The sequence below is a fragment of the Passer domesticus genome, chromosome 19 (assembly GCF_036417665.1).
Source record: "Passer domesticus isolate bPasDom1 chromosome 19, bPasDom1.hap1, whole genome shotgun sequence".
Taxonomy (NCBI): Eukaryota; Metazoa; Chordata; class Aves; order Passeriformes; family Passeridae; genus Passer; species Passer domesticus.
The window spans coordinates 8598760-8734464 of record NC_087492.1 but is presented as its reverse complement, the minus strand read 5'-3'; the positions used below and the strand labels follow the sequence as shown (position 1 = coordinate 8734464).

The 135705-nt window shown below is 54.2% G+C and overlaps 8 protein-coding genes and 1 long non-coding RNA gene across 14 annotated transcripts in view; 2 read left to right on the top strand and 7 right to left on the bottom strand.

Annotated features, from left to right (window-relative positions):
* The window catches only part of LOC135283884 (glutamine-rich protein 2-like), a 5065-nt gene extending 234 nt beyond the window's left edge, over positions 1 to 4831 (bottom strand). The window contains exons 1-12 of the mRNA XM_064395026.1: positions 4469 to 4831; positions 4092 to 4172; positions 3906 to 4007; positions 3553 to 3657; positions 3273 to 3364; positions 3017 to 3131; positions 2609 to 2731; positions 2319 to 2393; positions 1845 to 2009; positions 1576 to 1688; positions 884 to 949; positions 535 to 600 (exon numbers count right to left, since the gene is read on the bottom strand). Of these exons, the coding sequence (XP_064251096.1) occupies positions 535 to 600; positions 884 to 949; positions 1576 to 1688; positions 1845 to 2009; positions 2319 to 2393; positions 2609 to 2731; positions 3017 to 3131; positions 3273 to 3364; positions 3553 to 3657; positions 3906 to 4007; positions 4092 to 4172; positions 4469 to 4723 (1358 nt within the window). The 5' untranslated portion in view covers positions 4724 to 4831. The remainder of the gene's footprint in view (positions 1 to 534; positions 601 to 883; positions 950 to 1575; positions 1689 to 1844; positions 2010 to 2318; positions 2394 to 2608; positions 2732 to 3016; positions 3132 to 3272; positions 3365 to 3552; positions 3658 to 3905; positions 4008 to 4091; positions 4173 to 4468) is intronic.
* Positions 4832 to 18836: 14005 nt separating this feature from the next.
* On the bottom strand, positions 18837 to 24627 carry LOC135283883 (glutamine-rich protein 2-like). Its single transcript, XM_064395024.1, has 15 exons — positions 24235 to 24627; positions 23858 to 23938; positions 23672 to 23773; positions 23319 to 23423; positions 23039 to 23130; positions 22783 to 22897; positions 22375 to 22497; positions 22085 to 22159; positions 21611 to 21775; positions 21342 to 21454; positions 20650 to 20715; positions 20301 to 20366; positions 19572 to 19713; positions 19308 to 19401; positions 18837 to 19015 (listed from the first exon to the last, which is right to left on the bottom strand). The coding sequence occupies exons 1-15, from the start codon at positions 24487 to 24489 to the stop codon at positions 18837 to 18839; spliced, it is 1773 nt and encodes a 590-aa protein (XP_064251094.1). The 5' UTR covers positions 24490 to 24627.
* Positions 24628 to 39285: 14658 nt separating this feature from the next.
* Positions 39286 to 41774, bottom strand: LOC135283849 (glutamine-rich protein 2-like). The gene is made up of 5 exons (XM_064394973.1): positions 41379 to 41774; positions 41110 to 41222; positions 40418 to 40483; positions 40069 to 40134; positions 39286 to 39481 (listed from the first exon to the last, which is right to left on the bottom strand). Exons 1-5 carry the CDS (start codon positions 41484 to 41486, stop codon positions 39301 to 39303), a joined length of 534 nt encoding a protein of 177 aa, XP_064251043.1. The 5' UTR covers positions 41487 to 41774; the 3' UTR covers positions 39286 to 39300.
* Positions 41775 to 60076: 18302 nt separating this feature from the next.
* Positions 60077 to 63259, bottom strand: LOC135283845 (glutamine-rich protein 2-like). Of its 3 annotated transcripts, XM_064394968.1 has the most exons (9): positions 63168 to 63259; positions 62848 to 62943; positions 62568 to 62659; positions 62324 to 62426; positions 61936 to 62142; positions 61587 to 61709; positions 61290 to 61364; positions 60816 to 60980; positions 60077 to 60659 (listed from the first exon to the last, which is right to left on the bottom strand). In XM_064394968.1, the coding sequence occupies exons 1-9, from the start codon at positions 63207 to 63209 to the stop codon at positions 60540 to 60542; spliced, it is 1023 nt and encodes a 340-aa protein (XP_064251038.1). In that variant the 5' UTR covers positions 63210 to 63259; the 3' UTR covers positions 60077 to 60539. The 3 variants fall into 3 exon arrangements, with proteins under 3 accessions (XP_064251038.1, XP_064251040.1, XP_064251039.1); XM_064394970.1 differs by lacking the exon at positions 60077 to 60659 and having other exon boundaries at positions 60848 to 60980; positions 61290 to 61444; XM_064394969.1 differs by lacking the exons at positions 60077 to 60659; positions 60816 to 60980 and having other exon boundaries at positions 61094 to 61444.
* Positions 63260 to 78718: 15459 nt separating this feature from the next.
* Positions 78719 to 103572, bottom strand: LOC135283678 (glutamine-rich protein 2-like). 2 transcript variants are annotated; one of them, XM_064394715.1, is made up of 13 exons: positions 103097 to 103572; positions 102720 to 102800; positions 82873 to 82974; positions 82520 to 82624; positions 82240 to 82331; positions 81984 to 82098; positions 81576 to 81698; positions 81286 to 81360; positions 80812 to 80976; positions 80543 to 80655; positions 79851 to 79916; positions 79502 to 79567; positions 78719 to 78914 (listed from the first exon to the last, which is right to left on the bottom strand). In XM_064394715.1, exons 1-13 carry the CDS (start codon positions 103349 to 103351, stop codon positions 78734 to 78736), a joined length of 1539 nt encoding a protein of 512 aa, XP_064250785.1. In that variant the 5' UTR covers positions 103352 to 103572; the 3' UTR covers positions 78719 to 78733. The 2 variants fall into 2 exon arrangements, with proteins under 2 accessions (XP_064250785.1, XP_064250784.1); XM_064394714.1 differs by lacking the exons at positions 102720 to 102800; positions 103097 to 103572 and adding exons at positions 83059 to 83139; positions 83436 to 83866.
* Positions 99506 to 102688, bottom strand: LOC135283679 (glutamine-rich protein 2-like). Of its 3 annotated transcripts, XM_064394716.1 has the most exons (9): positions 102597 to 102688; positions 102277 to 102372; positions 101997 to 102088; positions 101753 to 101855; positions 101365 to 101571; positions 101016 to 101138; positions 100719 to 100793; positions 100245 to 100409; positions 99506 to 100088 (listed from the first exon to the last, which is right to left on the bottom strand). In XM_064394716.1, the coding sequence occupies exons 1-9, from the start codon at positions 102636 to 102638 to the stop codon at positions 99969 to 99971; spliced, it is 1023 nt and encodes a 340-aa protein (XP_064250786.1). In that variant the 5' UTR covers positions 102639 to 102688; the 3' UTR covers positions 99506 to 99968. The 3 variants fall into 3 exon arrangements, with proteins under 3 accessions (XP_064250786.1, XP_064250788.1, XP_064250787.1); XM_064394718.1 differs by lacking the exon at positions 99506 to 100088 and having other exon boundaries at positions 100277 to 100409; positions 100719 to 100873; XM_064394717.1 differs by lacking the exons at positions 99506 to 100088; positions 100245 to 100409 and having other exon boundaries at positions 100523 to 100873.
* Positions 103573 to 117559: 13987 nt separating the features above from the next.
* LOC135283625 (uncharacterized) lies at positions 117560 to 121247 on the top strand. Its single transcript, XM_064394607.1, has 9 exons — positions 117560 to 118052; positions 118349 to 118429; positions 118505 to 118543; positions 118792 to 118896; positions 119084 to 119175; positions 119575 to 119778; positions 119989 to 120123; positions 120345 to 120896; positions 121053 to 121247. The coding sequence occupies exons 1-6, from the start codon at positions 117798 to 117800 to the stop codon at positions 119603 to 119605; spliced, it is 603 nt and encodes a 200-aa protein (XP_064250677.1). The 5' UTR covers positions 117560 to 117797; the 3' UTR covers positions 119606 to 119778; positions 119989 to 120123; positions 120345 to 120896; positions 121053 to 121247.
* Positions 121248 to 122576: 1329 nt separating this feature from the next.
* LOC135283923 (uncharacterized) lies at positions 122577 to 123547 on the top strand. The gene is made up of 3 exons (XR_010349519.1): positions 122577 to 122714; positions 122873 to 122966; positions 123263 to 123547. It is a non-coding gene; the product is annotated as an uncharacterized LOC135283923 (long non-coding RNA).
* Positions 123548 to 128348: 4801 nt separating this feature from the next.
* On the bottom strand, positions 128349 to 135199 carry LOC135283897 (glutamine-rich protein 2-like). The gene is made up of 12 exons (XM_064395046.1): positions 135045 to 135199; positions 134725 to 134820; positions 134445 to 134536; positions 134201 to 134303; positions 133813 to 134019; positions 133464 to 133586; positions 133167 to 133241; positions 132693 to 132857; positions 132421 to 132536; positions 131731 to 131792; positions 131378 to 131443; positions 128349 to 128422 (listed from the first exon to the last, which is right to left on the bottom strand). The coding sequence occupies exons 1-12, from the start codon at positions 135084 to 135086 to the stop codon at positions 128349 to 128351; spliced, it is 1221 nt and encodes a 406-aa protein (XP_064251116.1). The 5' UTR covers positions 135087 to 135199.
* Between the last annotated feature and the right edge of the window lie 506 nt (positions 135200 to 135705).

The following is a 135705-nucleotide window of genomic DNA, read 5'->3' as shown; positions in this document are numbered from 1 at the left end:
CCACCCTGCTGTGCCAGGGAGGGGACGGGCAGTGCTGCCTGCAGGGACATGTCCCTGCCAGCTCCTGTCCACCAGCTGCAGGAGCCCCAAGCCCATCCACCCGGCTGGATCTGCTGGCTCTGTCCCCACAGCCAGGTGTGCTGGCCATGGCCGTGGCAGGTCCCTGTGCACAGGACACCAGCTGGCAGGAGCTGGCCTGTCCCAGCTGCAGGGCTTGGTTTTGGGAACTCCTTTCACAGGAAGCACACAACTCCCCACCAAGCTTGAGCTCAAATTGAAAACAGACACAGCTCATCAGATGTGCTTTCAGCAACCTTGGGACAGAGATGTGGGTGAGACAGGGCAGGGCAGGGCAAGGAATGCAAAACCCCTCAGACGTGGGGCAAGCACTGGCCCTCCACAGCTGCCTTCTGCTCCCCAGCTCTGCCCAGCCCCGCCAGGCTCCTCTGCCCCAGCCCAGGTGCAGAGCCCTCCTTGCTGTGGCAGGGCTATGCTGCACCCCAGGAGCCAGAGATGTGTCCTCAGGGCCCTTACCTTTGGCTGTGCTGTGGCTCCTTGCTGGGGGGCATTGGCTGCAAATAAGGCAGTGTCTCGGATGACCTGGGGAGGGCAGGAGTCATAGGGGTGTGACAGGGGACCAACAACCTGTTCCTGTTGGAGGCGGCACCCACAAACCCATGGGATTGTACCCCATGGCATCCCGCTGCCTGTAGCCCTTGGGATGAGTGCCCACAGCCCCTGCTGATGGGCAGGGCTGCAGAGGGGGCTCCCCACATCAGCCCCTCCCCAGCAGACAGTGGCACCCCTGTGCCCAGCAGGGTCACTGCTGGCACCCATCTCCCCCATGCCAGCCCCGCTGCCCCCATGCCCTGGTGCTACTCACTGGCCAGGAACCTGCACGGTGAGCATGCGGTCACAGGACAGGCACGTGAAAGGCACTGGCAGCTGCCTGAGGAGGGTGAGGGAAGAGGGCTGGCTGAGCTCCTGGGGCCACAGCCCTGCAGCACACAGGCAGCAGCTGGCGGGCAGCAGCCAGGCGCTGGGCAGCTCACGGCACAGGGTCACGGCGTTTGCAGGCTGAACCGTGGGCTCTTGAGCCTCTTTCTCCCCATCCCCAAGGTGCTGGCTGAGGCCAGGGGAAGGCCACAGGCACCCATGTCACCATCCCAAGCAGCCCCTGCAGCGCTTGCAGCCCCTCTCGGGCACCAAAGTCCCCTGTGTGCATGGCAGGAGGGCAGGGCATGATCCAGCTCTGGGACACGGCGTGTCACAGCCCTGCCTGGGAGGAGCAGTTGCCCTCTCCCAGCCTGGCTTCTGGGAGCCTTTGCACCCACGGCCCCATTTTGCTTTGGGAAGGCTCTGTCCTGCAGGTGCCCTCTCCTTGTTCTTCCTTGCCTGTGTGCAACCTGCTGCTGGTGGAAGGATAAGGTGCAGCGGCTTCATCAGCTTCCCTGAGGTTCATTTAGCAGCAGAATTGGTGCCGTGGCAGGGGACCAGAGGGGCAGTGTGTGGGAGAGCTGGAGGGAATAGGATCATCACTGTCCCCAAAGCCATCAGTGTCTCCATCACACTCACTTCTTATACCCAGCAGCATTTTCACGCGACAGCCTATTCTCGAGCTCTTCCATGTTCCTGTTCCAGGAGTCCTCCAGGTGTTTGCGGAACGTCTTCAGCTCCAGGCGATCCAGCTGTGAACAGGTGCACAGCCTCAGCCAGCTGCCCCAGGAGGTGACATGGAGCTCTCCCGGGAAAAGCCTGGAGGGGGATCCTCAGAGGGATGCTGTCTCAGGCTGCCAAGTCCCAAAGGTGCCAGTTCCTCAAGGTGGGGACCAGGTACCCCTCACCTTCTCTTCCATTGCATCACTGATCTGCTGCTGCATCTTATTCCAGTGCTGCTCCTGGCCTGAAATCTGGCTCTGCAACTCCTCCATCCTCTCATCCAGCTCCTCCATGTTCTCTTCAAATTGGCTGCAATTGACTTTGCTGCCCAAGGCAGCTTTGTCCGCCTTCTAGCAGAGGGGAAGAGCAGGAGAGCGGTGGGGAAAGGGATGAGGAAGGACAGGCAGGGCCAGCGTGTGTGAGGGGAGAGGGAGGAGTGCTTCCCCCAGGCCAGCATGGCCCTTTCAGGCTGCTGTGGCCCCATTTGCCCCGTCAGCCTGGTGAGCTTGGTCCCACCATCTGGAGGGTGAGGGACCCCCTGAACTCAGGAAATTCTCCCTCCCCACACCAGTTCTGGCCCCCAGCCCCCAAGGGCAAGGGGCATTTGTCACCCTGCCCGGGAGCCCCTGGGCTGGTACAGAGGCCCCTCTAGACTGTACCATGTCCATTGCTGCCAGCATGTCCTGCTGATCTGCCTTCTCCTTCTGCAGCTTCTCCAGAGACTGGAACAGCATCTTTCAGCACAGAAAGGAACTCATCACACCACAGTAAGGTGGTGGCACACTGCAGGATGTAGAAGCACACCCCTCTCCCCCTGCCCAAAAACCTCAAGGGAATGCACTTGGGACCAGCACAGTGCTGTGAGGAGGTCAGCAGGAGATTCCTTGTGATCCCTGAATGGAGTCGTCTTGGGGGATGCTCTGACCAAAAAGGGGTTTCAGCCACCTACCGTGATATCCTTCTGCTTTTGTTGAGAGTCCTTCTGGAGCATCCCTGAGGCAAGGTTGAGTTTCTCATAGTCTTTTTGGATCTGCAAAAACTTGGCTTCCATTTGCTGTCTCAGCTCCTGATCCTGCTCCCGGGATGGAAGAACATAAGGTGCTGACCCAAGGGGGGTCTGTTTGCTCCTCAGGGGCAAACACACATGACTCAGTCAGTGGCCATGAGCCCACCATGTCAAGAGGACATTTGTATCAAGGCTTTAATTACTGTCCATGCCACTGACTGGTCCAGGCCAATTTGGGCAATTTGGCTCTCCCATAAGATTACAGCAAAGCACAACAGAGCATGAAGATGTGGCATGGAGCTGCAACAGGACCGTGCCAGGAGTGGTGGGAGTGCTCCCCCAGGACCTCACCTGCTCATTCAGCTGGTCGGCTGTCTCATTCAGCATCTGCTCCAGCATGGCATTCCTCCTCTCCTGCTGCTCTCCCATCTTCTGCAGCTCACGCCTTGTCTCCTGCCGCAAAGCCCTGGCCAGCGGGATGGGGGCAAGGGCAGGGTTACCCCTGCAGGGCTGCTGGGCACCTTGTGCCCACAAACCAGGATGCAGCCAGACCATCTGGGCTCCCTTGCAGCCCCCCAGGGTATGAAACCCACTCCTGTCCTCTTACTCAATTTGCTGAGAGATCTCCTTGCTGCTCTCTTCTTTCCACTTGGCTGTATCCTTCCTCAGCTTTTTAAGGTCTTCCTCCAGCTTCTTCATCTGGAAAGGACAGTGACAGTAGAGTCAGGGCCCAGCCATCATGTTGTCCCAGAGTGTGGGCCCTTTAGCTGCATGGGCAGCCCCACGGTCCTCCACCTGGGCCTGAGGCCCTGACACCAAAAACTGATTGTGGAGCCACATTGAAGTTCCCCATGAGAGCCCAAAGATTACATGACCCAACAGCTCACTAAGGCAAGAGACTCCTTAAGCTTCTTTATGTCTCCTTCCATGAGGAGCTGTGTTGTCTTTATCTTGTCAACCTCCTCACGCAGATCCTGGATGAGAGTCATGTCCTAGGAGAGAGCAGTGGTGGCAGTGAGCCTCAGGGAGGGTCAGTGGGGACCCGCAAGCCCTCGAGCCCTGCTGTGGTTTGCCAAGCACTGGGGACAGTGCAGGGCCAAGCTCAGCCAGGCTGGCAGGGCTCTGCAGGCAGCACGGTCCATGCATCTAGCAGGGCCAAGAGTGCTGAGCTTCCAACCAGCAGGGCAGAGGGTACGGGCTGCAGTCTCAGACCCAAAACTTGCTCCCAGCAGCAGCTCACCTGGTTCCGTGACATCTGGACCTTGTTCAGTTCCCCTGACAAATGCCGCTGGCCAGCCTTTAACTTTTCAATCTCCTCGAGATGCTCGGAAACCACCAGGGTCTAGGAGAAAGCATTGTAAGGGACAAGTCACTGGTGAGTGTGTTTTGGAAATATGACTTGAGAACCACAGTGGTCTGCACAGACCTGTGTCTCCTGGAACTTCTTCAGGTTCTCTGCTATGCGGGAATTTTCTGCCTTTATCCCACCAATCTCCTCACTAAGAACCTGTGAAGCAATTCAAGAATCAGGGATGTCAGAGGTGATGGCCAGGGCAGCAACACCCCAAAGAGCCCCACCCTGCCACGGGCAGCCCATGGCTCAGCCAGGTGAGCAGGGAGAGTCCCAGTGCCACCTGCCCCAGCCGGGCTCAGTGCCAGAGCACTGAAGCCCATCCAGACAGCAAAGAGCCCCTGCCAGCGGCTCTGCCAGGGCAGTGAGGGCAGAGCCAAGCACGGCTGTGTGAGGAAGCAGAGAGGGGCTGTCTGCTGGGGGAGTGCCCAGGGGCAGGGAAGAGCCTCTACCTTGGACGTGTGTTTCTTATACTCTTTCATCTCCTTCTTAAATTCTTTCACTTCAGCAGCCACATCAGCAAGTGAGGGGCCACTCAGCTGGCCTGGCCACGGCTCCTGGCTGGTCAGGTACTGCACGTCCAGGTGCTCCAGCACAGCCTGCAGCAGTTTTCTCATGGCTGCAAACTGAATGGCCCCCTTCTGGGGTGTCCCAATGGCGAGATCCAGCATCTGGGAGAGGCTGAGTGTGTCCAGGGATGTTGCCATGACTGCACACACTCTGTCCCTGATTTGTCAGACGCCTTCCTGCCCAGTTGGGTCTGTCAGGGATGAGCAAAATTGGTGACAAATTGGTTAAACAAAAGGCGTGATAGAAGAAATGAGCAAACGTGATAAGGAAAAGGATGAGTAGCCAGCAGGCTCCTTCCTCCTTCCTTGTCCCTTGCAGGACTGGAACCAGGGTGCTGGTGGCCCTCCTCATCACAACACCCGTTGCCAGGCAACGCACCACTCCACTCCTGGTAACCAGTGGGTTCCAGACTCATGAAGTCATAGATTAATGGAGCCTTGGAATGGCTGGGGCTGGAAGGGACCTAAAAGATCATCTCGTTTCAGGCCCGGTCAGGGACAGGTCAAGGAACATTTTCCGCTAGACCAGGTTGCTGCAAGTGCCACCTAACCTGGTCTTGGACATTTCCAGGAATGGTGCAGACTGTGGCAAGGCATCACCACGCTCACAGGGAAGAATTTCTTCCCAATATCCCACCGATCTCTCCCCTCTCTCAGTGTGAAGCTGTTCCCATGTCAGGCCCTTGTGCAAAGTCCACCTCCAGCCCTTTTGTAGTCCTTTTATTTGCCAAAACATGCTCCAAGGTCTGCCAGGAGGGTACAGCCTCATTGTCTTTCTTTTTTATCCGTTGAAGATGTGTGTTACACCTAAGCCAGTTGCTTCACTGCTGCAAACCCAGGGCCAGGTTTGGAGCATCCATTGGGATCAGCCTTTGCCGGGGAAGCAGTGGGGTGCTGTTCTTCATGCTGGGGGTGCAGGAGGAGCCCCGTGAGCCCCTGGCTGAGCTGTAGGGTTGTTGGGGCACAGACTCCTTTCTCCTCAGGAGTTCAGGGCAGAGAGTCTCTGTGGGTGAAGCCTTTGTACCATTTCCTCCAAGTCAGGTTTTATGTCAGCTTGACAGTCCATAAAGAAGACAATGAAATCATTTCTCCTGCCAATGTCCCCAAGATTGTGTGGGAAGACAAGCCAAGTTCTTCCCTTGAACACCTGCCATCCACCCCCACCTGCCCCTTTCCAAAACACGCTCCGTTCACCCCTTCTCCTTCCTGCTTCAAAACTCTACAGCAGCAACCTTTGGGTGAGGGGATACAGAGCTGACTTATGAGCCAGCAGAGGAAATAAACCATTGAGGACTCTCAAATCGGCTTTCAAGCATTGGGAAACCTGACAACATGGAAAGGGAATATATTTCCTGCACCCTGACCTTGTCAGCCACCTTCTGCTGTTTCTTTGTCCGACATGTGAACATGGGAGACGCCTGCAAATCCTCTCTGGCACATCTTCTTAGCTTTAAGGTCTCTAATCACTATTGCCTTGGTTTGTTTTTTTCACCCTTCATGATTTTTTCTTGTCCCTAATTTCTTGAGCTGTTTATTGCATACAGTATGAGAAAGAAAACCAGTATCAAAGGCACTGTCTGCAGTAGTGACCAAGTGAAGTTAATCTCCAGGGACATGACAAGGCTTGTAATAAGCAGCACATCTAGGGAAAAATAGAGCAAAGTAAGTTCATTTCAGTGCTGTGTTGTTTATTGCTCAAATATGTCTTGTAAGAGACATAGGAAGATGAAATAAGAGCAGAAGAACAACAAGAACAAGAAGTGAACAATGAATGATGAACATGAAATAAGAACAATGAATAAAGAACAATGAAATAGGAATAGGAAGTTAGAATAAAAAAGAAGAACCAATAATTTAGAACATTAATACAGAACATAAATTAAGAATGGAGAACATGAATTAAGCTGGCTTGTCTGCCTTCTTCACTTTTTTCTTTGGAGGCTCCATTCCAGCTGGAGACCTTGGCTGTGGATGTTGTCTTCTGTATGGGTGAAAGAAGGACAGGATGGAGTTAATTCAGAGAACCCACTCAGCCTGCCCAGCACAGAGGGCACTACAAATCCCTCCGTGTGACCAGCCAGGGCAGAGCTCTGCGCTCCAGAGGGCATTTCCACAGGGAGCAGTGGGTGAGTACAGGGCAGGGAGCGGGCGCTCCTTGCCAGCAACGGGGAGAGCAAAGGGGGAGCAGCTCGGCAAGAGGGAGAGGCTCCATGCTCTGGTTCTTGCACGCTGATGGGGAGCAGTGGCACCGGTGCCCTTCAGGGGCACTTGCCACCTCTGAGCACCAGCTGCTCATGCCCTGTCGTCTGGCTCAGCCCAGCCAGGCCCCTGCCCCAGGGACCAGGAGTGAAACTTGGCTCACGCAGTCGTTGGCTGCTTTGCCCTGCCCAAAACTACCCCGTGTTTGACTTGTCCACAGCAGATCCAGGGGGAAAGGGCAGGTTGTCGACCCCTCTGGCAAGCAGGGAGCAGGCTGATGCTGCCCAGCATGCTCGGTGCCCTCCTGCAGCTCACAGGCTGCTGTTAACTGCGGTGCTGGTGCCACGGGAGGGATGGTCACATTTCTTCTTTTCTTCTTGTCCCTTTCTACCAGCTCAGTGTCTTCTGCTCCTTGCTTTCCTGCTCATTTTGGCTTCACCAGGCCGTTTTGTGCACACACAAAGCCTAAACATCTTCAAGAAATCTCCCTCTAGTGCTTCAGAGAGTGTTCTGAAGGAAAATGGTAGTAGGATCCCAGGACATCAGGTGTTATGTGCACATGTACAGTACCCAGCCAGCTCTGGGCAGGGCAGCAGCATGCACTGTCCCTCGCCCTGGCCCTGCTCCAGGATGGACAATGGTGGAGGTCACCTGTCACCGAAATTCAGGAATAAAAATTAACAAAAATGCAGTATTCAGAATCAGGCATTTCTTTATTGCGAAGCCCAACTACAGCTGTGGATGCAGAGGTGAGAGCTCCACCAAAGTGCAGGCATGGTTCCAGATGGTGTAAGTATTTATTACCCACGGCACTTATTTATTTATTTCTTTATTACCCATAAGCATTTATGACACGTTCTACTTTAGGTGTCCACAGAGCCCCATCAATACCTTGGGCCGCCTTGATTTGTTACTGCGCTCTCAAGGTACCACTGACTGCCACATTAACTGCCATGAACTGGCCGAAGGTTTTATTGCTGCACGCCATGGTGAGTGAGAAGCATGCCTGCAGTGTCCTTTCTCCCGTCAGAGCACAGACATTCCTGGGTGCTGGGCTCCGTGCCAGCCCCGGCACACGGCGCTGCTCTGCGGCAATGGGGACACGGGGAAGCGCTGCCCGCCGTGCGTCCCCCGTGTGTCCCCCCATGTCCCCCTGTGCTCCCCCGCCTAGGGAGCTGCTCTTGCCCGGCACGGCCGGGCCCAGCCGCCGGGTCTCGCCGGCACTGGGCAGGATCCGGCGCAGGCTGCGGGACACGGCGGGGCTGCCCGGCTGGAAAGGAAAGCAGCTCCGGCTGCTGACAGGAGCTGTGGGCAAGGGGCTGCCGCAGTGCGGGAGGAAAGCCGCTGGGCCAGCCCCTGACGTTGCCCCTCAGAAAGGAGGAGGAGGAGGAGGAAGCTGCCACACGAGCTCGGGATGTGCCAGTGCAGAGATGAGGGGACGAGTGCGCACTTGGGGGCCGGGGCCAGCCCTCGGGCACGGCTCCAGGCGGCTCCTGAGTCGGCGTCAGGGCTGCCTGTAAGGATTTCAGGCGGCAGCCGAGAGCAGCAGCGCCAGCAGTGCCCGCCGGGCCCCATGGCCATCTGCCCGTGGCTTGCCAGCCCCTCAGGGCCGCGGGCTCTGCAGCGCTGCTCCTGCTGCCGCAGCGGGCCCGGAGCCTCGGAGCTGCCCCGCAGCCGCCACGGGAGCAGCAGCAGCCTCAGGGCTGGCCCGGGCTCGACCTGCTCAGCCCGGAGGCAGAGCCACAGCAGGGGCAAGGAGCTGAAGGAGCCCCAGGGAGAGCGGGGAGGAGAGAGGCTGGTGAGACAAGGCCCGGCCTGGAATTTTAAGGGTTTTTATTAACTAAATAACTGAACGCTAATTATTAACTAACTTAATAAAACTAAAAAGTCATCATTCTGATGACTGCTGTCTCCGGCGTTTCTTGCTTCTGACCAGATGTGGGAGATCGAGCACTGGGTGCTGAGTCCTGTCCATCGGGCTGGGGGCTGTTGATGTCCGGTGTGGCTGGAGAGGCTGGTCGAGTCCTTTCCAGCTGGCTCCTGGAACAGGAACATGGAGGCTCTCGAGAATAAGTTGAGGCGTGAAAACGCCGCTGGGATTAAGAAGTGAGTGTGATGGAGACACTGATGGCTTTTTGGGGACAGCGATGATCCCATTCCCTCCAGCTCTCCCACACACTGCCCCTCTGGTCCCCTGCCACGGCACCAATTCCACTGCTAAATGAACCTCAGGGAAGCTGATGAAGCAGCTGCACCTTCTCCTTCCACCAGCAGCAGGTTGCACACAGGCAAGGAAGAACAAGGAGAGGGCACCTGCAGGACAGAGCCCTCCCAAAGCAAAATGGGGCTGTGGGTGCAAAGGCTCCCAGAAGCCAGGCTGGGAGAGGGCAACTGCTCCTCCCAGGCAGGGCTGTGACACGCCGTGTCCCAGAGCTGGATCATGCCCTGCCCTCCTGCCATGCACACAGGGGACTTTGGTGCCCGAGAGGGGCTGCAAGCGCTGCAGGGGCTGCTTGGGATGGTGACATGGGTGCCTGTGGCCTTCCCCTGGCCTCAGCCAGCACCTTGGGGATGGGGAGAAAGAGGCTCAAGAGCCCACGGTTCAGCCTGCAAACGCCGTGACCCTGTGCCGTGAGCTGCCCAGCGCCTGGCTGCTGCCCGCCAGCTGCTGCCTGTGTGCTGCAGGGCTGTGGCCCCAGGAGCTCAGCCAGCCCTCTTCCCTCACCCTCCTCAGGCAGCTGCCAGTGCCTTTCACGTGCCTGTCCTGTGACCGCATGCTCACTGTGCAGGTTCCTGGCCAGTGAGTAGCACCAGGGCACGGGGGCAGCGGGGCTGGCATGGGGGAGATGGGTGCCAGCAGTGACCCTGCTGGGCACAGGGGTGCCCGTGTCTGCTGGGGAGGTGCCGATGTGGGGAGCCCCCTCTGCAGCCCTGCCCATCAGCAGGGGCTGTGGGCACTCATCCCAAGGGCTACAGGCAGCGGGATGCCATGGGGTACAATCCCATGGGTTTGTGGGTGCCGCCTCCAACAGGAACAGGTTCTTGGTCCCCTGTCACACCCCTGTGACTCCTGCCCTCCCCAGGTACCCCGAGACACTGCCGTATTTGCAGCCAATGCCCCCCAACAAGGAGCCACAGCACAGCCAAAGGTATGGGCCCTGAGTGCAGCGGCGGCTGGCCTCAAGCCAAATCCCAGCAGGCTGCGGCCAGTACTGCCTGCAGCGCTGGGGCACTCCCCTGTTCCCGGGTCGGGTTTGGAGACCGCCTAAGGCTTTCAGCCTTGGGATGATGAGGACCCGCAGTAGCGAAAGAGAGCTGCAACCCGCAGGAGTAAAGAGACGGACTTCAGAGGTAGCTGAGTCCGGTTTATTGTCACCAGGGAATTCTACCAACTGAAACCCCGAACTGGGGCTTGCCAATAGTTTTTAAAGAGGGGTGAACAACCAATGGGGAAACAGAGGGATGTCAGGTGTGGGTGACAGACACAATGGGAAAACCAATAGGAGAGAGCATAGGGAGGGGCCTTGGTCCCTGAACCAATCACTTGATGCCCTGGGTGGAAGATTCTAGATGGGAAGGCTGGGCCATCGAGTGACGGACAGGGCACCAGGGAGGGAACAAGGGATGGATACATAGGTTGCCAGGGGATATGGGGAGGAGAGATACTAGACAAATGGGCCATCAAAAGGAGAGAGGGGATCAGGGTAGAACCATAGTAACTGTAGGGGTACATGGGGCAAACCAAATGTACAGCTCAACAAAACCATACCCAATAAACACAATACAACACCTGAGGACACATCCCTGGCTCCTGGGGTGCAGCGTAGCCCTGCCACAGCAAGGAGGGCTCTGCACCTGGGCTGGGGCAGAGGAGCCTGGCGGGGCTGGGCAGAGCTGGGGAGCAGAAGGCAGCTGTGGAGGGCCAGTGCTTGCCCCACGTCTGGGGGGTTTTGCATTCCCTGCCTTGCCCTGCCCTGTCTCACCCACATCTCTGTCCCAAGGTTGCTGAAAGCACATCTGATGAGCTGTGTCTGTTTTCAATTTGAGCTCAAGCTTGGTGGGGAGTTGTGTGCTTCCTGTGAAAGGAGTTCCCAAAACCAAGCCCTGCAGCTGGGACAGACCAGCTCCTGCCAGCTGGTGTCCTGTGCACAGGGACCTGCCACGGCCATGGCCAGCACACCTGGCCGTGGGGACAGAGCCAGCAGATCCGGCCGGGTGGATGGGCTTGGGGCTCCTGCAGCAGGTGGACAGGAGCTGGCAGGGACATGCCCCTGCAGGCAGCACTGCCAGTCCCCTCCGTGGCACAGCAGGGTGGTGCCCAGGGTGCCACAGGGCTGGGCACTGAGGATCCTCTGCCCCATCCCACAGGAGGCCAGTGGTCCGTGGCGGTGGCTCCCATGTGCCACAGAGCTCTGGGGACCATCACAGCAGCAGTTTCAAACTGCCAGCTGTTCAGCACTCCCCGTACCAGTGCATTTCTGCAGGGACTCGTGACCCGCCCCAATAAGGTAGGGATGATGCAGGTGAGGACATGGCACGTGTACTGGGGGCGGGCCGGGCAATGCTGAGGATCCTGGGTGAATTTGTGCCTTCAGTTTCCTCGGGCACAGCTGCTTTGGGAGGGTTGCTAGGGAATGCTGGACTGGACCCTGCCTTTCAGCCAGCTGCTCTCTCCTTCCCAGCCCAGAGTGGCCCAGCTGCTGGGCAGGGGTGGACACATGCCGAGGGGCCGCAATGACCAGCTTCCTGTGGTGACCAGGACACTGGATGAGCCAGGTGTGGCCCTGTCAGGGCACGGGGAGCAGGGGGACAAGAGACTGGCTGTCTGCTGGGTCTGCACCTGCTCCCTGCGGGTCTCTGGCCAAGCAAGTGACCCTCCTGCTGCCCCGTTCTGAGCTGGCTGAGCTGACCCAGACGGGGCAGCCCCGGGGCCTGGGGGCTCAGCCTTGCCTCTCCCCCAGGCCCTGCCACCTCTCGGCATCACCGGCCAGGCACGGCCCCCCGACACGTCTCCAGGGCACCAGGGCTCCTCCAGCCACTCCAACCCCGGGAGACTTCGACAGCCCTCAAGTAGCTGGACAGGACTGGGAACCCAGTGCTCCACCAGAGACGTCTCATCAGCAGAGAGTAAACTCTGGGACAATTGTTGTCCGAGAAATAACATTTTTCTTCTATTAGGTAAATAAAAACCTTCCTGAAAGACACGGTGAGCCTTTCCCCACTGCATCTGAAAACACTGGGATAAATCAAAGTGTCCTACACAATTTTTACTATTAGTTATCAGGCATTACTTTATTCCCAGCACTGGGGTACGTGGGAGTAGCTCCACTCAGAATGCACACCCACTCTCTAAACTTTTCACTATGTATTTTCAGCAAACAAATTAATGGTCATTGCCTATGAATTACATATTTCTCTTCATTCATTAATCTCCTATCATCCATTTGTTATTGATTTCTCAATTCTCATGCTGCTGCCAGATGAACAATTGCTTGCTCCTGGCAGGCTCCACACTATGCTCATTTTGCCAAGTCCATGGAACCACACCATCAAAAGCAGGATAAACTTTTACCAAGGAGGGGAGTCAATCTACAGCCCATCGATCTAAGCTTTCACTAATTAAATACCCGGCCAGCTATACCAACTTTTCTCCTCATTTGCAAAGAAGCACCATTTCACCACGTGGTCAGGTATGACTGTGGGTTCACCGACCACCCGAGACTGCCATGGAGACTCCCAGGGCAGAAGAGTGCATGTGCTGAGGGGAGGAATGTATATTCATGTCTTGGGGGAAATTATTGCCATATGTGTGTTTCTTCTGAGAATAGTTATGAATATGATGACAAATACAGTATTTCAACAGGGGCTTTTCCTGTACACAGCATGTACTCTCTGTGCAGCCATCCCCCATACATCTGGCTTTGCAGTAAAGAATGCCTAATCCCTAATATGAAAAAAATCCCTAATATGAAAATTAAAGCATTTATTTCTTTCTGGTTGTGATAACAATGTTAATTGGTCCACTTTTCAGTCTTTTTATTATGTATAGTTTTTTTCCAGATATTGTTTTCACGACAGTAAGAGCAGAATTCTCCTTGTTCATTTCTTCTTTACCTCTGGTTTCCACACCTTGTCCTCACACTCTACAAATTCTGCATTCCTGGTGTCCAGTTCTTAGCCCCATTTCTCTACCCCAATCTTTGTTCACTGAATCATGTCAAGGTTATCTAGCAAAACTTAAAAGTTCAGTAATTTTCCCAAATAGTGTTCCACTAACAGCAGTTTGTATAAAGTCTTGCTACATGCTCCTGTGGAAAACTGCACTGCTTATGATTAAGTGAAACCGTTATTAACAGACTTAATGAAAACAAATAATAGGAATCTCAAATTAGAAAGTTATATCATTTCCAACACATCCCCCCTTTATAAGAGACCTTATTTCTTTTAGGACTACTTCCTCTTAAGTCATTGGATATTTAGAAAGACTTAAGACACTAAAATGCAATAATTCCTATTAAACTACTTAGTAAAACTTTTTGGCAAAACTTATACTATTTTAGATCCAGGGCCATTCTATTTTGCCAGCATTTTATCTTGGGCTTGTTATTCTGGGGTTACATTAGAAAGGTCACACATTTTGTTGCAGCAACTATTGGGATGCTTTTCTCTGCCAGCCCTTCAGCAGCTTTATCTGCCAGTCGGTTTCCTACACTAACTGATGTATTTCTTAATGGATGAGCTTTACAATGCATGAGAGCTTCTTGGGCTGGTGCCTGAACACTTTCTAGTAATTGTCTGGTAATGTCTCCACCTTTGACAGAGGATCCTTGTGCTGAAAGGAGCCCTCCTTTGTTCCAGAGAGCTCCGTGGGCAGGTACTGCTCCAAAGGCACGGTTAGCATTAGCCCATGTGTTCCCATTCTTCCCCTGAGACAATTCCAGGCTGCCATAGACTGAGCAGCTCAGCCTTGTGTGCAGAGGTGGTAAGAGGTAATGGGACGGCTTGGATTGGGCCCTACTGCACAGCCAAACTTCTGCTTTCCTTTGCTCACAAAGCTGCTCCCACCTGTGGACAATTCCCAGGCCGGATCTTCTACCAGAGGAACTCCTCTGCTGGAGTGAAGCTGCTCAGTCGTTGGAACACAGGCATGTTGTGAGGCTTCTTGACTTTCTGGTACAGATTCCAGGAACGTGGCTGGGTGCAAGGCAAAGGAGTTGTTTGCAGTTCCCCATCATCCTGCTCCAACAAGACAACTTGATACTTCAGCATTCGACTTGGGGGTCACCAGTGGCCTCCTTTGTGTTCTAGAACAGAGAGGACCAAGGGGGGAACATGAGCAGTCGTTATCTGGCCCATGGTCCATTCGGGGCTTCTTGGATTAAAGCGCAGCTCCTGCTCCAAGTCAAAGGCAGTTAAGGGACATCCCTTAACTTACACTGTCCACTTGTTTGGAAAAATATCTTATGGCCCTTTTCCATGTGCATAACCTCTGAGCTAACACCCGTAGTGCAACACGTCAGTGCTCATGAACAATCTGCTCAAGAGGCTTGCTCAAGTCAGGTAATGCCTGTGCTGGGCTGGCATTAGAGCTCTCTTGGGGTCTCTGAAAGCCTCTGGCATTCTGGGGTCCACTGTAGCACCTCCTTGGTGTAGCACCTCCTTGGGCGATTCTCAGGGTCTCATATAAAGGTCTTACCCATAGGCCAGAATTAAAAATCCTGAGCCCACACCAACCACCCATTCCTAGAAATATTCCTAACTTGCAAACAGACCTTGGCTCTGGAGTTTCACAAATCCCCTCCACCCTTTTGGTTGCAAGGCTTTGCTGTCCCTGGGAAATGAGCCTCAGGTAGATTTGGCATTAGGGCACTTCTTTGACACTTTGGGCCTTCTTCTTGGATACCCTGTAACTGGCTAGTCTCAGAATGTTCAGGAAACTTAAGAGTCATTTCAATGCATCCAGCTTGAGTTCCATTAGCAATTAAAGTATCACCTGCATACTGCATCAAAGGGGTATCTTCATTCTCCTTTTCCCATTCTGAAGTGACTGCCAGAGCCCTGGCCAGCTCTTAGAACTCCAGCACCCCACCAGCAATAGGGAACTGCCTGGGTATGGGGATTTACCAGAGACAGAACCTTTACAGCCACTTGCTCTAAGATGCCAGATAGAAGCCACATCAGGAACCAGGCAGAGGAGAAAGCTGTCTGTCTAGATGTTCCACAAGGAACAGCTTATTCCAGGTGAAAGGAGCTCACACAAAGAGCCCCAGGCACTCCTGTGCAAGGGGCTTTGTACAGATACAAATCAGGGGGTGGATACAGACAGCAAACCAATAGGGAATCCTCAGGGGAGGAGTGAGGGGATTACATCAAGCATCTGGGGCCAGTTGGGGTAGGAGGGTGCAGAGGATGGCTCACATGCGCCAATGGGGCTTCCAGGAGTAGGGGGATTCCAAAGGGATGTTGCGAACAGGGATTGGCCCGAGAGTTAAGGGGCAGAGAAGGTTCAGGAAGAAGGGGCTCGGTTGCCTTGACAGGCAGGGAAAGAGCTGGAACAAGGGGTGGAGAATGACAGGAGGGACAGCTTTGAGGGAGGGTAAAACCCAGGAGTAAACCATCTCAGGGAGAACATGAGGGCACGAGGACAGAACGACGCACTTAAAAAGGAATCAATAAGATAAATTCAAAGCGCAACACCGTACCTCCAATTCTTTTGTCAATTGGTTTTTGTCTTGGGGTGTGTCGTGGGTTAAGACGGAAGTGAGTTTTTTGGGAGGTTGTGGTCAAACCAATCAGTGCTTGGATTTGAATATTGGCACCTGGTTTGGCCACCGAAGGTATGGACCACCTCTGAGAACACAGGGGGTTAAAAGCAAGAACTGCCAGGAGAACTCTCTCTTAGTTTCAGTCTGTAAAGGAGCTCAGAGCTCCCCTGCCCAGCCGGGGCTGGCTGGGGGAGGGAAGCCATGCGGCCGGGTGAGGTAGGCCGGAGCCTCGGGCAGAGGAGGGGAGTGAAGGCCTTGCAAGATGGAAGGGTGGAGGAGACTGAGAAGCATCGGGCCCCCCTCCTACCCCACGGGAGACAGAGAGAGAGCGAGCCAGTGCCTGTGCTGCCTTGGAATTCGGTATCATGGACTGGCAGCACGGCCGGCCAGAAGTGGGGGATGCGGCGAGAGAAGGTGCCCGGCAGCTGTGGGAGTTCTGGGCAGGCAGAGGCCCAGATTTTAACCCCTTTGTAAAATAAGGGACACCTTACAAATACTGATCCTCCTAAATCAGAATGAGGAGAGAAAGATGAAGTATGAAGAAATGGGCAAGTATGAGGAAAGTTGGTGCATGTGAGAGATGTCAGAAGAGGTGAGAAGAATCCTAGGTGGGAAGAGATGATGGATTGGCCTTGAGCTGGACTCTTTCTTGTATGGCCATGGACAGACCCATGTTCTTCCTGTGACTCAGAGACTGTATTTAGGGGGAGGCAATGCGTTGGAGTCAAGAGTGAAGCAGTGGCGTGAACAGAGACGGCTGAGGAGGGTGTGGGATGCCCTCTGTCTCCAGGAGGGGAAGATCTCTGTTCATGAGGCCGCTCGGCCCCAGGGGTTTAAATTTGGGGGGGGCTGGTGTCCTGAATTTGAGAGACTGCTGCTTTTGGAACTGAGTGGAGCATCCTTAAACGGGGAACCCTAAAAGCAGTCCTGGCCCATGTGCAGTGGTGAGAGCACTGGACATGGAGGGAAGAAGTCACGAGGGCCGATGTTCTCTGGGTGGTGCCACGAGTGACACGGAAACACAAGAGGTTTCAATTGTGTTTCTGGGGGAAGCCTATGGTGCAAGGGGGGACTCCTCTCTCCCTGATGGATTTGAGGGTTGATTATTTGAGGGGTGATGATGGACTGATTATGTGAGAGATGGTGATGGCCTGGAAATCTATGGTGTTATTTCATTCTGTGGAGAAAATGGAGGGGAGGAGGAGGAATGTATTTGGAGGGTTTTCATTCTTAGTTTTGTGTTTGTTCCTTTTTAGATGATGTAATTAATAAATTTTGTTTCCTTTATTCCTGAGTTGGAGCCTGCTTTGCTCTGTTCCTGATCACATCTCACAGAAGCCACCAGAGAAAGTGTATATTCATGGAGGCACTGGCACTGTGGCAGAGTCAAACCATGACAGGGTGACAGCATGATACTGTGTCTCCTATTGTCTGCTTTATGCCCAGACATGGGTCCTGTAACTTTAAGCTGGGTCTGAGAGAGGGGTGCAAAGCCAGTGAAATTCTTTTGGTGTGGTTTTCCAACATCCTGCCCCAGGCTCCCTCAGCTGTGTTGTGCAGCACAGACAGAGGGAGTACATCTCGGCTTTCAGCTGGCTTCTCGTTTCTTTGACAATGGCAGAAGTCTTTCCAGGACTGTGGCTTCTTCTCCTGGAACGGTTTTTGCTTTTCCCTGGTCTGAAGCACCAGAACATCGCCGGCAGCCCTGTGCCTTGGCCCGCAGGGGAGGCCCTGGGATGCACATCTCGGCTCTGGACTCGGGAGGAGCCGAGCCACGCCTACAGAAAGAGCTCTGAATCCACCAGCCTACCCCACAATGAGAAGGCTTGAATATCTAACGTTATTCATTCTTTTTCCCATGCCTGCCTCCACTCTGTGTGTTAAATAAACAGCTTTTTTCACTTTCCTCCAAAAAAATTCCTTGCTGTGGGAGGGAGGGCGTGCTGAAACCTGTTTTCTTTAGAGGAGATGTTTCCTCCTAACTTGTCTCAAATTGAGACATTTCTCAAATAATGTGGGGTGATTTTTGAACCCTGGAGGAAGAACAGTGCACCTCAATTGGTTTTCATGGCCCGTCAAGGAACTTTCCATTCGAGTTGACTTTCAGTTTCAAGGGCAATGCAGAAAGAATCATCCTTAACATCCACAACAGTGGACTCATCAGTTTCCTTAACTGAGGTGAAGAGTGTATAAGGACTTGCTACCACTGGGTCTCACACCAGTCTCACACTATTTCCTTGACAGCTCTGACATCTTGTACTGGCCTGTGTTCCTTAGTGTGTGCTTCCTTTACTGGCAGGAGAGGAGTCCTATATTGTGACTCACATTCCCTTAGTGACCCATCTTCCAAAATTTAGCAATTCATTCTTCTAACCCTCTTCTACCTTCTAACTTCAAAGAATAATTGTTCTGCCTGACCAGTCTTCCATCAGGCTCCAACCGAATCCTTACTGGTTCCAGTGTCTTGATTTCCCTGGAATTCCATTGGTGCACACCAACACAGTGACAGTGTTTTCCCCCTCCTCCCACCAGGGATGTGCAGGCGGGAAATACTTGTCCAGCATTCCCTGCTGAACATTCTGAGCATGCCCTCTCTCAGCCTCTTCCCCCACTTTTGCCATTACCACAATTCCTCCACCTGGAGTTAACAGTGTGTCTGAACGACCTTCCTAAAATCCCAGGGCTCTTTGCCTTGAACCCACTGGATTAGGGCATCAGAGGATCTTCCGGAAAAATCTTTGGAGTGCACCGGAGTCCTCTCGATCCCATGAATCCATGGAGCAAAAGAAGGAGGAAAGTTCCACCTGGGCCATTAGCAACTGTCACCAAAACCAGGATAAATGAAATCCTCAAAGACTATCCTTTTAGTTTTGGCAAGTTGGGCGTTACTTTATTCTTCTCAGGACGAGTGGAGCGGATAGTTCGAGCCACACACACAGAAAAAATTTTGACTTAGTTATCTGTTTTTTGCAAACAAAGGAATCAATGGTCATCCATTCTCAATCCCATCATTCTCTTCATTACTTTGCATTCTAACTGCTGTTGGGCTTCACCCATGGAGACTCTCTGCCCTGACCAGCAGCAGCAGCAGGGCTGGCCCGGAGGCAGAGCCACAGCAGGGGCAAGGAGCTGAAGGGGCACCAGGGAGAGCGGGGAAGAGAGAGGCTGGTGAGACAAGGCCCGGCCTGTAATTTTAAAGGTTTTTATTAACAAGATAACTTAACGCTACTTAACTAATTATATACTAATTTAATACAACTAAAATGTCATCTTTCTGATGACTGTTGTTACAGGCGTTTCTCGCTTCGGACAAGATGTCCCAGGTCGAGGACTGGGTGATGAGTCCTGTCCATGTGGCTGGGGGCTGTTGATGTCCGGCAGGACTGGAGAGGCTGGTCGAGCCCTGGGGCCCGTGAGACCTGTCGGGGAGCTGTTCGTGGCTGGTGCTCTCGTGAGGCGGCAGGGCCTGGGGGTGAAGTGAGGGTGAGCTGCCACAGGTGCTGGCCCCACCCACCAGAACTCAAGCACTTGTCCCACACTGGCCATGGCCATTTTCCCACCTCACTCCAGCTCCAAGCTCAGTTACCCCATGTACCAGTCCTCCCAATCCATTCTGCCCCTTCCTTCTTACCCCAGACGCAAAATACCCATGCCACATTAGCCAGATCTGCACACAGAGCCTTATTCATTCTACAGCCCGTACCCAGCAGATAATCAGCCCCCTGTTCATTATCCCCCATGCCCTAACGGGGCCATACCTGATGCGTCCTCTGTCCTGATTGCCATACGATGCTGGTCATTACGGCTCCTGGAGATGTGTCCGTCACTGGGCTGCAGCAGGGTCACACTGGGCTGAGGAGGAGAGGGCAGCTGGCTGCAATGCAGGGCCCAATCCAGCATCCCCCAATGAACCTCCCAACCCAGGTCTCCCTGGGAACTGAAGGCACAGATTGCCCCTGGATAGTCAGCAATGCCATCAAGCCTCAGTCGCCATTCTGTGTCCCCACCTTCATCATGCCTACCTTGTTGTGGAGTACCAGGAAACGCTGCAGCTCTGCACTTGTATATGGAGAAGCCTTGATGTTCTGCATGGTGGAGCTGCGGCTCTGATGGTCCCCAGAGCTCTGCGGCACACGGGGGACCCTGCCATTGACCAACTGCCTCCTGTGGGATGGGGCAGAGGATCCTCAGTGCCCAGCCCTGTGGCACCCTGGGCACCACCCTGCTGTGCCAGGGAGGGGACGGGCAGTGCTGCCTGCAGGGACATGTCCCTGCCAGCTCCTGTCCACCAGCTGCAGGAGCCCCAAGCCCATCCACCCGGCTGGATCTGCTGGCTCTGTCCCCAGAGCCAGGTGTGCTGGCCATGGCCGTGGCAGGTCCCTGTGCACAGGACACCAGCTGGCAGGAGCTGGCCTGTCCCAGCTGCAGGGCTTGGTTTTGGGAACTCCTTTCACAGGAAGCACACAACTCCCCACCAAGCTTGAGCTCAAATTGAAAACAGACACAGCTCATCAGATGTGCTTTCAGCAACCTTGGGACAGAGATGTGGGTGAGACAGGGCAGGGCAGGGCAAGGAATGCAAAACCCCTCAGACGTGGGGCAAGCACTGGCCCTCCACAGCTGCCTTCTGCTCCCCAGCTCTGCCCAGCCCCGCCAGGCTCCTCTGCCCCAGGCCAGGTGCAGAGCCCTCCTTGCTGTGGCAGGGCTATGCTGCACCCCAGGAGCCAGAGATGTGTCCTCAGGGCCCTTACCTTTGGCTGTGCTGTGGCTCCTTGCTGGGGGGCATTGGCTGCAAATAAGGCAGTGTCTCGGATGACCTGGGGAGGGCAGGAGTCATAGGGGTGTGACAGGGGACCAACAACCTGTTCCTGTTGGAGGCGGCACCCACAAACCCATGGGATTGTACCCCATGGCATCCCGCTGCCTGTAGCCCTTGGGATGAGTGCCCACAGCCCCTGCTGATGGGCAGGGCTGCAGAGGGGGCTCCCCACATCAGCCCCTCCCCAGCAGACAGTGGCACCCCTGTGCCCAGCAGGGTCACTGCTGGCACCCATCTCCCCCACGCCAGCCCCGCTGCCCCCATGCCCTGGTGCTACTCACTGGCCAGGAACCTGCACGGTGAGCATGCGGTCACAGGACAGGCACGTGAAAGGCACTGGCAGCTGCCTGATTAGGGTGAGGGAAGAGGGCTGGCTGAGCTCCTGGGGCCACAGCCCTGCAGCACACAGGCAGCAGCTGGCGGGCAGCAGCCAGGCGCTGGGCAGCTCACGGCACAGGGTCACGGCGTTTGCAGGCTGAACCGTGGGCTCTTGAGCCTCTTTCTCCCCATCCCCAAGGTGCTGGCTGAGGCCAGGGGAAGGCCACAGGCACCCATGTCACCATCCCAAGCAGCCCCTGCAGCGCTTGCAGCCCCTCTCGGGCACCAAAGTCCCCTGTGTGCATGGCAGGAGGGCAGGGCATGATCCAGCTCTGGGACACGGCGTGTCACAGCCCTGCCTGGGAGGAGCAGTTGCCCTCTCCCAGCCTGGCTTCTGGGAGCCTTTGCACCCACGGCCCCATTTTGCTTTGGGAAGGCTCTGTCCTGCAGGTGCCCTCTCCTTGTTCTTCCTTGCCTGTGTGCAACCTGCTGCTGGTGGAAGGATAAGGTGCAGCGGCTTCATCAGCTTCCCTGAGGTTCATTTAGCAGCAGAATTGGTGCCGTGGCAGGGGACCAGAGGGGCAGTGTGTGGGAGAGCTGGAGGGAATAGGATCATCACTGTCCCCAAAGCCATCAGTGTCTCCATCACACTCACTTCTTATACCCAGCAGCATTTTCACGCGACAGCCTATTCTCGAGCTCTTCCATGTTCCTGTTCCAGGAGTCCTCCAGGTGTTTGCGGAACGTCTTCAGCTCCAGGCGATCCAGCTGTGAACAGGTGCACAGCCTCAGCCAGCTGCCCCAGGAGGTGACATGGAGCTCTCCCGGGAAAAGCCTGGAGGGGGATCCTCAGAGGGATGCTGTCTCAGGCTGCCAAGTCCCAAAGGTGCCAGTTCCTCAAGGTGGGGATGAGGTACCCCTCACCTTCTCTTCCATTGCATCACTGATCTGCTGCTGCATCTTATTCCAGTGCTGCTCCTGGCCTGAAATCTGGCTCTGCAACTCCTCCATCCTCTCATCCAGCTCCTCCATGTTCTCTTCAAATTGGCTGCAATTGACTTTGCTGCCCAAGGCAGCTTTGTCCGCCTTCTAGCAGAGGGGAAGAGCAGGAGAGCGGTGGGGAAAGGGATGAGGAAGGACAGGCAGGGCCAGCGTGTGTGAGGGGAGAGGGAGGAGTGCTTCCCCCAGGCCAGCATGGCCCTTTCAGGCTGCTGTGGCCCCATTTGCCCCGTCAGCCTGGTGAGCTTGGTCCCACCATCTGGAGGGTGAGGGACCCCCTGAACTCAGGAAATTCTCCCTCCCCACACCAGTTCTGGCCCCCAGCCCCCAAGGGCAAGGGGCATTTGTCACCCTGCCCGGGAGCCCCTGGGCTGGTACAGAGGCCCCTCTAGACTGTACCATGTCCATTGCTGCCAGCATGTCCTGCTGATCTGCCTTCTCCTTCTGCAGCTTCTCCAGAGACTGGAACAGCATCTTTCAGCACAGAAAGGAACTCATGACACCACAGTAAGGTGGTGGCACACTGCAGGATGTAGAAGCACACCCCTCTCCCCCTGCCCAAAAACCTCAAGGGAATGCACTTGGGACCAGCACAGTGCTGTGAGGAGGTCAGCAGGAGATTCCTTGTGATCCCTGAATGGAGTCGTCTTGGGGGATGCTCTGACCAAAAAGGGGTTTCAGCCACCTACCGTGATATCCTTCTGCTTTTGTTGAGAGTCCTTCTGGAGCATCCCTGAGGCAAGGTTGAGTTTCTCATAGTCTTTTTGGATCTGCAAAAACTTGGCTTCCATTTGCTGTCTCAGCTCCTGATCCTGCTCCCGGGATGGAAGAACATAAGGTGCTGACCCAAGGGGGGTCTGTTTGCTCCTCAGGGGCAAACACACATGACTCAGTCAGTGGCCATGAGCCCACCATGTCAAGAGGACATTTGTATCAAGGCTTTAATTACTGTCCATGCCACTGACTGGTCCAGGCCAATTTGGGCAATTTGGCTCTCCCATAAGATTACAGCAAAGCACAACAGAGCATGAAGATGTGGCATGGAGCTGCAACAGGACCGTGCCAGGAGTGGTGGGAGTGCTCCCCCAGGACCTCACCTGCTCATTCAGCTGGTCGGCTGTCTCATTCAGCATCTGCTCCAGCATGGCATTCCTCCTCTCCTGCTGCTCTCCCATCTTCTGCAGCTCACGCCTTGTCTCCTGCCGCAAAGCCCTGGCCAGCGGGATGGGGGCAAGGGCAGGGTTACCCCTGCAGGGCTGCTGGGCACCTTGTGCCCACAAACCAGGATGCAGCCAGACCATCTGGGCTCCCTTGCAGCCCCCCAGGGTATGAAACCCACTCCTGTCCTCTTACTCAATTTGCTGAGAGATCTCCTTGCTGCTCTCTTCTTTCCACTTGGCTGTATCCTTCCTCAGCTTTTTAAGGTCTTCCTCCAGCTTCTTCATCTGGAAAGGACAGTGACAGTAGAGTCAGGGCCCAGCCATCATGTTGTCCCAGCGTGTGGGCCCTTTAGCTGCATGGGCAGCCCCACGGTCCTCCACCTGGGCCTGAGGCCCTGACACCAAAAACTGATTGTGGAGCCACATTGAAGTTCCCCATGAGAGCCCAAAGATTACATGACCCAACAGCTCACTAAGGCAAGAGACTCCTTAAGCTTCTTTATGTCTCCTTCCATGAGGAGCTGTGTTGTCTTTATCTTGTCAACCTCCTCACGCAGATCCTGGATGAGAGTCATGTCCTAGGAGAGAGCAGTGGTGGCAGTGAGCCTCAGGGAGGGTCAGTGGGGACCCGCAAGCCCTCGAGCCCTGCTGTGGTTTGCCAAGCACTGGGGACAGTGCAGGGCCAAGCTCAGCCAGGCTGGCAGGGCTCTGCAGGCAGCACGGTCCATGCATCTAGCAGGGCCAAGAGTGCTGAGCTTCCAACCAGCAGGGCAGAGGGTACGGGCTGCAGTCTCAGACCCAAAACTTGCTCCCAGCAGCAGCTCACCTGGTTCCGTGACATCTGGACCTTGTTCAGTTCCCCTGACAAATGCCGCTGGCCAGCCTTTAACTTTTCAATCTCCTCGAGATGCTCGGAAACCACCAGGGTCTAGGAGAAAGCATTGTAAGGGACAAGTCACTGGTGAGTGTGTTTTGGAAATATGACTTGAGAACCACAGTGGTCTGCACAGACCTGTGTCTCCTGGAACTTCTTCAGGTTCTCTGCTATGCGGGAATTTTCTGCCTTTATCCCACCAATCTCCTCACTAAGAACCTGTGAAGCAATTCAAGAATCAGGGATGTCAGAGGTGATGGCCAGGGCAGCAACACCCCAAAGAGCCCCACCCTGCCACGGGCAGCCCATGGCTCAGCCAGGTGAGCAGGGAGAGTCCCAGTGCCACCTGCCCCAGCCGGGCTCAGTGCCAGAGCACTGAAGCCCATCCAGACAGCAAAGAGCCCCTGCCAGCGGCTCTGCCAGGGCAGTGAGGGCAGAGCCAAGCACGGCTGTGTGAGGAAGCAGAGAGGGGCTGTCTGCTGGGGGAGTGCCCAGGGGCGGGGAAGAGCCTCTACCTTGGACGTGTGTTTCTTATACTCTTTCATCTCCTTCTTAAATTCTTTCACTTCAGCAGCCACATCAGCAAGTGAGGGGCCACTCAGCTGGCCTGGCCACGGCTCCTGGCTGGTCAGGTACTGCACGTCCAGGTGCTCCAGCACAGCCTGCAGCAGTTTTCTCATGGCTGCAAACTGAATGGCCCCCTTCTGGGGTGTCCCAATGGCGAGATCCAGCATCTGGGAGAGGCTGAGTGTGTCCAGGGATGTTGCCATGACTGCACACACTCTGTCCCTGATTTGTCAGACGCCTTCCTGCCCAGTTGGGTCTGTCAGGGATGAGCAAAATTGGTGACAAATGGGTTAAACAAAAGGCGTGATAGAAGAAATGAGCAAACGTGATAAGGAAAAGGATGAGTAGCCAGCAGGCTCCATCCTCCTACCTTGTCCCTTGCAGTACTGGAACCAGGGTGCTGGTGGCCCTCCTCATCACAACACCCGTTGCCAGGCAACGCACCACTCCACTCCTGGTAACCAGTGGGTTCCAGACTCATGAAGTCATAGATTAATGGAGCCTTGGAATGGCTGGGGCTGGAAGGGACCTAAAAGATCATCTCGTTTCAGGCCCAGTCAGGGACAGGTCAAGGAACATTTTCCGCTAGACCAGGTTGCTGCAAGTGCCACCTAACCTGGTCTTGGACATTTCCAGGAATGGTGCAGACTGTGGCAAGGCATCACCACGCTCACAGGGAAGAATTTCTTCCCAATATCCCACCGATCTCTCCCCTCTCTCAGTGTGAAGCTGTTCCCATGTCAGGCCCTTGTGCAAAGTCCACCTCCAGCCCTTTTGTAGTCCTTTTATTTGCCAAAACATGCTCCAAGGTCTGCCAGGAGGGTACAGCCTCATTGTCTTTCTTTTTTATCCGTTGAAGATGTGTGTTACACCTAAGCCAGTTGCTTCACTGCTGCAAACCCAGGGCCAGGTTTGGAGCATCCATTGGGATCAGCCTTTGCCGGGGAAGCAGTGGGGTGCTGTTCTTCATGCTGGGGGTGCAGGAGGAGCCCCGTGAGCCCCTGGCTGAGCTGTAGGGTTGTTGGGGCACAGACTCCTTTCTCCTCAGGAGTTCAGGGCAGAGAGTCTCTGTGGGTGAAGCCTTTGTACCATTTCCTCCAAGTCAGGTTTTATGTCAGCTTGACAGTCCATAAAGAAGACAATGAAATCATTTCTCCTGCCAATGTCCCCAAGATTGTGTGGGAAGACAAGCCAAGTTCTTCCCTTGAACACCTGCCATCCACCCCCACCTGCCCCTTTCCAAAACACGCTCCGTTCACCCCTTCTCCTTCCTGCTTCAAAACTCTACAGCAGCAACCTTTGGGTGAGGGGATACAGAGCTGACTTATGAGCCAGCAGAGGAAATAAACCATTGAGGACTCTCAAATCGGCTTTCAAGCATTGGGAAACCTGACAACATGGAAAGGGAATATATTTCCTGCACCCTGACCTTGTCAGCCACCTTCTGCTGTTTCTTTGTCCGACATGTGAACATGGGAGACGCCTGCAAATCCTCTCTGGCACATCTTCTTAGCTTTAAGGTCTCTAATCACTATTGCCTCCGTTTGTTTTTTTCACCCTTCATGATTTTTTCTTGTCCCTAATTTCTTGAGCTGTTTATTGCATACAGTATGAGAAAGAAAACCAGTATCAAAGGCACTGTCTGCAGTAGTGACCAAGTGAAGTTAATCTCCAGGGACATGACAAGGCTTGTAATAAGCAGCACATCTAGGGAAAAATAGAGCAAAGTAAGTTCATTTCAGTGCTGTGTTGTTTATTGCTCAAATATGTCTTGTAAGAGACATAGGAAGATGAAATAAGAGCAGTGAAGAACAACAAGAACAAGAAGTGAACAATGAATGATGAACATGAAATAAGAACAATGAATAAAGAACAATGAAATAGGAATAGGAAGTTAGAATAAAAAAGAAGAACCAATAATTTAGAACATTAATACAGAACATAAATTAAGAATGGAGAACATGAATTAAGCTGGCTTGTCTGCCTTCTTCACTTTTTTCTTTGGAGGCTCCATTCCAGCTGGAGACCTTGGCTGTGGATGTTGTCTTCTGTATGGGTGAAAGAAGGACAGGATGGAGTTAATTCAGAGAACCCACTCAGCCTGCCCAGCACAGAGGGCACTACAAATCCCTCCGTGTGACCAGCCAGGGCAGAGCTCTGCGCTCCAGAGGGCATTTCCACAGGGAGCAGTGGGTGAGTACAGGGCAGGGAGCGGGCGCTCCTTGCCAGCAACGGGGAGAGCAAAGGGGGAGCAGCTCGGCAAGAGGGAGAGGCTCCATGCTCTGGTTCTTGCACGCTGATGGGGAGCAGTGGCACCGGTGCCCTTCAGGGGCACTTGCCACCTCTGAGCACCAGCTGCTCATGCCCTGTCGTCTGGCTCAGCCCAGCCAGGCCCCTGCCCCAGGGACCAGGAGTGAAACTTGGCTCACGCAGTCGTTGGCTGCTTTGCCCTGCCCAAAACTACCCCGTGTTTGACTTGTCCACAGCAGATCCAGGGGGAAAGGGCAGGTTGTCGACCCCTCTGGCAAGCAGGGAGCAGGCTGATGCTGCCCAGCATGCTCGGTGCCCTCCTGCAGCTCACAGGCTGCTGTTAACTGCGGTGCTGGTGCCACGGGAGGGATGGTCACATTTCTTCTTTTCTTCTTGTCCCTTTCTACCAGCTCAGTGTCTTCTGCTCCTTGCTTTCCTGCTCATTTTGGCTTCACCAGGCCGTTTTGTGCACACACAAAGCCTAAACATCTTCAAGAAATCTCCCTCTAGTGCTTCAGAGAGTGTTCTGAAGGAAAATGGTAGTAGGATCCCAGGACATCAGGTGTTATGTGCACATGTACAGTACCCAGCCAGCTCTGGGCAGGGCAGCAGCATGCACTGTCCCTCGCCCTGGCCCTGCTCCAGGATGGACAATGGTGGAGGTCACCTGTCACCGAAATTCAGGAATAAAAATTAACAAAAATGCAGTATTCAGAATCAGGCATTTCTTTATTGCGAAGCCCAACTACAGCTGTGGATGCAGAGGTGAGAGCTCCACCAAAGTGCAGGCATGGTTCCAGATGGTGTAAGTATTTATTACCCACGGCATTTATTTATTTATTTCTTTATTACCTATAAGCATTTATGACACGTTCTACTTTAGGTGTCCACAGAGCCCCATCAATACCTTGGGCCGCCTTGATTTGTTACTGCGCTCTCAAGGTACCACTGACTGCCACATTAACTGCCATGAACTGGCCGAAGGTTTTATTGCTGCACGCCATGGTGAGTGAGAAGCATGCCTGCAGTGTCCTTTCTCCCGTCAGAGCACAGACATTCCTGGGTGCTGGGCTCCGTGCCAGCCCCGGCACACGGCGCTGCTCTGCGGCAATGGGGACACGGGGAAGCGCTGCCCGCCGTGCGTCCCCCGTGTGTCCCCCCATGTCCCCCTGTGCTCCCCCGCCTAGGGAGCTGCTCTTGCCCGGCACGGCCGGGCCCAGCCGCCGGGTCTCGCCGGCACTGGGCAGGATCCGGCGCAGGCTGCGGGACACGGCGGGGCTGCCCGGCTGGAAAGGAAAGCAGCTCCGGCTGCTGACAGGAGCTGTGGGCAAGGGGCTGCCGCAGTGCGGGAGGAAAGCCGCTGGGCCAGCCCCTGACGCTGCCCCTCAGAAAGGAGGAGGAGGAGGAGGAAGCTGCCACACGAGCTCGGGATGTGCCAGTGCAGAGATGAGGGGACGAGTGCGCACTTGGGGGCCGGGGCCAGCCCTCGGGCACGGCTCCAGGCGGCTCCTGAGTCGGCGTCAGGGCTGCCTGTAAGGATTTCAGGCGGCAGCCGAGAGCAGCAGCGCCAGCAGTGCCCGCCGGGCCCCATGGCCATCTGCCCGTGGCTTGCCAGCCCCTCAGGGCCGCGGGCTCTGCAGCGCTGCTCCTGCTGCCGCAGCGGGCCCGGAGCCTCGGAGCTGCCCCGCAGCCGCCACGGGAGCAGCAGCAGCCTCAGGGCTGGCCCGGGCTCGACCTGCTCAGCCCGGAGGCAGAGCCACAGCAGGGGCAAGGAGCTGACGGAGCCCCAGGGAGAGCGGGGAGGAGAGAGGCTGGTGAGACAAGGCCCGGCCTGGAATTTTAAGGGTTTTTATTAACTAAATAACTGAACGCTAATTATTAACTAACTTAATAAAACTAAAAAGTCATCATTCTGATGACTGCTGTCTCCGGCGTTTCTTGCTTCTGACCAGATGTGGGAGATCGAGCACTGGGTGCTGAGTCCTGTCCATCGGGCTGGGGGCTGTTGATGTCCGGTGTGGCTGGAGAGGCTGGTCGAGTCCTTTCCAGCTGGCTCCTGGAACAGGAACATGGAGGCTCTCGAGAATAAGTTGAGGCGTGAAAACGCCGCTGGGATTAAGAAGTGAGTGTGATGGAGACACTGATGGCTTTTTGGGGACAGCGATGATCCCATTCCCTCCAGCTCTCCCACACACTGCCCCTCTGGTCCCCTGCCACGGCACCAATTCCACTGCTAAATGAACCTCAGGGAAGCTGATGAAGCAGCTGCACCTTCTCCTTCCACCAGCAGCAGGTTGCACACAGGCAAGGAAGAACAAGGAGAGGGCACCTGCAGGACAGAGCCCTCCCAAAGCAAAATGGGGCTGTGGGTGCAAAGGCTCCCAGAAGCCAGGCTGGGAGAGGGCAACTGCTCCTCCCAGGCAGGGCTGTGACACGCCGTGTCCCAGAGCTGGATCATGCCCTGCCCTCCTGCCATGCACACAGGGGACTTTGGTGCCCGAGAGGGGCTGCAAGCGCTGCAGGGGCTGCTTGGGATGGTGACATGGGTTCCTGTGGCCTTCCCCTGGCCTCAGCCAGCACCTTGGGGATGGGGAGAAAGAGGCTCAAGAGCCCACGGTTCAGCCTGCAAACGCCGTGACCCTGTGCCGTGAGCTGCCCAGCGCCTGGCTGCTGCCCGCCAGCTGCTGCCTGTGTGCTGCAGGGCTGTGGCCCCAGGAGCTCAGCCAGCCCTCTTCCCTCACCCTCCTCAGGCAGCTGCCAGTGCCTTTCACGTGCCTGTCCTGTGACCGCATGCTCACTGTGCAGGTTCCTGGCCAGTGAGTAGCACCAGGGCACGGGGGCAGCGGGGCTGGCATGGGGGAGATGGGTGCCAGCAGTGACCCTGCTGGGCACAGGGGTGCCCGTGTCTCCTGGGGAGGTGCCGATGTGGGGAGCCCCCTCTGCAGCCCTGCCCATCAGCAGGGGCTGTGGGCACTCATCCCAAGGGCTACAGGCAGCGGGATGCCATGGGGTACAATCCCATGGGTTTGTGGGTGCCGCCTCCAACAGGAACAGGTTCTTGGTCCCCTGTCACACCCCTGTGACTCCTGCCCTCCCCAGGTACCCCGAGACACTGCCGTATTTGCAGCCAATGCCCCCCAACAAGGAGCCACAGCACAGCCAAAGGTATGGGCCCTGAGTGCAGCGGCGGCTGGCCTCAAGCCAAATCCCAGCAGGCTGCGGCCAGTACTGCCTGCAGCGCTGGGGCACTCCCCTGTTCCCGGGTCGGGTTTGGAGACCGCCTAAGGCTTTCAGCCTTGGGATGATGAGGACCCGCAGTAGCGAAAGAGAGCTGCAACCCGCAGGAGTAAAGAGACGGACTTCAGAGGTAGCTGAGTCCGGTTTATTGTCACCAGGGAATTCTACCAACTGAAACCCCGAACTGGGGCTTGCCAATAGTTTTTAAAGAGGGGTGAACAACCAATGGGGAAACAGAGGGATGTCAGGTGTGGGTGACAGACACAATGGGAAAACCAATAGGAGAGAGCATAGGGAGGGGCCTTGGTCCCTGAACCAATCACTTGATGCCCTGGGTGGAAGATTCTAGATGGGAAGGCTGGGCCATCGAGTGACGGACAGGGCACCAGGGAGGGAACAAGGGATGGATACATAGGTTGCCAGGGGATATGGGGAGGAGAGATACTAGACAAATGGGCCATCAAAAGGAGAGAGGGGATCAGGGTAGAACCATAGTAACTGTAGGGGTACATGGGGCAAACCAAATGTACAGCTCAACAAAACCATACCCAATAAACACAATACAACACCTGAGGACACATCCCTGGCTCCTGGGGTGCAGCGTAGCCCTGCCACAGCAAGGAGGGCTCTGCACCTGGGCTGGGGCAGAGGAGCCTGGCGGGGCTGGGCAGAGCTGGGGAGCAGAAGGCAGCTGTGGAGGGCCAGTGCTTGCCCCAGGCCTGGGGGGTTTTGCATTCCCTGCCTTGCCCTGCCCTGTCTCACCCACATCTCTGTCCCAAGGTTGCTGAAAGCACATCTGATGAGCTGTGTCTGTTTTCAATTTGAGCTCAAGCTTGGTGGGGAGTTGTGTGCTTCCTGTGAAAGGAGTTCCCAAAACCAAGCCCTGCAGCTGGGACAGACCAGCTCCTGCCAGCTGGTGTCCTGTGCACAGGGACCTGCCACGGCCATGGCCAGCACACCTGGCCGTGGGGACAGAGCCAGCAGATCCAGCCGGGTGGATGGGCTTGGGGCTCCTGCAGCAGGTGGACAGGAGCTGGCAGGGACATGCCCCTGCAGGCAGCACTGCCAGTCCCCTCCGTGGCACAGCAGGGTGGTGCCCAGGGTGCCACAGGGCTGGGCACTGAGGATCCTCTGCCCCATCCCACAGGAGGCCAGTGGTCCGTGGCGGTGGCTCCCATGTGCCACAGAGCTCTGGGGACCATCACAGCAGCAGTTTCAAACTGCCAGCTGTTCAGCACTCCCCGTACCAGTGCATTTCTGCAGGGACTCGTGACCCGCCCCAATAAGGTAGGGATGATGCAGGTGAGGACATGGCACGTGTACTGGGGGCGGGCCGGGCAATGCTGAGGATCCTGGGTGAATTTGTGCCTTCAGTTTCCTCGGGCACAGCTGCTTTGGGAGGGTTGCTAGGGAATGCTGGACTGGACCCTGCCTTTCAGCCAGCTGCTCTCTCCTTCCCAGCCCAGAGTGGCCCAGCTGCTGGGCAGGGGTGGACACATGCCGAGGGGCCGCAATGACCAGCTTCCTGTGGTGACCAGGACACTGGATGAGCCAGGTGTGGCCCTGTCAGGGCACGGGGAGCAGGGGGACAAGAGACTGGCTGTCTGCTGGGTCTGCACCTGCTCCCTGCGGGTCTCTGGCCAAGCAGGTGACCCTCCTGCTGCCCCGTTCTGAGCTGGCTGAGCTGACCCAGACGGGGCAGCCCCGGGGCCTGGGGGCTCAGCCTTGCCTCTCCCCCAGGCCCTGCCACCTCTCGGCATCACCGGCCAGGCATGGCCCCCCGACACGTCTCCAGGGCACCAGGGCTCCTCCAGCCACTCCAACCCCGGGAGACTTCGACAGCCCTCAAGTAGCTGGACAGGACTGGGAACCCAGTGCTCCACCAGAGACGTCTCATCAGCAGAGAGTAAACTCTGGGACAATTGTTGTCCGAGAAATAACATTTTTCTTCTATTAGGTAAATAAAAACCTTCCTGAAAGACACGGTGAGCCTTTCCCCACTGCATCTGAAAACACTGGGATAAATCAAAGTGTCCTACACTATTTTTACTATTAGTTATCAGGCATTACTTTATTCCCAGCACTGGGGTACGTGGGAGTAGCTCCACTCAGAATGCACACCCACTCTCTAAACTTTTCACTATGTATTTTCAGCAAACAAATTAATGGTCATTGCCTATGAATTACATATTTCTCTTCATTCATTAATCTCCTATCATCCATTTGTTATTGATTTCTCAATTCTCATGCTGCTGCCAGATGAACAATTGCTTGCTCCTGGCAGGCTCCACACTATGCTCATTTTGCCAAGTCCATGGAACCACACCATCAAAAGCAGGATAAACTTTTACCAAGGAGGGGAGTCAATCTACAGCCCATCGATCTAAGCTTTCACTAATTAAATACCCGGCCAGCTATACCAACTTTTCTCCTCATTTGCAAAGAAGCACCATTTCACCACGTGGTCAGGTATGACTGTGGGTTCACCGACCACCCGAGACTGCCATGGAGACTCCCAGGGCAGAAGAGTGCATGTGCTGAGGGGAGGAATGTATATTCATGTCTTGGGGGAAATTATTGCCATATGTGTGTTTCTTCTGAGAATAGTTATGAATATGATGACAAATACAGTATTTCAACAGGGGCTTTTCCTGTACACAGCATGTACTCTCTGTGCAGCCATCCCCCATACATCTGGCTTTGCAGTAAAGAATGCCTAATCCCTAATATGAAAAAAATCCCTAATATGAAAATTAAAGCATTTATTTCTTTCTGGTTGTGATAACAATGTTAATTGGTCCACTTTTCAGTCTTTTTATTATGTATAGTTTTTTTCCAGATATTGTTTTCACGACAGTAAGAGCAGAATTCTCCTTGTTCATTTCTTCTTTACCTCTGGTTTCCACACCTTGTCCTCACACTCTACAAATTCTGCATTCCTGGTGTCCAGTTCTTAGCCCCATTTCTCTACCCCAATCTTTGTTCACTGAATCATGTCAAGGTTATCTAGCAAAACTTAAAAGTTCAGTAATTTTCCCAAATAGTGTTCCACTAACAGCAGTTTGTATAAAGTCTTGCTACATGCTCCTGTGGAAAACTGCACAGCTTATGATTAAGTGAAACCGTTATTAACAGACTTAATGAAAACAAATAATAGGAATCTCAAATTAGAAAGTTATATCATTTCCAACACATCCCCCCTTTATAAGAGACCTTATTTCTTTTAGGACTACTTCCTCTTAAGTCATTGGATATTTAGAAAGACTTAAGACACTAAAATGCAATAATTCCTATTAAACTACTTAGTAAAACTTTTTGGCAAAACTTATACTATTTTAGATCCAGGGCCATTCTATTTTGCCAGCATTTTATCTTGGGCTTGTTATTCTGGGGTTACATTAGAAAGGTCACACATTTTGTTGCAGCAACTATTGGGATGCTTTTCTCTGCCAGCCCTTCAGCAGCTTTATCTGCCAGTCGGTTTCCTACACTAACTGATGTATTTCTTAATGGATGAGCTTTACAATGCATGAGAGCTTCTTGGGCTGGTGCCTGAACACTTTCTAGTAATTGTCTGGTAATGTCTCCACCTTTGACAGAGGATCCTTGTGCTGAAAGGAGCCCTCCTTTGTTCCAGAGAGCTCCGTGGGCAGGTACTGCTCCAAAGGCACGGTTAGCATTAGCCCATGTGTTCCCATTCTTCCCCTGAGACAATTCCAGGCTGCCATAGACTGAGCAGCTCAGCCTTGTGTGCAGAGGTGGTAAGAGGTAATGGGACGGCTTGGATTGGGCCCTACTGCACAGCCAAACTTCTGCTTTCCTTTGCTCACAAAGCTGCTCCCACCTGTGGACAATTCCCAGGCCGGATCTTCTACCAGAGGAACTCCTCTGCTGGAGTGAAGCTGCTCAGTCGTTGGAACACAGGCATGTTGTGAGGCTTCTTGACTTTCTGGTACAGATTCCAGGAACGTGGCTGGGTGCAAGGCAAAGGAGTTGTTTGCAGTTCCCCATCATCCTGCTCCAACAAGACAACTTGATACTTCAGCATTCGACTTGGGGGTCACCAGTGGCCTCCTTTGTGTTCTAGAACAGAGAGGACCAAGGGGGGAACATGAGCAGTCGTTATCTGGCCCATGGTCCATTCGGGGCTTCTTGGATTAAAGCGCAGCTCCTGCTCCAAGTCAAAGGCAGTTAAGGGACATCCCTTAACTTACACTGTCCACTTGTTTGGAAAAATATCTTATGGCCCTTTTCCATGTGCATAACCTCTGAGCTAACACCCGTAGTGCAACACGTCAGTGCTCATGAACAATCTGCTCAAGAGGCTTGCTCAAGTCAGGTAATGCCTGTGCTGGGCTGGCATTAGAGCTCTCTTGGGGTCTCTGAAAGCCTCTGGCATTCTGGGGTCCACTGTAGCACCTCCTTGGTGTAGCACCTCCTTGGGCGATTCTCAGGGTCTCATATAAAGGTCTTACCCATACGCCAGAATTAAAAATCCTGAGCCCACACCAACCACCCATTCCTAGAAATATTCCTAACTTGCAAACAGACCTTGGCTCTGGAGTTTCACAAATCCCCTCCACCCTTTTGGTTGCAAGGCTTTGCTGTCCCTGGGAAATGAGCCTCAGGTAGATTTGGCATTAGGGCACTTCTTTGACACTTTGGGCCTTCTTCTTGGATACCCTGTAACTGGCTAGTCTCAGAATGTTCAGGAAACTTAAGAGTCATTTCAATGCATCCAGCTTGAGTTCCATTAGCAATTAAAGTATCACCTGCATACTGCATCAAAGGGGTATCTTCATTCTCCTTTTCCCATTCTGAAGTGACTTCCAGAGCCCTGGCCAGCTCTTAGAACTCCAGCACCCCACCAGCAATAGGGAACTGCCTGGGTATGGGGATTTACCAGAGACAGAACCTTTACAGCCACTTGCTCTAAGATGCCAGATAGAAGCCACATCAGGAACCAGGCAGAGGAGAAAGCTGTCTGTCTAGATGTTCCACAAGGAACAGCTTATTCCAGGTGAAAGGAGCTCACACAAAGAGCCCCAGGCACTCCTGTGCAAGGGGCTTTGTACAGATACAAATCAGGGGGTGGATACAAACAGCAAACAAATAGGGAATCCTCAGGGGAGGAGTGAGGGGATTACATCAAGCATCTGGGGCCAGTTGGGGTAGGAGGGTGCAGAGGATGGCTCACATGCGCCAATGGGGCTTCCAGGAGTAGGGGGATTCCAAAGGGATGTTGCGAACAGGGATTGGCCCGAGAGTTAAGGGGCAGAGAAGGTTCAGGAAGAAGGGGCTCGGTTGCCTTGACAGGCAGGGAAAGAGCTGGAACAAGGGGTGGAGAATGACAGGAGGGACAGCTTTGAGGGAGGGTAAAACCCAGGAGTAAACCATCTCAGGGAGAACATGAGGGCACGAGGACAGAACGACGCACTTAAAAAGGAATCAATAAGATAAATTCAAAGCGCAACACCGTACCTCCAATTCTTTTGTCAATTGGTTTTTGTCTTGGGGTGTGTCGTGGGTTAAGACGGAAGTGAGTTTTTTGGGAGGTTGTGGTCAAACCAATCAGTGCTTGGATTTGAATATTGGCACCTGGTCTGGCCACCGAAGGTATGGACCACCTCTGAGAACACAGGGGGTTAAAAGCAAGAACTGCCAGGAGAACTCTCTCTTAGTTTCAGTCTGTAAAGGAGCTCAGAGCTCCCCTGCCCAGCCGGGGCTGGCTGGGGGAGGGAAGCCATGCGGCCGGGTGAGGTAGGCCGGAGCCTCGGGCAGAGGAGGGGAGTGAAGGCCTTGCAAGATGGAAGGGTGGAGGAGACTGAGAAGCATCGGGCCCCCCTCCTACCCCACGGGAGACAGAGAGAGAGCGAGCCAGTGCCTGTGCTGCCTTGGAATTCGGTATCATGGACTGGCAGCACGGCCGGCCAGAAGTGGGGGATGCGGCGAGAGAAGGTGCCCGGCAGCTGTGGGAGTTCTGGGCAGGCAGAGGCCCAGATTTTAACCCCTTTGTAAAATAAGGGACACCTTACAAATACTGATCCTCCTAAATCAGAATGAGGAGAGAAAGATGAAGTATGAAGAAATGGGCAAGTATGAGGAAAGTTGGTGCATGTGAGAGATGTCAGAAGAGGTGAGAAGAATCCTAGGTGGGAAGAGATGATGGATTGGCCTTGAGCTGGACTCTTTCTTGTATGGCCATGGACAGACCCATGTTCTTCCTGTGACTCAGAGACTGTATTTAGGGGGAGGCAATGCGTTGGAGTCAAGAGTGAAGCAGTGGCGTGAACAGAGACGGCTGAGGAGGGTGTGGGATGCCCTCTGTCTCCAGGAGGGGAAGATCTCTGTTCATGAGGCCGCTCGGCCCCAGGGGTTTAAATTTGGGGGGGGCTGGTGTCCTGAATTTGAGAGACTGCTGCTTTTGGAACTGAGTGGAGCATCCTTAAACGGGGAACCCTAAAAGCAGTCCTGGCCCATGTGCAGTGGTGAGAGCACTGGACATGGAGGGAAGAAGTCACGAGGGCCGATGTTCTCTGGGTGGTGCCACGAGTGACACGGAAACACAAGAGGTTTCAATTGTGTTTCTGGGGGAAGCCTATGGTGCAAGGGGGGACTCCTCTCTCCCTGATGGATTTGAGGGTTGATTATTTGAGGGGTGATGATGGACTGATTATGTGAGAGATGGTGATGGCCTGGAAATCTATGGTGTTATTTCATTCTGTGGAGAAAATGGAGGGGAGGAGGAGGAATGTATTTGGAGGGTTTTCATTCTTAGTTTTGTGTTTGTTCCTTTTTAGATGATGTAATTAATAAATTTTGTTTCCTTTATTCCTGAGTTGGAGCCTGCTTTGCTCTGTTCCTGATCACATCTCACAGAAGCCACCAGAGAAAGTGTATATTCATGGAGGCACTGGCACTGTGGCAGAGTCAAACCATGACAGGGTGACAGCATGATACTGTGTCTCCTATTGTCTGCTTTATGCCCAGACATGGGTCCTGTAACTTTAAGCTGGGTCTGAGAGAGGGGTGCAAAGCCAGTGAAATTCTTTTGGTGTGGTTTTCCAACATCCTGCCCCAGGCTCCCTCAGCTGTGTTGTGCAGCACAGACAGAGGGAGTACATCTCGGCTTTCAGCTGGCTTCTCGTTTCTTTGACAATGGCAGAAGTCTTTCCAGGACTGTGGCTTCTTCTCCTGGAACGGTTTTTGCTTTTCCCTGGTCTGAAGCACCAGAACATCGCCGGCAGCCCTGTGCCTTGGCCCGCAGGGGAGGCCCTGGGATGCACATCTCGGCTCTGGACTCGGGAGGAGCCGAGCCACGCCTACAGAAAGAGCTCTGAATCCACCAGCCTACCCCACAATGAGAAGGCTTGAATATCTAACGTTATTCATTCTTTTTCCCATGCCTGCCTCCACTCTGTGTGTTAAATAAACAGCTTTTTTCACTTTCCTCCAAAAAAATTCCTTGCTGTGGGAGGGAGGGCGTGCTGAAACCTGTTTTCTTTAGAGGAGATGTTTCCTCCTAACTTGTCTCAAATTGAGACATTTCTCAAATAATGTGGGGTGATTTTTGAACCCTGGAGGAAGAACAGTGCACCTCAATTGGTTTTCATGGCCCGTCAAGGAACTTTCCATTCGAGTTGACTTTCAGTTTCAAGGGCAATGCAGAAAGAATCATCCTTAACATCCACAACAGTGGACTCATCAGTTTCCTTAACTGAGGTGAAGAGTGTATAAGGACTTGCTACCACTGGGTCTCACACCAGTCTCACACTATTTCCTTGACAGCTCTGACATCTTGTACTGGCCTGTGTTCCTTAGTGTGTGCTTCCTTTACTGGCAGGAGAGGAGTCCTATATTGTGACTCACATTCCCTTAGTGACCCATCTTCCAAAATTTAGCAATTCATTCTTCTAACCCTCTTCTACCTTCTAACTTCAAAGAATAATTGTTCTGCCTGACCAGTCTTCCATCAGGCTCCAACCGAATCCTTACTGGTTCCAGTGTCTTGATTTCCCTGGAATTCCATTGGTGCACACCAACACAGTGACAGTGTTTTCCCCCTCCTCCCACCAGGGATGTGCAGGCGGGAAATACTTGTCCAGCATTCCCTGCTGAACATTCTGAGCATGCCCTCTCTCAGCCTCTTCCCCCACTTTTGCCATTACCACAATTCCTCCACCTGGAGTTAACAGTGTGTCTGAACGACCTTCCTAAAATCCCAGGGCTCTTTGCCTTGAACTCACTGGATTAGGGCATCAGAGGATCTCCCGGAAAAATCTTTGGAGTGCACTGGAGTCCTCTCGATCCCATCAATCCATGGAGCAAAAGAAGGAGGAAAGTTCCACCTGGGCCATTAGCAACTGTCACCAAAACCAGGATAAATGAAATCCTCAAAGACTATCCTTTTAGTTTTGGCAAGTTGGGCGTTACTTTATTCTTCTCAGGACGAGTGGAGCGGATAGTTAGAGCCACACACACAGAAAAAATTTTGACTTAGTTATCTGTTTTTTGCAAACAAAGGAATCAATGGTCATCCATTCTCAATGCCATCATTCTCTTCATTACTTTGCATTCTAACTGCTGTTGGGCTTCACCCATGGAGACTCTCTGCCCTGACCAGCAGCAGCAGCAGGGCTGGCCCGGAGGCAGAGCCACAGCAGGGGCAAGGAGCTGAAGGGGCACCAGGGAGAGCGGGGAAGAGAGAGGCTGGTGAGACAAGGCCCGGCCTGTAATTTTAAAGGTTTTTATTAACAAGATAACTTAACGCTACTTAACTAATTATATACTAACTTAATACAACTAAAATATCATCTTTCTGATGACTGTTGTTACAGGCGTTTCTCGCTTCGGACAAGATGTCCCAGGTCGAGGACTGGGTGATGAGTCCTGTCCATGTGGCTGGGGGCTGTTGATGTCCGGCAGGACTGGAGAGGCTGGTCGAGCCCTGGGGCCCGTGAGACCTGTTGGGGAGCTGTTCGTGGCTGGTGCTCTCGTGAGGCGTCAGGGCCTGGGGGTGAAGTGAGGGTGAGCTGCCACAGGTGCTGGCCCCACCCACCAGAACTCAAGCACTTGTCCCACACTGGCCATGGCCATTTTCCCACCTCACTCCAGCTCCAAGCTCAGTTACCCCATGTACCAGTCCTCCCAATCCATTCTGCCCCTTCCTTCTTACCCCAGACGCAAAATACCCATGCCACATTAGCCAGATCTGCACACAGAGCCTTATTCATTCTACAGCCCGTACCCAGCAGATAATCAGCCCCCTGTTCATTATCCCCCATGCCCTAACGGGGCCATACCTGATGCGTCCTCTGTCCTGATTGCCATACGATGCTGGTCATTACGGCTCCTGGAGATGTGTCCGTCACTGGGCTGCAGCAGGGTCACACTGGGCTGAGGAGGAGAGGGCAGCTGGCTGCAATGCAGGGCCCAATCCAGCATCCCCCAATGAACCTCCCAACCCAGGTCTCCCTGGGAACTGAAGGCACAGATTGCCGCTGGATAGTCAGCAATGCCATCAAGCCTCAGTCGCCATTCTGTGTCCCCACCTTCATCATGCCTACCTTGTTGTGGAGTACCAGGAAACGCTGCAGCTCTGCACTTGTATATGGAGAAGCCTTGATGTTCTGCATGGTGGAGCTGCGGCTCTGATGGTCCCCAGAGCTCTGCGGCACACGGGGGACCCTGCCATTGACCAACTGCCTCCTGTGGGATGGGGCAGAGGATCCTCAGTGCCCAGCCCTGTGGCACCCTGGGCACCACCCTGCTGTGCCAGGGAGGGGACGGGCAGTGCTGCCTGCAGGGACATGTCCCTGCCAGCTCCTGTCCACCAGCTGCAGGAGCCCCAAGCCCATCCACCCGGCCGGATCTGCTGGCTCTGTCCCCACAGCCAGGTGTGCTGGCCATGGCCATGGCAGGTCCCTGTGCACAGGACACCAGCTGGCAGGAGCTGGCCTGTCCCAGCTGCAGGGCTTGGTTTTGGGAACTCCTTTCACAGGAAGCACACAACTCCCCACCAAGCTTGAGCTCAAATTGAAAACAGACACAGCTCATCAGATGTGCTTTCAGCAACCTTGGGACAGAGATGTGGGTGAGACAGGGCAGGGCAGGGCAAGGAATGCAAAACCCCCCAGACGTGGGGCAAGCACTGGCCCTCCACAGCTGCCTTCTGCTCCCTGGCTCTGCCCAGCCCCACCAGGCTCCTCTCCCCCAGCCCAGGTGCAGAGCCCTCCTTGCTGTGGCAGGGCTACGCTGCACCCCAGGAGCCAGGGATGTGTCCTCAGGGCCCTTACCTTTGGCTGTGCTGTGGCTCCTTGCTGGGGGGCATTGGCTGCAAATACGGCAGTGTCTCGGGATACCTGGGGAGGGCAGGAGTCACAGGGGTGTGACAGGGGACCAAGAACCTGTTCCTGTTAGAAGCGGCACCCACAAACCCATGGGATTGTACCCCATGGCATCCCGCTGCCTGTAGCCCTTGGGATGAGTGCCCACAGCCCCTGCTGATGGGCAGGGCTGCAGAGGGGGCTCCCCACATCAGCCCCTCCCCAGCAGACACTGGCACCCCTGTGCCCAGCAGGGTCACTGCTGGCACCCATCTCCCCCATGCCAGCCCCGCTGCCCCCATGCCCTGGTGCTACTCACTGGCCAGGAACCTGCACGGTGAGCATGCGGTCACAGGACAGGCACGTGAAAGGCACTGGCAGCTGCCTGAGGAGGGTGAGGGAAGAGGGCTGGCTGAGCTCCTGGGGCCACAGCCCTGCAGCACACAGGCAGCAGCTGGCGGGCAGCAGCCAGGCGCTGGGCAGCTCACGGCACAGGGTCACGGCGTTTGCAGGCTGAACCGTGGGCTCTTGAGCCTCTTTCTCCCCATCCCCAAGGTGCTGGCTGAGGCCAGGGGAAGGCCACAGGCACCCATGTCACCATCGCAAGCAGCCCCTGCAGCGCTTGCAGCCCCTCTCGGGCACCAAAGTCCCCTGTGTGCATGGCAGGAGGGCAGGGCATGATCCAGCTCTGGGACACGGCGTGTCACAGCCCTGCCTGGGAGGAGCAGTTGCCCTCTCCCAGCCTGGCTTCTGGGAGCCTTTGCACCCACGGCCCCATTTTGCTTTGGGAGGGCTCTGTCCTGCAGGTGCCCTCTCCTTGTTCTTCCTTGCCTGTGTGCAACCTGCCGCTGGTGGAAGGATAAGGTGCAGCGGCTTCATCAGCTTCCCTGAGGTTCATTTAGCAGCAGAATTGGTGCCGTGGCAGGGGACCAGAGGGGCAGTGTGTGGGAGAGCTGGAGGGAATGGGACCATCACTGTCCCCAAAGCCATCAGTGTCTCCATCACACTCACTTCTTATACCCAGCAGCATTTTCACGCGACAGCCTATTCTCGAGCTCTTCCATGTTCCTGTTCCAGGAGTCCTCCAGGTGTTTGCGGAACGTCTTCAGCTCCAGGCGATCCAGCTGTGAACAGGTGCACAGCCTCAGCCAGCTGCCCCAGGAGGTGACATGGAGCTCTCCCGAGAAAAGCCTGGAGGGGGATCCTCAGAGGGATGCTGTCTCAGGCTGCCAAGTCCCAAAGGTGCCAGTTCCTCAAGGTGGGGACCAGGTACCCCTCACCTTCTCTTCCATTGCATCACTGATCTGCTGCTGCATCTTATTCCAGTGCTGCTCCTGGCCTGAAATCTGGCTCTGCAACTCCTCCATCCTCTCATCCAGCTCCTCCATGTTCTCTTCAAATTGGCTGCAATTGACTTTGCTGCCCAAGGCAGCTTTGTCCGCCTTCTAGCAGAGGGGAAGAGCAGGAGAGCGGTGGGGAAAGGGATGAGGAAGGACAGGCAGGGCCAGCGTGTGTGAGGGGAGAGGGAGGAGTGCTTCCCCCAGGCCAGCATGGCCCTTTCAGGCTGCTGTGGCCCCATTTGCCCCGTCAGCCTGGTGAGCTTGGTCCCACCATCTGGAGGGTGAGGGACCCCCTGAGCTCAGGAAATTCTCCCTCCCCACACCAGTTCTGCCCCCCATCCCCCAAGGGCAAGGGGCATTTGTCACCCTGCCCGGGAGCCCCTGGGCTGGTACAGAGGCCCCTCTAGACTGTACCATGTGCATTGCTGCCAGCATGTCCTGCTGATCTGCCTTCTCCTTCTGCAGCTTCTCCAGAGACTGGAACAGCATCTTTCAGCACAGAAAGGAACTCATCACACCACAGTAAGGTGGTGGCATACTGCAGGATGTAGAAGCACACCCCTCTCCCCCTGCCCAAAAACCTCAAGGGAATGCACTTGGGACCAGCACAGTGCTGTGAGGAGGTCAGCAGGAGATTCCTTGTGATCCCTGAATGGAGTCGTCTTGGGGGATGCTCTGACCAAAAAGGGGTTTCAGCCACCTACCGTGATATCCTTCTGCTTTTGTTGAGAGTCCTTCTGGAGCATCCCTGAGGCAAGGTTGAGTTTCTCATAGTCTTTTTGGATCTGCAAAAACTTGGCTTCCATTTGCTGTCTCAGCTCCTGATCCTGCTCCCGGGATGGAAGAACATAAGGTGCTGACCCAAGGGGGGTCTGTCTGCTCCACAGGGGCAAACACACATGACTCAGTCAGTGGCCATGAGCCCACCATGTCAAGAGGACATTTGTATCAAGGCTTTAATTACTGTCCATGCCACTGACTGGTCCAGGCCAATTTGGGCAATTTGGCTCTCCCATAAGATTACAGCAAAGCACAACAGAGCATGAAGATGTGGCATGGAGCTGCAACAGGACCGTGCCAGGAGTGGTGGGAGTGCTCCCCCAGGACCTCACCTGCTCATTCAGCTGGTCGGCTGTCTCATTCAGCATCTGCTCCAGCATGGCATTCCTCCTCTCCTGCTGCTCTCCCATCTTCTGCAGCTCACGCCTTGTCTCCTGCCGCAAAGCCCTGGCCAGCGGGATGGGGGCAAGGGCAGGGTTACCCCTGCAGGGCTGCTGGGCACCTTGTGCCCACAAACCAGGATGCAGCCAGACCATCTGGGCTCCCTTGCAGCCCCCCAGGGTATGAAACCCACTCCTGTCCTCTTACTCAATTTGCTGAGAGATCTCCTTGCTGCTCTCTTCTTTCCACTTGGCTGTATCCTTCCTCAGCTTTTTAAGGTCTTCCTCCAGCTTCTTCATCTGGAAAGGACAGTGACAGTAGAGTCAGGGCCCAGCCATCATGTTGTCCCAGCGTGTGGGCCCTTTAGCTGCATGGGCAGCCCCACGGTCCTCCACCTGGGCCTGAGGCCCTGACACCAAAAACTGATTGTGGAGCCACATTGAAGTTCCCCATGAGAGCCCAAAGATTACATGACCCAACAGCTCACTAAGGCAAGAGACTCCTTAAGCTTCTTTATGTCTCCTTCCATGAGGAGCTGTGTTGTCTTTATCTTGTCAACCTCCTCACGCAGATCCTGGATGAGAGTCATGTCCTAGGAGAGAGCAGTGGTGGCAGTGAGCCTCAGGGAGGGTCAGTGGGGACCCGCAAGCCCTCGAGCCCTGCTGTGGTTTGCCAAGCACTGGGGACAGTGCAGGGCCAAGCTCAGCCAGGCTGGCAGGGCTCTGCAGGCAGCACGGTCCATGCATCTAGCAGGGCCAAGAGTGCTGAGCTTCCAACCAGCAGGGCAGAGGGTACGGGCTGCAGTCTCAGACCCAAAACTTGCTCCCAGCAGCAGCTCACCTGGTTCCGTGACATCTGGACCTTGTTCAGTTCCCCTGACAAATGCCGCTGGCCAGCCTTTAACTTTTCAATCTCCTCGAGATGCTCGGAAACCACCAGGGTCTAGGAGAAAGCATTGTAAGGGACAAGTCACTGGTGAGTGTGTTTTGGAAATATGACTTGAGAACCACAGTGGTCTGCACAGACCTGTGTCTCCTGGAACTTCTTCAGGTTCTCTGCTATGCGGGAATTTTCTGCCTTTATCCCACCAATCTCCTCACTAAGAACCTGTGAAGCAATTCAAGAATCAGGGATGTCAGAGGTGATGGCCAGGGCAGCAACACCCCAAAGAGCCCCACCCTGCCACGGGCAGCCCATGGCTCAGCCAGGTGAGCAGGGAGAGTCCCAGTGCCACCTGCCCCAGCCGGGCTCAGTGCCAGAGCACTGAAGCCCATCCAGACAGCAAAGAGCCCCTGCCAGCGGCTCTGCCAGGGCAGTGAGGGCAGAGCCAAGCACGGCTGTGTGAGGAAGCAGAGAGGGGCTGTCTGCTGGGGGAGTGCCCAGGGGCTGGGAAGAGCCTCTACCTTGGACGTGTGTTTCTTATACTCTTTCATCTCCTTCTTAAATTCTTTCACTTCAGCAGCCACATCAGCAAGTGAGGGGCCACTCAGCTGGCCTGGCCACGGCTCCTGGCTGGTCAGGTACTGCACGTCCAGGTGCTCCAGCACAGCCTGCAGCAGTTTTCTCATGGCTGCAAACTGAATGGCCCCCTTCTGGGGTGTCCCAATGGCGAGATCCAGCATCTGGGAGAGGCTGAGTGTGTCCAGGGATGTTGCCATGACCGCACACACTCTGTCCCTGATTTGTCAGACGCCTTCCTGCCCAGTTGGGTCTGTCAGGGATGAGCAAAATTGGTGACAAATGGGTTAAACAAAAGGCGTGATAGAAGCAATGAGCAAACGTGATAAGGAAAAGGATGAGTAGCCAGCAGGCTCCGTCCTCCTACCTTGTCCCTTGCAGGACTGGAACCAGGGTGCTGGTGGCCCTCCTCATCACAACACCCGTTGCCAGGCAACGCACCACTCCACTCCTGGTAACCAGTGGGTTCCAGACTCATGAAGTCATAGATTAATGGAGCCTTGGAATGGCTGGGGCTGGAAGGGACCTAAAAGATCATCTCGTTTCAGCCCCGGTCAGGGACAGGTCAAGGAACATTTTCCGCTAGACCAGGTTGCTGCAAGTGCCACCTAACCTGGTCTTGGACATTTCCAGGAATGGTGCAGACTGTGGCAAGGCATCACCATGCTCACAGGGAAGAATTTCTTCCCAATATCCCACCGATCTCTCCCCTCTCTCAGTGTGAAGCTGTTCCCATGTCAGGCCCTTGTGCAAAGTCCACCTCCAGCCCTTTTGTAGTCCTTTTATTTGCCAAAACATGCTCCAAGGTCTGCCAGGAGGGTACAGCCTCATTGTCTTTCTTTTTTATCCGTTGAAGATGTCTGTTACACCTAAGCCAGTTCCTTCACTGCTGCAAACCCAGGGCCAGGTTTGGAGCATCCATTGGGATCAGCCTTTGCCAGGGAAGCAGTGGGGTGCTGTTCCTCATGCTGGGGGTGCAGGAGGAGCCCCGTGAGCCCCTGGCTGAGCTGTAGGGTTGTTGGGGCACAGACTCCTTTCTCCTCAGGAGTTCAGGGCAGAGAGTCTCTGTGGGTGAAGCCTTTGTACCATTTCCTCCAAGTCAGGTTTTATGTCAGCTTGACAGTCCATAAAGAAGACAATGAAATCATTTCTCCTGCCAATGTCCCCAAGATTGTGTGGGAAGACAAGCCAAGTTCTTCCCTTGAACACCTGCCATCCACCCCCACCTGCCCCTTTCCAAAACACGCTCCGTTCACCCCTTCTCCTTCCTGCTTCAAAACTCTACAGCAGCAACCTTTGGGTGAGGGGATACAGAGCTGACTTATGAGCCGGCAGAGGAAATAAACCATCGAGGACTCTCAAATCGGCTTTCAAGCATTGGGAAACCTGACAACATGGAAAGGGAATATATTTCCTGCACGCTGACCCTGTCAGCCACCTTCTGCTCTTTCTTTGTCCGACATGTGAACATGGGAGACGCCTGCAAATCCTCTCTGGCACATCTTCTTAGCTTTAAGGTCTCTAATCACTATTGCCTCCGTTTGTTTTTTTCACCCTTCATGATTTTCTCTTGTCCCTAATTTCTTGAGCTGTTTATTGCATACAATATGAGAAAGAAAACCAGTATCAAAGGCACTGTCTGCAGTAGTGACCAATGAAGTTAATCTCCAGGGACATGACAAGGCTTGTAATAAGCAGCACATCTAGGGAAAAGTAGAGCAAAGTAAGTTCATTTCAGTGCTGTGTTGTTTATTGCTCAAATATGTCTTGTAAGAGACATAGGAAGATGAAATAAGAGCAGTGAAGAACAACAAGAACAAGAAGTGAACAATGAATGATGAACATGAAATAAGAACAATGAATAAAGAACAATGAAATAGGAATAGGAAGTTAGAATAAAAAAGAAGAACCAATAATTTAGAACATTTATACAGAACATAAATTAAGAATGGAGAACATGAATTAAGCTGGCTTGTCTGCCTTCTTCACTTTTTTCTTTGGAGGCTCCATTCCAGCTGGAGACCTTGGCTGTGGATGTTGTCTTCTGTATGGGTGAAAGAAGGACAGGATGGAGTTAATTCAGAGAACCCACTCAGCCTGCCCAGCACAGAGGGCACTACAAATCCCTCTGTGTGACCAGCCAGGGCAGAGCTCTGCGCTCCAGAGGGCATTTCCACAGGGAGCAGTGGGTGAGTACAGGGCAGGGAGTGGGCGCTCCTTGCCAGCAACGGGGAGAGCAAAGGGGGAGCAGCTCGGCAAGAGGGAGAGGCTCCATGCTCTGGTTCTTGCACGCTGATGGGGAGCAGTGGCACCGGTGCCCTTCAGGGGCACTTGCCACCTCTGAGCACCAGCTGCTCATGCCCTGTCGTCTGGCTCAGCCCAGCCAGGCCCCTGCCCCAGGGACCAGGAGTGAAACTTGGCTCACGCAGTCGTTGGCTGCTTTGCCCTGCCCAAAACTACCCCGTGTTTGACTTGTCCACAGCAGATCCAGGGGGAAAGGGCAGGTTGTCGACCCCTCTGGCAAGCAGGGAGCAGGCTGATGCTGCCCAGCATGCTCGGTGCCCTCCTGCAGCTCACAGGCTGCTGTTAACTGCGGTGCTGGTGCCACGGGAGGGATGGTCACATTTCTTCTTTTCTTCTTGTCCCTTTCTACCAGCTCAGTGTCTTCTGCTCCTTGCTTTCCTGCTCATTTTGGCTTCACCAGGCCGTTTTGTGCACACACAAAGCCTAAACATCTTCAAGAAATCTCCCTCTAGTGCTTCAGAGAGTGTTCTGAAGGAAAATGGTAGTAGGATCCCAGGACATCAGGTGTTATGTGCACATGTACAGTACCCAGCCAGCTCTGGGCAGGGCAGCAGCATGCACTGTCCCTCGCCCTGGCCCTGCTCCAGGATGGACAATGGTGGAGGTCACCTGTCACCGAAATTCAGGAATAAAAATTAACAAAAATGCAGTATTCAGAATCAGGCATTTCTTTATTGCGAAGCCCAACTACAGCTGTGGATGCAGAGGTGAGAGCTCCACCAAAGTGCAGGCATGGTTCCAGATGGTGTAAGTATTTATTACCCACGGCATTTATTTATTTATTTCTTTATTACCCATAAGCATTTATGACACGTTCTACTTTAGGTGTCCACAGAGCCCCATCAATACCTTGGGCCGCCTTGATTTGTTACTGCGCTCTCAAGGTACCACTGACTGCCACATTAACTGCCATGAACTGGCCGAAGGTTTTATTGCTGCACGCCATGGTGAGTGAGAAGCATGCCTGCAGTGTCCTTTCTCCCGTCAGAGCACAGACATTCCTGGGTGCTGGGCTCCGTGCCAGCCCCGGCACACGGCGCTGCTCTGTGGCAATGGGGACACGGGGAAGCGCTGCCCGCCGTGCGTCCCCCGTGTGTCCCCCCATGTCCCCCTGTGCTCCCCCGCCTAGGGAGCTGCTCTTGCCCGGCACGGCCGGGCCCAGCCGCCGGGTCTCGCCGGCACTGGGCAGGATCCGGCGCAGGCTGCGGGACACGGCGGGGCTGCCCGGCTGGAAAGGAAAGCAGCTCCGGCTGCTGACAGGAGCTGTGGGCAAGGGGCTGCCGCAGTGCGGGAGGAAAGCCGCTGGGCCAGCCCCTGACGCTGCCCCTCAGAAAGGAGGAGGAGGAGGAGGAAGCTGCCACACGAGCTCGGGATGTGCCAGTGCAGAGATGAGGGGACGAGTGCGCACTTGGGGGCCGGGGCCAGCCCTCGGGCACGGCTCCAGGCGGCTCCTGAGTCGGCGTCAGGGCTGCCTGTAAGGATTTCAGGCGGCAGCCGAGAGCAGCAGCGCCAGCAGTGCCCGCCGGGCCCCATGGCCATCTGCCCGTGGCTTGCCAGCCCCTCAGGGCCGCGGGCTCTGCAGCGCTGCTCCTGCTGCCGCAGCAGGCCCGGAGCCTCGGAGCTGCCCCGCAGCCGCCACGGGAGCAGCAGCAGCCTCAGGGCTGGCCCGGGCTCGACCTGCTCAGCCCGGAGGCAGAGCCACAGCAGGGGCAAGGAGCTGAAGGAGCCCCAGGGAGAGCGGGGAGGAGAGAGGCTGGTGAGACAAGGCCCGGCCTGGAATTTTAAGGGTTTTTATTAACTAAATAACTGAACACTAATTATTAACTAACTTAATAAAACTAAAAAGTCATCATTCTGATGACTGCTGTCTCCGGCGTTTCTTGCTTCTGACTAGATGTGCCAGGTCGAGCACTGGGTGCTGAGTCCTGTCCATCGGGCTGGGGGCTGTTGATGTCCGGTGTGGCTGGAGAGGCTGGTCGAGTCCTTTCCAGCTGGCTCCTGGAACAGGAACATGGAGGCTCTCGAGAACAGGTTGAGGCGTGAAAACGCCGCTGGGATTAAGAAGTGAGTGTGATGGAGACACTGATGGCTTTTTGGGGACAGCGATGATCCCATTCCCTCCAGCTCTCCCACACACTGCCCCTCTGGTCCCCTGCCACGGCACCAATTCCACTGCTAAATGAACCTCAGGGAAGCTGATGAAGCAGCTGCACCTTCTCCTTCCACCAGCAGCAGGTTGCACACAGGCAAGGAAGAACAAGGAGAGGGCACCTGCAGGACAGAGCCCTCCCAAAGCAAAATGGGGCCGTGGGTGCAAAGGCTCCCAGAAGCCAGGCTGGGAGAGGGCAACTGCTCCTCCCAGGCAGGGCTGTGACACGCCGTGTCCCAGAGCTGGATCATGCCCTGCCCTCCTGCCATGCACACAGGGGACTTTGGTGCCCGAGAGGGGCTGCAAGCGCTGCAGGGGCTGCTTGCGATGGTGACATGGGTGCCTGTGGCCTTCCCCTGGCCTCAGCCAGCACCTTGGGGATGGGGAGAAAGAGGCTCAAGACCCCACGGTTCAGCCTGCAAACACCGTGACCCTGTGCCGTGAGCTGCCCAGCGCCTGGCTGCTGCCCACCAGCTGCTGCCTGTGTGCTGCAGGGCTGTGGCCCCAGGAGCTCAGCCAGCCCTCTTCCCTCACCCTCCTCAGGCAGCTGCCAGTGCCTTTCACGTGCCTGTCCTGTGACCGCATGCTCACCGTGCAGGTTCCTGGCCAGTGAGTAGCACCAGGGCATGGGGGCAGCGGGGCTGGCATGGGGGAGATGGGTGCCAGCAGTGACCCTGCTGGGCACAAGGGTGCCACTGTCTGCTGGGGAGGGGCTGATGTGGGGAGCCCCCTCTGCAGCCCTGCCCATCAGCAGGGGCTGTGGGCACTCATCCCAAGGGCTACAGGCAGCGGGATGCCATGGGGTACAATCCCATGGGTTTGTGGGTGCCTCCTCTAACAGGAACAGGTTGTTGGTCCCCTGTCACACCCCTGTGACTCCTGCCCTTCCCAGGTCCTCCGAGACTCTCCCATATTTGCAGCCAATGACCCCCAGCAAGGAACCACAGAACAGCCAAAGGTAAGGGCCCTGAGGACACATCCCTGGCTCCTGGGGTGCAGCGTAGCCCTGCCACAGCTAGGAGGGCTCTGCACCTGGGCTGGGGCAGAGGAGCCTGGCGGGGCTGGGCAGAGCTGGGGAGCAGAAGGCAGCTGTGGAGGGCCAGTGCTTGCCCCACGTCTGGGGGGTTTTGCATTCCCTGCCTTGCCCTGCCCTGTCTCACCCACATCTCTGTCCCAAGGTTGCTGAAAGCACATCTGATGAGCTGTGTCTGTTTTCAATTTGAGCTCAAGCTTGGTGGGGAGTTGTGTGCTTCCTGTGAAAGGAGTTCCCAAAACCAAGCCCTGCAGCTGGGACAGGCCAGCTCCTGCCAGCTGGTGTCCTGTGCACAGGGACCTGCCACGGCCATGGCCAGCACACCTGGCTCTGGGGACAGAGCCAGCAGATCCGGCCGGGTGGATGGGCTTGGGGCTCCTGCAGCTGGTGGACAGGAGCTGGCAGGGACATGTCCCTGCAGGCAGCACTGCCAGTCCCCTCCCTGTCACAGCAGGGTGGTGCCCAGGGTGCCACAGGGCTGGGCACTGAGGATCCTCTGCCCCATCCCACAGGAGGCAGTTGGTCAATGGCAGGGTCCCCCGTGTGCCGCAGAGCTCTGGGGACCATCAGAGCCGCAGCTCCACCATGCAGAACATCAAGGCTTCTCCATATACAAGTGCAGAGCTGCAGCGTCTCCTGGTACTCCACAACAAGGTAGGCATGATGAAGGTGGGGACACAGAATGGCGACTGAGGCTTGATGGCATTGCTGACTATCCAGCGGCAATCTGTGCCTTCAGTTCCCAGGGAGACCTGGGTTGGGAGGTTCATTGGGGGATGCTGGATTGGGCCCTGCATTGCAGCCAGCTGCCCTCTCCTCCTCAGCCCAGTGTGACCCTGCTGCAGCCCAGTGACGGACACATCTCCAGGAGCCGTAATGACCAGCATCGTATGGCAATCAGGACAGAGGACGCATCAGGTATGGCCCCGTTAGGGCATGGGGGATAATGAACAGGGGGCTGATTATCTGCTGGGTACGGGCCGTAGAATGAATAAGGCTCTGTGTGCAGATCTGGCTAATGTGGCATGGGTATTTTGCGTCTGGGGTAAGAAGGAAGGGGCAGAATGGATTGGGAGGACTGGTACATGGGGTAACTGAGCTTGGAGCTGGAGTGAGGTGGGAAAATGGCCATGGCCAGTGTGGGACAAGTGCTTGAGTTCTGGTGGGTGGGGCCAGCACCTGTGGCAGCTCACCCTCACTTCACCCCCAGGCCCTGCCGCCTCACGAGAGCACCAGCCACGAACAGCTCCCCGACAGGTCTCACGGGCCCCAGGGCTCGACCAGCCTCTCCAGTCCTGCCGGACATCAACAGCCCCCAGCCACATGGACAGGACTCATCACCCAGTCCTCGACCTGGGACATCTTGTCCGAAGCGAGAAACGCCTGTAACAACAGTCATCAGAAAGATGATATTTTAGTTGTATTAAGTTAGTATATAATTAGTTAAGTAGCGTTAAGTTATCTTGTTAATAAAAACCTTTAAAATTACAGGCCAGGCCTTGTCTCACCAGCCTCTCTCTTCCCCGCTCTCCCTGGTGCCCCTTCAGCTCCTTGCCCCTGCTGTGGCTCTGCCTCCGGGCCAGCCCTGCTGCTGCTGCTGGTCAGGGCAGAGAGTCTCCATGGGTGAAGCCCAACAGCAGTTAGAATGCAAAGTAATGAACAGAATGATGGCATTGAGAATGGATGACCATTGATTCCTTTGTTTGCAAAAAACAGATAACTAAGTCAAAATTTTTTCTGTGTGTGTGGCTGGAACTATCCGCTCCACTCGTCCTGAGAAGAATAAAGTAACGCCCAACTTGCCAAAACTAAAAGGATAGTGTTTGAGGATTTCATTTATCCTGGTTTTGGTGACAGTTGCTAATGACCCAGGTGGAACTTTCCTCCTTCTTTTGCTCCATGGATTGATGGGATCGAGAGGACTCCAGTGCACTCCAAAGATTTTTCCGGAAGATCCTCTGATGCCCTAATCCAGTGGGTTCAAGGCAAAGAGCCCTGGGATTTTAGGAAGGACGTTCAGACACACTGTTAACTCCAGGTGGAGGAATTGTGGTAATGGCAAAAGTGGGGGAAGAGGCTGAGAGAGGGCATGCTCAGAATGTTCAGCAGGGAATGCTGGACAAGTATTTCCCTCCTGCACATCCCTGGTGGGAGGAGGGGGAAAACACTGTCACTGTGTTGGTGTGCACCAATGGAATTCCAGGGAAATCAAGACACTGGAACCAGTAAGGATTCAGTTGGAGCCTGATGGAAGACTGGTCAGGCAGAACAATTATTCTTTGAAGTTAGAAGGTAGAAGAGGGTTAGAAGAATGAATTGCTAAATTTTGGAAGATGGGTCACTAAGGGAATGTGAGTCACAATATAGCACTCCTCTCCTGCCAGTAAAGGAAGCACACACTAAGGAACACAGGCCAGTACAAGATGTCAGAGCTGTCAAGGAAATAGTGTGAGACTGGTGTGAGACCCAGTGGTAGCAAGCCCTTATACACTTTTCACCTCAATTAAGGAAACTGATGAGTCCACTGTTGTGGATGTTAAGGATGATTCTTTCTGCATTGCCCTTGAAACTGAAAGTCAACTCGAATGGAAAGTTCCTTGACGGGCCATGAAAACCAATTGAGGTGGACTGTTCTTCATCCAGGGTTCAAAAATCACCCCACATTATTTGAGAAATGTCTCAATTTGAGACAAGTTAGGAGGAAACATCTCCTCTAAAGAAAACAGGTTTCAGCACGCCCTCCCTCCCACAGCAAGGAATTTTTTTGTAGGAAAGTGAAAAAAGCTGTTTATTTAACACACAGAGTGCAGGCAGGCATGGGAAAAAGAATGAATAACGTTAGATATTCAAGCCTTCTCATTGTGGGGTAGGCTGGTGGATTCAGAGCTCTTTCTGTAGGCGTGGCTCGGCTCCTCCCGAGTCCAGAGGCGGGATGTGCATCCCAAGGCCTCCCCTGCGGGACAAGGCACAGGGCTGCCGGCGATGTTCTGGTGCTTCAGACCAGGGAAAAGCAAAAACCGTTCCAGGAGAAGAAGCTACAGTCCTGGAAAGACTTCTGCCATTGTCAAAGAAACGAGAAGCCAGCTGAAAGCCGAGATGTACTCCCTCTGTCTGTGCTGCACAACACAGCTGAGGGAGCCTGGGGCAGGATGTTGGAAAACCACACCAAAAGAATTCCACTGGCTTTGCACCCCTCTCTCAGACCTAGCTTAAAGTTACAGGACCCATGTCTGGGCATAAAGCAGACAATAGGAGACACAGTATCATGCTGTCACCCTGTCATGGTTTGACTCTGCCACAGTGCCAGTGCCTCCATGAATATACACTTTCTCTGGTGGCTTCTGTGTGATGTGATCAGGAACAGAGCAAAGCAGGCTCCAACTCAGGAGTAAAGGAAACAAAATTTATTAATTACAACATCTAAAAAGGAACAAACACAAAACTAAGAATGAAAACCCTCCAAATACATTCCTCCTCCTCCCCTCCATTTTCTCCACAGAATGAAATAACACCATAGATTTCCAACCCGACACCATCTCTCACATAATCAGTCCATCATCACCCCTCAAATAATCAACCCTCAAATCCATCAGGGAGAGAGGAGTCCCCCCTTGCACCATAGGCTTCCCCCAGAAACACAATTGAAACCTCTTGTGTTTCCGTGTCACTCGTGGCACCACCCAGAGAACATTGGCCCTCGTGACTTCTTCCCTCCATGTCCAGTGCTCTCACCACTGCACATGGGCCAGGACTGCTTTTAGGGTTCCCCGTTTAAGGATGCTCCACTCAGTTCCAAAAGCAGCAGTCTCTCAAATTCAGGACACCAGTCCCCCCCAAATTTAAACTCCTGGGGCCGAGGGGCCTCATGAACAGAGATCTTCCCCTCCTGGAGACAGAGGGCATCCCACACCCTCCTCAGCCATCTCTGTTCCCGCCACTGCTTCACTCTTGACTCCAAGGCATTGCCTCCCCCTAAATACAGTCTCTGAGTCACAGGAAGAACATGGGTCTGTCCATGGCCATACAAGAAAGAGTCCAGCTCAAAGTCAATCCATCATCTCTGCCCACCTAGGATTCTTCTCACCTCTTCTGACATCTCTCACATGCACCAACTTTCCTCACACTTGCCCATTTCTTCATGCTTCATCTCTCTCTCCTCTTTCTCATTCAGGAGGATCAGTATTTGTAAGGTTTCCATTATTTTACAAAGGGGTTAAAATCTGGGCCTCTGCCTGCCCAGAACTCCCACAGCTGCCGGGCACCTTCTCTCGCCGCATCCCCCACTTCTGGTCGGCCGTGCTGCCAGCCCATGATACCGAATTCCAAGGCAGCACAGGCACTGGCTCTCTCTCTCTCTCTCTCTGTCTCCCGGGGGGTAGGAGGGGGGCCCGATGCTTCTCAGGCTCCTCCACCCTTCCATCTTGCAAGGCCTTCACTCCCCTCCTCTGCCCGAGGCTCCGGCCTATCTCACCCGGCCGCATGGCTTCCCTCCCCCAGCCAGCCCCGGCTGGGCAGGGGAGCTCTGAGCTCCTTTACAGACTGAAACTAAGAGAGAGTTCTCCTGGCAGTTCTTGCTTTTAACCCCCTGTGTTCTCAGAGGCAGTCCATACCTTCGGTGGCCAAACCAGGTGCCAATATTCAAATCCAAGCACTGACTGGTTTGACCACAACCTCCCAAAAAACTCACTTCCGTCTTAACCCACGACACACCCCAAGACAAAAACCAATTGACAAAAGAATTGGAGGTACGGTGTTGCGCTTTGAATTTATCTTATTGATTCCTTTTTAAGTGCGTCGTTCTGTCCTCGTGCCCTCATGTTCTCCCTGAGATGGTTTACTCCTGGGTTTTACCCTCCCTCAAAGCTGCCCCTCATGTCATTCTCCACCCCTTGTTCCAGCTCTTTCCCTGCCTGTCAAGGCAACCGAGCCCCTTATTCCTGAACCTTCTCTGCCCCTTAACTCTCGGGCCAATCCCTGTTCGCAACATCCCATTGGAATCCCCCTACTCCTGGAAGCCCCATTGGCGCATGTGAGCCATCCTCTGCACCCTCCTACCCCAACTGGCCCCAGATGCTTGATGTAATCCCCTCACTCCTCCCCTGAGGATTCCCTATTGGTTTGCTGTTTGTATCCACCCCCTGATTTGTATCTGTACAAAGCCCCTTGCACAGGAGTGCCTGGGGCTCTTTGTGTGAGCTCCTTTCACCTGGAATAAGCTGTTCCTTGTGGAACATCTAGACAGACAGCTTTCTCCTCTGCCTGGTTCCTGATGTGGCTTCTATCTGGCATCTTAGAGCAAGTGGCTGTAAAGGTTCTGTCTCTGGTAAATCCCCATACCCAGGCAGTTCCCTATTGCTGGTGGGGTGCTGGAGTTCTAAGAGCTGGCCAGGGCTCTGGCAGTCACTTCAGAATGGGAAAAGGAGAATGAAGATACCCCTTTGCTGCAGTATGCAGGTGATGCTTTAATTGCTAATTGTTGTGGTGCAGGGTTCATTTAGTTTGTTCTGTTTCCCCCTAAAGTTATAATGGTTCGGTCCTAGGGTTCCCCCCCTCTCCTCCCCTGGCAACCCCTCCTTTTGAGAGTGTCAGTTTTTTGTCTCCACCCCTGTTCCCCTGGTTACCCTCTGTCAATCCCTCCCTGAGTTCCTGTCCATCAGCCACTGTCCCCTTCCCTCTTTCCAGAAAGTTCTCCCCTCCTCGATGGGTGATTGGATCGGGAACAAGGGTCCCTCCCTGTCACATTCCCTATTGGCGAGCCGGCATGTTTGTCACGAGTTTGTTCCCTCCCAAGTTCTTCCTCATTGGTTGAAATGTTGTATGTTCCGTCCCTTTCTGATCGGCTGTACCCCCACCTCATGGTTTTGACTCGGCTGGCCTTCCCTGGAGACATTAAAGAACTCTGGACTTTGCCCCCGAGACGAGACCCTCTTTTCTACTTCGCCTTCCTGCTGATCACTGCTGCCTCCTGCTGAGGCGCTCCCCGGATGCCCCCGGCGCATTTGGGCAGTGCCCCCCGGCTGTCAGTTGCTGTGCCTTCAGCTCGGCCGGTGCAGCCTCCTTCCCCCGCCCGGGGGAGTAGAGAAAATCTCGGACAGCAACTCGGAAGCTAATGGAACTCAAGCTGGATGCATTGAAATGACTCTTAAGTTTCCTGAACATTCTGAGACAAGCCAGTTACAGGGTATCCAAGAAGAAGGCCCAAAGTGTCAAAGAAGTGCCCTAATGCCAAACCTACCTGAGGCTCATTTCCCAGGGACAGCAAAGCCTTGCAACCAAAAGGGTGGAGGGGATTTGTGAAACTCCAGAGCCAAGGTCTGTTTGCAAGTTAGGAATATTTCTAGGAATGGGTGGTTGGTGTGGGCTCAGGATTTTTAATTCTGGCGTATGGGTAAGACCTTTATATGAGACCCTGAGAATCGCCCAAGGAGGTGCTACACCAAGGAGGTGCTACAGTGGACCCCAGAATGCCAGAGGCTTTCAGAGACCCCAAGAGAGCTCTAATGCCAGCCCAGCACAGGCATTACCTGACTTGAGCAAGCCTCTTGAGCAGATTGTTCATGAGCACTGACGTGTTGCACTACGGGTGTTAGCTCAGAGGTTATGCACATGGAAAAGGGCCATAAGATATTTTTCCAAACAAGTGGACAGTGTAAGTTAAGGGATGTCCCTTAACTGCCTTTGACTTGGAGCAGGAGCTGCGCTTTAATCCAAGAAGCCCCGAATGGACCATGGGCCAGATAATGACTGCTCATGTTCCCCCCTTGGTCCTCTCTGTTCTAGAACACAAAGGAGGCCACTGGTGACCCCCAAGTCAAATGCTGAAGTATCAAGTTGTCTTGTTGGAGCAGGATGATGGGGAACTGCAAACAACTCCTTTGCCTTGCACCCAGCCACGTTCCTGGAATCTGTACCAGAAAGTCAAGAAGCCTCACAACATGCCTGTGTTCCAACGATTGAGCAGCTTCACTCCAGCAGAGGAGATCCTCTGGTAGAAGATCCGGCCTGGGAATTGTCCACAGGTGGGAGCAGCTTTGTGAGCAAAGGAAAGCAGAAGTTTGGCTGTGCAGTAGGGCCCAATCCAAGCCGTCCCATTACCTCTTACCACCTCTGCACACAGGGCTGAGCTGCTCAGCCTATGGCAGCCTGGAATTGTCTCAGGGGAAGAATGGGAACACATGGGCTAATGCTAACCGTGCCTTTGGAGCAGTACCTGCCCACGGAGCTCTCTGGAACAAAGGAGGGCTCCTTTCAGCACAAGGATCCTCTGTCAAAGGTGGAGACATTACCAGACAATTACTAGAATGTGTTCAGGTACCAGCCCAAGTGGCTCTCATGCATTGTAAAGCTCATCCATTAGGAAATACATCAGTTAGTGTAGGAAACCGACTGGCAGATAAAGCTGCTAAAGGGCTGGCAGAGAAACGCATCCTAATAGTTGCTGCAGCAAAATGTATGACCTTTCAGAGGTAACCCCAGAATAACAAGCCCAAGATAAAATGCTGGCAAAATTGAATGGCCCTGGATCTAAAATAGTATAAGTTTTGCCAAAAAGTTTTACTAAGTAGTTTAATAGGAATTATTGCATTTTAGTGTCTTAAGTCTTTCTAAATATCCAATGATTTAAGTGGAAGTAATCCTAAAAGAAATAAGGTCACTTATAAAGGGGGGATGTGTTGGAAATGATATAACTTTCTAATCTGAGATTCCTATTATTTGTTTTCATTAAGTCTGTTAATAATGGCTTCACTTAATCATTAGCAGTGCAGTTTTCCACTGGAGCATGTAGCAAGACTTTATACAAACTGCTATTAATGGAACACCATTTGGGAAAATCACTGAACTTTTAAGTTTTGCTAGATAACCTTGACATGATTCAGTGAACAAAGATTGGGGTAGAGAAATGGGGCTGAGAACTGGACACGAGGAATGCAGAATTTGTAGAGTGTGAGGACAAGGTGTGGAAACCAGAGGTAAAGAAGAAATGAACAAGGAGAATTCTGCTCTTAGTGTCGTGAAAACAATATCTGGAAAAACACTACACATAATAAAAAGACTGAAAAGTGGACCAATTAACATTGTTATCACAACCAGAAAGAAATAAATGCTTTAATTTTCATATTAGGGATTTTTTTCATATTAGGGATTAGGCATTCTTTACTGCAAAGCCAGATGTATGGGGGATGGCTGCACAGAGAGTACATGCTGTGTACAGGAAAAGCCCCTGTTGAAATACTGTATTTGTCATCATATTCATAACTATTCTCAGAAGAAACACACATATGGCAATAATTTCCCCCAAGACATGAATATACATTCCCTCCCCTCAGCACATGCACTCTTCTGCCCTGGGAGTCTCCATGGCAGTCTCGGGTGGTCGGTGAACCCACAGTCATACCTGACCACGTGGTGAAATGGTGCTTCTTTGCAAATGAGGAGAAAAGTTGGTAAAGCTGGCCAGTTATTTAATTAGTGAAAGCTTAGATCGATGGGCTGTAGATTGACTCCCCTCTTGGTAAAAGTTTATCCTGCTTTTGATGATGTGGTTCCATGGACTTGGCAAAATGAGCATAGTGTGGAGCCCGCCAGGAGCAAGCAATTGTTCATCTGGCAGCAGCATGAGAACTGAGAAATCAATAACAAATGGATGATAGGAGATTAATGAATGAAGAGAAATATGTAATTTATAAGCAGTGAGCTTTAATTTATTTGCTGAAACTACATAGTGAAAAGTTTAGAGAGTGGGTGTGCATTCTGAGTGGAGCTACTCCCATGTACCCCAGTGCTGGGAATAAAGTAATGCCTGATAACTAATAGTAAAAATAGTGTAGGACACTTTGATTTATCCCAATGTTTTCAGAGGCCATGGGAAAAGGCTCTGCGTGTCTTTCAGAAGGTTTTTTATTAACGTAATAGAATGAAAATGTTATTTCTCAGACAACAATTGTCCAAGAGTTTTCTCTCTGCTGAGACGATGTCCCTGGTGGAGCACGGGGTTCCCAGTCCTGTCCAGCTACTTGAGGGCTGTCGAAGTCTCCCGGGGCTGGAGTGGCTGGGGGAGCCCTGGTGCCCTGGAGACGTGTCGGGGGGCCGTGCCTGGCCGGTGATGCCGAGAGGTGGCAGGGCCTGGGGGAGAGGCAAGGCTGAGCCCCCAGGCCCCGGGGCTGCCCCGTCTGGGTCAGCTCAGCCAGCTCAGAACGGGGCAGCAGGAGGGTCACCTGCTTGGCCAGAGACCCGCAGGGAGCAGGTGCAGACCCAGCAGACAGCCAGTCTCTTGTCCCCCTGCTCCCCGTGCCCTGACAGGGCCACACCTGGCTCATCCAGTGTCCTGGTCACCACAGGAAGCTGGTCATTGCGGCCCCTCGGCACGTGTCCACCCCTGCCCAGCAGCTGGGCCACTCTGGGCTGGGAAGGAGAGAGTAGCTGGCTGAGAGGCAGGGTCCAGTCCAGCATTCCCTAGCAACCCTCCCAAAGCAGCTGTGCCCGAGGAAACTGAAGGCACAAATTCACCCAGGATCCTCAGCATCGCCCGGCCCGCCCAGAGTACACGTGCCATGTCCTCACCTTCATCATCCCTACCTTGTTGGGGCGGGTCACGAGTCCCTGCAGAAATGCCTTGTTCCGCAGACAATCCTGAATTGGTGGCAGTTTGAAACTGCTGCTCTGATGGTCGCCAGAGCTCTGTGGCACATGGGAGCCACCGCCACGGACCACTGGCCTCCTGTGGGATGGGGCAGATGATCCTAAGTGCCCAGCCCTGTGGCACTCTGGGCACCACCCTGCTGTGCCAGGGAGGGGACTGGCAGTGCTGCCTGCATGTCCCTGCCAGCTCCTGTCCACCTGCTGCAGGAGCCGCAAGCAGGGAGCAATAGCCTGTCCCACACAAATGCAGAGCCCTCCTTGGTGTGGCAGGGCTACGCTGCACCCCAGGAGCCAGGGATGTGTCCTCAGGGCCCTTACCTTTGGCTGTGCTGTGGCTCCTTGCCAGGGCGCAGTGGCTGCAAATATGGGAGTATCTTGGGGAACCTGGGGAGGGCAGGAGTCACAGGGGTGTGACAGGGGACAAACAACCTGTTCCTGTTGGAGACGGCACCCGCAAACCCATGGGATTGTACCCCATGGCATCCCGCTGCCTGTAGCCCTTGGGATGAGTGCCCACAGCCCCCCATGATGGGCAGGGCTGCAGAGGGGGCTCCCCACATCAGCCCCTCCCCAGCAGACACTGGCACCCCTGTGCCCAGCAGCGTCACTGCTGGCACCCATCTCCCCCATGCCAGCCCCGCTGCCCCCATGCCCTGGTGCTACTCACTGGCCAGGAACCTGCACGGTGAGCATGCGGTCACAGGACAGGCACGTGAAAGGCACTGGCAGCTGCCTGAGGAGGGTGAGGGAAGAGGGCTGGCTGAGCTCCTGGGGCCACAGCCCTGCAGCACACAGGCAGCAGCTGGCGGGCAGCAGCCAGGCGCTGGGCAGCTCACGGCACAGGGTCACGGCGTTTGCAGGCTGAACCGTGGGCTCTTGAGCCTCTTTCTCCCCATCCCCAAGGTGCTGGCTGAGGCCAGGGGAAGGCCACAGGCACCCATGTCACCATCCCAAGCAGCCCCTGCAGCGCTTGCAGCCCCTCTCGGGCACCAAAGTCCCCTGTGTGCATGGCAGGAGGGCAGGGCATGATCCAGCTCTGGGACACGGCGTGTCACAGCCCTGCCTGGGAGGAGCAGTTGCCCTCTCCCAGCCTGGCTTCTGGGAGCCTTTGCACCCACAGCCCCATTTTGCTTTGGGAGGGCTCTGTCCTGCAGGTGCCCTCTCCTTGTTCTTCCTTGCCTGTGTGCAACCCGCTGCTGGTGGAAGGAGAAGGTGCAGCTGCTTCATCAGCTTCCCTGAGGTTCATTTAGCAGTGGAATTGGTGCCGTGGCAGGGGACCAGAGGGGCAGTGTGTGGGAGAGCTGGAGGGAATGGGACCATCACTCTCCCCAAAAAGCCATCAGTGTCTCCATCACACTCACTTCTTAATCCCAGCACCACTGTCACCCTGCTTCATCTCATTCCTGAGCTCCTCAATACTTCTCTTCCAGGTCTCCTCCATCTGGTTACGGAAAGTCTTCAGCTCCAGGCGATCCAGCTGTGAACAGGTGCACAGCCTCAGCCAGCTGCCCCAGGAGGTGACATGGAGCTCTCCAGGGAAACGCCTGGAGGGGGATCCTCCGAGGGGTGCTGTCTCAGGCTGCCAAGTCCCAAAGGTGCCAGTTCCTCAAGGTGGGGACCAGGTACCCCTCACCTTCTCTTCCATTGCATCACTGAGCTGCTGCTGCGTATTGTTCCAGTGCTGCTCCTGGCCTGAAATCTGGCTCTGCAACTCCTCCATCCTCTCATCCAGACGCTCCATAGTGACATCAAACTGGCTGCAATTGACTTTGCTGCCCAAGGCAGCTTTGTCCGCCTTCTAGCAGAGGGGAAGGGCAGGAGAGCAGTGGGGAAAGGGATGAGGAAGGACAGGCAGGGCCAACGTGTGTGAGGGGAGAGGGAGGAGTGCTTCCCCCAGGCCAGCATGGCCCTTTCAGGCTGCTGTGGCCCCATTTGCCCCGTCAGCCTGGTGAGCTTGGTCCCACCATCTGGAGGGTGAGGGACCCCCTGAGCTCAGGAAATTCTCCCTCCCCACACCAGTTCTGCCCCCCAGCCCCCAAGGGCAAGGGGCATTTGTCACCCTGCCCGGGAGCCCCTGGGCTGGTACAGAGGCCCCTCTAGACTGTACCATGTCCATTGCTGCCAGCATGTCCTGCTGATCTGCCTTCTCCTTCTGCAGCTTCTCCAGAGACTGGAACAGCATCTTTCAGCACAGAAAGGAACTGATCGTACCGCAGTAAGGTTGGAGCTGCATCCTGGCCAGGGGAACACACCCCTCTCCCCCTGCCCAAAAACCTTGAGGAAATGCACTTGGGACCAGCACAGTGCTGAAAAGGTCAGCAGGGAGACATTCTTGTGATCCTGCCTGGAATCACAAGGAGAGCCTGGGAGATTTTTTGATACCACAGGATTTTCAGCCACCTACTTTGATTTCTTTCTGCTTTTGTTCAGAGTCCTTCTGGAGGGTCCCAGATATGAAGCTGAGCTTCTCATAGTCCCTTTGCATCTGTACAGCTGTTGCATCCTCGGGCTGCATCTGCTGTGTGTTCTGCTCCAAGGAGGAAAAACATTTGTTGCTGAACAAAGGGGGTCTGGCTGCTCCACAGGGGCAGACCCACATTACTCAAACAGTGGCCAAGACCTCTCAGTGTCAACAGGACATTTGCATCAAGGCTTTCATTTCTGTCCATGCCACTGACTGGTCCAGGCCAGTTTGGGCAGTTTGGGTCTACCCCAGGGGATGTCCTCAGTCCCCCATGCTGCCAGCTGCCTACCTGGCCCCAATTCCTCATCATCTTTTCAAGCTTGCCCACAGCCATCTGCCGGGACTCCAGGGATTCCACCTGCTCCTGGAGGTTCTCACAGCGCCGGAGGAGCTCCCCCAAATGCTCATTGATGTCAAAGGTGCAGTTGGAGCACTCTGCCTTTGCCTTCTCCTTCTCCTCCTGCACACTCTTCACTATCTCCCCTATCTCAGCCAGCTGCAGGAAAGGCAAAAGGAATCAGCTCAAGAGATGGGATGAATGGAACCACCAGTCCTGCATGCTGTGGGCTTCAGTGGCCCCAGCCAGTTGGGGAATGTGGCTGGGAACCCCGCCAGGAGTACTGCACCAAGCCAGGAGGGCTGGGAATGCTCCCCCAGGACCTCATCTGCTCGTTCACCTTGCTGGTTGTCTCAGTCACCAGCTGCTCCAGCATGGCCTTCCTCATCTCCTGCTGCTCTCCCATCTTCTGCAGCTCACGCTTTGTCTCCTCCAGCAAAGCCCTGGCCAGCGGAATGGGGGCAAGGGCAGGGTTACCCCTGCAGGGCTGCTGGGCACCTTGTGCCCACAAACCAGGATGCAGCCAGACCATCTGGGCTCCCTTGCAGCCCCCCAGGGTATGAAACCCACTCCTGTCCCCTTACTCGAGTTGCTGAGAGATCTCATTGCTGCTCTCTTCTTTCCACTTCGCTGCATCCTGCCTCAGCTTTTTAAGGTCTTCCTCCAGCTTCTTAATCTGGGAAAACCAGTGACAGTAGAGTCAGGGCACAGCCATCATGTTGTCCCAGCGTGGAGGTCATTCAGCTGCACAGAAAGCCCCAGGGCCCCCAACACAGTCCTGAGACCCTGACCCCAAAACATGCTCTTGGAGTCACATTGAGGTTTTTCATGACAGCTCAAAGGTAACATCACCCCACAGCTTACTGAGGCAGCCAACTCCTTAATCTTCTGTGCTGTGTGGTTCTGTGCTTCCTTTATCCTGTCAATCTCCTCAGTGATATTCTCAGAGAGGGATGTGACCTAGGAGGGAGAGGTTGTGTTAGCCATCCCCTGGGATGGTTCTGAGGGGACCTGCAGGGCATTAACCTCTAACATGGTATGCTCAGCATGGGGGAACAGCTCAGGGACCAGCGCAGCCAGCCTGGCAGGGCTCTGCAGGCAGCACGGTCCGTGCGTCCAGCCAGCAGAGCAGAGGGTATGGGCTGCTGTCTCAGACCCAAAACTTGCTCCCATTAGCAGCTCACCTCATCCCGTGCCTCCTGGATCTTCTTCATGTTTTCTGCCATGCCGGACTGTAGGAGAAAGTGGTATCAGATATGAGGAGTGGAGGCAAAACGACATTCACCACCTCAGTGGTCTGCACAGACCTGTGCCTCCTGGAACTTCTTCAGGTTCTCTGCTATGCGGGAATATTCTGCCTTTATCCCACCAATCTCCTCGCGAAGAACCTGTGAAGCAGTTCAAGAATCAGGGATGTCAGAGGTGATGGCCAGGGCAGCAACACCCCAAAGAGCCCCACCCTGCCACGGGCAGCCCATGGCACAGCCAGGTGAGCAGGGAGAGTCCCAGTGCCACCTGCCCCAGCCGGGCTCAGTGCCAGAGCACTGAAGCCCATCCAGACAGCAAAGAGCCCCTGCCAGCGGCTCTGCCAGGGCAGTGAGGGCAGAGCCAAGCACGGCTGTGTGAGGAAGCAGAGAGGGGCTGTCTGCTGGGGGAGTGCCCAGGGGCGGGGAAGAGCCTCTACCTTGGACGTGTGTTTCTTATACTCTTTCATCTCCTTCTTAAATTCTTTCACTTCAGCAGCCACATCAGCAAGTGAGGGGCCACTCAGCTGGCCTGGCCACGGCTCCTGGCTGGTCAGGTACTGCACGTCCAGGTGCTCCAGCACAGCCTGCAGCAGTTTTCTCATGGCTGCAAACTGAATGGCCCCCTTCTGGGGTGTCCCAATGGCGAGATCCAGCATCTGGGAGAGGCTGAGTGTGTCCAGGGATGTTGCCATGACTGCACACACTCTGTCCCTGATTTGTCAGACGCCTTCCTGCCCAGTTGGGTCTGTCAGGGATGAGCAAAATTGGTGACAAATGGGTTAAACAAAAGGCGTGATAGAAGAAATGAGCAAACGTGATAAGGAAAAGGATGAGTAGCCAGCAGGCTCCGTCCTCCTACCTTGTCCCTTGCAGGACTGGAACCAGGGTGCTGGTGGCCCTCCTCATCACAACACCCGTTGCCAGGCAACGCACCACTCCACTCCTGGTAACCAGTGGGTTCCAGACTCATGAAGTCATAGATTAATGGAGCCTTGGAATGGCTGGGGCTGGAAGGGACCTAAAAGATCATCTCGTTTCAGGCCCGGTCAGGGACAGGTCAAGGAACATTTTCCGCTAGACCAGGTTGCTGCAAGTGCCACCTAACCTGGTCTTGGACATTTCCAGGAATGGTGCAGACTGTGGCAAGGCATCACCACGCTCACAGGGAAGAATTTCTTCCCAATATCCCACCGATCTCTCCCCTCTCTCAGTGTGAAGCTGTTCCCATGTCAGGCCCTTGTGCAAAGTCCACCTCCAGCCCTTTTGTAGTCCTTTTATTTGCCAAAACATGCTCCAAGGTCTGCCAGGAGGGTACAGCCTCATTGTCTTTCTTTTTTATCCGTTGAAGATGTGTGTTACACCTAAGCCAGTTGCTTCACTGCTGCAAACCCAGGGCCAGGTTTGGAGCATCCATTGGGATCAGCCTTTGCCGGGGAAGCAGTGGGGTGCTGTTCTTCATGCTGGGGGTGCAGGAGGAGCCCCGTGAGCCCCTGGCTGAGCTGTAGGGTTGTTGGGGCACAGACTCCTTTCTCCTCAGGAGTTCAGGGCAGAGAGTCTCTGTGGGTGAAGCCTTTGTACCATTTCCTCCAAGTCAGGTTTTATGTCAGCTTGACAGTCCATAAAGAAGACAATGAAATCATTTCTCCTGCCAATGTCCCCAAGATTGTGTGGGAAGACAAGCCAAGTTCTTCCCTTGAACACCTGCCATCCACCCCCACCTGCCCCTTTCCAAAACACGCTCCGTTCACCCCTTCTCCTTCCTGCTTCAAAACTCTACAGCAGCAACCTTTGGGTGAGGGGATACAGAGCTGACTTATGAGCCAGCAGAGGAAATAAACCATTGAGGACTCTCAAATCGGCTTTCAAGCATTGGGAAACCTGACAACATGGAAAGGGAATATATTTCCTGCACCCTGACCTTGTCAGCCACCTTCTGCTGTTTCTTTGTCCGACATGTGAACATGGGAGACGCCTGCAAATCCTCTCTGGCACATCTTCTTAGCTTTAAGGTCTCTAATCACTATTGCCTCCGTTTGTTTTTTTCACCCTTCATGATTTTTTCTTGTCCCTAATTTCTTGAGCTGTTTATTGCATACAGTATGAGAAAGAAAACCAGTATCAAAGGCACTGTCTGCAGTAGTGACCAAGTGAAGTTAATCTCCAGGGACATGACAAGGCTTGTAATAAGCAGCACATCTAGGGAAAAATAGAGCAAAGTAAGTTCATTTCAGTGCTGTGTTGTTTATTGCTCAAATATGTCTTGTAAGAGACATAGGAAGATGAAATAAGAGCAGTGAAGAACAACAAGAACAAGAAGTGAACAATGAATGATGAACATGAAATAAGAACAATGAATAAAGAACAATGAAATAGGAATAGGAAGTTAGAATAAAAAAGAAGAACCAATAATTTAGAACATTAATACAGAACATAAATTAAGAATGGAGAACATGAATTAAGCTGGCTTGTCTGCCTTCTTCACTTTTTTCTTTGGAGGCTCCATTCCAGCTGGAGACCTTGGCTGTGGATGTTGTCTTCTGTATGGGTGAAAGAAGGACAGGATGGAGTTAATTCAGAGAACCCACTCAGCCTGCCCAGCACAGAGGGCACTACAAATCCCTCTGTGTGACCAGCCAGGGCAGAGCTCTGCGCTCCAGAGGGCATTTCCACAGGGAGCAGTGGGTGAGTACAGGGCAGGGAGCGGGCGCTCCTTGCCAGCAACGGGGAGAGCAAAGGGGGAGCAGCTCGGCAAGAGGGAGAGGCTCCATGCTCTGGTTCTTGCACGCTGATGGGGAGCAGTGGCACCGGTGCCCTTCAGGGGCACTTGCCACCTCTGAGCACCAGCTGCTCATGCCCTGTCGTCTGGCTCAGCCCAGCCAGGCCCCTGCCCCAGGGACCAGGAGTGAAACTTGGCTCACGCAGTCGTTGGCTGCTTTGCCCTGCCCAAAACTACCCCGTGTTTGACTTGTCCACAGCAGATCCAGGGGGAAAGGGCAGGTTGTCGACCCCTCTGGCAAGCAGGGAGCAGGCTGATGCTGCCCAGCATGCTCGGTGCCCTCCTGCAGCTCACAGGCTGCTGTTAACTGCGGTGCTGGTGCCACGGGAGGGATGGTCACATTTCTTCTTTTCTTCTTGTCCCTTTCTACCAGCTCAGTGTCTTCTGCTCCTTGCTTTCCTGCTCATTTTGGCTTCACCAGGCCGTTTTGTGCACACACAAAGCCTAAACATCTTCAAGAAATCTCCCTCTAGTGCTTCAGAGAGTGTTCTGAAGGAAAATGGTAGTAGGATCCCAGGACATCAGGTGTTATGTGCACATGTACAGTACCCAGCCAGCTCTGGGCAGGGCAGCAGCATGCACTGTCCCTCGCCCTGGCCCTGCTCCAGGATGGACAATGGTGGAGGTCACCTGTCACCGAAATTCAGGAATAAAAATTAACAAAAATGCAGTATTCAGAATCAGGCATTTCTTTATTGCGAAGCCCAACTACAGCTGTGGATGCAGAGGTGAGAGCTCCACCAAAGTGCAGGCATGGTTCCAGATGGTGTAAGTATTTATTACCCACGGCATTTATTTATTTATTTCTTTATTACCTATAAGCATTTATGACACGTTCTACTTTAGGTGTCCACAGAGCCCCATCAATACCTTGGGCCGCCTTGATTTGTTACTGCGCTCTCAAGGTACCACTGACTGCCACATTAACTGCCATGAACTGGCCGAAGGTTTTATTGCTGCACGCCATGGTGAGTGAGAAGCATGCCTGCAGTGTCCTTTCTCCCGTCAGAGCACAGACATTCCTGGGTGCTGGGCTCCGTGCCAGCCCCGGCACACGGCGCTGCTCTGCGGCAATGGGGACACGGGGAAGCGCTGCCCGCCGTGCGTCCCCCGTGTGTCCCCCCATGTCCCCCTGTGCTCCCCCGCCTAGGGAGCTGCTCTTGCCCGGCACGGCCGGGCCCAGCCGCCGGGTCTCGCCGGCACTGGGCAGGATCCGGCGCAGGCTGCGGGACACGGCGGGGCTGCCCGGCTGGAAAGGAAAGCAGCTCCGGCTGCTGACAGGAGCTGTGGGCAAGGGGCTGCCGCAGTGCGGGAGGAAAGCCGCTGGGCCAGCCCCTGACGTTGCCCCTCAGAAAGGAGGAGGAGGAGGAGGAAGCTGCCACACGAGCTCGGGATGTGCCAGTGCAGAGATGAGGGGACGAGTGCGCACTTGGGGGCCGGGGCCAGCCCTCGGGCACGGCTCCAGGCGGCTCCTGAGTCGGCGTCAGGGCTGCCTGTAAGGATTTCAGGCGGCAGCCGAGAGCAGCAGCGCCAGCAGTGCCCGCCGGGCCCCATGGCCATCTGCCCGTGGCTTGCCAGCCCCTCAGGGCCGCGGGCTCTGCAGCGCTGCTCCTGCTGCCGCAGCGGGCCCGGAGCCTCGGAGCTGCCCCGCAGCCGCCACGGGAGCAGCAGCAGCCTCAGGGCTGGCCCGGGCTCGACCTGCTCAGCCCGGAGGCAGAGCCACAGCAGGGGCAAGGAGCTGACGGAGCCCCAGGGAGAGCGGGGAGGAGAGAGGCTGGTGAGACAAGGCCCGGCCTGGAATTTTAAGGGTTTTTATTAACTAAATAACTGAACGCTAATTATTAACTAACTTAATAAAACTAAAAAGTCATCATTCTGATGACTGCTGTCTCCGGCGTTTCTTGCTTCTGACCAGATGTGGGAGATCGAGCACTGGGTGCTGAGTCCTGTCCATCGGGCTGGGGGCTGTTGATGTCCGGTGTGGCTGGAGAGGCTGGTCGAGTCCTTTCCAGCTGGCTCCTGGAACAGGAACATGGAGGCTCTCGAGAATAAGTTGAGGCGTGAAAACGCCGCTGGGATTAAGAAGTGAGTGTGATGGAGACACTGATGGCTTTTTGGGGACAGCGATGATCCCATTCCCTCCAGCTCTCCCACACACTGCCCCTCTGGTCCCCTGCCACGGCACCAATTCCACTGCTAAATGAACCTCAGGGAAGCTGATGAAGCAGCTGCACCTTCTCCTTCCACCAGCAGCAGGTTGCACACAGGCAAGGAAGAACAAGGAGAGGGCACCTGCAGGACAGAGCCCTCCCAAAGCAAAATGGGGCTGTGGGTGCAAAGGCTCCCAGAAGCCAGGCTGGGAGAGGGCAACTGCTCCTCCCAGGCAGGGCTGTGACACGCCGTGTCCCAGAGCTGGATCATGCCCTGCCCTCCTGCCATGCACACAGGGGACTTTGGTGCCCGAGAGGGGCTGCAAGCGCTGCAGGGGCTGCTTGGGATGGTGACATGGGTTCCTGTGGCCTTCCCCTGGCCTCAGCCAGCACCTTGGGGATGGGGAGAAAGAGGCTCAAGAGCCCACGGTTCAGCCTGCAAACGCCGTGACCCTGTGCCGTGAGCTGCCCAGCGCCTGGCTGCTGCCCGCCAGCTGCTGCCTGTGTGCTGCAGGGCTGTGGCCCCAGGAGCTCAGCCAGCCCTCTTCCCTCACCCTCCTCAGGCAGCTGCCAGTGCCTTTCACGTGCCTGTCCTGTGACCGCATGCTCACTGTGCAGGTTCCTGGCCAGTGAGTAGCACCAGGGCACGGGGGCAGCGGGGCTGGCATGGGGGAGATGGGTGCCAGCAGTGACCCTGCTGGGCACAGGGGTGCCCGTGTCTGCTGGGGAGGTGCCGATGTGGGGAGCCCCCTCTGCAGCCCTGCCCATCAGCAGGGGCTGTGGGCACTCATCCCAAGGGCTACAGGCAGCGGGATGCCATGGGGTACAATCCCATGGGTTTGTGGGTGCCGCCTCCAACAGGAACAGGTTCTTGGTCCCCTGTCACACCCCTGTGACTCCTGCCCTCCCCAGGTACCCCGAGACACTGCCGTATTTGCAGCCAATGCCCCCCAACAAGGAGCCACAGCACAGCCAAAGGTATGGGCCCTGAGTGCAGCGGCGGCTGGCCTCAAGCCAAATCCCAGCAGGCTGCGGCCAGTACTGCCTGCAGCGCTGGGGCACTCCCCTGTTCCCGGGTCGGGTTTGGAGACCGCCTAAGGCTTTCAGCCTTGGGATGATGAGGACCCGCAGTAGCGAAAGAGAGCTGCAACCCGCAGGAGTAAAGAGACGGACTTCAGAGGTAGCTGAGTCCGGTTTATTGTCACCAGGGAATTCTACCAACTGAAACCCCGAACTGGGGCTTGCCAATAGTTTTTAAAGAGGGGTGAACAACCAATGGGGAAACAGAGGGATGTCAGGTGTGGGTGACAGACACAATGGGAAAACCAATAGGAGAGAGCATAGGGAGGGGCCTTGGTCCCTGAACCAATCACTTGATGCCCTGGGTGGAAGATTCTAGATGGGAAGGCTGGGCCATCGAGTGACGGACAGGGCACCAGGGAGGGAACAAGGGATGGATACATAGGTTGCCAGGGGATATGGGGAGGAGAGATACTAGACAAATGGGCCATCAAAAGGAGAGAGGGGATCAGGGTAGAACCATAGTAACTGTAGGGGTACATGGGGCAAACCAAATGTACAGCTCAACAAAACCATACCCAATAAACACAATACAACACCTGAGGACACATCCCTGGCTCCTGGGGTGCAGCGTAGCCCTGCCACAGCAAGGAGGGCTCTGCACCTGGGCTGGGGCAGAGGAGCCTGGCGGGGCTGGGCAGAGCTGGGGAGCAGAAGGCAGCTGTGGAGGGCCAGTGCTTGCCCCACGTCTGGGGGGTTTTGCATTCCCTGCCTTGCCCTGCCCTGTCTCACCCACATCTCTGTCCCAAGGTTGCTGAAAGCACATCTGATGAGCTGTGTCTGTTTTCAATTTGAGCTCAAGCTTGGTGGGGAGTTGTGTGCTTCCTGTGAAAGGAGTTCCCAAAACCAAGCCCTGCAGCTGGGACAGACCAGCTCCTGCCAGCTGGTGTCCTGTGCACAGGGACCTGCCACGGCCATGGCCAGCACACCTGGCCGTGGGGACAGAGCCAGCAGATCCAGCCGGGTGGATGGGCTTGGGGCTCCTGCAGCAGGTGGACAGGAGCTGGCAGGGACATGCCCCTGCAGGCAGCACTGCCAGTCCCCTCCGTGGCACAGCAGGGTGGTGCCCAGGGTGCCACAGGGCTGGGCACTGAGGATCCTCTGCCCCATCCCACAGGAGGCCAGTGGTCCGTGGCGGTGGCTCCCATGTGCCACAGAGCTCTGGGGACCATCACAGCAGCAGTTTCAAACTGCCAGCTGTTCAGCACTCCCCGTACCAGTGCATTTCTGCAGGGACTCGTGACCCGCCCCAATAAGGTAGGGATGATGCAGGTGAGGACATGGCACGTGTACTGGGGGCGGGCCGGGCAATGCTGAGGATCCTGGGTGAATTTGTGCCTTCAGTTTCCTCGGGCACAGCTGCTTTGGGAGGGTTGCTAGGGAATGCTGGACTGGACCCTGCCTTTCAGCCAGCTGCTCTCTCCTTCCCAGCCCAGAGTGACCCAGCTGCTCGGCAGGGGTGGACACATGCCGAGGGGCCGCAATGACCAGCTTCCTGTGGTGACCAGGACACTGGATGAGCCAGGTGTGGCCCTGTCAGGGCACGGGGAGCAGGGGGACAAGAGACTGGCTGTCTGCTGGGTCTGCACCTGCTCCCTGCGGGTCTCTGGCCAAGCAGGTGACCCTCCTGCTGCCCCGTTCTGAGCTGGCTGAGCTGACCCAGACGGGGCAGCCCCGGGGCCTGGGGGCTCAGCCTTGCCTCTCCCCCAGGCCCTGCCACCTCTCGGCATCACCGGCCAGGCATGGCCCCCCAACACGTCTCCAGGGCACCAGGGCTCCTCCAGCCACTCCAACCCCGGGAGACTTCGACAGCCCTCAAGTAGCTGGACAGGACTGGGAACCCAGTGCTCCACCAGAGACGTCTCATCAGCAGAGAGTAAACTCTGGGACAATTGTTGTCCGAGAAATAACATTTTTCTTCTATTAGGTAAATAAAAACCTTCCTGAAAGACACGGTGAGCCTTTCCCCACTGCATCTGAAAACACTGGGATAAATCAAAGTGTCCTACACAATTTTTACTATTAGTTATCAGGCATTACTTTATTCCCAGCACTGGGGTACGTGGGAGTAGCTCCACTCAGAATGCACACCCACTCTCTAAACTTTTCACTATGTATTTTCAGCAAACAAATTAATGGTCATTGCCTATGAATTACATATTTCTCTTCATTCATTAATCTCCTATCATCCATTTGTTATTGATTTCTCAATTCTCATGCTGCTGCCAGATGAACAATTGCTTGCTCCTGGCAGGCTCCACACTATGCTCATTTTGCCAAGTCCATGGAACCACACCATCAAAAGCAGGATAAACTTTTACCAAGGAGGGGAGTCAATCTACAGCCCATCGATCTAAGCTTTCACTAATTAAATACCCGGCCAGCTATACCAACTTTTCTCCTCATTTGCAAAGAAGCACCATTTCACCACGTGGTCAGGTATGACTGTGGGTTCACCGACCACCCGAGACTGCCATGGAGACTCCCAGGGCAGAAGAGTGCATGTGCTGAGGGGAGGAATGTATATTCATGTCTTGGGGGAAATTATTGCCATATGTGTGTTTCTTCTGAGAATAGTTATGAATATGATGACAAATACAGTATTTCAACAGGGGCTTTTCCTGTACACAGCATGTACTCTCTGTGCAGCCATCCCCCATACATCTGGCTTTGCAGTAAAGAATGCCTAATCCCTAATATGAAAAAAATCCCTAATATGAAAATTAAAGCATTTATTTCTTTCTGGTTGTGATAACAATGTTAATTGGTCCACTTTTCAGTCTTTTTATTATGTATAGTTTTTTTCCAGATATTGTTTTCACGACAGTAAGAGCAGAATTCTCCTTGTTCATTTCTTCTTTACCTCTGGTTTCCACACCTTGTCCTCACACTCTACAAATTCTGCATTCCTGGTGTCCAGTTCTTAGCCCCATTTCTCTACCCCAATCTTTGTTCACTGAATCATGTCAAGGTTATCTAGCAAAACTTAAAAGTTCAGTAATTTTCCCAAATAGTGTTCCACTAACAGCAGTTTGTATAAAGTCTTGCTACATGCTCCTGTGGAAAACTGCACTGCTTATGATTAAGTGAAACCGTTATTAACAGACTTAATGAAAACAAATAATAGGAATCTCAAATTAGAAAGTTATATCATTTCCAACACATCCCCCCTTTATAAGAGACCTTATTTCTTTTAGGACTACTTCCTCTTAAGTCATTGGATATTTAGAAAGACTTAAGACACTAAAATGCAATAATTCCTATTAAACTACTTAGTAAAACTTTTTGGCAAAACTTATACTATTTTAGATCCAGGGCCATTCTATTTTGCCAGCATTTTATCTTGGGCTTGTTATTCTGGGGTTACATTAGAAAGGTCACACATTTTGTTGCAGCAACTATTGGGATGCTTTTCTCTGCCAGCCCTTCAGCAGCTTTATCTGCCAGTCGGTTTCCTACACTAACTGATGTATTTCTTAATGGATGAGCTTTACAATGCATGAGAGCTTCTTGGGCTGGTGCCTGAACACTTTCTAGTAATTGTCTGGTAATGTCTCCACCTTTGACAGAGGATCCTTGTGCTGAAAGGAGCCCTCCTTTGTTCCAGAGAGCTCCGTGGGCAGGTACTGCTCCAAAGGCACGGTTAGCATTAGCCCATGTGTTCCCATTCTTCCCCTGAGACAATTCCAGGCTGCCATAGACTGAGCAGCTCAGCCTTGTGTGCAGAGGTGGTAAGAGGTAATGGGACGGCTTGGATTGGGCCCTACTGCACAGCCAAACTTCTGCTTTCCTTTGCTCACAAAGCTGCTCCCACCTGTGGACAATTCCCAGGCCGGATCTTCTACCAGAGGAACTCCTCTGCTGGAGTGAAGCTGCTCAGTCGTTGGAACACAGGCATGTTGTGAGGCTTCTTGACTTTCTGGTACAGATTCCAGGAACGTGGCTGGGTGCAAGGCAAAGGAGTTGTTTGCAGTTCCCCATCATCCTGCTCCAACAAGACAACTTGATACTTCAGCATTCGACTTGGGGGTCACCAGTGGCCTCCTTTGTGTTCTAGAACAGAGAGGACCAAGGGGGGAACATGAGCAGTCGTTATCTGGCCCATGGTCCATTCGGGGCTTCTTGGATTAAAGCGCAGCTCCTGCTCCAAGTCAAAGGCAGTTAAGGGACATCCCTTAACTTACACTGTCCACTTGTTTGGAAAAATATCTTATGGCCCTTTTCCATGTGCATAACCTCTGAGCTAACACCCGTAGTGCAACACGTCAGTGCTCATGAACAATCTGCTCAAGAGGCTTGCTCAAGTCAGGTAATGCCTGTGCTGGGCTGGCATTAGAGCTCTCTTGGGGTCTCTGAAAGCCTCTGGCATTCTGGGGTCCACTGTAGCACCTCCTTGGTGTAGCACCTCCTTGGGCGATTCTCAGGGTCTCATATAAAGGTCTTACCCATAGGCCAGAATTAAAAATCCTGAGCCCACACCAACCACCCATTCCTAGAAATATTCCTAACTTGCAAACAGACCTTGGCTCTGGAGTTTCACAAATCCCCTCCACCCTTTTGGTTGCAAGGCTTTGCTGTCCCTGGGAAATGAGCCTCAGGTAGATTTGGCATTAGGGCACTTCTTTGACACTTTGGGCCTTCTTCTTGGATACCCTGTAACTGGCTAGTCTCAGAATGTTCAGGAAACTTAAGAGTCATTTCAATGCATCCAGCTTGAGTTCCATTAGCAATTAAAGTATCACCTGCATACTGCAGCAAAGGGGTATCTTCATTCTCCTTTTCCCATTCTGAAGTGACTTCCAGAGCCCTGGCCAGCTCTTAGAACTCCAGCACCCCACCAGCAATAGGGAACTGCCTGGGTATGGGGATTTACCAGAGACAGAACCTTTACAGCCACTTGCTCTAAGATGCCAGATAGAAGCCACATCAGGAACCAGGCAGAGGAGAAAGCTGTCTGTCTAGATGTTCCACAAGGAACAGCTTATTCCAGGTGAAAGGAGCTCACACAAAGAGCCCCAGGCACTCCTGTGCAAGGGGCTTTGTACAGATACAAATCAGGGGGTGGATACAAACAGCAAACCAATAGGGAATCCTCAGGGGAGGAGTGAGGGGATTACATCAAGCATCTGGGGCCAGTTGGGGTAGGAGGGTGCAGAGGATGGCTCACATGCGCCAATGGGGCTTCCAGGAGTAGGGGGATTCCAAAGGGATGTTGCGAACAGGGATTGGCCCGAGAGTTAAGGGGCAGAGAAGGTTCAGGAAGAAGGGGCTCGGTTGCCTTGACAGGCAGGGAAAGAGCTGGAACAAGGGGTGGAGAATGACAGGAGGGACAGCTTTGAGGGAGGGTAAAACCCAGGAGTAAACCATCTCAGGGAGAACATGAGGGCACGAGGACAGAACGATGCACTTAAAAAGGAATCAATAAGATAAATTCAAAGCGCAACACCGTACCTCCAATTCTTTTGTCAATTGGTTTTTGTCTTGGGGTGTGTCGTGGGTTAAGACGGAAGTGAGTTTTTTGGGAGGTTGTGGTCAAACCAATCAGTGCTTGGATTTGAATATTGGCACCTGGTTTGGCCACCGAAGGTATGGACCACCTCTGAGAACACAGGGGGTTAAAAGCAAGAACTGCCAGGAGAACTCTCTCTTAGTTTCAGTCTGTAAAGGAGCTCAGAGCTCCCCTGCCCAGCCGGGGCTGGCTGGGGGAGGGAAGCCATGCGGCCGGGTGAGGTAGGCCGGAGCCTCGGGCAGAGGAGGGGAGTGAAGGCCTTGCAAGATGGAAGGGTGGAGGAGACTGAGAAGCATCGGGCCCCCCTCCTACCCCACGGGAGACAGAGAGAGAGCGAGCCAGTGCCTGTGCTGCCTTGGAATTCGGTATCATGGACTGGCAGCACGGCCGGCCAGAAGTGGGGGATGCGGCGAGAGAAGGTGCCCGGCAGCTGTGGGAGTTCTGGGCAGGCAGAGGCCCAGATTTTAACCCCTTTGTAAAATAAGGGACACCTTACAAATACTGATCCTCCTAAATCAGAATGAGGAGAGAAAGATGAAGTATGAAGAAATGGGCAAGTATGAGGAAAGTTGGTGCATGTGAGAGATGTCAGAAGAGGTGAGAAGAATCCTAGGTGGGAAGAGATGATGGATTGGCCTTGAGCTGGACTCTTTCTTGTATGGCCATGGACAGACCCATGTTCTTCCTGTGACTCAGAGACTGTATTTAGGGGGAGGCAATGCGTTGGAGTCAAGAGTGAAGCAGTGGCGTGAACAGAGACGGCTGAGGAGGGTGTGGGATGCCCTCTGTCTCCAGGAGGGGAAGATCTCTGTTCATGAGGCCGCTCGGCCCCAGGGGTTTAAATTTGGGGGGGGCTGGTGTCCTGAATTTGAGAGACTGCTGCTTTTGGAACTGAGTGGAGCATCCTTAAACGGGGAACCCTAAAAGCAGTCCTGGCCCATGTGCAGTGGTGAGAGCACTGGACATGGAGGGAAGAAGTCACGAGGGCCGATGTTCTCTGGGTGGTGCCACGAGTGACACGGAAACACAAGAGGTTTCAATTGTGTTTCTGGGGGAAGCCTATGGTGCAAGGGGGGACTCCTCTCTCCCTGATGGATTTGAGGGTTGATTATTTGAGGGGTGATGATGGACTGATTATGTGAGAGATGGTGATGGCCTGGAAATCTATGGTGTTATTTCATTCTGTGGAGAAAATGGAGGGGAGGAGGAGGAATGTATTTGGAGGGTTTTCATTCTTAGTTTTGTGTTTGTTCCTTTTTAGATGATGTAATTAATAAATTTTGTTTCCTTTATTCCTGAGTTGGAGCCTGCTTTGCTCTGTTCCTGATCACATCTCACAGAAGCCACCAGAGAAAGTGTATATTCATGGAGGCACTGGCACTGTGGCAGAGTCAAACCATGACAGGGTGACAGCATGATACTGTGTCTCCTATTGTCTGCTTTATGCCCAGACATGGGTCCTGTAACTTTAAGCTGGGTCTGAGAGAGGGGTGCAAAGCCAGTGAAATTCTTTTGGTGTGGTTTTCCAACATCCTGCCCCAGGCTCCCTCAGCTGTGTTGTGCAGCACAGACAGAGGGAGTACATCTCGGCTTTCAGCTGGCTTCTCGTTTCTTTGACAATGGCAGAAGTCTTTCCAGGACTGTGGCTTCTTCTCCTGGAACGGTTTTTGCTTTTCCCTGGTCTGAAGCACCAGAACATCGCCGGCAGCCCTGTGCCTTGGCCCGCAGGGGAGGCCCTGGGATGCACATCTCGGCTCTGGACTCGGGAGGAGCCGAGCCACGCCTACAGAAAGAGCTCTGAATCCACCAGCCTACCCCACAATGAGAAGGCTTGAATATCTAACGTTATTCATTCTTTTTCCCATGCCTGCCTCCACTCTGTGTGTTAAATAAACAGCTTTTTTCACTTTCCTCCAAAAAAATTCCTTGCTGTGGGAGGGAGGGCGTGCTGAAACCTGTTTTCTTTAGAGGAGATGTTTCCTCCTAACTTGTCTCAAATTGAGACATTTCTCAAATAATGTGGGGTGATTTTTGAACCCTGGAGGAAGAACAGTGCACCTCAATTGGTTTTCATGGCCCGTCAAGGAACTTTCCATTCGAGTTGACTTTCAGTTTCAAGGGCAATGCAGAAAGAATCATCCTTAACATCCACAACAGTGGACTCATCAGTTTCCTTAACTGAGGTGAAGAGTGTATAAGGACTTGCTACCACTGGGTCTCACACCAGTCTCACACTATTTCCTTGACAGCTCTGACATCTTGTACTGGCCTGTGTTCCTTAGTGTGTGCTTCCTTTACTGGCAGGAGAGGAGTCCTATATTGTGACTCACATTCCCTTAGTGACCCATCTTCCAAAATTTAGCAATTCATTCTTCTAACCCTCTTCTACCTTCTAACTTCAAAGAATAATTGTTCTGCCTGACCAGTCTTCCATCAGGCTCCAACCGAATCCTTACTGGTTCCAGTGTCTTGATTTCCCTGGAATTCCATTGGTGCACACCAACACAGTGACAGTGTTTTCCCCCTCCTCCCACCAGGGATGTGCAGGCGGGAAATACTTGTCCAGCATTCCCTGCTGAACATTCTGAGCATGCCCTCTCTCAGCCTCTTCCCCCACTTTTGCCATTACCACAATTCCTCCACCTGGAGTTAACAGTGTGTCTGAACGACCTTCCTAAAATCCCAGGGCTCTTTGCCTTGAACCCACTGGATTAGGGCATCAGAGGATCTTCCGGAAAAATCTTTGGAGTGCACCGGAGTCCTCTCGATCCCATGAATCCATGGAGCAAAAGAAGGAGGAAAGTTCCACCTGGGCCATTAGCAACTGTCACCAAAACCAGGATAAATGAAATCCTCAAAGACTATCCTTTTAGTTTTGGCAAGTTGGGCGTTACTTTATTCTTCTCAGGACGAGTGGAGCGGATAGTTAGAGCCACACACACAGAAAAAATTTTGACTTAGTTATCTGTTTTTTGCAAACAAAGGAATCAATGGTCATCCATTCTCAATGCCATCATTCTCTTCATTACTTTGCATTCTAACTGCTGTTGGGCTTCACCCATGGAGACTCTCTGCCCTGACCAGCAGCAGCAGCAGGGCTGGCCCGGAGGCAGAGCCACAGCAGGGGCAAGGAGCTGAAGGGGCACCAGGGAGAGCGGGGAAGAGAGAGGCTGGTGAGACAAGGCCCGGCCTGTAATTTTAAAGGTTTTTATTAACAAGATAACTTAACGCTACTTAACTAATTATATACTAACTTAATACAACTAAAATATCATCTTTCTGATGACTGTTGTTACAGGCGTTTCTCGCTTCGGACAAGATGTCCCAGGTCGAGGACTGGGTGATGAGTCCTGTCCATGTGGCTGGGGGCTGTTGATGTCCGGCAGGACTGGAGAGGCTGGTCGAGCCCTGGGGCCCGTGAGACCTGTTGGGGAGCTGTTCGTGGCTGGTGCTCTCGTGAGGCGGCAGGGCCTGGGGGTGAAGTGAGGGTGAGCTGCCACAGGTGCTGGCCCCACCCACCAGAACTCAAGCACTTGTCCCACACTGGCCATGGCCATTTTCCCACCTCACTCCAGCTCCAAGCTCAGTTACCCCATGTACCAGTCCTCCCAATCCATTCTGCCCCTTCCTTCTTACCCCAGACGCAAAATACCCATGCCACATTAGCCAGATCTGCACACAGAGCCTTATTCATTCTACAGCCCGTACCCAGCAGATAATCAGCCCCCTGTTCATTATCCCCCATGCCCTAACGGGGCCATACCTGATGCGTCCTCTGTCCTGATTGCCATACGATGCTGGTCATTACGGCTCCTGGAGATGTGTCCGTCACTGGGCTGCAGCAGGGTCACACTGGGCTGAGGAGGAGAGGGCAGCTGGCTGCAATGCAGGGCCCAATCCAGCATCCCCCAATGAACCTCCCAACCCAGGTCTCCCTGGGAACTGAAGGCACAGATTGCCGCTGGATAGTCAGCAATGCCATCAAGCCTCAGTCGCCATTCTGTGTCCCCACCTTCATCATGCCTACCTTGTTGTGGAGTACCAGGAAACGCTGCAGCTCTGCACTTGTATATGGAGAAGCCTTGATGTTCTGCATGGTGGAGCTGCGGCTCTGATGGTCCCCAGAGCTCTGCGGCACACGGGGGACCCTGCCATTGACCAACTGCCTCCTGTGGGATGGGGCAGAGGATCCTCAGTGCCCAGCCCTGTGGCACCCTGGGCACCACCCTGCTGTGCCAGGGAGGGGACGGGCAGTGCTGCCTGCAGGGACATGTCCCTGCCAGCTCCTGTCCACCAGCTGCAGGAGCCCCAAGCCCATCCACCCGGCCGGATCTGCTGGCTCTGTCCCCACAGCCAGGTGTGCTGGCCATGGCCATGGCAGGTCCCTGTGCACAGGACACCAGCTGGCAGGAGCTGGCCTGTCCCAGCTGCAGGGCTTGGTTTTGGGAACTCCTTTCACAGGAAGCACACAACTCCCCACCAAGCTTGAGCTCAAATTGAAAACAGACACAGCTCATCAGATGTGCTTTCAGCAACCTTGGGACAGAGATGTGGGTGAGACAGGGCAGGGCAGGGCAAGGAATGCAAAACCCCCCAGACGTGGGGCAAGCACTGGCCCTCCACAGCTGCCTTCTGCTCCCTGGCTCTGCCCAGCCCCACCAGGCTCCTCTCCCCCAGCCCAGGTGCAGAGCCCTCCTTGCTGTGGCAGGGCTACGCTGCACCCCAGGAGCCAGGGATGTGTCCTCAGGGCCCTTACCTTTGGCTGTGCTGTGGCTCCTTGCTGGGGGGCATTGGCTGCAAATACGGCAGTGTCTCGGGATACCTGGGGAGGGCAGGAGTCACCGGGGTGTGACAGGGGACCAAGAACCTGTTCCTGTTAGAAGCGGCACCCACAAACCCATGGGATTGTACCCCATGGCATCCCGCTGCCTGTAGCCCTTGGGATGAGTGCCCACAGCCCCTGCTGATGGGCAGGGCTGCAGAGGGGGCTCCCCACATCAGCCCCTCCCCAGCAGACACTGGCACCCCTGTGCCCAGCAGGGTCACTGCTGGCACCCATCTCCCCCATGCCAGCCCCGCTGCCCCCATGCCCTGGTGCTACTCACTGGCCAGGAACCTGCACGGTGAGCATGCGGTCACAGGACAGGCACGTGAAAGGCACTGGCAGCTGCCTGAGGAGGGTGAGGGAAGAGGGCTGGCTGAGCTCCTGGGGCCACAGCCCTGCAGCACACAGGCAGCAGCTGGTGGGCAGCAGCCAGGCGCTGGGCAGCTCACGGCACAGGGTCACGGCGTTTGCAGGCTGAACCGTGGGCTCTTGAGCCTCTTTCTCCCCATCCCCAAGGTGCTGGCTGAGGCCAGGGGAAGGCCACAGGCACCCATGTCACCATCCCAAGCAGCCCCTGCAGCGCTTGCAGCCCCTCTCGGGCACCAAAGTCCCCTGTGTGCATGGCAGGAGGGCAGGGCATGATCCAGCTCTGGGACACGGCGTGTCACAGCCCTGCCTGGGAGGAGCAGTTGCCCTCTCCCAGCCTGGCTTCTGGGAGCCTTTGCACCCACGGCCCCATTTTGCTTTGGGAGGGCTCTGTCCTGCAGGTGCCCTCTCCTTGTTCTTCCTTGCCTGTGTGCAACCTGCCGCTGGTGGAAGGATAAGGTGCAGCGGCTTCATCAGCTTCCCTGAGGTTCATTTAGCAGCAGAATTGGTGCCGTGGCAGGGGACCAGAGGGGCAGTGTGTGGGAGAGCTGGAGGGAATGGGACCATCACTGTCCCCAAAGCCATCAGTGTCTCCATCACACTCACTTCTTATACCCAGCAGCATTTTCACGCGACAGCCTATTCTCGAGCTCTTCCATGTTCCTGTTCCAGGAGTCCTCCAGGTGTTTGCGGAACGTCTTCAGCTCCAGGCGATCCAGCTGTGAACAGGTGCACAGCCTCAGCCAGCTGCCCCAGGAGGTGACATGGAGCTCTCCCGAGAAAAGCCTGGAGGGGGATCCTCAGAGGGATGCTGTCTCAGGCTGCCAAGTCCCAAAGGTGCCAGTTCCTCAAGGTGGGGACCAGGTACCCCTCACCTTCTCTTCCATTGCATCACTGATCTGCTGCTGCATCTTATTCCAGTGCTGCTCCTGGCCTGAAATCTGGCTCTGCAACTCCTCCATCCTCTCATCCAGCTCCTCCATGTTCTCTTCAAATTGGCTGCAATTGACTTTGCTGCCCAAGGCAGCTTTGTCCGCCTTCTAGCAGAGGGGAAGAGCAGGAGAGCGGTGGGGAAAGGGATGAGGAAGGACAGGCAGGGCCAGCGTGTGTGAGGGGAGAGGGAGGAGTGCTTCCCCCAGGCCAGCATGGCCCTTTCAGGCTGCTGTGGCCCCATTTGCCCCGTCAGCCTGGTGAGCTTGGTCCCACCATCTGGAGGGTGAGGGACCCCCTGAGCTCAGGAAATTCTCCCTCCCCACACCAGTTCTGCCCCCCATCCCCCAAGGGCAAGGGGCATTTGTCACCCTGCCCGGGAGCCCCTGGGCTGGTACAGAGGCCCCTCTAGACTGTACCATGTCCATTGCTGCCAGCATGTCCTGCTGATCTGCCTTCTCCTTCTGCAGCTTCTCCAGAGACTGGAACAGCATCTTTCAGCACAGAAAGGAACTCATCACACCACAGTAAGGTGGTGGCATACTGCAGGATGTAGAAGCACACCCCTCTCCCCCTGCCCAAAAACCTCAAGGGAATGCACTTGGGACCAGCACAGTGCTGTGAGGAGGTCAGCAGGAGATTCCTTGTGATCCCTGAATGGAGTCGTCTTGGGGGATGCTCTGACCAAAAAGGGGTTTCAGCCACCTACCGTGATATCCTTCTGCTTTTGTTGAGAGTCCTTCTGGAGCATCCCTGAGGCAAGGTTGAGTTTCTCATAGTCTTTTTGGATCTGCAAAAACTTGGCTTCCATTTGCTGTCTCAGCTCCTGATCCTGCTCCCGGGATGGAAGAACATAAGGTGCTGACCCAAGGGGGGTCTGTCTGCTCCACAGGGGCAAACACACATGACTCAGTCAGTGGCCATGAGCCCACCATGTCAAGAGGACATTTGTATCAAGGCTTTAATTACTGTCCATGCCACTGACTGGTCCAGGCCAATTTGGGCAATTTGGCTCTCCCATAAGATTACAGCAAAGCACAACAGAGCATGAAGATGTGGCATGGAGCTGCAACAGGACCGTGCCAGGAGTGGTGGGAGTGCTCCCCCAGGACCTCACCTGCTCATTCAGCTGGTCGGCTGTCTCATTCAGCATCTGCTCCAGCATGGCATTCCTCCTCTCCTGCTGCTCTCCCATCTTCTGCAGCTCACGCCTTGTCTCCTGCCTCAAAGCCCTGGCCAGCGGGATGGGGGCAAGGGCAGGGTTACCCCTGCAGGGCTGCTGGGCACCTTGTGCCCACAAACCAGGATGCAGCCAGACCATCTGGGCTCCCTTGCAGCCCCCCAGGGTATGAAACCCACTCCTGTCCTCTTACTCAATTTGCTGAGAGATCTCCTTGCTGCTCTCTTCTTTCCACTTGGCTGTATCCTTCCTCAGCTTTTTAAGGTCTTCCTCCAGCTTCTTCATCTGGAAAGGACAGTGACAGTAGAGTCAGGGCCCAGCCATCATGTTGTCCCAGCGTGTGGGCCCTTTAGCTGCATGGGCAGCCCCACGGTCCTCCACCTGGGCCTGAGGCCCTGACACCAAAAACTGATTGTGGAGCCACATTGAAGTTCCCCATGAGAGCCCAAAGATTACATGACCCAACAGCTCACTAAGGCAAGAGACTCCTTAAGCTTCTTTATGTCTCCTTCCATGAGGAGCTGTGTTGTCTTTATCTTGTCAACCTCCTCACGCAGATCCTGGATGAGAGTCATGTCCTAGGAGAGAGCAGTGGTGGCAGTGAGCCTCAGGGAGGGTCAGTGGGGACCCGCAAGCCCTCGAGCCCTGCTGTGGTTTGCCAAGCACTGGGGACAGTGCAGGGCCAAGCTCAGCCAGGCTGGCAGGGCTCTGCAGGCAGCACGGTCCATGCATCTAGCAGGGCCAAGAGTGCTGAGCTTCCAACCAGCAGGGCAGAGGGTACGGGCTGCAGTCTCAGACCCAAAACTTGCTCCCAGCAGCAGCTCACCTGGTTCCGTGACATCTGGACCTTGTTCAGTTCCCCTGACAAATGCCGCTGGCCAGCCTTTAACTTTTCAATCTCCTCGAGATGCTCGGAAACCACCAGGGTCTAGGAGAAAGCATTGTAAGGGACAAGTCACTGGTGAGTGTGTTTTGGAAATATGACTTGAGAACCACAGTGGTCTGCACAGACCTGTGTCTCCTGGAACTTCTTCAGGTTCTCTGCTATGCGGGAATTTTCTGCCTTTATCCCACCAATCTCCTCACTAAGAACCTGTGAAGCAATTCAAGAATCAGGGATGTCAGAGGTGATGGCCAGGGCAGCAACACCCCAAAGAGCCCCACCCTGCCACGGGCAGCCCATGGCTCAGCCAGGTGAGCAGGGAGAGTCCCAGTGCCACCTGCCCCAGCCGGGCTCAGTGCCAGAGCACTGAAGCCCATCCAGACAGCAAAGAGCCCCTGCCAGCGGCTCTGCCAGGGCAGTGAGGGCAGAGCCAAGCACGGCTGTGTGAGGAAGCAGAGAGGGGCTGTCTGCTGGGGGAGTGCCCAGGGGCTGGGAAGAGCCTCTACCTTGGACGTGTGTTTCTTATACTCTTTCATCTCCTTCTTAAATTCTTTCACTTCAGCAGCCACATCAGCAAGTGAGGGGCCACTCAGCTGGCCTGGCCACGGCTCCTGGCTGGTCAGGTACTGCACGTCCAGGTGCTCCAGCACAGCCTGCAGCAGTTTTCTCATGGCTGCAAACTGAATGGCCCCCTTCTGGGGTGTCCCAATGGCGAGATCCAGCATCTGGGAGAGGCTGAGTGTGTCCAGGGATGTTGCCATGACCGCACACACTCTGTCCCTGATTTGTCAGACGCCTTCCTGCCCAGTTGGGTCTGTCAGGGATGAGCAAAATTGGTGACAAATGGGTTAAACAAAAGGCGTGATAGAAGCAATGAGCAAACGTGATAAGGAAAAGGATGAGTAGCCAGCAGGCTCCGTCCTCCTACCTTGTCCCTTGCAGGACTGGAACCAGGGTGCTGGTGGCCCTCCTCATCACAACACCCGTTGCCAGGCAACGCACCACTCCACTCCTGGTAACCAGTGGGTTCCAGACTCATGAAGTCATAGATTAATGGAGCCTTGGAATGGCTGGGGCTGGAAGGGACCTAAAAGATCATCTCGTTTCAGCCCCGGTCAGGGACAGGTCAAGGAACATTTTCCGCTAGACCAGGTTGCTGCAAGTGCCACCTAACCTGGTCTTGGACATTTCCAGGAATGGTGCAGACTGTGGCAAGGCATCACCATGCTCACAGGGAAGAATTTCTTCCCAATATCCCACCGATCTCTCCCCTCTCTCAGTGTGAAGCTGTTCCCATGTCAGGCCCTTGTGCAAAGTCCACCTCCAGCCCTTTTGTAGTCCTTTTATTTGCCAAAACATGCTCCAAGGTCTGCCAGGAGGGTACAGCCTCATTGTCTTTCTTTTTTATCCGTTGAAGATGTCTGTTACACCTAAGCCAGTTCCTTCACTGCTGCAAACCCAGGGCCAGGTTTGGAGCATCCATTGGGATCAGCCTTTGCCAGGGAAGCAGTGGGGTGCTGTTCCTCATGCTGGGGGTGCAGGAGGAGCCCCGTGAGCCCCTGGCTGAGCTGTAGGGTTGTTGGGGCACAGACTCCTTTCTCCTCAGGAGTTCAGGGCAGAGAGTCTCTGTGGGTGAAGCCTTTGTACCATTTCCTCCAAGTCAGGTTTTATGTCAGCTTGACAGTCCATAAAGAAGACAATGAAATCATTTCTCCTGCCAATGTCCCCAAGATTGTGTGGGAAGACAAGCCAAGTTCTTCCCTTGAACACCTGCCATCCACCCCCACCTGCCCCTTTCCAAAACACGCTCCGTTCACCCCTTCTCCTTCCTGCTTCAAAACTCTACAGCAGCAACCTTTGGGTGAGGGGATACAGAGCTGACTTATGAGCCGGCAGAGGAAATAAACCATCGAGGACTCTCAAATCGGCTTTCAAGCATTGGGAAACCTGACAACATGGAAAGGGAATATATTTCCTGCACGCTGACCCTGTCAGCCACCTTCTGCTCTTTCTTTGTCCGACATGTGAACATGGGAGACGCCTGCAAATCCTCTCTGGCACATCTTCTTAGCTTTAAGGTCTCTAATCACTATTGCCTCCGTTTGTTTTTTTCACCCTTCATGATTTTCTCTTGTCCCTAATTTCTTGAGCTGTTTATTGCATACAATATGAGAAAGAAAACCAGTATCAAAGGCACTGTCTGCAGTAGTGACCAATGAAGTTAATCTCCAGGGACATGACAAGGCTTGTAATAAGCAGCACATCTAGGGAAAAGTAGAGCAAAGTAAGTTCATTTCAGTGCTGTGTTGTTTATTGCTCAAATATGTCTTGTAAGAGACATAGGAAGATGAAATAAGAGCAGTGAAGAACAACAAGAACAAGAAGTGAACAATGAATGATGAACATGAAATAAGAACAATGAATAAAGAACAATGAAATAGGAATAGGAAGTTAGAATAAAAAAGAAGAACCAATAATTTAGAACATTTATACAGAACATAAATTAAGAATGGAGAACATGAATTAAGCTGGCTTGTCTGCCTTCTTCACTTTTTTCTTTGGAGGCTCCATTCCAGCTGGAGACCTTGGCTGTGGATGTTGTCTTCTGTATGGGTGAAAGAAGGACAGGATGGAGTTAATTCAGAGAACCCACTCAGCCTGCCCAGCACAGAGGGCACTACAAATCCCTCTGTGTGACCAGCCAGGGCAGAGCTCTGCGCTCCAGAGGGCATTTCCACAGGGAGCAGTGGGTGAGTACAGGGCAGGGAGCGGGCGCTCCTTGCCAGCAACGGGGAGAGCAAAGGGGGAGCAGCACGGCAAGAGGGAGAGGCTCCATGCTCTGGTTCTTGCACGCTGATGGGGAGCAGTGGCACCAGTGCCCTTCAGGGGCACTTGCCACCTCTGAGCACCAGCTGCTCATGCCCTGTCGTCTGGCTCAGCCCAGCCAGGCCCCTGCCCCAGGGACCAGGAGTGAAACTTGGCTCACGCAGTCGTTGGCTGCTTTGCCCTGCCCAAAACTACCCCGTGTTTGACTTGTCCACAGCAGATCCAGGGGGAAAGGGCAGGTTGTCCACCCCTCTGGCAAGCAGGGAGCAGGCTGATGCTGCCCAGCATGCTGGGTGCCCTCCTGCAGCTCACAGGCTGCTGTTAACTGCGGTGCTGGTGCCACGGGAGGGATGGTCACATTTCTTCTTTTCTTCTTGTCCCTTTCTACCAGCTCAGTGTCTTCTGCTCCTTGCTTTCCTGCTCATTTTGGCTTCACCAGGCCGTTTTGTGCACACACAAAGCCTAAACATCTTCAAGAAATCTCCCTCTAGTGCTTCAGAGAGTGTTCTGAAGGAAAATGGTAGTAGGATCCCAGGACATCAGGTGTTATGTGCACATGTACAGTACCCAGCCAGCTCTGGGCAGGGCAGCAGCATGCACTGTCCCTCGCCCTGGCCCTGCTCCAGGATGGACAATGGTGGAGGTCACCTGTCACCGAAATTCAGGAATAAAAATTAACAAAAATGCAGTATTCAGAATCAGGCATTTCTTTATTGCGAAGCCCAACTACAGCTGTGGATGCAGAGGTGAGAGCTCCACCAAAGTGCAGGCATGGTTCCAGATGGTGTAAGTATTTATTACCCACGGCATTTATTTATTTATTTCTTTATTACCCATAAGCATTTATGACACGTTCTACTTTAGGTGTCCACAGAGCCCCATCAATACCTTGGGCCGCCTTGATTTGTTACTGCGCTCTCAAGGTACCACTGACTGCCACATTAACTGCCATGAACTGGCCGAAGGTTTTATTGCTGCACGCCATGGTGAGTGAGAAGCATGCCTGCAGTGTCCTTTCTCCCGTCAGAGCACAGACATTCCTGGGTGCTGGGCTCCGTGCCAGCCCCGGCACACGGCGCTGCTCTGCGGCAATGGGGACACGGGGAAGCGCTGCCCGCCGTGCGTCCCCCGTGTGTCCCCCCATGTCCCCCTGTGCTCCCCCGCCTAGGGAGCTGCTCTTGCCCGGCACGGCCGGGCCCAGCCGCCGGGTCTCGCCGGCACTGGGCAGGATCCGGCGCAGGCTACGGGACACGGCGGGGCTGCCCGGCTGGAAAGGAAAGCAGCTCCGGCTGCTGACAGGAGCTGTGGGCAAGGGGCTGCCGCAGTGCGGGAGGAAAGCCGCTGGGCCAGCCCCTGACGCTGCCCCTCAGAAAGGAGGAGGAGGAGGAGGAAGCTGCCACACGAGCTCGGGATGTGCCAGTGCAGAGATGAGGGGACGAGTGCGCACTTGGGGGCCGGGGCCAGCCCTCGGGCACGGCTCCAGGCGGCTCCTGAGTCGGCGTCAGGGCTGCCTGTAAGGATTTCAGGCGGCAGCCGAGAGCAGCAGCGCCAGCAGTGCCCGCCGGGCCCCATGGCCATCTGCCCGTGGCTTGCCAGCCCCTCAGGGCCGCGGGCTCTGCAGCGCTGCTCCTGCTGCCGCAGCAGGCCCGGAGCCTCGGAGCTGCCCCGCAGCCGCCACGGGAGCAGCAGCAGCCTCAGGGCTGGCCCGGGCTCGACCTGCTCAGCCCGGAGGCAGAGCCACAGCAGGGGCAAGGAGCTGAAGGAGCCCCAGGGAGAGCGGGGAGGAGAGAGGCTGGTGAGACAAGGCCCGGCCTGGAATTTTAAGGGTTTTTATTAACTAAATAACTGAACACTAATTATTAACTAACTTATTACAACTAAAAGGTCATCATTCTGATGACTGCTGTCTCCGGCGTTTCTTGCTTCTGACTAGATGTGCCAGGTCGAGCACTGGGTGCTGAGTCCTGTCCATCGGGCTGGGGGCTGTTGATGTCCGGTGTGGCTGGAGAGGCTGGTCGAGTCCTTTCCAGCTGGCTCCTGGAACAGGAACATGGAGGCTCTCGAGAACAGGTTGAGGCGTGAAAACGCCGCTGGGATTAAGAAGTGAGTGTGATGGAGACACTGATGGCTTTTTGGGGACAGCGATGATCCCATTCCCTCCAGCTCTCCCACACACTGCCCCTCGGGTCCCCTGCCACGGCACCAATTCCACTGCTAAATGAACCTCAGGGAAGCTGATGAAGCAGCTGCACCTTCTCCTTCCACCAGCAGCAGGTTGCACACAGGCAAGGAAGAACAAGGAGAGGGCACCTGCAGGACAGAGCCCTCCCAAAGCAAAATGGGGCCGTGGGTGCAAAGGCTCCCAGAAGCCAGGCTGGGAGAGGGCAACTGCTCCTCCCAGGCAGGGCTGTGACACGCCGTGTCCCAGAGCTGGATCATGCCCTGCCCTCCTGCCATGCACACAGGGGACTTTGGTGCCCGAGAGGGGCTGCAAGCGCTGCAGGGGCTGCTTGGGATGGTGACATGGGTGCCTGTGGCCTTCCCCTGGCCTCAGCCAGCACCTTGGGGATGGGGAGAAACAGGCTCAAGACCCCACGGTTCAGCCTGCAAACACCGTGACCCTGTGCCGTGAGCTGCCCAGCGCCTGGCTGCTGCCCACCAGCTGCTGCCTGTGTGCTGCAGGGCTGTGGCCCCAGGAGCTCAGCCAGCCCTCTTCCCTCACCCTCCTCAGGCAGCTGCCAGTGCCTTTCACGTGCCTGTCCTGTGACCGCATGCTCACCGTGCAGGTTCCTGGCCAGTGAGTAGCACCAGGGCATGGGGGCAGCGGGGCTGGCATGGGGGAGATGGGTGCCAGCAGTGACCCTGCTGGGCACAAGGGTGCCACTGTCTGCTGGGGAGGGGCTGATGTGGGGAGCCCCCTCTGCAGCCCTGCCCATCAGCAGGGGCTGTGGGCACTCATCCCAAGGGCTACAGGCAGCGGGATGCCATGGGGTACAATCCCATGGGTTTGTGGGTGCCTCCTCTAACAGGAACAGGTTGTTGGTCCCCTGTCACACCCCTGTGACTCCTGCCCTCCCCAGGTCCTCCGAGACTCTCCCATATTTGCAGCCAATGACCCCCAGCAAGGAACCACAGAACAGCCAAAGGTAAGGGCCCTGAGGACACATCCCTGGCTCCTGGGGTGCAGCGTAGCCCTGCCACAGCTAGGAGGGCTCTGCACCTGGGCTGGGGCAGAGGAGCCTGGCGGGGCTGGGCAGAGCTGGGGAGCAGAAGGCAGCTGTGGAGGGCCAGTGCTTGCCCCACGTCTGGGGGGTTTTGCATTCCCTGCCTTGCCCTGCCCTGTCTCACCCACATCTCTGTCCCAAGGTTGCTGAAAGCACATCTGATGAGCTGTGTCTGTTTTCAATTTGAGCTCACGCTTGGTGGGGAGTTGTATGCCTCCTGTGAAAGGAGTTCCCAAAAACCAAGCTCTGCAGCAGGGACCGACCAGCTCCTGCCAGCTGGTGTCCTGTGCACAGGGACCTGCCACGGCCATGGCCAGCACACCTGGCCGTGGGGACAGAGCCAGCAGACCAGCCGGGTGGATGGGCTGGGGGCTCCTGCAGCAGGTGGACAGGAGCTGGCAGGGACGTGCCCCTGCAGGCAGCAGTGCCAGTCCCCTCCCTGGCACAGCAGGGTGGTGCCCAGGGTGCCACAGGGCTGGGCACTGAGGATCCTCTGCCCCATCCCACAGGAGGCAGTTGGTCAATGGCAGGGTCCCCCGTGTGCCGCAGAGCTCTGGGGACCATCAGAGCCGCAGCTCCACCATGCAGAACATCAAGGCTTCTCCATATACAAGTGCAGAGCTGCAGCGTCTCCTGGTACTCCACAACAAGGTAGGCATGATGAAGGTGGGGACACAGAATGGCGACTGAGGCTTGATGGCATTGCTGACTATCCAGCGGCAATCTGTGCCTTCAGTTCCCAGGGAGACCTGGGTTGGGAGGTTCATTGGGGGATGCTGGATTGGGCCCTGCATTGCAGCCAGCTGCCCTCTCCTCCTCAGCCCAGTGTGACCCTGCTGCAGCCCAGTGACGGACACATCTCCAGGAGCCGTAATGACCAGCATCGTATGGCAATCAGGACAGAGGACGCATCAGGTATGGCCCCGTTAGGGCATGGGGGATAATGAACAGGGGGCTGATTATCTGCTGGGTACGGGCCGTAGAATGAATAAGGCTCTGTGTGCAGATCTGGCTAATGTGGCATGGGTATTTTGCGTCTGGGGTAAGAAGGAAGGGGCAGAATGGATTGGGAGGACTGGTACATGGGGTAACTGAGCTTGGAGCTGGAGTGAGGTGGGAAAATGGCCATGGCCAGTGTGGGACAAGTGCTTGAGTTCTGGTGGGTGGGGCCAGCACCTGTGGCAGCTCACCCTCACTTCACCCCCAGGCCCTGCCGCCTCACGAGAGCACCAGCCACGAACAGCTCCCCGACAGGTCTCACGGGCCCCAGGGCTCGACCAGCCTCTCCAGTCCTGCCGGACATCAACAGCCCCCAGCCACATGGACAGGACTCATCACCCAGTCCTCGACCTGGGACATCTTGTCCGAAGCGAGAAACGCCTGTAACAACAGTCATCAGAAAGATGATATTTTAGTTGTATTAAGTTAGTATATAATTAGTTAAGTAGCGTTAAGTTATCTTGTTAATAAAAACCTTTAAAATTACAGGCCAGGCCTTGTCTCACCAGCCTCTCTCTTCCCCGCTCTCCCTGGTGCCCCTTCAGCTCCTTGCCCCTGCTGTGGCTCTGCCTCCGGGCCAGCCCTGCTGCTGCTGCTGGTCAGGGCAGAGAGTCTCCATGGGTGAAGCCCAACAGCAGTTAGAATGCAAAGTAATGAAGAGAATGATGGCATTGAGAATGGATGACCATTGATTCCTTTGTTTGCAAAAAACAGATAACTAAGTCAAAATTTTTTCTGTGTGTGTGGCTGGAACTATCCGCTCCACTCGTCCTGAGAAGAATAAAGTAACGCCCAACTTGCCAAAACTAAAAGGATAGTGTTTGAGGATTTCATTTATCCTGGTTTTGGTGACAGTTGCTAATGACCCAGGTGGAACTTTCCTCCTTCTTTTGCTCCATGGATTGATGGGATCGAGAGGACTCCAGTGCACTCCAAAGATTTTTCCGGAAGATCCTCTGATGCCCTAATCCAGTGGGTTCAAGGCAAAGAGCCCTGGGATTTTAGGAAGGACGTTCAGACACACTGTTAACTCCAGGTGGAGGAATTGTGGTAATGGCAAAAGTGGGGGAAGAGGCTGAGAGAGGGCATGCTCAGAATGTTCAGCAGGGAATGCTGGACAAGTATTTCCCTCCTGCACATCCCTGGTGGGAGGAGGGGGAAAACACTGTCACTGTGTTGGTGTGCACCAATGGAATTCCAGGGAAATCAAGACACTGGAACCAGTAAGGATTCAGTTGGAGCCTGATGGAAGACTGGTCAGGCAGAACAATTATTCTTTGAAGTTAGAAGGTAGAAGAGGGTTAGAAGAATGAATTGCTAAATTTTGGAAGATGGGTCACTAAGGGAATGTGAGTCACAATATAGCACTCCTCTCCTGCCAGTAAAGGAAGCACACACTAAGGAACACAGGCCAGTACAAGATGTCAGAGCTGTCAAGGAAATAGTGTGAGACTGGTGTGAGACCCAGTGGTAGCAAGCCCTTATACACTTTTCACCTCAATTAAGGAAACTGATGAGTCCACTGTTGTGGATGTTAAGGATGATTCTTTCTGCATTGCCCTTGAAACTGAAAGTCAACTCGAATGGAAAGTTCCTTGACGGGCCATGAAAACCAATTGAGGTGGACTGTTCTTCATCCAGGGTTCAAAAATCACCCCACATTATTTGAGAAATGTCTCAATTTGAGACAAGTTAGGAGGAAACATCTCCTCTAAAGAAAACAGGTTTCAGCACGCCCTCCCTCCCACAGCAAGGAATTTTTTTGTAGGAAAGTGAAAAAAGCTGTTTATTTAACACACAGAGTGCAGGCAGGCATGGGAAAAAGAATGAATAACGTTAGATATTCAAGCCTTCTCATTGTGGGGTAGGCTGGTGGATTCAGAGCTCTTTCTGTAGGCGTGGCTCGGCTCCTCCCGAGTCCAGAGGCGGGATGTGCATCCCAAGGCCTCCCCTGCGGGACAAGGCACAGGGCTGCCGGCGATGTTCTGGTGCTTCAGACCAGGGAAAAGCAAAAACCGTTCCAGGAGAAGAAGCTACAGTCCTGGAAAGACTTCTGCCATTGTCAAAGAAACGAGAAGCCAGCTGAAAGCCGAGATGTACTCCCTCTGTCTGTGCTGCACAACACAGCTGAGGGAGCCTGGGGCAGGATGTTGGAAAACCACACCAAAAGAATTCCACTGGCTTTGCACCCCTCTCTCAGACCTAGCTTAAAGTTACAGGACCCATGTCTGGGCATAAAGCAGACAATAGGAGACACAGTATCATCCTGTCACCCTGTCATGGTTTGACTCTGCCACAGTGCCAGTGCCTCCATGAATATACACTTTCTCTGGTGGCTTCTGTGTGATGTGATCAGGAACAGAGCAAAGCAGGCTCCAACTCAGGAGTGAAGGAAACAAAATTTATTAATTACAACATCTAAAAAGGAACAAACACAAAACTAAGAATGAAAACCCTCCAAATACATTCCTCCTCCTCCCCTCCATTTTCTCCACAGAATGAAATAACACCATAGATTTCCAACCCGACACCATCTCTCACATAATCAGTCCATCATCACCCCTCAAATAATCAACCCTCAAATCCATCAGGGAGAGAGGAGTCCCCCCTTGCACCATAGGCTTCCCCCAGAAACACAATTGAAACCTCTTGTGTTTCCGTGTCACTCGTGGCACCACCCAGAGAACATCGGCCCTCGTGACTTCTTCCCTCCATGTCCAGTGCTCTCACCACTGCACATGGGCCAGGACTGCTTTTAGGGTTCCCCGTTTAAGGATGCTCCACTCAGTTCCAAAAGCAGCAGTCTCTCAAATTCAGGACACCAGTCCCCCCCAAATTTAAACTCCTGGGGCCGAGGGGCCTCATGAACAGAGATCTTCCCCTCCTGGAGACAGAGGGCATCCCACACCCTCCTCAGCCATCTCTGTTCCCGCCACTGCTTCACTCTTGACTCCAAGGCATTGCCTCCCCCTAAATACAGTCTCTGAGTCACAGGAAGAACATGGGTCTGTCCATGGCCATACAAGAAAGAGTCCAGCTCAAAGTCAATCCATCATCTCTGCCCACCTAGGATTCTTCTCACCTCTTCTGACATCTCTCACATGCACCAACTTTCCTCACACTTGCCCATTTCTTCATGCTTCATCTCTCTCTCCTCTTTCTCATTCAGGAGGATCAGTATTTGTAAGGTTTCCATTATTTTACAAAGGGGTTAAAATCTGGGCCTCTGCCTGCCCAGAACTCCCACAGCTGCCGGGCACCTTCTCTCGCCGCATCCCCCACTTCTGGTCGGCCGTGCTGCCAGCCCATGATACTGAATTCCAAGGCAGCACAGGCACTGGCTCTCTCTCTCTCTCTGTCTCCCGGGGGGTAGGAGGGGGGCCCGATGCTTCTCAGGCTCCTCCACCCTTCCATCTTGCAAGGCCTTCACTCCCCTCCTCTGCCCGAGGCTCCGGCCTATCTCACCCGGCCGCATGGCTTCCCTCCCCCAGCCAGCCCCGGCTGGGCAGGGGAGCTCTGAGCTCCTTTACAGACTGAAACTAAGAGAGAGTTCTCCTGGCAGTTCTTGCTTTTAACCCCCTGTGTTCTCAGAGGCAGTCCATACCTTCGGTGGCCAAACCAGGTGCCAATATTCAAATCCAAGCACTGACTGGTTTGACCACAACCTCCCAAAAAACTCACTTCCGTCTTAACCCACGACACACCCCAAGACAAAAACCAATTGACAAAAGAATTGGAGGTACGGTGTTGCGCTTTGAATTTATCTTATTGATTCCTTTTTAAGTGCGTCGTTCTGTCCTCGTGCCCTCATGTTCTCCCTGAGATGGTTTACTCCTGGGTTTTACCCTCCCTCAAAGCTGCCCCTCATGTCATTCTCCACCCCTTGTTCCAGCTCTTTCCCTGCCTGTCAAGGCAACCGAGCCCCTTATTCCTGAACCTTCTCTGCCCCTTAACTCTCGGGCCAATCCCTGTTCGCAACATCCCATTGGAATCCCCCTACTCCTGGAAGCCCCATTGGCGCATGTGAGCCATCCTCTGCACCCTCCTACCCCAACTGGCCCCAGATGCTTGATGTAATCCCCTCACTCCTCCCCTGAGGATTCCCTATTGGTTTGCTGTTTGTATCCACCCCCTGATTTGTATCTGTACAAAGCCCCTTGCACAGGAGTGCCTGGGGCTCTTTGTGTGAGCTCCTTTCACCTGGAATAAGCTGTTCCTTGTGGAACATCTAGACAGACAGCTTTCTCCTCTGCCTGGTTCCTGATGTGGCTTCTACCTGGCGTCTTAGAGCAAGTGGCTGTAAAGGTTCTGTCTCTGGTAAATCCCCATACCCAGGCAGTTCCCTATTGCTGGTGGGGTGCTGGAGTTCTAAGAGCTGGCCAGGGCTCTGGCAGTCACTTCAGAATGGGAAAAGGAGAATGAAGATACCCCTTTGCTGCAGTATGCAGGTGATGCTTTAATTGCTAATTGTTGTGGTGCAGGGTTCATTTGGTTTGTTCTGTTTCCCCCTAAAGTTATAATGGTTCGGTCCTAGGGTTCCCCCCCTCTCCTCCCCTGGCAACCCCTCCTTTTGAGAGTGTCAGTTTTTTGTCTCCACCCCTGTTCCCCTGGTTACCCTCTGTCAATCCCTCCCTGAGTTCCTGTCCATCAGCCACTGTCCCCTTCCCTCTTTCCAGAAAGTTCTCCCCTCCTCGATGGGTGATTGGATCGGGAACAAGGGTCCCTCCCTGTCACATTCCCTATTGGCGAGCCGGCATGTTTGTCACGAGTTTGTTCCCTCCCAAGTTCTTCCTCATTGGTTGAAATGTTGTATGTTCCGTCCCTTTCTGATCGGCTGTACCCCCACCTCATGGTTTTGACTCGGCTGGCCTTCCCTGGAGACATTAAAGAACTCTGGACTTTGCCCCCGAGACGAGACCCTCTTTTCTACTTCGCCTTCCTGCTGATCACTGCTGCCTCCTGCTGAGGCGCTCCCCGGATGCCCCCGGCGCATTTGGGCAGTGCCCCCCGGCTGTCAGTTGCTGTGCCTTCAGCTCGGCCGGTGCAGCCTCCTTCCCCCGCCCGGGGGAGTAGAGAAAATCTCGGACAGCAACTCGGAAGCTAATGGAACTCAAGCTGGATGCATTGAAATGACTCTTAAGTTTCCTGAACATTCTGAGACAAGCCAGTTACAGGGTATCCAAGAAGAAGGCCCAAAGTGTCAAAGAAGTGCCCTAATGCCAAACCTACCTGAGGCTCATTTCCCAGGGACAGCAAAGCCTTGCAACCAAAAGGGTGGAGGGGATTTGTGAAACTCCAGAGCCAAGGTCTGTTTGCAAGTTAGGAATATTTCTAGGAATGGGTGGTTGGTGTGGGCTCAGGATTTTTAATTCTGGCCTATGGGTAAGACCTTTATATGAGACCCTGAGAATCGCCCAAGGAGGTGCTACACCAAGGAGGTGCTACAGTGGACCCCAGAATGCCAGAGGCTTTCAGAGACCCCAAGAGAGCTCTAATGCCAGCCCAGCACAGGCATTACCTGACTTGAGCAAGCCTCTTGAGCAGATTGTTCATGAGCACTGACGTGTTGCACTACGGGTGTTAGCTCAGAGGTTATGCACATGGAAAAGGGCCATAAGATATTTTTCCAAACAAGTGGACAGTGTAAGTTAAGGGATGTCCCTTAACTGCCTTTGACTTGGAGCAGGAGCTGCGCTTTAATCCAAGAAGCCCCGAATGGACCATGGGCCAGATAATGACTGCTCATGTTCCCCCCTTGGTCCTCTCTGTTCTAGAACACAAAGGAGGCCACTGGTGACCCCCAAGTCAAATGCTGAAGTATCAAGTTGTCTTGTTGGAGCAGGATGATGGGGAACTGCAAACAACTCCTTTGCCTTGCACCCAGCCACGTTCCTGGAATCTGTACCAGAAAGTCAAGAAGCCTCACAACATGCCTGTGTTCCAACGACTGAGCAGCTTCACTCCAGCAGAGGAGATCCTCTGGTAGAAGATCCGGCCTGGGAATTGTCCACAGGTGGGAGCAGCTTTGTGAGCAAAGGAAAGCAGAAGTTTGGCTGTGCAGTAGGGCCCAATCCAAGCCGTCCCATTACCTCTTACCACCTCTGCACACAGGGCTGAGCTGCTCAGCCTATGGCAGCCTGGAATTGTCTCAGGGGAAGAATGGGAACACATGGGCTAATGCTAACCGTGCCTTTGGAGCAGTACCTGCCCACGGAGCTCTCTGGAACAAAGGAGGGCTCCTTTCAGCACAAGGATCCTCTGTCAAAGGTGGAGACATTACCAGACAATTACTAGAATGTGTTCAGGTACCAGCCCAAGTGGCTCTCATGCATTGTAAAGCTCATCCATTAGGAAATACATCAGTTAGTGTAGGAAACCGACTGGCAGATAAAGCTGCTAAAGGGCTGGCAGAGAAACGCATCCTAATAGTTGCTGCAGCAAAATGTATGACCTTTCAGAGGTAACCCCAGAATAACAAGCCCAAGATAAAATGCTGGCAAAATTGAATGGCCCTGGATCTAAAATAGTATAAGTTTTGCCAAAAAGTTTTACTAAGTAGTTTAATAGGAATTATTGCATTTTAGTGTCTTAAGTCTTTCTAAATATCCAATGATTTAAGTGGAAGTAATCCTAAAAGAAATAAGGTCACTTATAAAGGGGGGATGTGTTGGAAATGATATAACTTTCTAATCTGAGATTCCTATTATTTGTTTTCATTAAGTCTGTTAATAATGGCTTCACTTAATCATTAGCAGTGCAGTTTTCCACTGGAGCATGTAGCAAGACTTTATACAAACTGCTATTAATGGAACACCATTTGGGAAAATCACTGAACTTTTAAGTTTTGCTAGATAACCTTGACATGATTCAGTGAACAAAGATTGGGGTAGAGAAATGGGGCTGAGAACTGGACACGAGGAATGCAGAATTTGTAGAGTGTGAGGACAAGGTGTGGAAACCAGAGGTAAAGAAGAAATGAACAAGGAGAATTCTGCTCTTAGTGTCGTGAAAACAATATCTGGAAAAACACTACACATAATAAAAAGACTGAAAAGTGGACCAATTAACATTGTTATCACAACCAGAAAGAAATAAATGCTTTAATTTTCATATTAGGGATTTTTTTCATATTAGGGATTAGGCATTCTTTACTGCAAAGCCAGATGTATGGGGGATGGCTGCACAGAGAGTACATGCTGTGTACAGGAAAAGCCCCTGTTGAAATACTGTATTTGTCATCATATTCATAACTATTCTCAGAAGAAACACACATATGGCAATAATTTCCCCCAAGACATGAATATACATTCCCTCCCCTCAGCACATGCACTCTTCTGCCCTGGGAGTCTCCATGGCAGTCTCGGGTGGTCGGTGAACCCACAGTCATACCTGACCACGTGGTGAAATGGTGCTTCTTTGCAAATGAGGAGAAAAGTTGGTAAAGCTGGCCAGTTATTTAATTAGTGAAAGCTTAGATCGATGGGCTGTAGATTGACTCCCCTCTTGGTAAAAGTTTATCCTGCTTTTGATGATGTGGTTCCATGGACTTGGCAAAATGAGCATAGTGTGGAGCCCGCCAGGAGCAAGCAATTGTTCATCTGGCAGCAGCATGAGAACTGAGAAATCAATAACAAATGGATGATAGGAGATTAATGAATGAAGAGAAATATGTAATTTATAAGCAGTGAGCTTTAATTTATTTGCTGAAACTACATAGTGAAAAGTTTAGAGAGTGGGTGTGCATTCTGAGTGGAGCTACTCCCATGTACCCCAGTGCTGGGAATAAAGTAATGCCTGATAACTAATAGTAAAAATAGTGTAGGACACTTTGATTTATCCCAATGTTTTCAGAGGCCATGGGAAAAGGCTCTGCGTGTCTTTCAGAAGGTTTTTTATTAACGTAATAGAATGAAAATGTTATTTCTCAGACAACAATTGTCCAAGAGTTTTCTCTCTGCTGAGACGATGTCCCTGGTGGAGCACGGGGTTCCCAGTCCTGTCCAGCTACTTGAGGGCTGTCGAAGTCTCCCGGGGCTGGAGTGGCTGGGGGAGCCCTGGTGCCCTGGAGACGTGTCGGGGGGCCGTGCCTGGCCGGTGATGCCGAGAGGTGGCAGGGCCTGGGGGAGAGGCAAGGCTGAGCCCCCAGGCCCCGGGGCTGCCCCGTCTGGGTCAGCTCAGCCAGCTCAGAACGGGGCAGCAGGAGGGTCACCTGCTTGGCCAGAGACCCGCAGGGAGCAGGTGCAGACCCAGCAGACAGCCAGTCTCTTGTCCCCCTGCTCCCCGTGCCCTGACAGGGCCACACCTGGCTCATCCAGTGTCCTGGTCACCACAGGAAGCTGGTCATTGCGGCCCCTCGGCACGTGTCCACCCCTGCCCAGCAGCTGGGCCACTCTGGGCTGGGAAGGAGAGAGTAGCTGGCTGAGAGGCAGGGTCCAGTCCAGCATTCCCTAGCAACCCTCCCAAAGCAGCTGTGCCCGAGGAAACTGAAGGCACAAATTGACCCAGGATCCTCAGCATCGCCCGGCCCGCCCAGAGTACACGTGCCATGTCCTCACCTTCATCATCCCTACCTTGTTGGGGCGGGTCACGAGTCCCTGCAGAAATGCCTTGTTCCGCAGACAATCCTGAATTGGTGGCAGTTTGAAACTGCTGCTCTGATGGTCGCCAGAGCTCTGTGGCACATGGGAGCCACCGCCACGGACCACTGGCCTCCTGTGGGATGGGGCAGAGGATCCTCAGTGCCCAGCCCTGTGGCACTCTGGGCACCACCCTGCTGTGCCAGGGAGGGGACTGGCAGTGCTGCCTGCATGTCCCTGCCAGCTCCTGTCCACCTGCTGCAGGAGCCGCAAGCAGGGAGCAATAGCCTGTCCCACACAAATGCAGAGCCCTCCTTGGTGTGGCAGGGCTACGCTGCACCCCAGGAGCCAGGGATGTGTCCTCAGGGCCCTTAACTTTGGCTGTGCTGTGGCTCCTTGCCAGGGCGCAGTGGCTGCAAATATGGGAGTATCTTGGGGAACCTGGGGAGGGCAGGAGTCACAGGGGTGTGACAGGGGACAAACAACCTGTTCCTGTTGGAGACGGCACCCGCAAACCCATGGGATTGTACCCCATGGCATCCCGCTGCCTGTAGCCCTTGGGATGAGTGCCCACAGCCCCCCCTGATGGGCAGGGCTGCAGAGGGGGCTCCCCACATCAGCCCCTCCCCAGCAGACACTGGCACCCCTGTGCCCAGCAGCGTCACTGCTGGCACCCATCTCCCCCATGCCAGCCCCGCTGCCCCCATGCCCTGGTGCTACTCACTGGCCAGGAACCTGCACGGTGAGCATGCGGTCACAGGACAGGCACGTGAAAGGCACTGGCAGCTGCCTGAGGAGGGTGAGGGAAGAGGGCTGGCTGAGCTCCTGGGGCCACAGCCCTGCAGCACACAGGCAGCAGCTGGCGGGCAGCAGCCAGGCGCTGGGCAGCTCACGGCACAGGGTCACGGCGTTTGCAGGCTGAACCGTGGGCTCTTGAGCCTCTTTCTCCCCATCCCCAAGGTGCTGGCTGAGGCCAGGGGAAGGCCACAGGCACCCATGTCACCATCCCAAGCAGCCCCTGCAGCGCTTGCAGCCCCTCTCGGGCACCAAAGTCCCCTGTGTGCATGGCAGGAGGGCAGGGCATGATCCAGCTCTGGGACACGGCGTGTCACAGCCCTGCCTGGGAGGAGCAGTTGCCCTCTCCCAGCCTGGCTTCTGGGAGCCTTTGCACCCACAGCCCCATTTTGCTTTGGGAGGGCTCTGTCCTGCAGGTGCCCTCTCCTTGTTCTTCCTTGCCTGTGTGCAACCCGCTGCTGGTGGAAGGAGAAGGTGCAGCTGCTTCATCAGCTTCCCTGAGGTTCATTTAGCAGTGGAATTGGTGCCGTGGCAGGGGACCAGAGGGGCAGTGTGTGGGAGAGCTGGAGGGAATGGGACCATCACTCTCCCCAAAAAGCCATCAGTGTCTCCATCACACTCACTTCTTAATCCCAGCACCACTGTCACCCTGCTTCATCTCATTCCTGAGCTCCTCAATACTTCTCTTCCAGGTCTCCTCCATCTGGTTACGGAAAGTCTTCAGCTCCAGGCGATCCAGCTGTGAACAGGTGCACAGCCTCAGCCAGCTGCCCCAGGAGGTGACATGGAGCTCTCCAGGGAAAAGCCTGGAGGGGGATCCTCCGAGGGGTGCTGTCTCAGGCTGCCAAGTCCCAAAGGTGCCAGTTCCTCAAGGTGGGGACCAGGTACCCCTCACCTTCTCTTCCATTGCATCACTGAGCTGCTGCTGCGTATTGTTCCAGTGCTGCTCCTGGCCTGAAATCTGGCTCTGCAACTCCTCCATCCTCTCATCCAGACGCTCCATAGTGACATCAAACTGGCTGCAATTGACTTTGCTGCCCAAGGCAGCTTTGTCCGCCTTCTAGCAGAGGGGAAGGGCAGGAGAGCAGTGGGGAAAGGGATGAGGAAGGACAGGCAGGGCCAACGTGTGTGAGGGGAGAGGGAGGAGTGCTTCCCCCAGGCCAGCATGGCCCTTTCAGGCTGCTGTGGCCCCATTTGCCCCGTCAGCCTGGTGAGCTTGGTCCCACCATCTGGAGGGTGAGGGACCCCCTGAGCTCAGGAAATTCTCCCTCCCCACACCAGTTCTGCCCCCCAGCCCCCAAGGGCAAGGGGCATTTGTCACCCTGCCCGGGAGCCCCTGGGCTGGTACAGAGGCCCCTCTAGACTGTACCATGTCCATTGCTGCCAGCATGTCCTGCTGATCTGCCTTCTCCTTCTGCAGCTTCTCCAGAGACTGGAACAGCATCTTTCAGCACAGAAAGGAACTGATCGTACCGCAGTAAGGTTGGAGCTGCATCCTGGCCAGGGGAACACACCCCTCTCCCCCTGCCCAAAAACCTTGAGGAAATGCACTTGGGACCAGCACAGTGCTGAAAAGGTCAGCAGGGAGACATTCTTGTGATCCTGCCTGGAATCACAAGGAGAGCCTGGGAGATTTTTTGATACCACAGGATTTTCAGCCACCTACTTTGATTTCTTTCTGCTTTTGTTCAGAGTCCTTCTGGAGGGTCCCAGATATGAAGCTGAGCTTCTCATAGTCCCTTTGCATCTGTACAGCTGTTGCATCCTCGGGCTGCATCTGCTGTGTGTTCTGCTCCAAGGAGGAAAAACATTTGTTGCTGAACAAAGGGGGTCTGGCTGCTCCACAGGGGCAGACCCACATTACTCAAACAGTGGCCAAGACCTCTCAGTGTCAACAGGACATTTGCATCAAGGCTTTCATTTCTGTCCATGCCACTGACTGGTCCAGGCCAGTTTGGGCAGTTTGGGTCTACCCCAGGGGATGTCCTCAGTCCCCCATGCTGCCAGCTGCCTACCTGGCCCCAATTCCTCATCATCTTTTCAAGCTTGCCCACAGCCATCTGCCGGGACTCCAGGGATTCCACCTGCTCCTGGAGGTTCTCACAGCGCCGGAGGAGCTCCCCCAAATGCTCATTGATGTCAAAGGTGCAGTTGGAGCACTCTGCCTTTGCCTTCTCCTTCTCCTCCTGCACACTCTTCACTATCTCCCCTATCTCAGCCAGCTGCAGGAAAGGCAAAAGGAATCAGCTCAAGAGATGGGATGAATGGAACCACCAGTCCTGCATGCTGTGGGCTTCAGTGGCCCCAGCCAGTTGGGGAATGTGGCTGGGAACCCCGCCAGGAGTACTGCACCAAGCCAGGAGGGCTGGGAATGCTCCCCCAGGACCTCATCTGCTCGTTCACCTTGCTGGTTGTCTCAGTCACCAGCTGCTCCAGCATGGCCTTCCTCATCTCCTGCTGCTCTCCCATCTTCTGCAGCTCACGCTTTGTCTCCTCCAGCAAAGCCCTGGCCAGCGGGATGGGGGCAAGGGCAGGGTTACCCCTGCAGGGCTGCTGGGCACCTTGTGCCCACAAACCAGGATGCAGCCAGACCATCTGGGCTCCCTTGCAGCCCCCCAGGGTATGAAACCCACTCCTGTCCCCTTACTCGAGTTGCTGAGAGATCTCATTGCTGCTCTCTTCTTTCCACTTCGCTGCATCCTGCCTCAGCTTTTTAAGGTCTTCCTCCAGCTTCTTAATCTGGGAAAACCAGTGACAGTAGAGTCAGGGCACAGCCATCATGTTGTCCCAGCGTGGAGGTCATTCAGCTGCACAGAAAGCCCCAGGGCCCCCAACACAGTCCTGAGACCCTGACCCCAAAACATGCTCTTGGAGTCACATTGAGGTTTTTCATGACAGCTCAAAGGTAACATCACCCCACAGCTTACTGAGGCAGCCAACTCCTTAATCTTCTGTGCTGTGTGGTTCTGTGCTTCCTTTATCCTGTCAATCTCCTCAGTGATATTCTCAGAGAGGGATGTGACCTAGGAGGGAGAGGTTGTGTTAGCCATCCCCTGGGATGGTTCTGAGGGGACCTGCAGGGCATTAACCTCTAACATGGTATGCTCAGCATGGGGGAACAGCTCAGGGACCAGCGCAGCCAGCCTGGCAGGGCTCTGCAGGCAGCGCGGTCCGTGCGTCCAGCCAGCAGAGCAGAGGGTATGGGCTGCTGTCTCAGACCCAAAACTTGCTCCCATTAGCAGCTCACCTCATCCCGTGCCTCCTGGATCTTCTTCATGTTTTCTGCCATGCCGGACTGTAGGAGAAAGTGGTATCAGATATGAGGAGTGGAGGCAAAACGACATTCACCACCTCAGTGGTCTGCACAGACCTGTGCCTCCTGGAACTTCTTCAGGTTCTCTGCTATGCGGGAATATTCTGCCTTTATCCCACCAATCTCCTCGCGAAGAACCTGTGAAGCAGTTCAAGAATCAGGGATGTCAGAGGTGATGGCCAGGGCAGCAACACCCCAAAGAGCCCCACCCTGCCACGGGCAGCCCATGGCACAGCCAGGTGAGCAGGGAGAGTCCCAGTGCCACCTGCCCCAGCCGGGCTCAGTGCCAGAGCACTGAAGCCCATCCAGACAGCAAAGAGCCCCTGCCAGCGGCTCTGCCAGGGCAGTGAGGGCAGAGCCAAGCACGGCTGTGTGAGGAAGCAGAGAGGGGCTGTCTGCTGGGGGAGTGCCCAGGGGCGGGGAAGAGCCTCTACCTTGGACGTGTGTTTCTTATACTCTTTCATCTCCTTCTTAAATTCTTTCACTTCAGCAGCCACATCAGCAAGTGAGGGGCCACTCAGCTGGCCTGGCCACGGCTCCTGGCTGGTCAGGTACTGCACGTCCAGGTGCTCCAGCACAGCCTGCAGCAGTTTTCTCATGGCTGCAAAGTGAACAGATCCATTCTGGGGCATCTCGATGGCAAGATCCAGCATCTGGGAGAGGCTGAGTGTGTCCAGGGATGTTGCCATGACTGCACACACTCTGTCCCTGATTTGTCACAAGCCTTCCTGCCCAGTTGGGCCTGTCAGGGATGCTAAAACGTATAATGAAAGGAATGAGCAAAAGTGATGTTAAAAAGGTGGAGTAGCCAGCAGGCTCCTTCCTCATCCCTTGTCCGTCACAGACTGGAGCTTGCTCTGCTCATGCCCCTTTTCATCACAACTCCTGTTGCCAGGCAGCACACCTCATCCCTGGCAGCCACTGGGTCACAGACTCATGGAGTCATGGAATGGAATGGAATGGAATGGCTTGGGCTGGAAGGGACCTCAAAGGCAGAAACACCTTCCACTGGCCAGGTTGCTCCAAGTCCCATCCAGTCTGGCCCTGGACACTTTCAGGAATGGGGCAGACACAGTTCCTTTGGGCAACCTGTGCCAAGGCATCACCACACTCACAGGGAAGAATTTCTTCCCAAAACCCAGTCTAACCCTGCTGTCTCACAGTGTGAAACCGCTCCCCCTTGTCCTGTCATTCCAGGCCCCTGTGCCAAGTCCCTCTCCAGCCCATTTGAAGCCCTTTAGTGACTGAAAGGTGCCTGAAAGTCTCACAGGACAGGAGAGGCCTCACTATATTTCTTTTAATCAGTTTAAGACTTGAGTTAGAGCGAAGCCACTTCTCCATCTGCTGTGTCAGTGTCCTGCTCTGTGGCACCTCATGTTCTCAGTCTCTTCCTGCATTGTGGAGCAGGCACTAAGCCTGGCTTTGCTGTGCAGTGAACTGTCAGTGTGAGTCACCACGGGCAGGGCACTGACACAACCACAAAGCCCCAGATGAAGCCCAGGGTACCTCAATGTTTGTTTCCTCAGCAAGAGAGGGATCCCCAGGCAGCTCCTGGGCAGAGGCTGCAGGGGGGCCAGCAGCCCCACAGAGCTGAGTCCCTGGGAGAGAATCACCAACCTGCTGCTTTCCCCTGGGTTTCAGACACGGCCATTGCTGCTTTGGCACAGCAAAGCCAGGGCCTGGTTTGGAGCATCCATTGGGATCAGCCTTTGCCAGGGAAGCAGTGGGGTGCTGTTCCTCATGCTGGGGGTGCAGGAGGAGCCCCGTGAGCCCCTGGCTGAGCTGTAGGGTTGTTGGGGCACAGACTCCTTTCTCCTCAGGAGTTCAGGGCAGAGAGTCTCCATGGGTGAAGCCTTTGTACCATTTCCTCCAAGTCAGGTTTTGAAGCCTTTGTACCATTTCCTCCAAGTCAGGTTTTATGTCAGCTTGACAGTCCATAAAGAAGACAATGAAATCATTTCTCCTGCCAATGTCCCCAAGATTGTGTGGGAAGACAAGCCAAGTTCTTCCCTTGAACACCTGCCATCCACCCCCACCTGCCCCTTTCCAAAACACGCTCCGTTCACCCCTTCTCCTTCCTGCTTCAAAACTCTACAGCAGCAACCTTTGGGTGAGGGGATACAGAGCTGACTTATGAGCCGGCAGAGGAAATAAACCATCGAGGACTCTCAAATTGGCTTTCAAGCATTGGGAAACCTGACAACATGGAAAGGGAATATATTTCCTGCACCCTGACCTTGTCAGCCACCTTCTGCTGTTTCTTTGTCCGACATGTGAACATGGGAGACGCCTGCAAATCCTCTCTGGCACATCTTCTTAGCTTTAAGGTCTCTAATCACTATTGCCTCCGTTTGTTTTTTTCACCCTTCATGATTTTCTCTTGTCCCTAATTTCTTGAGCTGTTTATTGCATACAATATGAGAAAGAAAACCAGTATCAAAGGCACTGTCTGCAGTAGTGACCAATGAAGTTAATCTCCAGGGACATGACAAGGCTTGTAATAAGCAGCACATCTAGGGAAAAGTAGAGCAAAGTAAGTTCATTTCAGTGCTGTGTTGTTTATTGCTCAAATATGTCTTGTAAGAGACATAGGAAGATGAAATAAGAGCAGTGAAGAACAACAAGAACAAGAAGTGAACAATGAATCATGAACATGAAATAAGAACAATGAATAAAGAACAATGAAATAGGAATAGGAAGTTAGAATAAAAAAGAAGAACCAATAATTTAGAACATTAATACAGAACATAAATTAAGAATGGAGAACATGAATTAAGCTGGCTTGTCTGCCTTCTTCACTTTTTTCTTTGGAGGCTCCATTCCAGCTGGAGACCTTGGCTGTGGATGTTGTCTTCTGTATGGGTGAAAGAAGGACAGGATGGAGTTAATTCAGAGAACCCACTCAGCCTGCCCAGCACAGAGGGCACTACAAATCCCTCTGTGTGACCAGCCAGGGCAGAGCTCTGCGCTCCAGAGGGCATTTCCACAGGGAGCAGTGGGTGAGTACAGGGCAGGGAGTGGGCTCCTTGCCAGCAACGGGGAGAGCAAAGGGGGAGCAGCTCGGCAAGAGGGAGAGGCTCCATGCTCTGGTTCTTGCATGCTGATGGGGAGCAGTGGCACCGGTGCCCTTCAGGGGCACTTGCCACCTCTGAGCACCAGCTGCTCATGCCCTGTCGTCTGGCTCAGCCCAGCCAGGCCCCTGCCCCAGGGACCAGGAGTGAAACTTGGCTCACGCAGTCGTTGGCTGCTTTGCCCTGCCCAAAACTACCCCGTGTTTGACTTGTCCACAGCAGATCCAGGGGGAAAGGGCAGGTTGTCGACCCCTCTGGCAAGCAGGGAGCAGGCTGATGCTGCCCAGCATGCTCGGTGCCCTCCTGCAGCTCACAGGCTGCTGTTAACTGCGGTGCTGGTGCCACGGGAGGGATGGTCACATTTCTTCTTTTCTTCTTGTCCCTTTCTACCAGCTCAGTGTCTTCTGCTCCTTGCTTTCCTGCTCATTTTGGCTTCACCAGGCCGTTTTGTGCACACACAAAGCCTAAACATCTTCAAGAAATCTCCCTCTAGTGCTTCAGAGAGTGTTCTGAAGGAAAATGGTAGTAGGATCCCAGGACATCAGGTGTTATGTGCACATGTACAGTACCCAGCCAGCTCTGGGCAGGGCAGCAGCATGCACTGTCCCTCGCCCTGGCCCTGCTCCAGGATGGACAATGGTGGAGGTCACCTGTCACCGAAATTCAGGAATAAAAATTAACAAAAATGCAGTATTCAGAATCAGGCATTTCTTTATTGCGAAGCCCAACTACAGCTGTGGATGCAGAGGTGAGAGCTCCACCAAAGTGCAGGCATGGTTCCAGATGGTGTAAGTATTTATTACCCACGGCATTTATTTATTTATTTCTTTATTACCTATAAGCATTTATGACACGTTCTACTTTAGGTGTCCACAGAGCCCCATCAATACCTTGGGCCGCCTTGATTTGTTACTGCGCTCTCAAGGTACCACTGACTGCCACATTAACTGCCATGAACTGCCATGAACTGCCATGAACTGCCATGAACTGGCCGAAGGTTTTATTGCTGCACGCCATGGTGAGTGAGAAGCATGCCTGCAGTGTCCTTTCTCCCGTCAGAGCACAGACATTCCTGGGTGCTGGGCTCCGTGCCAGCCCCGGCACACGGCGCTGCTCTGCGGCAATGGGGACACGGGGAAGCGCTGCCCGCCGTGTGTCCCCCGTGTGTCCCCCCATGTCCCCCTGTGCTCCCCCGCCTAGGGAGCTGCTCTTGCCCGGCACGGCCGGGCCCAGCCGCCGGGTCTCGCCGGCACTGGACAGGATCCGGCGCAGGCTGCGGGACACGGCGGGGCTGCCTGGCTGGAAAGGAAAGCAGCTCCGGCTGCTGACAGGAGCTGTGGGCAAGGGGCTGCCGCAGTGCGGGAGGAAAGCCGCTGGGCCAGCCCCTGACGCTGCCCCTCAGAAAGGAGGAGGAGGAGGAGGAAGCTGCCACACGAGCTCGGGATGTGCCAGTGCAGAGATGAGGGGACGAGTGCGCACTTGGGGGCCGGGGCCAGCCCTCGGGCACGGCTCCAGGCGGCTCCTGAGTCGGCGTCAGGGCTGCCTGTAAGGATTTCAGGCGGCAGCCGAGAGCAGCAGCGCCAGCAGTGCCCGCCGGGCCCCATGGCCATCTGCCCGTGGCTTGCCAGCCCCTCAGGGCCGCGGGCTCTGCAGCGCTGCTCCTGCTGCCGCAGCGGGCCCGGAGCCTCGGAGCTGCCCCGCAGCCGCCACGGGAGCAGCAGCAGCCTCAGGGCTGGCCCGGGCTCGACCTGCTCAGCCCGGAGGCAGAGCCACAGCAGGGGCAAGGAGCTGAAGGAGCCCCAGGGAGAGCGGGGAGGAGAGAGGCTGGTGAGACAAGGCCCGGCCTGGAATTTTAAGGGTTTTTATTAACTAAATAACTGAACACTAATTATTAACTAACTTAATAAAACTAAAAAGTCATCATTCTGATGACTGCTGTCTCCGGCGTTTCTTGCTTCTGACCAGATGTGCCAGGTCGAGCACTGGGTGCTGAGTCCTGTCCATAGGGCTGGGGGCTGTTGATGTCCGGTGTGGCTGGAGAGGCTGGTCGAGTCCTTTCCAGCTGGCTCCTGGAACAGGAACATGGAGGCTCTCGAGAACAGGTTGAGGCGTGAAAACGCCGCTGGGATTAAGAAGTGAGTGTGATGGAGACACTGATGGCTTTTTGGGGACAGTGATGATCCCATTCCCTCCAGCTCTCCCACACACTGCCCCTCTGGTCCCCTGTCACGGCACCAATTCCACTGCTAAATGAACCTCAGGGAAGCTGATGAAGCGGCTGCACCTTCTCCTTCCACCAGCAGCAGGTTGCACACAGGCAAGGAAGAACAAGGAGAGGGCACCTGCAGGACAGAGCCCTCCCAAAGCAAAATGGGGCTGTGGGTGCAAAGGCTCCCAGAAGCCAGGCTGGGAGAGGGCAACTGCTCCTCCCAGGCAGGGCTGTGACACGCCGTGTCCCAGAGCTGGATCATGCCCTGCCCTCCTGCCACGCACACAGGGGACTTTGGTGCCCGAGAGGGGCTGCAAGCGCTGCAGGGGCTGCTTGGGATGGTGACATGGGTGCCTGTGGCCTTCCCCTGGCCTCAGCCAGCACCTTGGGGATGGGGAGAAAGAGGCTCAAGAGCCCACGGTTCAGCCTGCAAACGCCGTGACCCTGTGCCGTGAGCTGCGCAGCGCCTGGCTGCTGCCCGCCAGCTGCTGCCTGTGTGCTGCCGGGCTGTGGCCCCAGGAGCTCAGCCAGCCCTCTTCCCTCACCCTCCTCAGGCAGCTGCCAGTGCCTTTCACGTGCCTGTCCTGTGACCGCATGCTCACCGTGCAGGTTCCTGGCCAGTGAGTAGCACCAGGGCATGGGGGCAGCGGGGCTGGCATGGGGGAGATGGGTGCCAGCAGTGACGCTGCTGGGCACAGGGGTGCCAGTGTCTGCTGGGGAGGGGCCGATGTGGGGAGCCCCCTCTGCAGCCCTGCCCATCATGGGGGGCTGTGGGCACTCATCCCAAGGGCTACAGGCAGCGGGATGCCATGGGGTACAATCCCATGGGTTTGTGGGTGCCGCCTCTAACAGGAACAGGTTGTTGGTCCCCTGTCACACCCCTGTGACTCCTGCCCTCCCCAGGTATCCCAAGACACTGCCGTATTTGCAGCCAATGCCCCCCAGCAAGGAACCACAGCACAGCCAAAGGTAAGGGCCATGAGGACACATCCCTGGCTCCTGGGGTGCAGCGTAGCCCTGCCACAGCAAGGAGGGCTCTGCACCTGAGCTGGGGCAGAGGAGCCTGGCGGGGCTGGGCAGAGCCAGGGAGCAGAAGGCAGCTGTGGAGGGCCAGTGCTTGCCCCAGGCCTGGGGGGTATTGCATTCCTTGCCTTGCCTGCCCTGTCTCACCCACATCTCTGTCCCAAGGTTGCTGAAAGCATATCTGATGAGCTGTGTCTGTTTTCAATTTGAGCTCACGCTTGGTGGGGAGTTGTATGCCTCCTGTGAAAGGAGTTCCCAAAAACCAAGCTCTGCAGCAGGGACCGACCAGCTCCTGCCAGCTGGTGTCCTGTGCACAGGGACCTGCCACGGCCATGGGCAGCACACCTGGCCGTGGGGACAGAGCCAGCAGATCCAGCCGGGTGGATGGGCTGGGGGCTCCTGCAGCAGGTGGACAGGAGCTGGCAGGGACATGCCCCTGCAGGCAGCACTGCCAGTCCCCTCCCTGGCACAGCAGGGTGGTGCCCAGAGTGCCACAGGGCTGGGCACTGAGGATCCTCTGCCCCATCCCACAGGAGGCCAGTGGTCCGTGGCGGTGGCTCCCATGTGCCACAGAGCTCTGGCAACCATCAGAGCAGCAGTTTCAAACTGCCACCTGTTCAGGATTCTCCCCGTACGAGTGCATTTCTGCAGGGACTCGTGACCCACCCCAACAAGGTAGGGATGATGAACGTGAGGACATGGCACGTATACTGGGGGCGGGCCGGGCGATGCTGAGGATCCTGGGTGAATTTGTGCCTTCAGTTTCCTCGGGCACAGCTGCTTTGGGAGGGTTGCTAGGGAATGCTGGACTGGACCCTGCCTTTCAGCCAGCTGCTCTCTCCTTCCCAGCCCAGAGTGACCCAGCTGCTGGGCAGGGGTGGACACATGCCGAGGGGCCGCAATGACCAGCTTCCTGTGGTGACCAGGACACTGGATGAGCCAGGTGTGGCCCTGTCAGGGCACGGGGAGCTGGGGGACAAGAGACTGGCTGTCTGCTGGGTCTGCACCTGCTCCCTGCGGGTCTCTGGCCAAGCAGGTGACCCTCCTGCTGCCCCGTTCTGAGCTGGCTGAGCTGACCCAGACGGGGCAGCCCTGGGGCCTGGGGGCTCAGCCTTGCCTCTCCCCCAGGCCCTGCCACCTCTCGGCATCACCGGCCAGGCACGGCCCCCCGACACGTCTCCAGGGCACCAGGGCTCCTCCAGCCACTCCAGCCCCGGGAGACTTCGACAGCCCTCAAGTAGCTGGACAGGACTGGGAACCCAGTGCTCCACCAGGGACGTCTCATCAGCAGAGAGTAAACTCTGGGACAATTGTTGTCTGAGAAATAACATTTTCATTCTATTACGTTAATAAAAAACCTTCTGAAAGACACACACAGCCTTTCCCCATTGCCTCTGAAAACACTGGGATAAATCAAAGTGTCCTACACTATTTTTACTATTAGTTATCAGGCATTACTTTATTCCCAGCTCTGGGGTACATAGGAATAGCTCCACTCAGAATGCACACCCACTCTCTAAATTTTTCACTATGTATTTTCAGCAAAACAAGTTAATGCTCATTGCCTGTAAATTACATATTTCTCTTCATTCATTAATCTCCTATCATCCATTTGTTATTGATTTCTCAGTTCTCATGCTGCTGCCAGATGAACAATTGCTTGCTCCTGGCGGGCTCCACACTATGCTCATTTTGCCAAGTCCATGGAACCACACCATCAAAAGCAGGATAAACTTTTACCAAGAGGGGAGTCAATCTACAGCCCATCGATCTAAGCTTTCACTAATTAAATACCCAGCCAGCTATACCAACTTTTCTCCTCATTTGCAAAGAAGCACCATTTCACCACATGGTCAGGTATGACTGTGGGTTCACCGACCACCCGAGACTGCCAAGGAGACTCCCAGGGCAGAAGAGTGCATGTGCTGAGGGGAGGGAATGTATAGTCATGTCTTGGGGGAAATTATTGCCATATGTATGTTTCTTCTGAGAATAGTTATGAATATGATGACAAATACAGTATTTCAACAGGGGCTTTTCCTGTACACAGCATGTACTCTCTGTGCAGCCATCCCCCATACATCTGGCTTTGCAGTAAAGAATGCCTAATCCCTAATATGAAATTCAAGTCTTTATTTCTTTCTGGTTGTGATAACAATGTTAATTGGTCCACTTTTAATTTAATTAGTCCAGATATTGTTTTCAGTACATGAAGAGTGGAATTCTCCTTGTTCGTTTCTTCTTTACCTCTGGTTTCCACACCTTGTCCTCACACTCTACAAATTCTGTATTCCTGGTGTCCAGTTCTTAGCCCCATTTCTCTATCCCAATCTTTTTTCACTGAATCACGTCAAGTTCATTTAGCAAAACTTAAAAGTTCAGTTATTTTCCCAAATAATGTTCCACTAACAGCAGTTTGAATAAAATCTTGCTACATGCTTCAGTGGAAAACTGCACTGCTTATGATTAAGTGAAGCCATTATTAACAGAGTTAATGAAAACAAATAACTGGAATAGCGAATTAAAAAGTTATATCATTTCCAACAATTCCCCCTTTTGAAACTACTCTTAATTATTTCATTTAGGATTACTTCCATTAAATCATTGGATATTTAGAAAGACTTAAGACACTAAAATGCAATAATTCCTATTAAACTACTTAGTAAAACTTTTTGGCAAAACTTATACTATTTTAGATCCAGGGCCATTCAATTTTGCCAGCATTTTGTCTTGGGCTTGTTATTCTGGGGTTACATTTGAAAGGTCACACATTTTGGTACAGCAACTATTGGGATGCTTTTCTCTGCCAGCCCTTTAGCAGCTTTATCTGCCAGTCGGTTTCCTACACTAACTGATGTATTTCCTAATGGATGAGCTTTACAATGCATGAGAGCCACTTGGGCTGGTACCTGAACACTTTCTAGTAATTGTCTGGTAATGTCTCCACCTTTGACAGAGGATCCTTGTGCTGAAAGGAGCCCTCCTTTGTTCCAGAGAGCTCCGTGGGCAGGTACTGCTCCAAAGGCACGGTTAGCATTAGCCCATGTGTTCCCATTCTTCCCCTGAGACAATTCCAGGCTGCCATAGGCTGAGCAGCTCAGCCCTGTGTGCAGAGGTGGTAAGAGGTAATGGGACGGCTTGGATTGGGCCCTACTGCACAGCCAAACTTCTGCTTTCCTTTGCTCACAAAGCTGCTCCCACCTGTGGACAATTCCCAGGCCGGATCTTCTACCAGAGGATCTCCTCTGCTGGAGTGAAGCTGCTCAGTCGTTGGAACACAGGCATGTTGTGAGGCTTCTTGACTTTCTGGTACAGATTCCAGGAACGTGGCTGGGTGCAAGGCAAAGGAGTTGTTTGCAGTTCCCCATCATCCTGCTCCAACAAGACAACTTGATACTTCAGCATTCGACTTGGGGGTCACCAGTGGCCTCCTTTGTGTTCTAGAACTGAGAGGACCAAGGGGGGAACATGAGCAGTCATTATCTGGCCCATGGTCCATTCGGGGCTTCTTGGATTAAAGCGCAGCTCCTGCTCCAAGTCAAAGGCAGTTAAGGGACATCCCTTAACTTACACTGTCCACTTGTTTGGAAAAATATCTTATGGCCCTTTTCCATGTGCATAACCTCTGAGCTAACACCCGTAGTGCAACACGTCAGTGCTCATGAACAATCTGCTCAAGAGGCTTGCTCAAGTCAGGTAATGCCTGTGCTGGGCTGGCATTAGAGCTCTCTTGGGGTCTCTGAAAGCCTCTGGCATTCTGGGGTCCACTGTAGCACCTCCTTGGTGTAGCACCTCCTTGGGCGATTCTCAGGGTCTCATATAAAGGTCTTACCCATAGGCCAGAATTAAAAATCCTGAGCCCACACCAACCACCCATTCCTAGAAATATTCCTAACTTGCAAACAGACCTTGGCTCTGGAGTTTCACAAATCCCCTCCACCCTTTTGGTTGCAAGGCTTTGCTGTCCCTGGGAAATGAGCCTCAGGTAGGTTTGGCATTAGGGCACTTCTTTGACACTTTGGGCCTTCTTCTTGGATACCCTGTAACTGGCTTGTCTCAGAATGTTCAGGAAACTTAAGAGTCATTTCAATGCATCCAGCATGAGTTCCATTAGCAATTAAAGTATCACCTGCATACTGCAGCAAAGGGGTATCTTCATTCTCCTTTTCCCATTCTGAAGTGACTGCCAGAGCCCTGGCCAGCTCTTAGAACTCCAGCACCCCACCAGCAATAGGGATCTGCCTGGGTATGGGGATTTACCAGAGACAGAACCTTTACAGCCACTTGCTCTAAGATGCCAGATAGAAGCCACATCAGGAACCAGGCAGACGAGAAAGCTGTCTGTCTAGATGTTCCACAAGGAACAGCTTATTCCAGGTGAAAGGAGCTCACACAAAGAGCCCCAGGCACTCCTGTGCAAGGGGCTTTGTACAGATACAAATCAGGGGGTGGATACAAACAGCAAACCAATAGGGAATCCTCAGGGGAGGAGTGAGGGGATTACATCAAGCATCTGGGGCCAGTTGGGGTAGGAGGGTGCAGAGGATGGCTCACATGCGCCAATGGGGCTTCCAGGAGTAGGGGGATTCCAAAGGGTTGTTGCGAACAGGGATTGGCCCGAGAGTTAAGGGGCAGAGAAGGTTCAGGAATAAGGGGCTCAGTTGCCTTGACAGGCAGGGAAAGAGCTGGAACAAGGGGTGGAGAATGACATGAGGGGCAGCTTTGAGGGAGGGTAAAACCCAGGAGTAAACCATCTCAGGGAGAACATGAGGGCACGAGGACAGAACGATGCACTTAAAAAGGAATCAATAAGATAAATTCAAAGCGCAACACCATCCCTCCAATTCTTTTGTCAATTGGTTTTTGTCTTGGGGTGTGTCGTGGGTTAAGACGGAAGTGAGTTTTTTGGGAGGTTGTGGTCAAACCAGTCAGTGCTTGGATTTGAATATTGGCACCTGGTTTGGCCACCGAAGGTATGGACTGCCTCTGAGAACACAGGGGGTTAAAAGCAAGAACTGCCAGGAGAACTCTCTCTTAGTTTCAGTCTGTAAAGGAGCTCAGAGCTCCCCTGCCCAGCCTGGGCTGGCTGGGGGAGGGAAGCCATGCGGCCGGGTGAGGTAGGCCGGAGCCTCGGGCTGAGGAGGGGAGTGAAGGCCTTGCAAGATGGAAGGGTGGAGGAGACTGAGAAGCATCGGGCCCCCCTCCTACCCCACGGGAGACAGAGAGAGAGAGAGCCAGTGCCTGTGCTGCCTTGGAATTCAGTATCATGGACTGGCAGCACGGCCGGCCAGAAGTGGGGGATGCGGCGAGAGAAGGTGCCCGGCAGCTGTGGGAGTTCTGGGCAGGCAGAGGCCCAGATTTTAACCCTTTTGTAAAATAATGGAAACCTTACAAATACTGATCCTCCTGAATGAGAATGAGAAGATAAAGGTGAAGTATGAAGAAATGGGCAAGTGTGAGGAAAGTTGGTGCATGTGAGAGATGTCAGAAGAGGTGAGAAGAATCCTAGGTGGGCAGAGATGATGGATTGGCCTTGAGCTGGACTCTTTCTTGTATGGCCATGGACAGACCCATGTTCTTCCTGTGACTCAGAGACTGTATTTAGGGGGAGGCAATGCCTTGGAGTCAAGAGTGAAGCAGTGGCGGGAACAGAGATGGCTGAGGAGGGTGTGGGATGCCCTCTGTCTCCAGGAGGGGAAGATCTCTGTTCATGAGGCCCCTTGGCCCCAGGGGTTTAAATCTGGGGGGGACTGGTGTCCTGAATTTGAGAGACTGCTGCTTTTGGAACTGAGTGGAGCATCCTTAAACGGGGAGCCCTAAAAGCAGTCCTGGCCCATGTGCAGTGGTGAGAGCACTGGACATGGAGGGAAGAAGTCACGAGGGCCGATGTTCTCTGGGTGGTGCCACGAGTGACACGGAAACACAAGAGGTTTCAATTGTGTTTCTGGGGGAAGCCTATGGTGCAAGGGGGGACTCCTCTCTCTCTGATGGATTTGAGGGTTGATTACTTGAGGGGTGATGATGGACTGATTATGTGAGAGATCGTGATGTGGTGGAAATCTATGGTGTTATTTCATTCTGTGGAGAAAATGGAGTGGAGGAGGAGGAGGAATGGATTTGGAGGGTTTTCATTCTTAGTTTTTTGTTTGTTCCTTTTTAGATGTTGTAATTAATAAAATTAGTTTCCTTTATTCCTGAGTTGGAGCCTGCTTTGCTCTGTTCCTGATCACATCTCACAGAAGCCACCAGAGAAAGTGTATATTCATGGAGGCACTGGCACTGTGGCAGAGTCAAACCATGACAGGGTGACAGCATGATACTGTGTCTCCTATTGTCTGCTTTATGCCCAGACATGGGTCCTGTAACTTTAAGCTAGGTCTGAGAGAGGGGTGCAAAGCCAGTGGAATTCTTTTGGTGTGGTTTTCCAACATCCTCCCCCAGGCTCCCTCAGCTGTGTTGTGCAGCACAGACAGAGGGAGTACATCTCGGCTTTCAGCTGGCTTCTTGTTTCTTTGACAATGGCAGAAGTTTTTCCAGGACGGTGGCTTCTTCTCCTGGAACGGTTTTTGCTTTTCCCTGGTCTGAAGCACCAGAACATCGCCGGCAGCCCTGTGCCTTGTCCCGCAGGGGAGGCCTTGGGATGCACATCCCGGCTCTGGACTCGGGAGGAGCCGAGCCACGCCTACAGAAAGAGCTCTGAATCCACCAGCCTACCCCACAATGAGAAGGCTTGAATATCTAACATTATTCATTCTTTTTCCCATGCCTGCCTGCACACTGTGTGTTAAATAAACAGCTTTTTTCACTTTCTTCCAAAAATTTCCTTGCTGTGGGAGGGAAGGCATGCCAAAACCTGTTTTCATTAGAGGAGATATTTCCTCCTAACTTGTCTCAAATTGAGACATTTCTCAAATAATGTGGGGTGATTTTTGAACCCTGGAGGAAGAACAGTCCACCTCAATTGGTTTTCATGGCCCATCAAGGAACGTTCCAGAAACAAGAGTTGACTTTCAGTTTCAAGGGCAATGCAGAAAGAATCATCCTTAACATCCACAACAGTGGACTCATCAGTTTCCTTAACTGAGGTGAAGAGTGTATAAGGCCTTGCTGCCACTGGGTCTCACACCAGTCTCACACTATTTCCTTGACAGCTCTGACATCTTGTACTGGGCTGTGTTCCTTAGTGTGTGCTTCCTTTACTGGCAGGAGAGGAGTGCTATATTGTGACTCACATTCCCTTAGTGACCCATCTTCCAAAATTTAGCAATTCATTCTTCTAACCCTCTTCTACCTTCTAACTTCAAAGAATAATTGTTCTGCCTGACCAGTCTTCCATCAGGCTCCAACTGAATCCTTACTGGTTCCAGTGTCTTGATTTCCCTGGAATTCCATTGGTGCACACCAACACAGTGACAGTGTTTTCCCCCTCCTCCCACCAGGGATGTGCAGGAGGGAAATACTTGTCCAGCCTTCCCTGCTGAACATTCTGAGCATGCCCTCTCTCAGCCTCTTCCCCCACTTTTGCCATTACCACAATTCCTCCACCAGGAGTTAATAGTGTGTCTGAATGACCTTCCTATAATCCCAGGGCTCTTTGCCTTGAACTCACTGGATTAGGGCATCAGAGGATCTCCCGGAAAAATCTTTGGAGTGCACTGGAGTCCTCTCGATCCCATCAATCCATGGAGCAAAAGAAGGAGGAAAGTTCCACCTGGGTCATTAGCAACTGTCACCAAAACCAGGATAGATGAAATCCTCAAAGACTATCCTTTTAGTTTTGGCAAGTTGGGCGTTACTTTATTCTCCTCAGGACGAGTGGAGCGGATAGTTCGAGCCACACACATAGAAAAAGCTTTTGACTTAGTTATCTGTTTTTTGCAAACAAAGGAATCAATGGTCATCCATTCTCAATGCCATCATTCTCTTCATTACTCTGCATCCTAACTGCTGTTGGGCTTCACCCATGGAGACTCTCTACCCTGAACTCCTGAGGAGAAAGGAGTCTGTGCCCCAACAACCCTACAGCTCAGCCAGGGGCTCACGGGGCTCCTCCTGCACCCCCAGCAGGAGGAACAGCACCCCACTGCTTCCCTGGCAAAGGCTGATCCCAATGGATGCTCCAAACCAGGCCCTGGCTTTGCAGCAGTGAAGCAACTGGCTTAGGTGTAACACACATCTTCAACGGATAAAAAAGAAAGACAATGAGGCTGTACTCTCCTGGGAGACCTTGGAGCATGTTTTGGCAAATAAAAGGACTACAAAAGGGCTGGAGGTGGACTTTGCACAAGGGCCTGACATGGGAACAGCTTCACACTGAGAGAGGGGAGAGATCGGTGGGATATTGGGAAGAAATTCTTCCCTGTGAGCGTGGTGATGCCTTGCCACAGTCTGCACCATTCCTGGAAATGTCCAAGACCAGGTTAGGTGGCACTTGCAGCAACCTGGTCTAGCGGAAAATGTTCCTTGACCTGTCCCTGACCGGGGCTGAAACGAGATGATCTTTTAGGTCCCTTCCAGCCCCAGCCATTCCAAGGCTCCATTAATCTATGACTTCATGAGTCTGGAACCCACTGGTTACCAGGAGCGGAGTGGTGCGTTGCCTGGCAACGGGTGTTGTGATGAGGAGGGCCACCAGCAACCCGGTTCCAGTCCTGCAAGGGACAAGGAGGGAGGAAGGAGCCTGCTGGCTACGCCACCTTTTCTTTATTGCTTTTGCTCATTGCTTCTATCACACCTTTTGTTTAGCCCATTCGTCACCAATTTTGCTCATCCCAGACAGGCCCAACTGGGCAGGAAGGCTTGTGACAAATCAGGGACAGAGTGTGTGCAGTCATGGCAACATCCCTGGACACACTCAGCCTCTCCCAGATGCTGGATCTCGCCATCGAGATGCCCCAGAAGGGATCTGTTCACTTTGCAGCCATGAAAAAACTGCTGCAGGCTGTGCTGGAGCACCTGGACGTGCAGTACCTGACCAGCCAGGAGCCGTGGACAGGCCAGCTGAGTGGCCCCTCACTTGCTGATGTGGCCACTCACATGGAAAAGATGAAGAAAGAGATGGAAGACTGCAAGAAACAGATGTCTGAGGTACAAGCTGTTCCCAGCCCTTGGGCACTCCCCCAGCAGACAGCCCCTCTCTGCTTCCTCACACAGCCGTGCTTGGCTCTGCCCTCACTGCCCTGGCAGAGCCGCTGGCAGGGGCTCTTTGCTGTCTGGATGGGCTTCAGTGCTCTGGCACTGAGCCCGGCTGGGGCAGGTGGCACTGGGACTCTCCCTGCTCACCTGGCTGTGCCATGGGCTGCCCGTGGCAGGGTAGGGCTCTTTGGGGTGTTGCTGACCTGGCCACCACCTCTGATATCCCTGTTTCTCAAACTGTTTCATAGCTTGTTCATGAAGTGATTGTTGGGATACAGGCAGAGGTTTCCCACCTCTCAGAGGATGTTAGGAAGATGCAGAAGGCCCAGGTTTGTGCAGACCACGGTGGTGGCGAATGTCATGTTGCCTCCACTCCTTGTCTCTGATAGCACTTTCTCCTACAGTCCTGCATGTCAGAGGAAATTAAGAAGATCCAGGAGGAGGTGAGCTGCTGCTGGGAGCAAGTTTTGGGCCTGAGACTGCAGCCCATACCCTCTGGCCTGCTGGTTGGAAGCTCAGCACTCTTGGCCCTGCTAGATGCATGGACCGTGCTGCCTGCAGAGCCCTGCCAGCCTGGCTGAGCTTGGCCCTGCACTGTCCCCGGTGCTTGGCAAACCACAGCAGGGCTCGAGGGCTTGCGGGTCCCCACTGACCCTCCCTGAGGCTCACTGCCACCACTGCTCTCTCCTAGGACATGACTCTCATCCAGGATCTCCGTGAGGAGGTTGACAGGATAAAAACAACCCAGATCCGCATGGAAGGAGACGTAAAGAAGCTTAAGGAGACTCCTGCCTTAGTGAGCTGTTGGGTCATGTAATCTTTGGGCTCTCATGGGGAACTTCAATGAGACTCCAAGAGCAGGGTTTGGGGTCAGGGTCTCAGGACTCCGTTGGGGCCCTGGGGCTTTCTGTGTGTCTGAAGGGCCCCCACGCTGGGACAACATGATGGCTGTGCCCTGACTCTACTGTCACTGGTCTTCCCAGATTAAGAAGATGGGAGAGGACCTTCAAAAGCTGAGGGAGGATGCAGCCAAATGGAAAGAAGAGAGCAGCAAGGAGATCTCTCAGCAAATTGAGTAAGAGGACAGGAGTGGGTTTCATACCCTGGGAGGCTGCAAGGGAGCCCAGATGGTCTGGGTTTGTGGGCACAAGGTGCCCAGCAGCCCTGCAGGAGTAACCCTGCCCTTGCCCCCATCCCGCTGGCCAGGACTTTGCGGCAGGAGACAAAGCGTGAGCTGCAGATGATGGAAGAGCAGCAGGAGATGAGGTATACCATGCTGGAGCAGGTGGTGATTGAGACAATTAACAAAGTGAACGAGCAGGTGAGGTCCTGGGGGAGCATTCCCAGCACTCCTGGCTTGGTGCAGTACTCCTGGTGGCGTTCCCAGCCATATTCCCTAACTGGGTGGGGCCACCTAGCACTGTTGATTCCATTCATCCCATTTCTGAGCCAATTTCTTCTGCCTTTCCTGCAGCTTGGTGATACAGGCGAAACTGGGGACCTAGAGGATGAGCAGCAAGAGGGGAATGGAGACTGCTCCAGTTGCACCTTCAACATCAGAGTGTGCTTGGGGAAGCTCCTCCGGCGCTGTGAGAAACTCCAGGAGCAGGTGGAATCCATGGAGTCACGGCAGATGGCCATGGGAAAATGCAACAAAATGATGAGGAAATATGTCCAGGTAGGCAGCTGGCAGCATGGGGGACTGAGGACATCCCCTGGGGTAGACCCAGATTGGCCTGGACCAGTCAGTGGCATGGACCAAAATGAAAGCCTTGATGCAAATGTCCTGCTGACGCTGAGAGCTCATGGCCACTGGTTGAGTAATGCGGGTCTGCCTCTGTGGAGCAGCCGAGTCCCTTTTGCTCAGTACGTGGTTTTTCCTTTCAAGGAGCGGGAGCAAGACCAGAAGCGGCTGCACTACGTGGAGGCTACAGTTGTACAGATGAAGGGAGACTGTGAGAAGCTCAGCTTTGTTTCTGGGACCCTGCAGAAAGACTCTCAACAAAAGCAGAAAGAAATCGAGGTAGGTGGCTGACACTCCTTTGGTGTCAGAGCACCCCCCAGGCTCTCCCTGTGATTCCAGGCAGGGATTACAAGAATGTCTCCCTGCTGACATTTTCAGCACTGTGCTTGTTCCAAGTGCATTTCCTTGAGGCTTTTGGGCAGGGGGAGGGGTGAGTTCTCCTGCCCAAGAGGCAGCTGCAACCATGCGATGCAGTAATGAGTTCCTTTCTGTGCTGAAAGATGCTGTTCCAGTCTCTGGAGAAGCTGCAGAAGGAGAAGGCAGATCAGCAGGACATGCTGGCAGCAATGGACATGGTACAGTCTAGAGAGGCCTCTGTACCAGCCCAGGGGTTCCTGGACAGGGTGACAAATGCCTCTTGCCCTTGGGGGATGGGGGGCAGAACTGGTGTGGGGAGGGAGAATTTCCTGAGCTCAGGGGGTCCCTCACCCTCCAGATGGTGGGACCAAGCTCACCAGGCTGACGGGGCAAATGGGGCCACAGCAGCCTGAAAGGGCCATGCTGGCCTGGGGGAAGCACTCCTCCCTCTCCCCTCACACACGCTGTATCACCTGCCTGTCCTTCGTCATCCCTTTCCCCACTGCTCTCCTGCCCTTCCCCTCTGCTAGAAGGCGGACAAAGCTGCCTTGGGCAGCAAAGTCAATTGCAGCCAGTTTGATGTCACTATGGAGCGTCTGGATGAGAGGATGCAGGAGTTGCAGAGCCAGATTTCAGGCCAGGAGCAGCACTGGAACAATACGCAGCAGCAGCTCAGCCTTCTGGAGGAAGAGAAGGTGAGGGGTACCTGGTCCCCACCATGAGGAACTGGCAACTTTGGGACTTGGCAGCCTGAGACAGCACCCCTCTGAGGATCCCCCTCCAGGCTTTTTCCTGGAGAGCTCCATGTCTCATCCTGGGGCAGCTGGCTGAGGCTGTGCACCTGTTCACAGCTGGATCGCCTGGAGCTGAAGACTTTCAGTAACCAGATGGAGGAGAACTGGAACAGGAACATGGATGAGCTTGAGAATAGGCTGAGGCGTGAAAATGCTGCTGGATATAAGAAGTGAGTGTGATGGAGATTCTGATGGCTTTGGGGACAGCAATGGTCCCATTCCCTCCAGCAACTGCTCCTCGCAGGCAGGGCTGTGACACGCCGTGTCCCAGAGCTGGATCATGCCCTGCCCTCCTGCCATGCACACAGGGGACTTTGGTGCCCGAGAGGGGCTGCAAGCGCTGCAGGGGCTGCTTGGGATGGTGACATGGGTGCCTGTGGCCTTCCCCTGGCCTCAGCCAGCACCTTGGGGATGGGGAGAAAGAGGCTCAAGAGCCCACGGTTCAGCCTGCAAACGCCGTGACCCTGTGCCGTGAGCTGCCCAGCGCCTGGCTGCTGCCCGCCAGCTGCTGCCTGTGTGCTGCAGGGCTGTGGCCCCAGGAGCTCAGCCAGCCCTCTTCCCTCACCCTCCTCAGGCAGCTGCCAGTGCCTTTCACGTGCCTGTCCTGTGACCGCATGCTCACCGTGCAGGTTCCTGGCCAGTGAGTAGCACCAGGGCACGGGGGCAGCGGGGCTGGTATGGGGGAGATGGGTGCCAGCAGTGACCCTGCTGGGCACAGGGGTGCCAGTGTCTGCTGGGGAGGGGCTGATGTGGGGAGCCCCCTCTGCAGCCCTGCCCATCAGCAGGGGCTGTGGGCACTCATCCCAAGGGCTACAGGCAGCGGGATGCCATGGGGTACAATCCCATGGGTTTGTGGGTGCCGCCTCCAACAGGAACAGGTTGTTTGTCCCCTGTCACACCCCTGTGACTCCTGCCCTCCCCAGGTATCCCGAGACACTGCCGTATTTGCAGCCAATGCCCCCCAGCAAGGAGCCACAGCACAGCCAAAGGTAAGGGCCCTGAGGACACATCCCTGGCTCCTGGGGTGCAGCGTAGCCCTGCCACAGCAAGGAGGGCTCTGCACCTGGGCTGGGGCAGAGGAGCCTGGCGGGGCTGGGCAGAGCTGGGGAGCAGAAGGCAGCTGTGGAGGGCCAGTGCTTGCCCCAGGCCTGGGGGGTTTTGCATTCCTTGCCTTGCCCTGCCCTGTCTCACCCACATCTCTGTCCCAAGGTTGTTGAAAGCACATCTGATGAGCTGTGTCTGTTTTCAATTTGAAAACAAGCTTGGTGGGGGTTTGTTTCCCTTCTTAGAAAGGAGTTCCCAAAAACCAAGCCCTGCAGCAGGGACAGACCAGCTCCTGCCAGCTGGTGTCCTGTGCACAGGGACCTGCCACGGCCATGGCCAGCACACCTGGCCGTGGGGACAGAGCCAGCAGATCCAGCCGGGTGGATGGGCTTGGGGCTCCTGCAGCAGGTGGACAGGAGCTGGCAGGGACATGCCCCTGCAGGCAGCACTGCCAGTCCCCTCCCTGGCACGGCAGGGTGGTGCCCAGGGTGCCACAGGGCTGGGCACTGAGGATCCTCTGCCCCATCCTACAGGAGGCAATTGGTCAATGGCAGGGTCCCTCGTGTGCCACAGAACTCTGGGGACCATCAGAGCAGCAGCTCCACCATGCAGAACATCCAGGCTTCTCCACAGAAAAGTAGTCAGCCACAGGCCTCCTTGACAGTCCAGAACAAGGTAGGCATGATGACGGTGGGGACACAGAATGGTGACTGAGGCTTGACTATCCAGCGGCAATCTGTGCCTTCAGTTCCCAGGGAGACCTGGGTTGGGAGGTTCATTGGGGGATGCTGGATTGGGCCCTGCATTGCAGCCAGCTGCCCTCTCCTCCTCAGCCCAGTGTGACCCTGCTGCAGCCCAGTGAGGGACACATCCCGAGGGGCCATGATGTTCAGCTTCCTGTAGTGACCAGGACACAGGATGCGTCAGGTATGGTCCTGTTAGGGCACGGGGGTTAACGAGGACAGGGGGCTGATTGTCTGCTGGGAACAGGCCGGTGGATGAGTACGGCTGTGTGTGCAGATCTGGGCAAGTTGGGATGGGCATTGGGGCTCTGGACTGCTTTGGAAGGGGCAGAAGAATGGAGGAGAATGACTGAGTCGTGGGGATATCTCACAGTCTTTTACTAGGAAGGTGACACTCACGCTGGCCCCTCCTGGGCTGGCAGAGTTGCTCCATTGTTGCTTCCCCTGGGAAGTGGCAGCTCAGCCTCACTTCACCCCCAGGCCCTGCCGCCTCACAAGAGCCCCGGCCGCGCACAGCTCCCCGACTGTTCCCATGGGCACGAGGGCTCATCCAGCCTCTCCAGCCACGCCGGACATCAACAGCCCCCAGCCAGCTGGAAAGGACCCATCGCCCAGTGCTCGACCTGGGACATCTCGTGAGAAGCACGAAACGCGTGTGACGACAGTCATCAGAACGATGACTTTTTAGTTTTATTAGGTTAGTTAATGAGTAGTTAATAAGTTAGTTAAGTAGTGTTATTTAGTTAATAAAAACCTTTAAAATTACAGGCCGGGCCTTGTCTCACCAGCCTCTCTCTTCCCCGCTCTCCCTGGTGCCCCTTCAGCTCCTTGCCCCTGCTGTGGCTCTGCCTCCGGGCCAGCCCTGCTGCTGCTGCTGGTCAGGGCAGAGAGTCTCCGTGGGTGAAGCCCAACAGCAGTTAGAATGCAAAGTAATGAAGAGAATGATGGAATTGAGAATGGATGACCATTGATTCCTTTGTTTGCAAAAAACAGATAACTAAGTCAAAAGCTTTTCTGTGTGTGTGGCTGGAACTATCCGCTCCACTCGTCCTGAGAAGAATAAAGTAACGCCCAACTTGCCAAAACTAAAAGGATAGTCTTTGAGGATTTCATCTATCCTGGTTTTGGTGACAGTTGCTAATGACCCAGGTGGAACTTTCCTCCTTCTTTTGCTCCATGGATTGATGGGATCGAGAGGACTCCAGTGCACTCCAAAGATTTTTCCGGGAGATCCTCTGATGCCCTAATCCAGTGGGTTCAAGGCAAAGAGCCCTGGGATTATAGGAAGGTTGTTCAGACACACTATTAACTCCTGGTGGAGGAATTGTGGTAATGGCAAAAGTGGGGGAAGAGGCTGAGAGAGGGCATGCTCAGAATGTTCAGCAGGGAAGGCTGGACAAGTATTTCCCTCCTGCACATCCCTGGTGGGAGGAGGGGGAAAACACTGTCACTGTGTTGGTGTGCACCAATGGAATTCCAGGGAAATCAAGACACTGGAACCAGTAAGGATTCAGTTGGAGCCTGATGGAAGACTGGTCAGGCAGAACAATTATTCTTTGAAGTTAGAAGGTAGAAGAGGGTTAGAAGAATGAATTGCTAAATTTTGGAAGATGGGTCACTAAGGGAATGTGAGTCACAATATAGCACTCCTCTCCTGCCAGTAAAGGAAGCACACACTAAGGAACACAGCCCAGTACAAGATGTCAGAGCTGTCAAGGAAATAGTGTGAGACTGGTGTGAGACCCAGTGGCAGCAAGGCCTTATACACTCTTCACCTCAGTTAAGGAAACTGATGAGTCCACTGTTGTGGATGTTAAGGATGATTCTTTCTGCATTGCCCTTGAAACTGAAAGTCAACTCTTGTTTCTGGAACGTTCCTTGATGGGCCATGAAAACCAATTGAGGTGGACTGTTCTTCCTCCAGGGTTCAAAAATCACCCCACATTATTTGAGAAATGTCTCAATTTGAGACAAGTTAGGAGGAAATATCTCCTCTAATGAAAACAGGTTTTGGCATGCCTTCCCTCCCACAGCAAGGAAATTTTTGGAAGAAAGTGAAAAAAGCTGTTTATTTAACACACAGTGTGCAGGCAGGCATGGGAAAAAGAATGAATAATGTTAGATATTCAAGCCTTCTCATTGTGGGGTAGGCTGGTGGATTCAGAGCTCTTTCTGTAGGCGTGGCTCGGCTCCTCCCGAGTCCAGAGCCGGGATGTGCATCCCAAGGCCTCCCCTGCGGGACAAGGCACAGGGCTGCCGGCGATGTTCTGGTGCTTCAGACCAGGGAAAAGCAAAAACCGTTCCAGGAGAAGAAGCCACCGTCCTGGAAAAACTTCTGCCATTGTCAAAGAAACAAGAAGCCAGCTGAAAGCCGAGATGTACTCCCTCTGTCTGTGCTGCACAACACAGCTGAGGGAGCCTGGGGGAGGATGTTGGAAAACCACACCAAAAGAATTCCACTGGCTTTGCACCCCTCTCTCAGACCTAGCTTAAAGTTACAGGACCCATGTCTGGGCATAAAGCAGACAATAGGAAACACAGTATCATGCTGTCACCCTGTCATGGTTTGACTCTGCCACAGTGCCAGTGCCTCCATGAATATACACTTTCTCTGGTGGCTTCTGTGAGATGTGATCAGGAACAGAGCAAAGCAGGCTCCAACTCAGGAATAAAGGAAACTAATTTTATTAATTACAACATCTAAAAAGGAACAAACACAAAACTAAGAATGAAAACCCTCCAAATCAATTCCTCTTCCTCCTCCCCTCCATTTTCTCCACAGAATGAAATAACACCATAGATTTCCACCCCGTCACCATCTCTGACATAATCAATCCATCATCACCCCTCAAGTAATCAACCCTCAAATCCATCAGGGAGAGAGGAGTCCCCCCTTGCACCATAGGCTTCCCCCAGAAACACAATTGAAACCTTTTGTGTTTCCGTGTCACTCGTGGCACCACCCAGAGAACATCGGCCCTCGTGACTTCTTCCCTCCATGTCCAGGGCTCTCACCACTGCACATGGGCCAGGACTGCTTTTAGGGCTCCCCGTTTAAGGATGCTCCACTCAGTTCCAAAAGCAGCAGTCTCTCAAATTCAGGACACCAGTCCCCCCCAGATTTAAACCCCTGGGGCCGAGGGGCCTCATGAACAGAGATCTTCCCCTCCTGGAGACAGAGGGCATCCCACACCCTCCTCAGCCATCTCTGTTCCCGCCACTGCTTCACTCTTGACTCCAAGGCATTGCCTCCCCTTAATACAGTCTCTGAGTCACAGGAAGAACATGGGTCTGTCCATGGCCATACAAGAAAGAGTCCAGCTCAAGGCCAATCCATCATCTCTGCCCACCTAGGATTCTTCTCACCTCTTCTGACATCTCTCACGTGCACCAACTTTCCTCACACTTGCCCATTTCTTCATACTTCACCTTTCTCTCCTCATTCTCATTCAGGAGGATCAGTATTTGTAAGGTTTCCATTATTTTACAAAGGGGTTAAAATCTGGGCCTCTGCCTGCCCAGAACTCCCACAGCTGCCGGGCACCTTCTCTCGCCGCATCCCCCACTTCTGGCCGCCCGTGCTGCCAGCCCATGATACCAAATTCCAAGGCAGCACAGGCACTGGCTCTCTCTCTCTCTCTGTTTCCCGGGGGGTAGGAGGGGGGCCCGATGTTTCTCAGGCTCCTCCACCCTTCCATCTTGCAAGGCCTTCACTCCCCTCCTCTGCCCGAGGCTCCGGCCTACCTCACCCGGCCGCATGGCTTCCCTCCCTCAGCCAGCCCCGGCTGGGCAGGGGAGCTCTGAGCTCCTTTACAGACTGAAACTAAGAGAGAGTTCTCCTGGCAGTTCTTGCTTTTAACCCCCTGTGTTCTCAGAGGCGGTCCATACCTTCGGTGGCCAAACCAGGTGCCAATATTCAAATCCAAGCACTGACTGGTTTGACCACAACCTCCCAAAAAACTCACTTCCGTCTTAACCCACGACACACCCCAAGACAAAAACCAATTGACAAAAGAATTGGAGGGATGGTGTTGCGCTTTGAATTTATCTTATTGATTCCTTTTTACGTGCGTCGTTCTGTCCTCGTGCCCTCATGTTCTCCCTGAGATGGTTTACCCCTGGGTTTTACCCTCCCTCAAAGCTGCCCCTCATGTCATTCTCCACCCCTTGTTCCAGCTCTTTCCCTGCCTGTCAAGGCAACCGAGCCCCTTATTCCTGAACCTTCTCTGCCCCTTAACTCTCGGGCCAATCCCTGTTCGCAACATCCCTTTGGAATCCCCCTACTCCTGGAAGCCCCATTGGCGCATGTGAGCCATCCTCTGCACCCTCCTACCCCAACTGGCCCCAGATGCTTGATGTAATCCCCTCACTCCTCCCCTGAGGATTCCCTATTGGTTTGCTGTTTGTATCCACCCCCTGATTTGTATCTGTACAAAGCCCCTTGCACAGGAGTGCCTGGGGCTCTTTGTGTGAGCTCCTTTCACCTGGAATAAGCTGTTCCTTGTGGAACATCTAGACAGACAGCTTTCTCGTCTGCCTGGTTCCTGATGTGGCTTCTATCTGGCATCTTAGAGCAAGTGGCTGTAAAGGTTCTGTCTCTGGTAAATCCCCATACCCAGGCAGTTCCCTATTGCTGGTGGGGTGCTGGAGTTCTAAGAGCTGGCCAGGGCTCTGGCAGTCACTTCAGAATGGGAAAAGGAGAATGAAGATACCCCTTTGCTGCAGTATGCAGGTGATACTTTAATTGCTAATGGAACTCAAGCTGGATGCATTGAAATGACTCTTAAGTTTCCTGAACATTCTGAGACAAGCCAGTTACAGGGTATCCAAGAAGAAGGCCCAAAGTGTCAAAGAAGTGCCCTAATGCCAAACCTACCTGAGGCTCATTTCCCAGGGACAGCAAAGCCTTGCAACCAAAAGGGTGGAGGGGATTTGTGAAACTCCAGAGCCAAGGTCTGTTTGCAAGTTAGGAATATTTCTAGGAATGGGTGGTTGGTGCGGGCTCAGGATTTTTAATTCTGGCCTATGGGTAAGACCTTTATATGAGACCCTGAGAATCGCCCAAGGAGGTGCTACACCAAGGAGGTGCTACAGTGGACCCCAGAATGCCTGAGGCTTTCAGAGACCCCAAGAGAGCTCTAATGCCAGCCCAGCACAGGCATTACCTGACTTGAGCAAGCCTCTTGAGCAGATTGTTCATGAGCACTGACGTGTTGCACTACGGGTGTTAGCTCAGAGGTTATGCACATGGAAAAGGGCCATAAGATATTTTTCCAAACAAGTGGACAGTGTAAGTTAAGGGATGTCCCTTAACTGCCTTTGACTTGGAGCAGGAGCTGCGCTTTAATCCAAGAAGCCCCGAATGGACCATGGGCCAGATAACGACTGCTCATGTTCCCCCCTTGGTCCTCTCTGTTCTAGGACAAAAAGGAGGCCACTGATGACCCCCAAGTCGAATGCTGAAGTATCAAGTTGTCTTGTTGGAGCAGGATGATGGGGAACTGCAAACTCCTTTGCCTTGCACCCAGCCACGTTCCTGGAATCTGTACCAGAAAGTCAAGAAGCCTCACAACATGCCTGTGTTCCAACGACTGAGCAGCTTCACTCCAGCAGAGGAGATCCTCTGGTAGAAGATCCGGCCTGGGAATTGTCCACAGGTGGGAGCAGCTTTGTGAGCAAAGGAAAGCAGAAGTTTGGCTGTGCAGTAGGGCCCAATCCAAGCCGTCCCATTACCTCTTACCACCTCTGCACACAGGGCTGAGCTGCTCAGTCTATGGCAGCCTGGAATTGTCTCAGGGGAAGAATGGGAACACATGGGCTAATGCTAACCATGCCTTTGGAGCAGTACCTGCCCACGGAGCTCTCTGGAACAAAGGAGGGCTCCTTTCAGCACAAGGATCCTCTGTCAAAGGTGGAGACATTACCAGACAATTACTAGAAAGTGTTCAGGTACCAGCCCATGTGGCTCTCATGCATTGTAAAACTCATCCATTAGGAAATACATCAGTTAGTGTAGGAAACCGACTGGCAGATAAAGCTGCTAAAGGGCTGGCAGAGAAAAGCATCCTAATAGTTGCTGCAGCAAAATGTATGACCTTTCAGAGGTAACCCCAGAATAACAAGCCCAAGATAAAACGCTGGCAAAATTGAATGGCCCTGGATCTAAAATAGTATAAGTTTTGCCAAAAAGTTTTACTAAGTATTTTAATAGGAATTATTGCATTTTAGTGTCTTAAGTCTTTCTAAATATCCAATGATTTAAGTGGAAGTAATCCTAAAAGAAATAAGGTCACTTATAAAGGGGGGATGTGTTGGAAATGATATAACTTTCTAATCTGAGATTCCTATTATTTGTTTTCATTAAGTCTGTTAATAATGGCTTCACTTAATCATTAGCAGTGCAGTTTTCCACTGGAGCATGTAGCAAGACTTTATACAAACTGCTATTAATGGAACACCATTTGGGAAAATCACTGAACTTTTAAGTTTTGCTAGATAACCTTGACATGATTCAGTGAACAAAGATTGGGGTAGAGAAATGGGGCTGAGAACTGGACACCAGGAATGCAGAATTTGTAGAGTGTGAGGACAAGGTGTGGAAACCAGAGGTAAAGAAGAAATGAACAAGGAGAATTCTGCTCTTAGTGTCGTGAAAACAATATCTGGAAAAACACTACACATAATAAAAAGACTGAAAAGTGGACCAATTAACATTGTTATCACAACCAGAAAGAAATAAATGCTTTAATTTTCATATTAGGGATTTTTTTCATATTAGGGATTAGGCATTCTTTACTGCAAAGCCAGATGTATGGGGGATGGCTGCACAGAGAGTACATGCTGTGTACAGGAAAAGCCCCTGTTGAAATACTGTATTTGTCATCATATTCATAACTATTCTCAGAAGAAACATACATATGGCAATAATTTCCCCCAAGACATGAATATACATTCCCTCCCCTCAGCACATGCACTCTTCTGCCCTGGGAGTCTTCATGGCAGTCTCGGGTGGTCAGTGAACCCACAGTCATACCTGACCACGTGGTGAAATGGTGCTTCTTTGCAAATGAGGAGAAAAGTTGGTAAAGCTGGCCAGTTATTTAATTAGTGAAAGCTTAGATCGATGGGCTGTAGATTGACTCCCCTCTTGGTAAAAGTTTATCCTGCTTTTGATGGTGTGGTTCCATGGACTTGGCAAAATGAGCATAGTGTGGAGCCCGCCAGGAGCAAGCAATTGTTCATCTGGCAGCAGCATGAGAACTGAGAAATCAATAACAAATGGATGATAGGAGATTAATGAATGAAGAGAAATATGTAATTTATAAGCAGTGAGCTTTAATTTATTTGCTGAAAATACATAGTGAAAAGTTTATACAGTGGGTGTGCATTCTGAGTGGAGCTACTCCCATGTACCCCAGTGCTGGGAATAAAGTAATGCCTGATAACTAATAGTAAAAATAGTGTAGGACACTTTGATTTATCCCAGTGTTTTCAGAGGCAATGGGGAAAGGCTGTGTGTGTCTTTCAGAAGGTTTTTTATTAACGTAATACAATGAAAATGTTATTTCTCAGACAACAATTGTCCCAGAGTTTACTCTCTGCTGATGAGACATCCCTGGTGGAGCACGGGGTTCCCAGTCCTGTCCAGCTACTTGAGGGCTGTCGAAGTCTCCCGGGGCTGGAGTGGCTGGGGGAGCCCTGGTGCCCTGGAGACGTGTCGGGGGGCCGTGCCTGGCCGGTGATGCCGAGAGGTGGCAGGGCCTGGGGGAGAGGCAAGGCTGAGCCCCCAGGCCCCGGGGCTGCCCCGTCTGGGTCAGCTCAGCCAGCTCAGAACGGGGCAGCAGGAGGGTCACCTGCTTGGCCAGAGACCCGCAGGGAGCAGGTGCAGACCCAGCAGACAGCCAGTCTCTTGTCCCCCTGCTCCCCGTGCCCTGACAGGGCCACACCTGGCTCATCCAGTGTCCTGGTCACCACAGCAAGCTGGTCATTGCGGCCCCTCGGCATGTGTCCACCCCTGCCCAGCAGCTGGGCCACTCTGGGCTGGGAAGGAGAGAGTAGCTGGCTGAGAGGCAGGGTCCAGTCCAGCATTCCCTAGCAACCCTCCCAAAGCAGCTGTGCCCGAGGAAACTGAAGGCACAAATTCACCCAGGATCCTCAGCATCGCCCGGCCCGCCCCCAGTACACGTGCCATGTCCTCACCTTCATCATCCCTACCTTGTTGGGGCGGGTCACGAGTCCCTGCAGAAATGCCTTGTTCCGCAGACAATCCTGAATTGGTGGCAGTTTGAAACTGCTGCTCTGATGGTTGCCAGAGCTCTGTGGCACATGGGAGCCACCGCCACGGACCACTGGCCTCCTGTGGGATGGGGCAGAGGATCCTCAGTGCCCAGCCCTGTGGCACCCTGGGCACCACCCTGCTGTGCCAGGGAGGGGACTGGCAGTGCTGCCTGCATGTCCCTGCCAGCTCCTGTCCACCTGCTGCAGGAGCCGCAAGCAGGGAGCAATAGCCTGTCCCACACAAATGCAGAGCCCTCCTTGCTGTGGCAGGGCTACGCTGCACCCCAGGAGCCAGGGATGTGTCCTCAGGGCCCTTACCTTTGGCTGTGCTGTGGCTCCTTGCCAGGGCGCAGTGGCTGCAAATATGGGAATATCTTGGGGTACCTGGGGAGGGCAGGAGTCACAGGGGTGTGACAGGGGACAAACAACCTGTTCCTGTTAGAGGAGGCACCCACAAACCCATGGGATTGTACCCCATGGCATCCCGCTGCCTGTAGCCCTTGGGATGAGTGCCCACAGCCCCTGCTGATGGGCAGGGCTGCAGAGGGGGCTCCCCACATCAGCCCCTCCCCAGCAGACAGTGGCACCCCTGTGCCCAGCAGGGTCACTGCTGGCACCCATCTCCCCCATGCCAGCCCCGCTGCCCCCATGCCCTGGTGCTACTCACTGGCCAGGAACCTGCACGGTGAGCATGCGGTCACAGGACAGGCACGTGAAAGGCACTGGCAGCTGCCTGAGGAGGGTGAGGGAAGAGGGCTGGCTGAGCTCCTGGGGCCACAGCTCTGCAGCACACAGGCAGCAGCTGGCGGGCAGCAGCCAGGCGCTGCGCAGCTCACGGCACAGGGTCACGGCGTTTGCAGGCTGAACCGTGGGCTCTTGAGCCTCTTTCTCCCCATCCCCAAGGTGCTGGCTGAGGCCAGGGGAAGGCCACAGGCACCCATGTCACCATCCCAAGCAGCCCCTGCAGCGCTTGCAGCCCCTCTCGGGCACCAAAGTCCCCTGTGTGCATGGCAGGAGGGCAGGGCATGATCCAGCTCTGGGACACGGCGTGTCACAGCCCTGCCTGGGAGGAGCAGTTGCCCTCTCCCAGCCTGGCTTCTGGGAGCCTTTGCACCCACAGACCCATTTTGCTTTGGGAAGGCTCTGTCCTGCAGGTGCCCTCTCCTTGTTCTTCCTTGCCTGTGTGCAACCCGCTGCTGGTGGAAGGAGAAGGTGCAGCTGCTTCATCAGCTTCCCTGAGGTTCATTTAGCAGTGGAATTGGTGCCGTGGCAGGGGACCAGAGGGGCAGTGTGTGGGAGAGCTGGAGGGAATGGGACCATCGCTCTCCCCAAAAAGCCATCAGTGTCTCCATCACACTCACTTCTTAATCCCAGCACCACTGTCACCCTGCTTCATCTCATTCCTGAGCTCCTCAATACTTCTCTTCCAGGTCTCCTCCATCTGGTTACGGAAAGTCTTCAGCTCCAGGCGATCCAGCTGTGAACAGGTGCACAGCCTGAGCCAGCTGCCCCAGGAGGTGACATGGAGCTCTCCAGGAAAAAGCCTGGAGGGGGATCCTCAGAGGGGTGCTGTCTCAGGCTGCCAAGTCCCAAAGGTGCCAGTTCCTCATGGTGGGGACCAGGTACCCCTCACCTTCTCCTCCATTGCATCACTGAACTGCTGCTGCGTATTATTCCAGTGCTGCTCCTGGCCTGAAATCTGGCTCTGCAACTCCTCCATCCTCTCATCCAGACGCTCCATAGTGACATCAAACTGGCTGCAATTGACTTTGCTGCCCAAGGCAGCTTTGTCCGCCTTCTAGCAGAGGGGAAGGGCAGGAGAGCAGTGGGGAAAGGGATGAGGAAGGACAGGCAGGGCCAGCGTGTGTGAGGGGAGAGGGAGGAGTGCTTCCCCCAGGCCAGCATGGCCCTTTCAGGCTGCTGTGGCCCCATTTGCCCCGTCAGCCTGGTGAGCTTGGTCCCACCATCTGGAGGGTGAGGGACCCCCTGAGCTCAGGAAATTCTCCCTCCCCACACCAGTTCTGCCCCCCAGCCCCCAAGGGCAAGGGGCATTTGTCACCCTGCCCGGGAGCCCCTGGGCTGGTACAGAGGCCCCTCTAGACTGTACCATGTCCATTGCTGCCAGCATGTCCTGCTGATCTGCCTTCTCCTTCTGCAGCTTCTCCAGAGACTGGAACAGCATCTTTCAGCACAGAAAGGAACTGATCGTACCGCAGTAAGGTTGGAGCTGCATCCTGACCAGGGGAACACACCCCTCTCCCCCTGCCCAAAAACCTTGAGGAAATGCACTTGGGACCAGCACAGTGCTGAAAAGGTCAGCAGGGAGACATTCTTGTGATCCTGCCTGGAATCACAAGGAGAGCCTGGGAGATTTTTTGATACCACAGGATTTTCAGCCACCTACTTTGATTTCTTTCTGCTTTTGTTCAGAGTCCTTCTGGAGGGTCCCAGATATGAAGCTGAGCTTCTCATAGTCCCTTTGCATCTGTACAGCTGTTGCATCCTCGGGCTGCATCTGCTGTGTGTTCTGCTCCAAGGAGGAAAAACATTTGTTGCTGAACAAAGGGGGTCTGGCTGCTCCACAGGGGCAGACCCACATTACTCAAACAGTGGCCAAGACCTCTCAGTGTCAACAGGACATTTGCATCAAGGCTTTCATTTCCATCCATGCCACTGACTGGTCCAGGCCAGTTTGGGCAGTTTGGGTCTACCCCAGGGGATGTCCTCAGTCCCCCATGCTGCCAGCTGCCTACCTGGCCCCAATTCCTCATCATCTTTTCAAGCTTGCCCACAGCCATCTGCCGGGACTCCAGGGATTCCACCTGCTCCTGGAGGTTCTCACAGCGCCGGAGGAGCTCCCCCAAATGCTCATTGATGTCAAAGGTGCAGTTGGAGCACTCTGCCTTTGCCTTCTCCTTCTCCTCCTGCACACTCTTCACTATCTCCCCTATCTCAGCCAGCTGCAGGAAAGGCAAAAGGAATCAGCTCAAGAGATGGGATGAATGGAACCACCAGTCCTGCATGCTGTGGGCTTCAGTGGCCCCAGCCAGTTGGGGAATGTGGCTGGGAACCCCGCCAGGAGTACTGCACCAAGCCAGGAGGGCTGGGAATGCTCCCCCAGGACCTCATCTGCTCGTTCACCTTGTTGGTTGTCTCAGTCACCAGCTGCTCCAGCATGGCCTTCCTCATCTCCTGCTGCTCTCCCATCTTCTGCAGCTCACGCTTTGTCTCCTCCAGCAAAGCCCTGGCCAGCGGGATGGGGGCAAGGGCAGGGTTACCCCTGCAGGGCTGCTGGGCACCTTGTGCCCACAAACCAGGATGCAGCCAGACCATCTGGGCTCCCTTGCAGCCCCCCAGGGTATGAAACCCACTCCTGTCCCCTTACTCGAGTTGCTGAGAGATCTCATTGCTGCTCTCTTCTTTCCACTTCGCTGCATCCTGCCTCAGCTTTTTAAGGTCTTCCTCCAGCTTCTTAATCTGGGAAAACCAGTGACAGTAGAGTCAGGGCACAGCCATCATGTTGTCCCAGCGTGGAGGTCATTCAGCTGCACAGAAAGCCCCAGGGCCCCCAACACAGTCCTGAGACCCTGACCCCAAAACATGCTCTTGGAGTCACATTGAGGTTTTTCATGACAGCTCAAAGGTAACATCACCCCACAGCTTACTGAGGCAGCCAACTCCTTAATCTTCTGTGCTGTGTGGTTCTGTGCTTCCTTTATCCTGTCAATCTCCTCAGTGATATTCTCAGAGAGGGATGTGACCTAGGAGGGAGAGGTTGTGTTAGCCATCCCCTGGGATGGTTCTGAGGGGACCTGCAGGGCATTAACCTCTAACATGGTATGCTCAGCATGGGGGAACAGCTCAGGGACCAGCGCAGCCAGCCTGGCAGGGCTCTGCAGGCAGCGCGGTCCGTGCGTCCAGCCAGCAGAGCAGAGGGTATGGGCTGCTGTCTCAGACCCAAAACTTGCTCCCATTAGCAGCTCACCTCATCCCGTGCCTCCTGGATCTTCTTCATGTTTTCTGCCATGCCGGACTGTAGGAGAAAGTGGTATCAGATATGAGGAGTGGAGGCAAAACGACATTCACCACCTCAGTGGTCTGCACAGACCTGTGCCTCCTGGAACTTCTTCAGGTTCTCTGCTATGCGGGAATATTCTGCCTTTATCCCACCAATCTCCTCGCGAAGAACCTGTGAAGCAATTCAAGAATCAGGGATGTCAGAGGTGATGGCCAGGGCAGCAACACCCCAAAGAGCCCTACCCTGCCACGGGCAGCCCATGGCACAGCCAGGTGAGCAGGGAGAGTCCCAGTGCCACCTGCCCCAGCCGGGCTCAGTGCCAGAGCACTGAAGCCCATCCAGACAGCAAAGAGCCCCTGCCAGCGGCTCTGCCAGGGCAGTGAGGGCAGAGCCAAGCACGGCTGTGTGAGGAAGCAGAGAGGGGCTGTCTGCTGGGGGAGTGCCCAGGGGCGGGGAAGAGCCTCTACCTTGGACGTGTGTTTCTTATACTCTTTCATCTCCTTCTTAAATTCTTTCACTTCAGCAGCCACATCAGCAAGTGAGGGGCCACTCAGCTGGCCTGGCCACGGCTCCTGGCTGGTCAGGTACTGCACGTCCAGGTGCTCCAGCACAGCCTGCAGCAGTTTTC

Bases quoted from the DNA above. Each gene is read 5' to 3' on its own strand.
- LOC135283883 (XM_064395024.1), bottom strand. From the start codon at position 24,489: ATGGCAACATCCCTGGACACACTCAGCCTCTCCCAGATGCTGGATCTC. The intron at 19,402-19,571 runs GTAGGCATGATG...TCTCCTCCTCAG, and splicing joins TCCTGGTACTCCACAACAAG to CCCAGTGTGACCCTGCTGCA. The intron at 19,016-19,307 runs GTATGGCCCCGT...CTTCACCCCCAG, and splicing joins CAGGACAGAGGACGCATCAG to GCCCTGCCGCCTCACGAGAG.
- LOC135283849 (XM_064394973.1), bottom strand. From the start codon at position 41,486: ATGGAGGAGCTGGATGAGAGGATGGAGGAGTTGCAGAGCCAGATTTCA. The intron at 41,223-41,378 runs GTGAGGGGTACC...ACCTGTTCACAG, and splicing joins GTGATGCAATGGAAGAGAAG to CTGGATCGCCTGGAGCTGAA. The intron at 40,484-41,109 runs GTGAGTGTGATG...CACCCTCCTCAG, and splicing joins AATGCTGCTGGGTATAAGAA to GCAGCTGCCAGTGCCTTTCA.
- LOC135283845 (XM_064394968.1), bottom strand. From the start codon at position 63,209: ATGGCAGAAAACATGAAGAAGATCCAGGAGGCACGGGATGAG. The intron at 62,143-62,323 runs GTGAACGAGCAG...CCTTTCCTGCAG, and splicing joins TGACTGAGACAACCAGCAAG to CTGGCTGAGATAGGGGAGAT. The intron at 60,981-61,289 runs GTACAGTCTAGA...CCCCTCTGCTAG, and splicing joins TGCTGGCAGCAATGGACATG to AAGGCGGACAAAGCTGCCTT.
- LOC135283679 (XM_064394716.1), bottom strand. From the start codon at position 102,638: ATGGCAGAAAACATGAAGAAGATCCAGGAGGCACGGGATGAG. The intron at 101,572-101,752 runs GTGAACGAGCAG...CCTTTCCTGCAG, and splicing joins TGACTGAGACAACCAGCAAG to CTGGCTGAGATAGGGGAGAT. The intron at 100,089-100,244 runs GTGAGGGGTACC...ACCTGTTCACAG, and splicing joins GTGATGCAATGGAAGAGAAG to CTGGATCGCCTGGAGCTGAA.
- LOC135283678 (XM_064394715.1), bottom strand. From the start codon at position 103,351: ATGGCAACATCCCTGGACACACTCAGCCTCTCCCAGATGCTGGATCTT. The intron at 80,977-81,285 runs GTACAGTCTAGA...CCCCTCTGCTAG, and splicing joins TGCTGGCAGCAATGGACATG to AAGGCGGACAAAGCTGCCTT. The intron at 78,915-79,501 runs GTAAGGGCCCTG...CCCATCCCACAG, and splicing joins GAGCCACAGCACAGCCAAAG to GAGGCAGTTGGTCAATGGCA.
- LOC135283625 (XM_064394607.1), top strand. From the start codon at position 117,798: ATGGCAACATCCCTGGACACACTCAGCCTCTCCCAGATGCTGGATCTC. The intron at 118,544-118,791 runs GTGAGCTGCTGC...GCTCTCTCCTAG, and splicing joins TTAAGAAGATCCAGGAGGAG to GACATGACTCTCATCCAGGA. The intron at 118,897-119,083 runs GTGAGCTGTTGG...TGGTCTTCCCAG, and splicing joins TTAAGGAGACTCCTGCCTTA to ATTAAGAAGATGGGAGAGGA.
- LOC135283897 (XM_064395046.1), bottom strand. From the start codon at position 135,086: ATGGCAGAAAACATGAAGAAGATCCAGGAGGCACGGGATGAG. The intron at 132,858-133,166 runs GTACAGTCTAGA...CCCCTCTGCTAG, and splicing joins TGCTGGCAGCAATGGACATG to AAGGCGGACAAAGCTGCCTT. The intron at 131,444-131,730 runs GCCAGTGAGTAG...TGCCCTCCCCAG, and splicing joins GCTCACCGTGCAGGTTCCTG to GTACCCCAAGATATTCCCAT.